Source organism: Chiloscyllium punctatum, chromosome 8, assembly GCF_047496795.1.
Source record: "Chiloscyllium punctatum isolate Juve2018m chromosome 8, sChiPun1.3, whole genome shotgun sequence".
NCBI classification, from domain to species: domain Eukaryota; kingdom Metazoa; phylum Chordata; class Chondrichthyes; order Orectolobiformes; family Hemiscylliidae; genus Chiloscyllium; species Chiloscyllium punctatum.
The window spans coordinates 79557995-79665968 of record NC_092746.1 but is presented as its reverse complement, the minus strand read 5'-3'; the positions used below and the strand labels follow the sequence as shown (position 1 = coordinate 79665968).

The 107974-nt window shown below is 41.2% G+C and overlaps 2 protein-coding genes across 3 annotated transcripts; both read right to left on the bottom strand.

Annotated features, from left to right (window-relative positions):
- Positions 1 to 15352: 15352 nt before the first annotated feature.
- LOC140480281 (ribonuclease HI-like) lies at positions 15353 to 15805 on the bottom strand. Its single transcript, XM_072574988.1, has one exon. The coding sequence runs from the start codon at positions 15803 to 15805 to the stop codon at positions 15353 to 15355; it is 453 nt and encodes a 150-aa protein (XP_072431089.1).
- Positions 15806 to 27710: 11905 nt separating this feature from the next.
- Positions 27711 to 98758, bottom strand: stam (signal transducing adaptor molecule (SH3 domain and ITAM motif) 1). 2 transcript variants are annotated; one of them, XM_072575905.1, is made up of 14 exons: positions 98598 to 98758; positions 73277 to 73361; positions 66383 to 66458; positions 66039 to 66134; positions 52091 to 52237; positions 51825 to 51915; positions 44463 to 44652; positions 44087 to 44181; positions 43757 to 43845; positions 39324 to 39411; positions 37023 to 37077; positions 35993 to 36146; positions 34623 to 34798; positions 27711 to 31474 (listed from the first exon to the last, which is right to left on the bottom strand). In XM_072575905.1, the coding sequence occupies exons 1-14, from the start codon at positions 98635 to 98637 to the stop codon at positions 31264 to 31266; spliced, it is 1593 nt and encodes a 530-aa protein (XP_072432006.1). In that variant the 5' UTR covers positions 98638 to 98758; the 3' UTR covers positions 27711 to 31263. The 2 variants fall into 2 exon arrangements, with proteins under 2 accessions (XP_072432006.1, XP_072432007.1); XM_072575906.1 differs by having other exon boundaries at positions 28074 to 28937.
- Between the last annotated feature and the right edge of the window lie 9216 nt (positions 98759 to 107974).

Genomic DNA, 107974 nt, shown 5'->3' with positions numbered 1-107974 from the left:
CTCTGAGCTTAAAAACTGCTTGAATTTATGTAAAACTCCGTTATCTCACTTTTTAGATTAGAATCAATCTAAACATCATGGCATAGACAGAGAACACAGGGGGCCAACACCTTCAACATATTGTCTAGCTATCACCATTGTCAACAGCTAACCTGAGAATGCAACATTTTTTAAAAAAGGTTTTGCGATTTACACATGAAAGAAGTGAAACTATCACTGTATTCTAACAGATGAAAGGCTTAACAGACAATCAAATTTTCAATGTATAATTTCAGTTACATCACACTGTAAATTTTTGCTATAAATTCTGTGTGTTAGGATTGAGCCCTCCACTACCACCTGATGAAGGAGCGTCGCTCCGAAACCTAGTGTGCTTCCAATTAAACCTGTTGGACTATAACCTAGCGTTGTGTGATTTTTAACTTTGTACACCCCAGTTCCAACACCGGCATCTCCAAATCACAAATATCAAGTGTTAGCCTTGATGTCAGATTTCCTCCTTCCTCTTTCCAGTGTAAGTGCAGAGGCCAGGCAGATCATACTATATACTGGATTAGTGGTGCTGGAAGAGCACAGCAGTTCAGGCAGCATCCAACGAGCAGCGAAATCGACGTTTCGGACAAAAGCCCTTCATCAGGAATAAAAAACCTTAGATCATACTATATGCCGCAGTCATTTTTGAGAGCAGTTTCGTTTATAACTTAGCAAAATTATTGAGATGTTGATTAAATAAGGAAGGTTCATAGTGCAAGAGAAAGCTCTAGTTGCTTCCAATGTGGACTCAAAGAAGATAAACACACCAGATAAGAAACTACAATAAGAATATCTTTACAATGAATACAGCAAGTCAAGGAAGCTACTCCAGTACAGCTACAACACTGGAATCTTGATTAGATTAGATTACTTACAGTGTGGAAATTGGCCCTTCAGCCCAACAAGTCCACACTGACCCGCCACCCGCCCAGACCCATTCCCTTACATTTACCTCTTCACCTAATGCTACGGGCAATTTAGCCTGGCCAATTTACCTAACCTGCACATTTTTTTTTGGATTGTGGGAGGAAACTGGAGCACCCGGAGGACACCCATGCAGACACGGGGAGAATGTGCAAACTCCACACAGGGAGTCACCTGAGGCGGGAACTGAACCCAGGTCTCTGGCACTATGAGGCAGCAGTGCTAACCACTGTGCCGCCGTGCCACCCACAATTACCTAGGTACATCCTGTACAGTAAAAGCAGGCCAAACCCAGCCAATTACCACCCTATCAGTGAAGATATGGAAGGAGTCATCAACAGCACTATCAAATTAATCACCAATACAAACTCAAGGGCACCCAGTTTAGGTCCCATCAGGGCCACTCAGCTCCTGACCTCATTACAGCCTTAGTTCAAACATAGACAAACGAGTTGAGTTCCAGAGATGAAGGGAGAGTGTCCATCCTTGACATCAAGGCTTCATTCAACCAATTGTGGCATTAAGGTCACCGAGCAAAACTGGAATCAGTGGGAATCAAGGGAAAGATTCTCCATTGGTTGGAGACACACCTGGTACAATGGAGAATTATTGTGGTTGCTGGCGTTCAGTCACCTCAACATGAGGACATCTCCACCTGAGTTCCTTGGTGCAGTGTCTGAGGCCCAACTATCTTCATCTGCCTCATCAATGACCTTCCCTCCATTGTAAACATCAAAAGTGACAATATTTGCCAATGAATGCACAATGTTCAGCACTATTCGAGACTCCTGAAACAGTACATGTTCCAATGCATCAAGACTGGGACAATATCCAGGCTTGTGCAAGTAACATTTATGTCACACAAATGCCAGGAAATGACCCTTTCTATTCCTAATGAAGAGCTTATGCTCAAAACGTCAACTCTCCTGCTCCTCGGATGCTGCCTGACTGGATGCGCTTTTCTGGCACCATACGTTTTGACTCTGATCTCCAGCATGTGTAGTCTCACTTTCTCCCATCTCTAATAAGACAGAGACAATGTAACCACTATCCTTTGATATTAAATGATGAACAATCACTCAATCTCCCACTATAAACATCCCGGGAGCTACCATTGATCAGAAATTGAGCTCGCCCAAATACTCTCCTCCTGACCCCCACAAAGCCTGTCCACTATCCACAGTCACAACTCAGGAGTACAGCACAATATTCTGCACTTGTTTGCATGAGTGCATCTCCAACAATGCTCAAGAAGCTCAATTCCATCCAGGACAATGCAGACCACTTGATTGACACCACATCTACAAACATTCAGCCCCTTTACCACTGATACTTACTAGCAGGAGAGTGCATCATCTACAAGATGCACTACAGAAATTCAACAAGGCTCCTTCACCAAACCTATGACTACTTCCATCTAGAAGAACAAGAGAAGATAAATAGGAATACCATCGCCTGCAAGTTCTCCTCCAATGACTCATCAAAAGTGACTCAGAGGGTGATTGAGAATAATCATTGAGAATAATCAAGGCTGAGATAGGTAGATTTTTAATCAGTAAGAAAGTCAAGGGTTATGGAAAAACAATGGGAGAGTTTAAGGGTGACTGAGGATTCTATCTGCAATAAATGTCATTGGTGGTGAATCTTATCAGATCAAACAGATTGTTGGAGTGACAGTTAGAGGCAATGAGGAATTTACAAGAGTTAGGAGGTGTGATGGTTGGCAGGTTGATGGAAGGGAGAAAAACCGCAGATACAGTCAGGTAGATGGGTTAACTCCAAGAAAGGTAGGAGAGGTAGGCGGGTTTACATGAATTTGGAAAGGCAAAGACTGATTAGGGATAGTCAACGTGGCTTTGTGCGTGGGAAATCATGTCTCACAAACTTCATTTAAGTTTTCTGAAAAAGTAACAAAAAAAGATTGATGAGGGCAGAGTGGTGGACATGATCTATATGGACTTCAGTAAGGCATTCGACAAGGTTCCCCCTGGGACAATGGTTAGCAAGGTTAGATCTCATGGAATACAGGGAGAACTAGCCATTTGGTAACAGAACTGGCTTGAAGTAGAAGAGAGAGGGTGGTGGTTGAGGGTTGTTTTTCAGACTGGAGGCCTGTGACCAGTGAAGTGCCACAAGGATTGGTGCCAGGTCCACTGTTTTTTGTCATTTATATAAATGATTTGGATATGAACACAGGAGGTATATTTAGTAACTTTGCAGACGACACCAAAATTGAAGGTGTAGTGGACAGCAAAGAAGTTTACCTCAGATTACAACAGGATCTTGATCAGATGGGCCAATAGGCTGAGAAGTGGCAGATGGAGTTTAATTCAGATAAATGCGAGGTGCTGCATTTTGGGAAAGCAAATCTTAGCAGGACTTATACACGTAATGATAAGGTCCTAGGGAGTGTTGGTGAACAAAGAGACCTTGGAGTGCAGGTTCATAGCTCCTTGAAAGTAGAGTCGCAGGATAGTGAAGAAGGCATCTGTTATGTTTTCCTTTATTGATCAGAGCCTTGAGTACAGCAGTTAGGAGGTCATGTTGCAGCTGTACAGGATGTTGATTAGGCCACTTTTGGAATATTGCGTGCAATTCTGGTCTCCTTCCTATTGGAAGGATGTTGTGAAACTTGAAAGAGTTCAGAAAATATTTACAAAGGTGCTGCCAGGGTTGGAGGATTTGAGCTACAGGGAGAGGCTGAATAGGCTGGGGCTGTTTTCCCTGGAGCATCAGAGGCTGAGGGGTGACATCATAGAGGTTTATAAAATCATGAGAGGCATGGATAGGATAAATAGACAAAGTCTTTTCCCTTGGGTGGGGGAATCCAGGACTAGAGGCCAGAGGTTTAGGGTGAGAGGGGAAAGATATAAAAGGGACCTAAGGGGCTACCTTTTCACACAGAGTGGAATGTGTCTGGAATTAGCTGCCAGAGAAAGTGGTGGAGGCTGGGACAATTGCAACATTTAAGAGGCATTTGGATGGGTATATGAATAGGAAGGGTTTGGAGGGATTTGGGCTGGGTGCTGGCAGGTGGGACTAGATTAGGTTGGGATATCTGGTCGGCATGGACGAGTTGGTCCGAAGGGTCTATTTCTGTGCTGTACATCTCTATGATTCTATGACATGAAAGTGAAGTTGGGGATATCAGACCAGCCATGATCTCATTGAATGGTGGAGCAGATTTGATGGAGAAAGTAGCCTACTTCTGCTCCTATGTCTTAGGATATTAATTCAAGAATTTCAGTATAATTCCTATTTTGGAGAAATGGTGCCATTGCAGTAATGTCATTGGATTAGTAATCCAGAGGCACAGGCCAATGGACATGTCTTCAAATTCCACATGGTAAGAGATCGAATTTAAATTGAATGAGTAACACTCGAGTTTAAAAACAGCTAGTCTCAGTGTTGACAGTTACAATTATTGTTAAAAACCCATTTAGTTATTTAATGTCTTTTAGAAGAGCAATCTTACAGTCCTTATCAGTCTTGCCTCAATGCAACTGCAGGCACAAAGTAATGTGATTGAATCTTAATGCCCTCTGAAAAAGCCATTAGGAATGATAGTAAATGTTGGCTATTCAGACAATTCTATGACACACCGATGGTAATATTATAGAATCCCTACCTTGACGCAGCCCTTACCCTATTGCTGTAAACTTGCATTTTGCATGACTAATCACCCAGCCTGCACAATCCCTGACACTATGGGCAATTTAGCACAGCTGATCTTCAGCAGCTCAAGAAAAGCCCACTTACAACTGTGAAACGAGAATACTGGTGGAATTTTAGATGAAAGACAAATAAATTATACAGTGGAAACATTTTATCAGCATTGTAATCTTCAACTTCATGAGATTCATGAAGTTCGTGTTTTTTTAAAAACTGAATAGGAACCTTAAACTGAACCTATAAACAGACTAAAAATTGTGTAATTCCATTTTTTGACAAATTGTGCAAGAGTAAAATTGATGAGAAATAAAATGGGAGACTACCACTTGTCATTAAAATCTTAAATTTGAGCTTGTGCCATCTGGGTCAGTTATTAAGTGAATTTTGTCAATGCTAATATAGTATGCAAGAGAGTTTCAAAAAAGTTAGTTTCAAAATATGAGGAAATCTCACTCAAGATATTCAATTTAGAGGAAGGAGTTGCAGATGAACTAATGTGTACTTACTAATACATTTGAAAATCTCAGTGCATCCGAGAACACACTACAGTCAATGACTATTTTGATGTTGCCAGAGGCAAGCAATTAATTTTCAGACAGCAAGACTCCATAAACGGAATTGAGATAAATGGCCAGATAATCTGTTTTAGTAATGTTGACTAGAACATGGTGCAAAATTTGCACTTCTCTATAAAATAGCACGGGATCTTTCCTGTCCATTTGTTCAGGCACAGAGGGTCTTGGCTTAACCTTTCATTCAAAAGATGTCATTCTCAATACTGCAGCACTCCTCCGTATTGGGCACTGGAGGTCTGCTCTAGGACATGCTGCATCCCTAGCCAAGTTGATCCACGATAGCTACAACATTGGCATCTACAACAGAAGCTTTTCAGCCCATCTAAACTGCTCTGTTACTCAATGGAATCTTGGCTGATTTGTTAATTCTCAATTTCAATGTTCTGCCTTTTCTCCATAACCCTTGATTCCTTTACTGATTATAAATCCATCTTAGCCTTGAATATACTTAATGACACAGAATGATAGCCCTCCAAGATGAAGATTCCACAGATTCACGAACCTCAAGAGAAGAAATTACTCCTCGGTCTTAAATGTGAAACCCTTAATTCTGAGATCATGTCCTCTGATCCCATATTCTCTCACAATCTTTCTGCAATTACCCCTTCGGGTCCCTCAACAATCTTGTATATTCCAAGAAGGTTGCCCCTCATTTTTCGAAATTCCAGCAAATACAGGACCAATTTGCCTAATCTACTAAACCTCTCCTTGTAAGGATGGTATTAGAACATAGAACAATACAGCACAGAACAGGCCCTTCGGCCCACGATGTTGTGCCGAACTTCTATCCTAGATTAAGCACCCATCCATGTACCTATCCAAATGCCGCTTAAAGGTCGCCAATGAATCTGACTCTACCACTCCCACGGGCAGCGCATTCCATGCCCCCACCACTCTCTGGGTGAAGAACCCACCCCTGACATCTCCCCTATACCTTCCACCCTTCACCTTAAATTTATGTCCCCTTGTAACACTCTGTTGTACCCGTGGAAAAAGTTTCTGACTGCATAGTGTCCATTCTCCAGACTGCCTCTAATTCCGGTACATCTCTCCTTAGATAAGGGGGCAAAACATTCTAGCTGTGGTCTGACAAATGTCTTCTATAGTTTTAGCAAAATCTTTCTACTTTTAAACGTGGTGTGCAAGTTGTTGGAGGGAACCCTGAGGGACAGGATGTACATGTATTTGGAAAGGCCAGGACTGATTCGGGATAGTCAACATGGCTTTGTGCGGTGTGTTTTTTGAAGAAGTAACAAAGAAGATTGATGAGGGCAGAGCAGTAGATGTGATCTATATGGACTTCAGTAAGGCGTTCAATAAGGTTCCCCTTGGGAGGCTGATTAGCAAGGTTAGATCTCATGGAATACAGAGAGAACTAGCCATTTGGATATAGAACTGGCTCCCAGTGACGTCTGGGTCATTGTTTATAAGGCATGATTCTATGAACATAACTGTCAGGCTTTACTTTCCTAATTTTGACATGAGCTCCTGGATAATCGTAAGGTTAGATCTCATGGAATACAGGGAGAACTAGCCATTTGGTAACAGAACTGGCTTGAAGTAGAAGATAGAGGGTGGTGTTGGAAGGATGTTGTGAAACTTGAAAGAATTCAGAAAATATTTACAAAGGTGCTGCCAGGGTTGGAGGATTTGAGCTACAGGGAGAGGCTGAATAGGCTGGGGCTGTTTTCCCTGGAGCATCAGAGGCTGAGGGGTGACCTTATAGAGGTTTATAAAATTATGAGGGGCATGGATAGGATAAATAGACAAAGTCTTTTCCTTGGGGTCAGGGAGTCCATAATTAGAGGGCATATATTAGGGTGAGAGGGGAAAATTATAAAAGAGACCTAAGGGGCAATTTTTTCACGCAGAGGGTGGTACATGTATGCAATGAGCTGTCAGAGGAAGTGGTGGAGGCTGATACAATTGCAACATTTAAAAGGAATTTGGATGGGTATATGAATAGAAGGGGTATGGAGGGATATGGGCCGGGTGCTGGCAGGTAGGACTAGATTGGGTTGGGATATCTGGTCAGCATGGACGGGTTGGACTGAAGGGTCTGTTTCCATGCTGTACATCTCTTTGACTCTATGACTCTAACAGCAGAAACTGTTCAAGAAACTCAACAGGCCTGGCAGCACCTGTGGAAAGAAATCAGAGTTAATGCTTCAAGTCCAGTGACCCTTCTTCAGAACTCTCTCCTTTTACTTAACATTCCCTTTAAAAGAAAAGGGCAATGCTTGATGTGCATTCACTGTTACCAATTGAACTTGGATGTTAGTTGTTTGTGATACATGGATGACTCACAAATCCCAGTGTAGACTGTATAGAACTGCAAAAGGGCACAGAGTTAGTGGAGTGGGTGGATAGGTGGCAGATGGTTTCCAGTATAGGCAAGTGTGAGTCGATGCATTGTGGTAGGAAGAACATTGAAAGACAATAAAAAGTACAATTCTAAAGTGGGTGCAGGAATTTAGGAATCTGGGATTGTATGCACACAGACTATTGAGATTTGCAGGACAGGTTGAGAGAGAAGTCAATAAAAGAATAGAATATCAACAGTTTTATTAATACAAGCATAGAATACTAGGGCAAGGAGGTGATGTTGAACTTGTAAAAGAAACATCTTAGACTTTAACTGGATTACTGTGTATAGTATTATTGGGTTCCACATTTTAGAAAGGATGTGAACACATTGAACAGATTGCAGAAACGATTTATAAGAACAGTTTCAGTTGATGGCAAACTGAAGAATTCGGGACTGCTTTCCTTGGAGAAAAGGAGGCTGAGAAAAGATTTGATAAGAGATTAGGAGAATCCATTCCCACCCATGAATGGAGCAAGAGCCGGACGGCACAGATCTGAAGTGTTTGGCAAAAGAAGCAAATACGAAGAGATAAAACCATTTTCTTTCAGCAAACACTTAGGGTATGAAATGCAATGCCAGGAATGTGGTGAAGACTGATTCTATTGAGACATTCAAGAGGGTGTTGGATGATTACTTGAATCACAGAATCGTTATGGCATAGTAGGCAACCATTCGGCCAATCATGCCTGCGCCAGTTCTATTACCTCATGTCCATTTTCTCTTTTCACCATAGCCCTGCACACTATTTCTATTCAAATAATATCCAATGCCTTTCTAAATACCTCAACGGAACCTGTCTCCACCACATTTCAGGCATTTCATATCCTAACTACTTAAGAGTCATAGACGTGTACAGCATGGCCACAGACTCTTAGGTCCAACTCGTCCATGCCGACCAGATATCCTAAAGTAATCTCATCTCACTTGCCAGCATTTGGCCCTATCCCTCTAACCATTTGCTAACCATATACCCATGCAAGTGGCTTTTAAATATTGGGAGAAAGTGAGGACTGCAGATGCTGGAGATCTGAGTCGAGTGTGGTGCTGGAAAATCACAACAGGTCAGGGAGCATCCAAGAAACAGGAAAGTCCTGCTCCTCGGAAGCTGTCTGACCTGCTGTGCTTTTCCAGCGCCACACTCTCACCTTTTAAATATTGTAATTATACCAGTTTCTACCACTTCCTCATACACACACCACCCTCTGCGCGAAGCAGTTGCCCCTTAGCTCCATTTTGAATCTTTCCCCTCTTACCTTATACCTAGGGCCTCTAGTTTTGGACTCCCCTACCATGGGGAAAAGATATTGACTGTTCACTCTATCCATGCCCCTCATGATGTTATAAATCTCAATAAGGTTGAGATTTCAGCCTCCAACATTCCAGGGAAAATAGTCCCAGCCTATTCAGCCTCTCCCTATAACTCAAACCCTCCAAACCTGGAGGTAAAATTCTTGTAAATCTTTTCTGCATTCTTTCAGGTTTCACAATATCCTTCCTGGAGCAAGGACACAAGAATTCGATGTAGTATTCCAAAAGTGGCCAAACCAATGTCATGTACAGTCACAATATGACCTCCCAACTCCTATAATCAATGCACTGACCAAATAAAGGCAAACATACCAAACGCCTTCTTCACTATCCCATCTACTTGGGCTTCCACTTTCAAGGAATTATGAACCTGCACTCCAAGGTCTGTTTATTCAGCAACATCCCCAGGACCTTACCATTAAGTTTATAAGTCCTGTCCTGATTTGCCTTTCCAAAATGCAACACCTCACATTTATCTAAATTAAACTCCACCAGCCACTCCTCAACCTATTGGCCCATCTGATCAAGATGCCGTTGTAACCTGAGTTAACCTTCATCGCTGTCCACTACACCTTCAATACTGGTGTCATCTGCAAACTTATTAGCCACGCCTCCTATATTCATATACAAATTATTTATATAAATGATGAAAAGTAGAGAACCCAGCGCCGATCCATATGGCATACCGCTGGTCACAGGCCTCCAGTCTGAAAAGCAATCCTCCACCACCCTGTCTTCTACCTTTGAGCCAGTTCTGTGTCCAAATGGTGAGTTCTCCCTGTATTCCATAAGATATAACCTTGTTAACCAGTCTACCATGTAGAACCTTGTCAAATGCCTTATTTAAGTCTGTATAGATAGTGTCCACCGCTCTGCTTTCAGCAATCCTCATTAATTCTTCAAAAAACTCAATCAAGTTAACGAGACACAACTTCACTTGCACAAAGTCATGTTGACTATCCCTAATCAGTCATTACCTTTCCAAATACAGTGGTGACCCCAGAATCTGAATGCCCTATTGTTCGAACAAATCAGAATCCGAACAATTGTCTTGAGAAAGTTTTGCCCTAAAATCCGAACACTTTTTCAGAATCCGAACACCACGTACCATTCAGATCGCACATTGTTTGTTCAGTTCGTACCCGGAAGTAGTCGTGAAAGCATCTCTCGTGTGTCCATCACTAGTTTATCTCGTGTTTTCACCTTGATTCATGCTGTTTTTTTTAATTATCACCCTTGTGCATTCACCATGATTCCTGAAGAAGGGCTCATGCCCGAAACATCGATTCTCCTGCTCCTTGGATGCTGCCTGACCTGCTGCGCTTTTCCAGCAACACATTTTCAGCATTCACTATGGCACCCAAGAAGAGCAGTGAAGCAAATAAGAATAAGAGGAAGACCGTGAGAATGACAATTGAGTTGAAGGAAGAACTTATCGCTCAGCATGAGAGTGGTACGCGTGTGTCTGATCTCGCTGCCATTTTGAGATGCTGAAATCGACCGTGTGTACGATTCTGAAAAATAAAATGATAAAAGCATCTGATGTGGCACAAGGTGTTACGACTCTGACCTCTAAGAAATCGAAGTTTATAAAGGAGGTGGAAAAACTCCTCAAAGCGTGGATAAATGAAAAACAGTTGGTTGGTGATCCCATCTCTGAGGGCATAATTTGTGAGAAAGCCAGGCTCCATTATGCTCACCTTAAAAAAGACATGCCTGGAAGTAGTGCTGATAGCGATGAGTTTGAGGCTAGTAGGGGGTGGTTTGAAAACTTTAAGAAAAGAACTGGGATCCACAGTGTTGTTATGCATGGAGAGGCTGTTAGTTCGAATGTGGATGCAGCGGCAAATTTTGTGAAGAGATTTTGTGAGTTTGTGAACCCTGAGGGGTATGTGGCACAACAGGTGTTCAATTGTGATGAGATAGGTCTCTTCTGGAAAAAGATGCCAAGGAGGACTTATATAACTAAGGAAGAGAAGTCTTTACCAGGCCATAAGCCAATGAAAGACAGGCTTACTCTCTTGTTGTGTGGTAATGCTAGTGGAGACTGCAGGATAAAGCCTTTGCTTGTGTACCTCTCAGAGAATCCACGTGTGTTCAAAAAGAACAATGTTATGAAGAGCAAGCTTAATGTTATGTGGAGGGCAAACATGAAAGCATGGGTTACCAGGCAGTTCTTCACTGAGGGGATTCATGAGGAGTTTGCCCCTTCTGTGAAGGCTGATCCTGAGGAAAAGAATCTACCCATGAAGGTTCTTCTTGTGATGAAGAAGATTTGGAAAATCTCAGCAGGTCTCGCAGCATCTGTAAGGAGAGAAAAGAGCTGACGTTTCGAGTCTAACTGACCCTTTGACAAAGGGTCAGTTAGACTCGAAACGTCAGCCCTTTTCTCTGCATACAGATACCACCAGGCCTGCTGAGATTTTCCAGCATTTTCTTGTTTGGTTTCAGATTCCAGCATCCACAGTAATTTGCTTTTATTTGGAAGAAGATTTGGTGGGCGAATATAGCTTCATCAAGGTGAAGTTCTTACCCCCCAATACCACTCCTCTCATCCAGCCCATGGACCAGCAAGTTATCTCAAATTTCAAAAAACTGTACACCAAGGCTATGTTCCAGAGATGCTTTGAGTTGACAAACGAGACCGAACTGACCCTCAGCGAGTTTTGGAAAGATCATTATAATATCCTCCATTGCTTAAGAATCATAGACAAAGCATGGAGGGAAGTGTCTCTGAGGACAATGAACTCTGCCTGGAAGAAACTCTGGCCTGAATGTGTTGCAGGGAGAGACTTTGAAGGCTTCGAGGAACCTCCTGTTGTGCCTGTTATTGTGTCTCTGGGCAAGTCCATGGGCTTGGAGGTGAGTGAAGAGGATGTGGAGGAGTTAGTGGAGGATCACAAGAATTAACTCACCACAGAAGAACTTCAGCACCTCCACAAGATGCAGCAAGAAGAAGTGGCAGAGGAAATGGCTTCAGAGGAGGAAGAGGGAGCTAGTGGGAACATTTCCAGTGCTGAAATTAAGGAACTATGCTTCCTGCGGTCTAAAACACAGGCCATTGTTGAAAAGTGGCATCCTAACAAGATAGTGGTCAACAGGAGCATAAACATGTTCAATGACAATGTGATTGACCACTTCAGAAAAACTCAGAAAAGTTGCCAACACCAGACAATTTTGGAAAGGTAGTTCTCTAAAGAAAGCCAGTCCAGTGAGCCCCAACCCTCTACAAGTAGTCTTAGTGTTACGATAATGAAGAGACAAAGAGAGCAAACAGCAGAAGCACAGTTACTTTATGTTATTATGGAAGGTGACTCACCTTCCAAGCAGTAAACCCTCTCCCTCCTTCCTCCTCTCCAGCTTCCACATGCATCTTTAGCACTCCTCACTAAGGTAAACGAAGTTATTTTCATGTTAATACATTTATTTCTTGTTTCTATTATTATTACTTGATGTTTAGGTAATTTAATCATCTTATTTTACCTTAACCATGTGTATTTGCAGTTAAAACTGTCTTGAATTTTTTTTTGGGTCCAGAAATGGATTAATTCACTTTCCATTATTTCTTATGGGGAAAATAGTTTTGGAATCCAAACCTTTCGCAATCCATACAGCCTCCTAGAATGAATTAAATTCCGCTTCCAAGGCACCACTGTACATGTAAATCCTGTCCTTCAGGATTCCCTCCAACAACTTTCCCACCATTGATATCAGGCTCACCGGTCTAGATTTCCCTGACTTTTCCTTATCACCTTTCTTAAATAGCGACACCACATTACCCAACTTCCAGTCTTCCAGCACCTCATTTGTGGCTATCGATGATACTGTTGTGGGGAAAATCACCAGCCTCAGAGTCAGAGTCAGGGTCAGGGTTCAACGATAGAGTTTATTGTACAAGGAAATACCAGAGCTCTGGAGAGAGAAAGACACCACAGCACAGTGGGCAGCTGCAATTCTCCTCTCAACCTGGAGCACGTCAAGACACTTTTATACATTTTATAATATAATAGGTCAGTGATGAGGCTATTGTCTCTGTAACATAGTTTGTTTATTGTAAACATTGCAGAATCGTTGGTAGTTTTGGTGCAGTCATTGTACGCTACAATGTCTGCATGGAAGTCCATTGCTGTAGTAATGGGCGCTAATCGCTCTTCCTGAGAAGAACGATTGCTGCAGCTCTGGTTATTACCACTTTGTATTGAGTCCATATCAAAAGTGTTGGCTCGACCCAGACACTTCTGCGGGCAGTGTACGCTACTCATGTGTATTCTCTCCCCACATTAAACTAATCGACCAGGTTGAGTGCATTGAGCTGGCATTCTGGTGGCCCCAGGCAATTGGTGTATTTGCTCTGTTGTCTCTCTCCATACAGTGGTCCGGTGGCCATCTTGTGTGTCAAGTGGCCAACTAATGGCTCAGCGGCCATCTGGTGTGTCAGTGTGTCTAGTGTCACCTTGCCTCGTGCCATCTCCCACTTCACTCCTCCCTTTGTGGTCAAGAAGACAACTTCAGTGATCTCCCGCAGACCCCTAATTTACATGTAGAGGTAGGTCATCTCTAGGAGCTCCTCCTCCTGAGGGGTATCATGGAATGCCAATTTCATTGGGGGGGGGGGGGCTCTTCCGTGATGACACTCGCTGCTGGTACAGTTCTTGTTAGTAGTGCCTTACAGCAGAGATTTAAACATCTACAGCCCACACCGTATACCAGCATGAGTGCAATGAGGAGAGCTATCCCATGTGTCAAATAGGGTCCCCAATTTAGCCAGCTGTCTGTAATTGTGGCTCCCTGATGAAAATTACCTAGCTGGTCTCGGATATTCTTGATAGCTTCTGTAATGTTATATGAGGCATCAATAATTCTCACCAATAATTGTACAAACTCCCCCTTGCTGTGCTAATTGATAATCCACCACATAACGTGTCTACTGTGTGTAGAGTCTGAGTTCAGCCAGCTCTGTATTAATTGCTTCCAGAGCTTTTGAGGTACTATTGCCTAAGATAGTCAGACGGCATTTCAAATCCTGTCATGCTCCCAACAGTCGCGACAGTTAAACACAGTGAAGTACATACAGATATATACATTTTGCAGTTAAAATAAAGTTATCAGTCAAAGTCATTGCTTTTGGCAGGAGGTGCTGTCGTGCGTCTGTGTGGTTTGTTCTGTTGTGTTTTTGGTACCCCCTCCCCGCGATGACTGTCTTGTCCGCCATTCCTGTCTGCACCTGGGGAATGGTCAATGACATTAGTTTGGTCACAGGATTCTTTAAATGGTTTTAGTTGGGTTCAGTGCTTCCACGTGCCTTTTCCTTTAATATCTATACAGGCACAGGTGTCCCCACTTATTATCACGTCGTATGGCTCATTCCATTTTGGGGCAAAGCCTGGTTTGTCAGGCAGTGCTCACACTAGGATATGGCTTTCTGCTGCTGGGACCTCAGGGAAGACTTTGAGTTCCCCTCTTTTATCCTTTTTGTCCTAATTATCAATTGCGATTTCTGAATCCCTTGGGCGCTCAATTCTACAACATACTTGCTGAATTTTGTCTTTCAGTGGACCCACATCGGTGCTACCTGTGATTATTGTCTCTGGAAATTGCATTGCTTGCCTGGTCATTAATTCATGTGGTGTTAGCTCAATTGCCTGATTCGTGGTGGCTCTTAATCTCATCAGTATGGCTGGCAGCACTTCAGCCCATGTTCTGCCTGAGGTTTGCATATCTTTGAGCATTCTATTCATTGTCTCTATCATGCCTGAGCTATGGGGTGATGGGGATGTGAATTTTTTGTCTAATGCCAAGTAATTGGCAGACAGTCTTCATTACCTTGCCTGTAAAATGTGTCTCTTGGTCAGAGTCGATCTAGAGGGGTACCCCCCCCTCCTCCCCACCCTCCCCTGCTCCACCTAGGGATTATCTCCTCCACTAATATTCTGGCTCCAGTGGTCGCAGTGCAGCTTTTGGTCGGGAATGCTTCTACCCACCGGGTGGTCTATGATGACCAGGCAGTACGTTTCCCAAGGGAGGGTGGTAGTGGCCCTGTAAAATCCACCTGAAGGTGTTCCCAGGGTCCCCTAGGTCTGGGCTGGTGTCCCATCCTAACTTTAATGGGTCTCCCTGGGTTATGTTGTGCACAGACATTGCATCTGCGGCAGTACTTGGCCACATCTCTTCTCATTCCCTTTCACCACCACACTCTCCCTAAGCTTGCTATCATGGCCTCTCGACCTGTATGGGAGAGCCCATGGTGCAGTTCAAGCAATGAGTTCTGTACTCACGCCAGTGCTACCCCTTGTCAGCTCACCTCCCCGACACCATCCTCCTCTTTAAATGCCCCCTGCAGTTTCCATTGCTCTCTCTCTTCCTGCTGGGTGTCTTCCAGTAGCTGCTGAATTTGGTTAGCGCCTTTCATGAATTCAATCGTGGCTATTGCAACCTCATCAATGGCCTCTTGTTCGAGGGCTTTCTGAGCTGCTCAGTCTGCTGCCTGGTTTCCTTTGAATTTTTGCCAATTTGGGCTCTCCTTTAATGGCTCCTTTTGATGGACTTTTATTTTTGTTACTGAAGCCTCCTTTGGCTGTTCACTGGCACACAATAGTGGTTGAATTCTGATAGGGGCTCCTCCCGCAGTGGTGAACCCACTTCTACCCCATGCCACCATGTAGTCATGGACTACACAGGAGACATATTGACTGTCTGCATATATATTCACAGTTTTTCCTTTTGTTGGTTCCACTGCTTTGGTGAATGCTACCAGTTCTGCTACTTGTGCGGTCAGGCTTCTATCAATCCTTTTGGACATAGCAGTTTCTAACTTATCATTTAACACATCCTGTTCGGGGGCGACCCTGCTACTCATTTTCATGACCTGTCCATGAAGAGGATCTCCTTGGATATGTCCAGGGGGGTATCTTTTACTCGCCCCCATCCTCATCCCCATCTATATCCCCACAGCTGTGCGGTTCCCTGTATCCAGAATTCCCTCAGCTGGGTTTTCTCCCACATCCCTATTACCATGGACCAATTTGGGGGCAAAAGAACTGCCTCCCACTTTGCCCTTCTCACATTGGAGACGGCCCTCAGTTTCCCGGTGTTTAGCCTCTCTACTTGGGTGTGTTTAGTGTGGAGGATGACATTCCCTGTCATTACTATTACTACTTGCTAACCCTAATGGCACAGTCAAAGGCTACTATGTACCTGGGCAGCCTGATGACTACTGACCCTTCTGTAGTTGAGTATATCCTATGGGCCTTCTCCTGCTACCGTGGTATTGGGTGGCCACCGCAGAGTAAAATCCTCCCTCACTATGACAGTGGATGTGAAAATGCATGCTGGGATCTGGCAGCCCTAGCCCGGGGGATGATATGAGTCGAGTTTTAAGCTGACTGTATGCCTCCTCCTGTTCTGGCCCAGGTTACAGGTTCCAAGGCAGGATTGCCTACTTTAATTAATGTTTGGAGCAGTTCAGCCAATTTTGCGAACTCGGATATAAAGCTCTGACTGTAGTTGAATAGCCCCAAGACCTTCCTGACCCCCCTGACAGTGGCAGGTCGTGGCAACTGTTGGATTGCCTTCTTGCAATCGTTAGGCATTTCTTTGAGTCCCTGGGATGTAAGGTGACCCGGGTATAAGACTTGTGTTTTGCCAATCTGTGCCTTTGTGGGGCTCATCTTTTAACCCTGCAGTTGCCAATTCCTACAATACAGGACATAAAGCTTCCAGCTGTCCTGACTCGGACCTTGAGGCAATTAGGATATCATCTACATATTGGAGGGCAGTGCTACCCTCTGGTAAATCTACTTTCTTTAGGATGTCGCTCATTACCCTGTGAAAAATAGTGGGTCTGTTGTGGAACCCCTGTGGCAGGCAAGTCCATGTATACAGCCTGTCCCTTACTGTAAAAGTAAATTTGTTCTGGGACTCCAAGTGTAACGGGATAGACCAGAAACCGTTGGCAATGTCTAAACCAGTAAAACTCTTGTGTTCGGGGGCCAAGCCGTTTAAAATGGCGGAGGGGTCTGCTACAATGGGGTGCAATTTGGGGCGCCCTTATTTAGTCCTGTATAATCAATAGTGAGCCTGTAGCTCCCCTCAGGCTTTATTACTGGCCATGTCAAGGAATTAGTTGTACTTGTGGTTGCTTTCAGGATTCCCTGTCTCACTAGTCCTTGCACTATCTCCACAACAGCTTTTGCTACTTTGGGTTTTATTGGGTATTGCTGGTAGGGCTTATGCTCCGGTCCGGGAACCCTTATGGCATCTATGTTAACTAGACCTGTATCTAACACTGTTTCTGCCCATGCTCTGGGGCAGAGGTGCAGATGGCTCCGAATCCCCCCTTTTCGAGGTTCCAGTCCCTACTGGTAACTGTAAACACTTTTAATAGTTTCAAGGTGATTTATAATTTTCCCAATCTCAGTCTTCTGATAGTCCTGTCTGGGTCAAATCAATTTATCTTTTGCACCATCAATTAGAACATTATATTCTCTCATGAGATCATTGCCCATTATGGTGATCTCATTATTTTGGCCTACGTAGAATTGCACGGGGATATATCTATTGTTTATTTCTACAAGGATAGTTTCGCTTAGGTAAGCTGATGTTTTGTCCCCTCCTACCCCAGTTACGTGCATCATTTTATTTGTGTGGGGTAAGGGTAAGTTTGTGATGGATGCAGCCACTTCTGTGTCTACTAGCATTTCACATTTCCTCACTCCTATTACTGCAGGCATGTAAATTCTCCTCCCTCCCTTACACTCACAAATGGAGGCAGCTGGTTGTCAGCTCTGCTGATCTCAGGACTCCTGTGGTTTCACGGTGCTCCGGGTGGTGTTTGGGGGTACCCCATGCTTTTCCCAGAACACTGCTTCGATGTGCCCTGTTCTTTTGCAGTGACTGCAGCATTTTACATTGTTCCCTGGTCTATCCCCTGCTCATGGGATCCCACATTCTCTGGCAAAGTGTCCCTGTCGGCCACAGTTGTGGCAGGATTGTTTTATTCTGCTCTCGCCTCCACTCCAGTAGGCTGCTTTGTCAGGTCTTGCCTTTGCTGCACCCCTTTGTGGCAGACCCCTCCACCACTTTAAAAGGGATGGCCCCCGAGCACAAGGTTTTTACTGCTTTATACAGAGCCAACGGTTTCTGGTCTATCCCGTTACACTCGGAGTCCTAGAACAAATCTGCTTTTACAGTAAGGGACAGGTTGTACATGTGGACTCACCCGTGACAGTGTTCCACAACAATCCCACTATTTTTCACAGGGTGATGAGTGACATTCTGAAGAGAGTAGATTTACAGAGGGTAGCACTGCCCTCCAATATGTAGATGATATCCTAATTGCTTCAAGGTCTGAGTCAGGACAGCAGGAATCCTGCACCCCGCTAGCCCATTCGACGAGGTCATCATAATCCTGGGACATTATTACTCCCATTGTCAGGATGGCTTGGTGGGAAGAGACAGCCCATCTTTAGAAGTTTGGATGAATGCCGATCTGGGTTTGCTTGCCCTAAGCATCCCTGGTAGACTCTAAATAATTATTCTCCATAGTCAGAGGCTCCTTCCCCTTTAAGTTGCTTAGTGGTTGTGATCTTGCTCCAGTTTATGGGCACATTTCCTTGCACCCTCTGGGTTTCTTCTTTAAAATGGGAGAAGGGGGCTTGTTGGGCAGCTACAAGGGTGACAGCATGTGTCCACCATCCTCCCCTAAAGTGTCAGGCTGCTATGGCATCAGGTCTGTCAGTTACCTGTCTCCACTTGGTTGCTGGGCAAGTTGCCCAGATTGGTGGTGTATGTCCCTCAGGTGTAGTTGGTGCCCTACCCATATACTATCCAGCTCTTCCCAGAACCGGGTGCTGGCACTCCAGGGCTGTAATTTGCCCAGGGATAAATAATCTGCTGCCTCCCCCTGGGGTGAATAGTTTATAATTTGCTTTGGGTTGTGATTCTGTCCCTTCTCTGGTAACGGGCACTGTTATACTCTTGCAAGGTTCTTCCAACAGAGGGAGCAGTTGATCCCTACTGGACACTTTCGTAGGAGGGAAGAGAGTCAATCTTTTTCCTCTTTTACTGTTTGTGTTCTAACTCCGTTATCCTGTCCTCCAGTTCCTCAATTTGTTCTTGGCCCTTTCTCCACCTACCTGTGGAGGCACTCACTTGTTCAATTAGGTACACTAACATTACCCCTATCTTTTCAGTTTTATTCCATTTCTGTTTATCTATCCCATCTCTCTGTTGTGCTAATGTCTGGGATGGATCACAACCACTTTTCTTCATTTGGTGTGTCAACCCTTGTCTGTCTGCCTTGTATTTCTCAATAAAGGAACCTGCAGTATCCCCATTAAAACTTTGATCTGCCATTTAGCAGATTGTGTACCTGCGGATACCACCAACAGTAAAGTGTTCCTAACCAATGGGAACTTTGCTACCCCCGGCCAATAATACTGTCCCAGCACCGTCCGTACGGCCGTAGCAGCTGCGAGCAAGGTGTGCTGGTGGAATTTCTCTACCCTCCCAGCCAACACTAGTCAGTACCTACCAGCTGGGAATGCTGGCTCAGTAAGGTGTGCTCTCTACCAGGACTCCTCTATCCTCCCAGCCACGTCTCCCGATAGGCCCAGAAACCTACCTCTAGCCCAGTTATGCTCTGCTGGTGAGACTCTTTACCCTCCCAACCACCACCACTATTCAAGCTGTCGTTCTACTATAGATAGGGTATCACAGTTACTCAGTGTTCATGCTCTCCACCTTGGTAACGTGCATTCCACTGAGGTTTGGCTCTTGGTCAGAGTGATCAGCTCCTTTTCCTCACCCTATTGGAAATTACATGTACAAACAGCACCCGACTTTTAACTGAAACTTTAACTGAACTCTGCGTTGTTGGCCCTTACAGAGTCCAATGTTACCTGACTTTGTCACTGGTACTTCACAACTCCAAGTAGCCTTGGCACCTCAATTCTCACTTGAAATCCCAACCTTTGCATTGGCGGGACTGCCCATCTTAACAACCATTTTAGGGCAGGGTTGAAACAGGCATTACCTTGTCCTCTGACTGTTTCAACACAAGCAGCAGGTTCATACAGTAGTTAATACAGTTAACACATTCTCCACTGATATGCACTTAAAATTTTTTAACTCCGTACTGCAGCAAGTTAGACATTACAATCGGTATACCTTTTAAACTGTGTCTTTGGCCGGGTCTGACTCTTTCCATTTGCAGGTACAAATGGGTTCTTACCCCAGCTCCCCAATCGTGGCGTTTGACCAGGGCACCAGTAATAAGAACCCTGCTCGCTACACCAATTGTTGTGGGGAAAATCACTAGCCTCGGAGTCAGAATCGGGGTTCAACAATAGAGTTTATTAGACAAGGAAATCCCGGAGCTCTGGGGAGAGAAAGTTACCAACAGCACAGTGGTCAACTGCAAGACTTCTCTCAACCTGGAGCACATGTCAATATACTTCTATACATTTTGTAATATAGTAGGTCAGTGATGAGGTTATTGTCTCTGTAACGTAGTTTGTTTATTGTAAACAGAGGGATTGGAGGGCTGCACGTTGTGAGGGTGAGAGGTTGGAGTGGGGGAGGGGTACGACAGGTTGAGGCGGTTAATGTCCCGGCGGCAGTTGGAAATGAAGAGGTCGAGGGCAGGTAATAGGCCAGCGCGGGGTGTCCAGGTGGATGCAGTGTGTTGGAGGTGGGCAAAGGGGTACTCGGAAGGTGGGCGGGAGTCCTGATTGTGAAAGTAAGCTCGGAGGCATCACGGCGTGTATTAATTGTTCGACATCACGGCGTGTATTAAATTCATTGATGTGTGAACCCTCTGCTCCAATCCGCAGCCCTCCAATCCCTCTGCTCCAATCCCAACCTCACCATCAAGCCAGCAGATAAAGGGGGCACAGTGGTAGTCTGGCGCACTGACCTCTACACCGCTGAAGCCAAATGCCAACTCGAGGACACCTCTTCCTACTGCTCCCTCGACCATGACCCCACCCCCCCCATCACCAAACCATCATCTCCCAGACCATACAGAACCTCATCACCTCAGGAGATCTCCCATCCACAGCTTCCAACCTCATAGTCCGGGAACCCCGCACTGCCCGGTTCTACCTCCTTCCCAAGATCCACAAGCCTGACCACCCTGGCCGACCCATTGTCTCAGCATGCTCCTGCCCCACCGAACTCATTTCTACCTACCTTGACAACCCTCCCCCCCCCCCCCCCAGTCCAGGAACTCCCCACATACGTTCGAGACACCACCCACGCCCTCCACCTCCTCCAAGATTTCCGTTTCCCCGGCCCCCAACGCCTTATCTTCACCATGGATATCCAATCCCTCTACACCTCCATTCGCCATGACCAGGGCCTCCAAGCCCTCCGTTTTTTCCTCTCCAGACGTCCCCAACAGTACCCTTCCACTGACTGATCTTCCGTAATTACACCGGCACCACTCCCCACCTCTTCCTCCGCTACATTGATGACTGCATTGGCGCCACCTCGTGCTCCCGCGAGGAGGTTGAGCAATTCATCAACTTCACCAACACATTCCACCCCGACCTTAAATTTACCTGGACCATCTCTGACACCTCGCTCCCCTTACTGGACCTCTCCATCTCCATTAGTGACGACTGACTTGACACTGACATTTTTTACAAACCCACTGACTCCCATAGCTACCTGGATTACACCTCTTCCCACCCTATCTCTTGCAAAAATGCCATCCCGTATTCCCAATTTCTCCGCCTCCGCCGTATCTGCTCCCAGGAGGACCAGTTCCACCATAAGACACACCAGATGGCCTCCTTCTTTACAGACCGCAATTTCCCTTCCCACGTGGTTAAAGATGCCCTCCAACGCATCTCGTCCACATCCCGCACCTCCGCCCTCAGACCCCACCCCTCCAACTGTAACAAGGACAGAACGCCCCTGGTGCTCGCCTTCCACCCTACAAACCTTCGCATCAACCAAATCATCCACCGACATTTCCGCCACCTCCAAAAAGACCCCACCACCAGGGATATATTTCCCTCCCCATCCCTTTCCGCCTTCCGCAAAGACCGTTCCCTCCGTGACTACCTGGTCAGGTCCATACACCCCTACGACCCACCCTCCCATTCTGGCACTTTCCCCTGCCACCGCAGGAACTGTAAAACCTGTGCCCACATCTCCTCCCTCACCTCTATCCAAGGCCCTAAAGGAGCCTTCCACATCCATCAAAGTTTCACCTGCACATCGACCAATATCATTTATTGTATCCTGGGCCTCCTTCACCGCCGCTCCCTCACCACCAGACGCCTGGAGGAAGAACGCCTCATCTTCCGCCTCGGAACACTTCAACCCCAGGGCATCAATGTGGACTTCAACAGCTTCCTCATTTCCCCTTCCCCCACCTCATCCTAGTTTCAAACTTCCAGCTCAGTTACTGTCTCCTTGACTTGTCCGACCTGCCTATCTTCTTTTCCACCTATCCACTCCACCCTCTCCTCCTTGACCTATCACCTTCATCTCCTCCCCCACTCACCCATTGTACTCTATGCTACTCTCTCCCCACCCCCACCCTCCTCTAGCTTATCTCTCCACGCTTCAGGCTCACTGCCTTTATTCCTGATGAAGGGCTTTTGCCCGAAACGTCGATTTCGCTGCTCGTTGGATGCTGCCTGAACTGCTGTGCTCTTCCAGCACCACTAATCCAGTATTTGGTTTTCAGCATCTGCAGTCATTGTTTTTACTTTATCTCAGCAAATGGCCCAGCAATCACTTCTCAAGCTTCCCAGAGCTCCAGGGTACACCAGACCCCAGGAATTTATCAACTTGCATGCAGTTTAGGATGTCCAGCACCTCCTCCTCTGTAATATTACTATTTTCAAGATATCGTTATTTACTTCCCCAAGTTCTCTAGCTTCAATACCTTTCTCCACAGTAAACACTGATACAAATTACTTGAGGATCACTCCAGCATCCCCGCCCCACCGAATGTATTTGTAGAATCCCTTTGGATTCTCCTTAACTGTATTTGCCAAAGTTATCTCACCCTCCTGATTTCCCTCTTAAGTGTACTCCTACTGCTTTCATACTCTTCTAGGGATTAACTCAATCCCTGTCTATAACTGACATAGGCCTTTTTCTTGACCAGAACCTCCATTTCCATGGGCATCCAGCATTCCCTGCATCTACCAGCCTTGCCCTTCACCCAAACAGGAAGATACTGTCTCTGGACTCTATTTCATTTTGAAGGCTTCCCACTTCCCAGCATTTTTTTAACCTGAAAATACCCACTCCCAATCAACTTTTGAAAGTTCTTGGCTAATACTGTCAAAATTTAGAACTTAAACTTTTAGATCGGTCTATCATGTTCCATCACTATTTTAAAACTAATAGAATTATGATTACTGGCATCAAAATGCTCCCCTACTGAAACCCCAGTCACCTGTCCTGCCTTATTTCCTGAGAAAAGTCAAGTTTTGCTCCTTCTCTCGTAGATACTGAACCTGAAACTTATTTTGTACACACAAATTCCTCTCCATTCAAGCCCTTAACACTATGGCAACCCCAGTATATGTTTGGAAAGTAAAAATTCCCTACCATTACCACCCTATTATTTTTAGAGATTTCTTTGCAAATTTGCTTCTCAATTTCCTGCTGACTATTGGAGGATTTATGGTACAATCCCAGTAAAGACTGCACGATATGCAAAGGATTGGTAGTAGGTATTGTTATGGACTAGGCCTTATCCCATCAAAATATTTCAAGGAAATAGCCCTGACCCTAACTTGGCTAGTTGTTTTAAGCAGGTGTAAAGTGGATATTCCAGAAGAGATGCAGCTGGGCCAACCATTTAGTTTTAAACAACAGAATTTATTTGCAAAACTACCAAATGAAACAAACAAAAAGAGAACAGAATGTAGAATAACAACCTATCCAAAACCCAATAGATTATCCAAACTTAATGATGCTGTTCCAACTACTTACTACAATCCCCATAAAAACCCATTTGCAAAAGAAAAGGTAAAAACAAAGTGTCTTATAAGAGAGAGGGAGGATCAGTGGGGATCTGCTTTGTTGGTTCCAGAAGCTTCACAACTGACTGCTTGCTAAAACCAAACCAGAGAAAGGTTGAGCTGGGAGCACTGGCCGCTCCCCTTTCGTTGTACATGTGTTTTAAATTAAACTTGAAAACCCATTGGCTAAGACTGTATCTGTTAGCTATAATCAAATTGGCCCTAAAACCCTTCAAACCTAGACCTCCCAGATTCTCTGTAATTACTACCCCTCCGAGAAAAAAAACACAAGCACAACCTTGTTAAAGGAACATCAACACCACAGCATTGATGCAAATTTCAAAAGCTGGTACAATCACAGTCGGTCAAATGTTGTTATGACACGGTGGAGAACCCTTCTGCTAATTAAACCAACCATCCAGAGGAGCTCACCTTGCCTTATAATCTGTTAAAATATGAGTAACAGAGAACTCCCAAATTGCACTATTTAAAGAAAATACTATCAAATTTATTCCTTAACTCTAAAAGTGAACATTAAACAAGTATTCACAACTCTAAGCCCCCCTTCTCTGAACTGCTTGTTATCTGCCTCCAACTCTATAACAATATGCTGTTCCAATAAAAACCCATGTGAAAATGATATCAACTTAATTTCAAAACCACATATAGTGGCTATTGCCTCTGGTGTCTGTCTTCTTTTGGCTGATGATCTCCCTGGGTCATCTTCTGTCTTTTACTGCAAAGATGTTTCATATGAAAAAGGTACTTTTGATACAGAGTTTTTCTGAATGGCAGCCTTTCTCAATGACAATTACTCTCTGTTTAACATCCAAAATGCCGTCTTTATTTGTACCCCAAACATCGGATCATCTCATTGGTGCGATGGTGGCAAAACAATAAATTCAAAATTTGACTGGGTTTTCGTATCCTGGGGCATAATTTAAACAGATTGGTTCAATTCGAATTATTGTCAAAACAGCAACCAGCTCATATTTCATAGCCAAATGTTACGTATTTTCAATTTTCCAGTACAATCTGAGGCTGCTAGCTAGTCATATGACAGGTGCTTATAAGCTATCAGTGCAAAACAGCATTCACTCTCTTAAAAGATACAGTACACACTTTCAACTTCATAGCAATGGCCTCCACCTGCACAATATCTCTGAGATTATGTCACTAAGTCAAAATACTGAAATTCCATTTCTAACAGGATAGGGGATACCCCTACACCCCCTGTTCAAGTAGTCAGTTTATCACCACTTTTTCCAAGGCAATTAGCATAACCAATAAATGATCACCAACCGACCACCATGAAGCAAATTTACAACTTCTGCCTCTGTGCAAATGCTAATAATTGAGTGTGGAATTTTGGCATATATTTTTAAACCTGTCTTCCACAGACCTTTTAACAAATTAGTTGAAGCAAGCTTAATATAAGCAGTCAAACACCAAATGACTTGCTAATTATTCATGAAAATAATTTATGATTATTTAACACCTTTAATAAAATGAAGTAATACAAAATTCTTCAGGGGGGGCAATATCATGGTACAGAATCATAAGGAGATTTCAGTCAAAACTTTGATCCAAAATTAGTCTTTAGAAAGGAGCAAGTGTCTTAAAGGAGAGATGTAGATGAGCAGAAAGGGAATTTCAAAACCTGAAGCTTCGGCAAACTGAGGTACAGCCACCTATACTGGAGTAATTAAAATTGGGGATGTACAATGATGATCATTCTAAAAGAGGAGAGACTTAACAATCCAGGTCTTTTTCAATATGTAATGTCAGTTGCATCACACTGTAAACTTTTGCTATGAATTCTGTGTCTTATGAACTTATACTCCACAACCACCTGATGAAGGAGCAGTGCTCCGAGAGCTAGTGCTTCCAAATAAACCTGTTGGATTATAGCCTGGTATTGCGAGATTTTTAACTTTATACACCCACTCCAACATCAGCACCTCCAAATAATGAAGGTTTCAGCAACAGATGAGCTCAGACTGGTGTAAATTTGGACAATGCTATGGAGGTGGAAATAAGTGGTCTTAGTAAGGCATAAATACAAGGTTGTAAGTTCACCTCAACTGCAAATGTGATATCAAGGCTGTGAACAGATGAATTAATCTCAGACTGTTGTCAAAGCCAGAGCTGGCATCAAACAGCAAGGGAACATAGATTAGAGCAGGCAACAAACACAAAGATAATATCTTCAGCCTTCTTAAAGTTTATTTCGAGGATATTTCTGCTCATTATATATTGCATGTTAAATAAGCAAAAGGTTGGTAACAGAAATATCCTAACCAAATCCAACAGAAGTTCATACAACAACGGCCCAAAAGACTGGATGTCAAGTATTAAGAAAGGTCAATAGAAGATGAAAGAATAAAAATCCACAACTCCTGCTTAGGCATAAAAAGATAGTCAAACCAGTGTCAAAAATTAAGAACCACAAATCCACTTACTCAGTATGACTTCTACTCAGAGTCAGATGTACAGCATGGAAACAGACCCTTCATAGAACAGAGAACAATCAGCACAGAAGAGGCCCTTTGGCCTTCAATGCTGCGCTACCTGTGAACCAATCTAAGCCCACCAGTCTACACTATCCCATCATCATCCATTTGCTTAACCATTTGCCAAGGACTGTTTAAATGCCCCTAATGTGGCTGAGTTAACGACATTGACAGGCAGGGCACTCCACACCCTTACCACTCTGCATAAAGAAACTGCCTCTGACATCTGTCTTAAATCTATCACCCCTCAATTTGCAGCAATGCCCCCTCATACAAGCAGATGTTCTTAAAAAAACTTTCACTGTCCACCCCATCTAATCCTCTTATCATCTTGTATGTCCTTCGTCGCTCCGATGAGAACAGATCCAGGTCCCTCAGCCTTTCCTCATAAGACCTTTGCTTCAGACCAGACAACATCCTGGTAAATCTCTTCTGCACCTTTGCCAATGCTTCCACATCTTTCCTGTAATGGGACGACCAGAACTGCACACAGTACTCCAGGTGAGGCCGCACTAGCGTTTTGTACAGTTGCAGTATGACATCACAACTCTGGAACTCAATCCCTCTACCAATAAAACCTAACACAATGTATGCCTTCTTAATAGCATTATCAACCTGGATGGCAACTTTCAGGAATCATGTACATGGACACCAAGATCCCTCTGCACATCCACACTACAAAGAATCTTTCCACTCACCCAGTATTCTGCCTTCCTGTTATCCTTTCCAAAATAAATCACCTTACATTTATCTGCATTACACTCCATTTGCCACCATTCAGCCCAATTCTGCAGTTTATCCAGGTCCCCCTGCAACATTCTTTCACACTGTCCACCACTCCACGGACTTTAGTGTCATCTGCAAACTTACAACCCATCCACTTTCACTTGTGTCCAAGTCGTTTATAAAAATGACAAACAGCAATGGTCTCAAAACAGATCATTGTGGCACACCACTAGTACTGGACTCCAGGCTGAATATGTTCCATCAACCACCACCTGTTGCCTTCTTATAGAAAGCCAGTCCAACTCGTCCATGCCCACCAGCTATCCTAATCTAGTCCCATTTGCCAGCACTTGCTCCATATCCCTCTAAAGCCTTCCTATTCATATACCTACCCAGATGCCTTTTAATTGTTGTAATTGTACCAGCCTCCACCACTTCCTCTGGCAGCTCGTACCATACATTTACCACAATGTGTGTGAAAAAGTTCTCCCTTTAGTCCCTTTTAAAAACAGCATCCCACCACCCCCCACCCCCCCCCCCCCCCCACCCCCCTCCACCCCAAAACCTCTGCCCTCTAGTTCTGGACTCCCCGAACCCAGGGAAATTTACCCTATCCATGCCCCTCATGATGTTATAAACCTCTATAAGGTCACCCCTTTGCCTCTGACATTCCAGGGAAAACAGCCCCAGCCTATTCAGCCTCTCCATACAGCTCAGACCTTACAACCCTGGCAACATCCTTGTAAATCTTTTCTGAACCCTTTCAAGTTTCACAATATCCCTCCTTACTTATTGAATTTCAATAAAAAGTTAAAAATATCAAAGAAACAAACTGCATTCATCTGTTCAAATGCACATAGGATTGAACTGACTACTTGATCATCTGATTCACAAAAGGTGGTATACTCAAGATAGTTTACTCAGTTATGATACAAAGTAAAACTTTCAAAAAAAGACCATAAAGCCAGAGTTTTTTCCAAGGAAGCGCAAAACTATTTTGTCGATATTTCTACTTAAGTCCACATTACAGAGTAGTGACCTATATACAAATTTAAATTAATTGACACCATTATGTAGGTTGAGTTTCAATATTTATTTAAACTATTGTTGGTTGATCACAGGTCAACTGTGAAATTATCTCCCAATGAAGATAATCGACATTTTTTTCCTCTTTTCTTTTAAACTCAGGACATGCAGTAGAATAAGAAATGGTATGACATGGTCTTAGAATTTTCGCATTCAGCCGTTCTGTTAACGAGTTATTTAAAAGCTAACAAGTCAAAGTTAATACTAACACAAGATCTAGTCATTTTACATCTTATTCTTAAATTCAAATTTGTAAAATTTTGTTGAAACGTACTTCAGCATTCTTTAGCACAAGTGTTTTCACATTTAATATGTGGATCTTTGCTTATTTTCTTATAACTCCCCTCCAAAATAATTTGTACACATGGGCAACAGAGCACAAATTAATTAGCATTGTAGTGTTCTCTGATTAGTGTTAAATAAACATTCAACTGAATTTGTAGAATTATGGACCATTAGTGTGCATTTAGAGAAAAAAATCGTAATGTTTACATCTGTTAATCTGCACATTAATCAATACACATTTCCAACTAAATTACATTGGACATTGTATGGCATTGGAGTGAGCAAACAATGTGATCATTTTGAACATTAGAAAACCTAACAAAATATTTATTTTAAGACATTTAAAAAGCTTAAATACAACAAACATCTGCAAATATCACACCTCCAGTTTAAAGTACTAAATCAAAGGAGTGCCATTTTCATGTAAGCTTGAACACCACCATCTTTCCAAAATCACCTGCAAACAGAATGAATAATAATGTTGGAGATGAAATTACTGAGTCACTTGACTGCAATATTCTTGCTAAACTGCACTGGTTTGGTTCCTTCCGAAACAACATCTCATCAAGTACTTTTTTCATGAAGCTAGTGCCTTAAAAAGGAGAGAAACTCTAGCGTCAAAGACTACGACAAACAACTACCTTTTGTTTAAAAAAAAGTTTCCAAACATGGTTTAAAAAGAAGATCGCAACACACAAGTCTGAATATCCTGCTCCAAATTACCCAGCAAGTCCACTAATGCACTGAATACTAAAACAATACTCCTAGTGAAGACTGTAAATGAAACCGATCTTCAATTTTTAAATGAATTTTTTAATGTGCTGCTGCCATCCCAGCGGGGGTGGGAGCAGACCTGGAAAGGTGTGGAGTTGTGTGCCACTGGCCTTCATACTGTTCCCTAGTTCCATAACCCGCCTGGAGACATTTTCTTCAAGGCAGGATTTGGGATGGGTGCTGCAAGGCTGCCTGCCTACAAACTGAAACTGGCCAAGTTCAGTCTGTAGCAAGACTAGTTGTCAAAGGTCTGCTGAGTGTGCAAGTAATAGCAGCAGAGGAGAACTTTCCAGCTGGTCTCCAAGTCACCACAGAGAATGGTGAACATGCCATTACCTGGATACAGTACTCAGCAGTTGATTGGCAGGGGAGATGAGGATTTCAGATATGTTCTCTTCATGTTTGCCTGCGCTCAGCAGCAATCACAGGCCACCCTATAGAAGTTATATTTGCATTTTGGTGAGTGGACTGGCTGCAAAGACCTTTATTTTACATTTAAATATAAATGGATTCTCCATTTTCTTCCCTTGCTGAAGCAATGCAGCATCCTGCTGCTCATTCGTAGTTCGGGGGGGGTTTGCTAATGGTCCGTCAACTTCGATATATGCCCGGTCTCTGAACACTAATTGGACGATGTGTTCAGAATTGTGTAGTTAAGTGAACATACACTTAGCCACCATTTGAGCATAAAATTGTTGACTTCTGAAGACCATGGAAAAATTTGCCACACGTCTTCATAGCCATAGTACTCAAACTCTTTTAATACAATTATCAGACAGTTAGTCAAGAAAAAGACAGAACATAAATAACACCATATAAATTTTAATAAGTTCTCGAATTGTACTCTAAACTTTTTCAACCATAATTGCAGAAGCTATCAGATCTCAATCTCGATTCAAATTTTTAATTCCACATAGTTTATTCCAATTATGACCAGGAATCAACAGCAGCTTTTGCATCAAAGCTGGGATTTTAAAGTTGGGCGGTAAAATATCAAGCGATATGTTAAAAGAAATTTCATGCACCACATCATACTACCAGAGAAATTATATGTCTGACAAGAGGTTTATGCCCCAGCAGCTGTATATTGCCATTCCAGTTTTCATTTTGGACTTCATCACATTCATTTTACCTTGGAGTAGAATAGTTTCTTCCTTCTAGAAACTAAATATTTCCTAATCACAATAGCAATTGGCTGCCTGAACCCTGAGGAAATAACAGCATGAGGAAATCAGAAGGATATTGCTGAACTTTAAGTTGCATATAGTTGCAAAGTGGCTCATAAATAGGTCTCCTAGCCTTCCACTGAGAAATTTAAAAATGTATACTGCATATAAAGATTTTTTAAAAAAAATACTGCTAGCAGTAAAGTTTCTATTTTAAACACTAAAGTGGACTTACTGGGATGAAAAGGCAGTAAAATTAATGCATAAAGCAATCCAACAGCTTATTTACTGGGGCAGTTGCTCTGGTCCAAAGGAGAAAGATCACCTCAGGCATTTGGGGGTCACTTTTGACAAAGTGCAAAATGAGACTACATAGGTTTCATTCTTCACATCATAGGGAAAAAGCAAAATTTTATAACATACATACATAACTTAAAATTACTACAAAAATTTGATAATCTAAATTTAAAACCACCATGAATTAATTTCTAAACCACCTGCAACAGTTTATGTTCACACATTTACTCAAAGCTATCAAATTTAGCACGAATGCAATTATCTAATGCATGTACACAAAACTAACAACCAGTCCCACATTTTCCTACAAAACAGGAAATCATGTTCATCATAAATAGCTGCAGTCATTGTGAGAACATAACATTTGATTGGGGTAGGTTACCATTCATATTCCTTCAGCACAAGGTGGTTCTGTTTTTAAAAAAAAAGTTCGGTGCAGTTTGCTCAAATTAATGACTTTTCAATTCCTGTAAATTGCACTACTACCTATTTGTTCCTAACCGATGTCAAGGATAAGATGGATAAGAGAGAGAGAGATCACATTTCCTATAGAAGTGCTTTCTGTGAGTAAGGAGATTGTTGCTGATTGGTGGACTGTTGGCCATGGCTCGCTGAGGCAACACTGTAGTTTGGCATCTGCTGTCCATTTAGGCCAGTATTCTGGTAACTAGACATATCAACATTTGAAAGGGCAGGTTGACTGCAGACAGGTGCTTGCGTTAGGTATGTATTTGCAGTCACAGTACTGTCCACTGCACTAAAAAAGAAACAAAGAAATTCATTTGATTGCCTGCTTTTGCAACACATTATAATTCTCGCGTTTTATTTTACATAGTAAATAGCCAAAACAGTTACTTTATGAAAAGGCATGACTCCACAACTGAAGTTTCAACTGTTACTCAGTGACAGGATATGTGCAAATATCAACTTATTCAGAGATATTATGACACACCTCTGGGAGAGATGTGACTTGAAACCCAGGTCTCCTGGCTCAGAGGTAGGGGTACTACCACTGTACCACAAAAGTCCTTAAATGATAGGATATGACACAGTGCCCACAATTTCCTCTACCTGCTCCCAATCTTAAAAGCCACTTTGATAGGTTCGGAGTTGATTTTTGACCAAATAAATAACTAAATACATAAAGGAATGTAACAGTAGGCATGTAGAATTTAATGCTATTCCTATGTTGTTGTTTCATTTACTATATAAGACTGCTCACCACTTTATTGAAAGAAGCAAAATAGTGCACAAAACATTACAGGAATTCACAAGAAAAATAAACGCTCCAGAAATGTATAATCATGCACTTGAAGATACAGAACTCAAGCAATTTGGCGAAGAAAATGCAATCGATCAATTACTGAAATAGTAAAACTGTTAAGAATTTAACTGTTAAGTAGAATTTTCTTCATTTCTTGAGGCAATATAACATCAGAGTCAAATAATGTGGTGCAGGTAAAGCACAGCAGGTCAAGTAGCATCTGAGGAGCAGGAGAATCAACGTTTCAGGCATAAGTCCTTCCACAGGAATGTGGGGGTGGGGGCAAAGGGGGCTGGAGGGGAGTTAGCTGGGAAAGCGATTGTTGAATACAAGTAAGGGTGATTGTGATAGGTTAGTGGGGAGGATAGGGCAGATAGGTGAAAAGGAAGATGGACAGGTGGGACAGTTCAAGAGGGCAGTGCTGAGTTGGAAGGTTGAATCTGGGATAGGAGAGGGGTGGAGATTTGGAAACTGGTGAAGTCGATGTCATGTTGTTTGGAGGGTCGTGTGTTGAGGCGTTCCTCTTCCAGTTGCCGGGTGGCTTTGGTTTGGCAGTGGAGGAGGCCCAAGACTTGCATGTCCTTGGTGGAGTGGGAGGGAAAGTTGAGGTTGTTTGGTGCCCGTGTCCCAGAGATGTACCCTGAAATTCTCCACGAGTTGGTGTCCTGTCTCCCTGACGTAGAGGAGACCACATCGAGAGCAATGGACACAGTAGATGAGGTGGGTGGACATGCAGGAAAATCTCTGTCGGATGTAAAAAGATTCTTTGGGGCCTTCAATGGAGGTTGGGGAGAGGGGGACAGGTTTTACACCCCGTGCTGCAGCAAGGGAAGGTACCGGGTGTGGTCAATGCCAACTCACGCAGAGTTTCAGGGAACATCTCTGGGATACACGCAGCTAACAACCCCACCGCCCTATGGCCGACCCTTCGACCTGCTCTGCCATTCAACAGGATCATGGCAGTGATGACATCCACTTTCCTGCCTTTTTCCTGTAAGCCTTGATTTACCTACTGCTCAAGAATCTATCTCAGCCTTCAATATACATGAGTACGCCGCCCTTATTGCGCCCTGTGGTGAAGTGTTCCAAAGACGTTCAATCCTCAGAAAAAATTCATTCTCACCTCATCTTGATTCTGAAATTATTTAGTTTTACATTTATTGTCACATGTATATAAAAATAGTAAAGAGCATTTCTTTGAATGTATGACGTAAAATGTCATCATGCTCCAGCACCATCTTGAAACACTGGATAAAAGATTCTATTGCAATAGAGTCTGCTTGACATAGGCCCATTACAGACAGCCCGGCCAATCTCCAGCATCGCCGCCACTCCCACAATTGCCAAGTCTGAGCAGGAGGCGTAGGCCTAGTCTCATACCAACTGCACCACTTCCGATGCTCTTCCAGATGCTGCCATCAATCTTATGCCCTCTGGTCCTAGACTCTCCCATGAGGGGATACATCTTCTCAGCATTTACCCCATCAAGCCCCTCAAGAATCCCATATGTTTAAGTGAGATCACCTCCAATGCTTCTAAATTTCACTAAGTGTAGTCCCAACCTGTTTAATCTTTACTCATAAGAAATCTTTCAATACCAGGGACCATTCTGGTGAAACTTCTCTGAATTCGTCCAAAGAAATAATATATTTTCTTAAGTAAAGGGACCAAACTGGTCAGTGTTCCAAATTTTGCCTCAACAGCGCCATGTACAGTTATTATTAAGACTTCCCTACTCCGATAATCCAAGGCCTTTGAAATAAGGGCTAACATGCCATTAACTTTCCTATCTGCTGCACCTGTGTGCTAACTTTCTGTGTTTCATGTACAAATACCCCTGCTTTTGTACTTAGCACTTTTCACAATGAAGAACAATTCATGCACAACACTATATATCCCTCTACATAGAGTTCTACAATCTCTGACCATTCAGACATGCCTCTTTTCATCCTTCTAACCAAAATGGACAATTGCATATTTTCTCACATCTGCCAGGCCTTTGCTCACTCACTTAACTGGTCTATACCCTTTTGTAACCTCGTGTCTGCTTCACCTACCTTTGTATCTTTCTACCTACCTTTGTATCTTTAGAAAATGTAGCAACCACACTTTTGATTCCTTCACTCAGGTTAGTTACATAAATTGTAAAATGCTGACAATCCAGCTTCAGTGCCTGAAGTGTTTTTCAATAATTTGTATACTTTAAGTTATAAGCACTCGTATTTTAATTGTGTTTATAATTTAATTGCTGGCATCCATTGCCATTTAAAATCAGCTGCATTCAAACAAATTCAACTTTACTTTTTGAAATTAATCCACAGATCTTTTATTGACTAATAATGCACTCTATCTGAAATATACAAACAACCTGAACAAATGGATCTGAGGTCCAGTTATTTCTAGTTAAAAATAATTACAAGACCACACAAATTTGAGACATTGGGTATAGTTAGACTTTTCCTTAAAACATACAAACTTTGAAAATAATTATATAATCATATTATTGCACAAGGCTTCAAATTAGCAGTTAACATATGCAGTCGTTGAAAATGGTCCACAGCCATTCAGTTCTGCAATGGATATCAAAGCTATCAGATGGAAATGGGTTAGTACAGATGGTGCATAATAAATTATTACTTACTTGGTGTAAGATGTTGGAGCTTGTTGGCTGGACAGGGCTGAACTGACAGTTGGTGGCAGACCAGCTTGACTAAGTGATGGAATTTGATCTGATGGAATACTGTATCCCTGGCCTGAAGCCATCTGGGGTGTTCCAGATATTACATATGCACCACTTGGAGGCTGTCCTGTATATACCTACCCAGAGTATTTAAGCAGAATTAAATTGCAACATAATTTGAAATGCATTTGTAGTATTCAAACGTACCAAGAGAAGCAGCCATTTTTTTTGTAACAGAAAACACTTCTGAACAGTAACCACTTCTAGTCTGTTCACTGAGTATTTGCAGCAGCAATGGACTCAGGCAACCAAGCACAGTTAGGTTACAAGATTCATTAGGGTTGTACAGGCACGAGATATGCCTCCCGGGTAAAATATCACTCATAGAAACTGAAGGAATGGATCAAAAACAAAAATGAGCAAACAAAGGTAGCTAAAATATGCTTCAATTTAGTGGAGTTGGAAGCACTCTCACCTTATTCAGGTGGTTATATTCATGACTACATGAGGATTAAGAAAATAATCTAGGCTCTCACTTCAATGCTGTACTGCAGGTATGCTGGATAAGCTGCAGTCTTTCACATAAAATATTCAGCTAAATGTTGTACCTGCCCATTGCGATGGTTGTCCTGGAACCATTCTAAAAGTAGGGCATTTTCCAGTGCTCTGGTAAACAATCAAACAGCACCCCTTACCACAAAATGATGAATATTTTAGTTTCTAGCTTTATAAACAGAGACGGGGGGGGGGAAGAAATGAGCAAATTAAGTTAAACCATGACTAATGGCTGGCTGGGCCTCGGTTGGGTATGGTAGCCAGTAATGGGCAGACATCATCAGGAAGGCCACCAAGAATTTAGAAGGAGTGCAATAGAGATTTTTCAGAATTATGCCAGGGATAAAGAGATCCACGATGTGAAGATACTAAAGCAGCTGGAATGTTTTCCTTGGAAGAAGTGAGAGGGGAAAGATTCAGGTATTGTGATCTTTACAGGTACCAACAATAAAGATAGAAAGAGGAAAGGAGGTTCTGCTGAGAGAATATTGATGGTTTAAATAATACTTTCAATAACATCAACTGCCTTACAAAAAGAATTACTGTTGTTGAAGCATTTATCCACAAATTGCTTTGGATATTAATGTCTGACAGTTGGTGTGGTAAAAGCACGATATCAGATTACATCATTTGCCATTTAAAAATTATATTTCATTTAAATCTAAAAAGAAAACTAAGTGCTCAGGAAGAATTGTGTCAAAAATCCTTATCACAGCAACAAGAAGAATGCATTGCCACATTAATTCTTTTGTTACATTAAATAACTTTGAACACACCTGAGAAACTGCTACAGAAGATGGCTGCATGTAATACTGTTGGCTCTGGAGTTTAGCATACATGGAATACATTGGGTCATCATTCATCAACTTAGCATACAAGGATAGAGCCTCCATTACTTTCACGTTTAAATCCGATAGTTCAGAGTGTTTCCTAAAATTTCAATAAACAGGCATTTAAGAAAAAAGGTAGTCCAGGAGATTGCAGCACAGACAATGAAAATTTGGTAAGCCTGAGAGCTTTCAAACTCCCTTCCACTGACAGAAGGTGGTGAAATGAGATTCTGACTGGTCTTTTCCAGTCATCACATAAAAGGAAACAAGCACCAGGCAACCTCCAGACAGCTACCCTTCAGAGAAGAGGTAGTAAAAGTCCAGACAAACAACTTCATTGCGATAACTTACAGGTCCATCTGAGAACAGAATGTTCTGTTGCTACTTTTCTAATTGACTGCCATTAGGGAGACTTATCTCTAGGTAGTTCTCTGCCACCAGGACCAAAATGTGATAATGGAAGGGGATCTGGAAAGCAAAACGCTAAGGTCACCTTGCTAGTATTGTCTCCTCTTCAGGAAAGAAAGTCCCAGCCTATTCAGCCTCTCCCTTTAGCCTGAATGATAAAGTCCTTTGTACACTTAATAACCTTCCTCAATGTCTATTACACCAATTTTGGTGTCATCTGTAAACTTGTTAACCATACCTCCTATGTTTACATTCAAATAATTTGCATACATGACAAAAAGTAGTGGACCTAGCACCGATCCTTGCAGCACACTGCTGGTCACAGGCCTCCAGTCTGAAAAGCAATCCTCTACCACAACTCTCCGTACATTAATGTTTGAAAGTTTTTAAGTCTGAAATTCTGAGGAACTGGCTTCATAGCAAATTCCTGTACCCTGTTCTGGTTATTCTGCTGTAGCACAGTCATGGCTTCACAACTTTGAGTATGTATATTAGATATGTGCAAAATAGAAACTAGCATCAGCTTGGCATGAAGAAATGAACAAACTCTGAAAACATATATTTTTACCTGTCAATTTCTTCTAACTTCTGATCTATGAGTGGTCCCATTTGGTGACAGATACCTGGGAAAGTTTAAGAAATGGAGAAATATATAGTTTTCTAAACTTGCTTCTGGTGATATAAGGTGGGGAAGAAAAGATCAGCATTGAATAAACAGAGAAATTAAAAAGTTTGAAACTAATTGGATTAGATGATAATAAATAGGAACATAGAGATTAGGAGCAGGAGTAGACAATTCAGCCCTTCAAGCCTGCTTCTCCATTTAATGTAATCATGGCTGAATTTATCCTGATCTCAACTCCAGTCTCCTGCCTGCTCCCCATGGTCCTTTATCCTGCTTTTCATCAGAAACATATCTATTTCTTTCTTGAATATGTTGATTGATTCTGCCTCCACTGCAGTCTGAGACAGTAAGGTCCAGAGTCTCAAAACCCTCCAAGAGAAATAAATTCTCATCTCAGTTTTGAAATGACCTCCTCACTCCAAACCCTCTTGTTTGAGACTGTCCCACAAGAGGTAGCATCTATTCAACATCCACCTCATCAGTCCCCTATAGAGTTTTGTATACCCCAAAATCAGATGCCCCACCCCATTCTTCTCAAGCCTAAACAATTCAATCACTCCTCATACAACAGCTCTTTCATCCCTGAAATCAATCTGGTGAACCTCCTCTGAACTGCCTCCAATATCACCATACCCTTCAAGTAAGAGACCCAAAACTGGAAACAATACTCCAGGTGTGGTTATATAATTAATAATACTCCTTTACTTTCATAATCCATTTCGCAATGAATGCCAGGATTCCATTTGCCTGCTGCTGTTCAGGCACAAAGATGCCCAGATCCCTCTGTACTGATGCACTCTATTTAAGCAGGAAGCAGATTCAATGATTTGCCCTTTTATTTTTCCAGCCAAAATGGACAACCTCACACTTATCCACATCCTTAAACTCCATCTGCCAGATTCATTCCCATTCTCCTCACCTATCAATATCCATCTGCAAACTTTATCTCCTCATCTGGGCCTGCTTTCCCACCTATTTTAGCACCATCTGTGAAGTTTGTTATGTTACACTCTGTCCCTGCTTGCAGATCATTAATAACAAAGTTACACAAATAGACAACATTAGCTCTCACTGCCAATTGCTGAAAACTAGCATAATCTGTGCTGGGAAGTCAGTCTTACTGTGGCTCTGTGGATATGTTTCAACTCTGTGCTGCCCCCTGGAGATATCATCTAAAATGACAATGTCAGATTCCACATGCAAGTTGATGACATGCACTTCTCCAGACTGCCTCTGATTTGTCACACTTCTTGTCTGGCATCAAGTATAGGATGAACAATTACTCCAATTAAATAGTGGTGTGGCCAATGTCATTAACTCCACTCCAAAAGCAGTGTTCCCTAACCATTAATTCTTATCATTCTCACTGACCATGGTCCGTTTCAATTTTAGACAATTTCACAAATTAATACCTCTACTTAACCCTGCAATGAAATTCTTACCCCATATCCACTTCATCACCATAACTACTGACATCCACCACAATAACATCACTTGTATCCTCCCACTGCACCACATCTTTTACTTAACTACTACAATTCTTTCTGCCAATCTCAAATCTTATACCCTCCATAAATCTCAGCTGATCCCAAGCTTGTTTGAGGTGAAAACAATGACTGCAGATGCTGGAAACCACCCGAAACGTCGATTTCGAAGCTCCTTGGATGCTACCTGAACTGCTGTGCTCTTCCAGCACCTCGAATCCAGAACCAAGCTTGTTTGTCCATATCATAACTCGCACCAAGTCCCAAGGCCCTTATACTTGCAGACGTATTTTTTGACCGAGAGTCATTAAACCCTAAATTTTAAAATTCTCATCCTGGTCACTGACTCACTCATGGCCTCTTCTTTCCCCATCTCTAAGTCCTTCCAGCACTTGTAACCATTCTCAACAATCAAGATCTCTGCACTCCAACAATTCAAGCCTCTTGCATATCCCAATTTTAATTGCTACACTACTGGCAAGCATGACTTCAACTGCCAAGACTCAAATTCCCTCTTTAAATCGTTCCACCTTCTTAACTCTTTCAGAAAAGTAGGAAGTCATATGATTAATGTTCCCCTTGTGTGGTCAGTATCAAATTTTGTTTGACTCAAGAGTCGAAATGCTTTATTAAAATCAATATTGCAGTTTTGGTATGTCATTTGTAAGCATACTATTTAAATATATTGTTATTATTTTATGATTTGCTAATGAACTATGGAAAAGGGTAAATAATAACAGAAAACATGTAGCCACCCCACCTTCTAGATGAAGCAGTTCTGGTGAATCTGGTTGACCATCTGTGGGGTTAGCACCCTGCAACATCTGTAATAGTTGATCCATCTTTTCCTGTTGAAATAAATAAAACAATATAGTAACAGAAAAAATAATGGAGCTTAAGACAGACAAATCACCATCCTTCACAGAGTACCAAATTAAATAAGTAAATTGCAGCCAAATCAATCATTGTGCAATCTCGAGATTAAGGAACTGCGCAGTTGGATTGAGAGTGTCACCCCATTATTGAAGAGAGGGATGGAGGAGGAGAGAGGGATGGAGGAGGAGAGAGGGAGAGGAACAAACAAGTAAACTATAGACCTGCCAATATATCAATTCTGGATAATTTGCTGAAGTTCATCAAGAGATAACATGATTAGCCTCTTAGTCAGGTCAATCGAATAACTGGTGCAAAAGAATAGACTTATGACTAGGATCTAGTGTGGATTTTCTGTTTGAATTACATCTTTTTTTAAAATAAGTCACTAACACAAGGGAAAAGGGTGATCAGGACAAGGTACATAGGCATTAGGTAAAGTTCAAAACAAGAGATTATTAGCAAAAGTAAGAGCACACAGAATGGGATGTGTCCTTTTATTAAATTAATTTATTGAGAGATAAGAGACAGAGCTTGTGGATTAAGTGTTCATTGACAAGCTACGATAAGAAGCTCTCCATAGTGACATGTTTTCACCAAAGATTTGAGAAGGGATCAGTCATACATTCAAGTGTACAGATGACATTTAGTCATGAGACACAGCAAGATTTGTTGAAAGGAGGCAGTTATAAAGACAAATGGACAAAGTGGAGAATAATTACTGGTGGAATTCAATGAGGAAAAGCGTGAAGTCACCCAACTTGATTCACAGACAAGTTTTCTTAATAGTGAGAGATTACAGTGATCAAAAATATTTAATTGTCCATCTACATAAATCATTAAAAGTGGATCCAAAGGCAAAAGAGAAACACATTCAAAATGACTAATGGAACATCAGGTAAAGGTGGTTAGAACTGAAAATTGAGGAAGTAATGTTTCAGAGCTGAAAAATGTGTTGCTGGAAAAGCGCAGCAGGTCAGGCAGCATCAAAGGAGCAGGAGAATCGACGTTTTGTGCATAAGTCCTGCTCCTTTGATGCTGCCTGACCTGCTGCGCTTTTCCAGCAACACATTTTTCAGCTCTGATCTCCAGCATCTGCAGTCCTCACTTTCCCCGAAGTAATGTTTCAGCCATTTACAGCATTCGTCAGACCAAAGCTGGGCAAAGCTTGAAGCCAAGTAAGTTTTATTTCAAATAATTCATTTAAAAATGTAAAAAAAAAATGACAGAAAGAACAACGTATACTACTCATTAAATTAGGGTATCTGCATTATCAAGATTCAAAGTTTAATAATCATTAGAGTTTGTTTGTTGCATGGAAGAGATGTGGCACTGCAGTATTCTTGATGATTATTGTTTTACATCGCAATTCAGTAAGTAGTTTTTAAATTCCACAGTGCTAGCTCCTATGAAACCAGTAGTAAACCCTGAAGGTCTGCAGCAATACTGTGAAAGAAGTGCACTGACTACATCTGCTTTTAAGCATTCAGAAAACCACAATCATGCAAGCCAAAGAAAAATCTGAGTTACTGTGGTGATACTAGGGCCAAGAATAACTTTGGAGGCCTTCAGTGAATGAGTTAAAGGACTTTAGATTGTTACATTGTGATGTCATTTGACCACACTGATATACTACATTCCAGTATAGGTGCATTGTGGGTCTACCTAGAGGAAATGGGCTGTAGCAGCTTAGGAGGTAGCTCTCCACCACTGTCTCAAGGGAACTAGGTCTGGGCAATAAATGCTGGCCCTACATCTCATCAGTGCATTTTTAAGAAGTTGAATAAATGAAATGAAAATGACCGCAAGATCACTGCTTGAGCGCTAATGATGTTTCGGCTTTCAAAGCAGATGCAGATGGCTTCAGCTCATTTTACAACAGAATATGCACATCCAATTTTAGATCTGCTTGTATAAATATACTCAACAGTTTGATAGCAATATGACATTTGATTAGGACTTCATTCAGTGACAAATTGAGGGGGGCCTGGTTGTTTCAAGCAAGGCAGCTGTCAACAATGATACACCTCCTGTGATCAAGATATATTCCATTCTCTACAGACCTGTCTTAAAATTGCTCATGAGCTCAAATTGCGAGACTCAATATAATGTTACATTTTTCAACAATGGTCAGCATATTTAAAGTGACAAAAGCTACCGTCAACCTCTCAGCAGTCATGTCTGTGCTATATTTAGTTTTTTGCTGTGTAATCAGTTAAGCAAATGTGGACATGCAGCATCACCATTTCACTCAAAACCTACTTTAATAGTACAAGATATGACCTGCATAATCAACCTTGAAAGTCAAAATGCATTACAAAACTACACTTGGACAATGTTTTGTTTTGAATATGTCATCTTTTATATTATTATTAAAAGATCTTACATTTAGCAGGATATTTGTAAAATGTTTATTGCCTGAAGGCATCTTGTAAACCTGCTAAAAGGACACTAGGATCTTGAGGGGTTTGAATTATTTGCTCAGATTGGCTTGAAGAGTAGAGAAAATAGAATTACAATTCTCTTGGTCTTGCTGTCAGATAGATCCTTTCAAAGAAGCAGGTAAATCAGAGAACCTTTAAAAGCCCAGTGCATAAAGTTTCATTTGGATCTGTTTGCCTTGTGCATAGAGTCACATTGGAGAGACTGTCTGATGACCAGATGTACACAAATGAGAACCTTTTCTCCCTAATTAGTCACGTGAAGAAGCCTTTGCAATTGTCGGCACCTGAGTTGATAGAGAAGGTTTGTGTTGAATTTTTATGCTTATGCCCCAGTGGAAATTAATTTTTAAATCTATTTTATCATTCCTTCTTATACAAACACAAACTTAGGAGCAGAGGTAGATCATTTGACCCCTTCAGCCTACTCCATCATTCAATGAAATCATGGCTGATCTGTTTGCATTTGTAAAATGTTTATTGCCTGAAGGCATCTTGTAAACCTGCTAAAAGGACACATATTCCACATTCCTATCTGCTCTGATAACCGTTGATTCCCCTCCCTAACAATCTAATTAGCGCTACCTTAAAGATATTCAAATGACCCAACTTCCACCACCTTCTGAGGCAGAGATTTCCAAATTCGGACAACCCTCAAAAAAATTCTAAATTTCTATCCTGAAATGGCAATCCCGAATTTTAAAACAGTGCTCTTAGTTCTGGGTTGACCTACAAGCTGAACCATTCTTTCTGCATCGACCTTGTCAAGGCCATTCCAGAGCCACTTCACTCATACTCTCAAATTCCAGTGGAAACAAGCCAAGGCTGTCGAACCTAGTCTTTATGAGAAACGCACACACCCCAGGTATCAAGTAAACCCCCTATGAACTGCCTTCCTAAATTACAGTTACCTCCTACATTAAACAACTTTGGCACTAAGCTTAATTACTGAATCTGAACAGCAGTTAACTGTTCTTTTATTTTTACCCCGTTTTGTTTTGTGGAATAGAACCAGCATATCCTCCTTCCTCATTGAACTAAATTATGCCAACTTACATTAGAGCTCAGACATTCTACATGTTGTACAACTGACAAGATTTATAAAAAAGAATGAAAGAGTTTATAGTGCTAAATGAGCATATCAACCATACAGGAGATTCTTCAACAATTTCCCAACTTATAACTATAGATGAAGAAACAGAGTAAGATATTGAATTCAATGAAATTTAGCACTTACAACATGTACTAAGACCAATATTGCAACAATCTCAGTCTAAATCAAAATATTCAATGATTTTTTTGCACAATTGTCTAAGGAAGATTGTATAATGATCCACAAGTTTTTTTTTGCTAGTACAAGGATTATGCAGATCTATAATCAAAACCATAATGGAGTACAAAATTTACAGTTCAAGTTCTGCTGAAGTCATGGTTAGTTCAATTTTGGTTCACATCACAGTAAAGAAACAAGCAAACCATGTTCTGACCTCCAATGAAAGCATGGCATTAATTTTTCTCAATAACAGGACACAACTTTCAGTACTTGTATTGATTTTGCCAACTAAACAACTTCCACATGGCCTCCAATCCAGCCAGATGACTGTGCATGTCTTATGCTTGCAGATCCCAGATTTTAATCACTGCAACTGACAGATGTTTCTTCAATTGCTGAAGTTCTAATGTTTGGAATTAACTTCAGCACTTCTCTCAACCTCTCCAATTCTTCATCCACCCTCAAGATGCTCCTTAAAACGTACCTCTCTCAAGACATTCTTTAAAAACTCTCTCTTTCATATGCTTAATAGCTCCTTGAGCAGCCACAAACGCAAGTGGCTGTAGCTTTGCATGAATATCATAGTAAAGCGTAGCACACACTTACTTCATCAACATAAACAGGTTCAAGTTCTGGTTCCAGTGTCTCAACTTGAACTTCATCACTAAATTGTACAGTTTTCTTCTCAATTTTCACTGTGAAGAATAAACCATCCTTTAGTAATAACCAAAATGAACAATTATGTAAAACATACTGTTAGCTTCACAGTTGTGTTTAACTAAATGAAAACACTTTGAAGTTTTGATCTTAACAATGGAAGAAAATTATTTACCAATAATATTTTGCAAAATTATTGGTAATGATAAATTTTAGAACTCATTTTTGTACTTAGTAAACAACTATAAATGGACTAATCAATACATGTTCATTACTCACATGTCTCTGGTTCTGCTGTTAGGTCTGCTGTCACAAAATTTGATGGAAACAATCCAATCCCTTGATATGTTTCACCTTTCCACCAATTTGGATCACTATTGACAGTGAGTGAAGGATTACATAGTTCAGTGCCATATTTCAGGACACAGCGGTTTTAAATCATTATTGTTTCATTTACTTACTAATGTTGCACTCTTGTTTCATTTACTTACTAATTTTTTTTGTACAAGCTCTAATTTGCATAAATTTTCTAACCAAACATCTATTTTTCCTTGCATTTAATTTCCACCAAACTACACGACAAGTTAAGGTATTTTTAAGACTGCTTTACTTAGAGTGCTCCTTCCCTATCTATTATCTATTTATTTCCATGTACCTGTCATCTAGTACAGTAATAATCTCTCCAGCTTTAAAGGTGAGCTCATTATCTTCTGCAGCTTCAAAGTCATAGATGGCTCGCACCTTACGACCTTCAGGTTTACTTGTCATAAGACTCGGTGTGCTTGGATACAAATTAGAGATAATGGTCTGTTGCTGTCGCTGTTCTTTCAATGACAATTCAATGGCTGTAAAATAACAGAAACCAAAACACAATGTTAAAGTTGGAAATATTCTATTCTCTATAAACAATTTCTCAACATGATCAGTAAATTATCATGTCTCTGCAAAACTAACTTATATGCAAAACTTTCAATTTAGCAACATACTTTGGTCTTGTCTTCAGCCTACAAGTAACAACAAAAAATTACCATTGCATTACTGTTTCACAGTACATATCTTGGATATACAAAATCTTGGAGTGTAAAATGAAGGATATCAAATCCATTTGATAATTGAGTTTGAAAACTGAAGGTAGTGAATTGTATTCTTCCTTCTTCACATCAGTTCAAACAGCTCTAGTGAGTGATCGTTTCTTTAAACAAAGGACACACTATGGTCTACTTTGCAAAAGGGCATTTTGGAAAATACTGAGAAACATTTACCTGAAAGCAGTGTTCATTGTGTACTGATAAGCATTAATTATTCCTTTGAAAACAGTTGTGACAACATACATAGGGACAAGGAGTTATTTAAGCCAGGTAGTTATAATTAGGGACAGTATTGTTAGGAGAATAATGTCTATTTTCTGAAGCCAGGATGAAGAGTCCTGAAAGTTGCGTTGCCTACCTGGCACAAGGGTTCAGTATATCACATTTGAGCAGCAGAAGAACTTAGAATTGTGACAGCAGAGATCCAGTTGTCATGGTGCAGGTACGTACCGACAACATAGGAAAGAAGTTCTGCTGAGGGAATACAAGTAACTTGGTAGTAAATTATAAAGCAGAACCACAAAAGGCAGAAGATTACTAGCTATGAGCTAAATGGCACGGGGTCAATAAGAGGTAAATTGATGTCACAAAAATTGGTGTGGATGAATGGAGTTCAAATTGGTGGGATATTGGCATCAGTACTGGGGAAAGAGGTGCACATGTGTGCAGTCTAGAATAATCATTGCTGCTGAATCGTACAGCTTCAGTAATGAGGATTTTAAAATGAATATTGGTGGTGGTAATGGTAGGGTGGTTCAAGTGTATGGAAAATATTTTTTTAAAACTGTATGGACAAAGGAGGAGTGCAGGTCAGGATGAAGCTAATTATTACCATAAAACAAAAGGAATACCAAAATATCATGTTGCACCAAGCAATCATACAAGGTAAGGGAAACCTGATATTAGGACAAAGTTAAAGGTTTCGTATCTGAATGTGCATTGCATTCAGAATAAATGGGTTAACTGCACAAAGAGACAGATGGGAATGATCAGTTGACGATTATGGAAACGTGACATGAAATTCATGAGCAGCAGTGTGCTTTAGCTGAGCATTGAGGCCATGTCTGTGCTTCCTCCAGAGGCACTGTGTCTATTATTGAAGGCAGTATCTCCTGACACCTATCATATGCACATAAGCAAGCCTCCAAAGCAGTGTATGCACAGTCTCCCATTACCACATGTGCAGTATGAAAACGCGGTGTGTCATGAAATTGTTCACCTCATGGTATTGTGCCTTTATAGGGAAAAGCTTGGGAAGTACTGCATTAGGGGTGTGAGAACGGATGTTAATAGTGGGGAACACAGAAATGGCAGAGATGTTAAATCAATATTCTGCCTCAGTTTTCATGGAGGAGGACACCGAAACCATCCTTAATTTAACAGGTCATGCACAGATTATAAAAAAGTAAGAACTTAAAACAATTGCTATCACTAGGGAAAACACACTGAGTAAATTATAAAATTAAAGGCAGACAGGTCCCAGAACCTGATATGTATCCTAGAGTCATAAAGAAAGTACTGCAGTCATGCATTGCTTATAAAATTCCAGAAAGGTTCCAGTGAATTGGAAAAAAGCTGAAGCAAAGCCCTTATTCAAAAGAAGAGTGAAACAGAAAGTAGGAAAATACAAACCAGTTTAACATTTGTCTTTGGGAAATTGTTGGAATCCATTATTAATGAATTTGTAATAAGACATTTGGAAAGTCAACAAAATACATCAGAATCATAATGTTTTATGTAGGATAAATTATGTTTGATAATTTCATAGAGTTCTTCAAGATGTGACAAACAAAGTGGACAATGAGGGTCTTCTAGATGAAGTACATCTGAACTTCCAGAAGGCACTTAATAAGATGTCACACAAAAAATTGAATACACAGCTGTGATCACAGAGATAGTGTGTTATAGGTATCTTCACTAAGTCACTCACCAGCTCGCTATATTTACTAAATACTGTGTTTCCATTCATACATACCTCTTACTAACCCACTCACAAGGGCTCTGTATTTATTGAGTACCCAGTCTCTTTTCAGTTATTGATAACTCTTTACTACGACACATTTTTTACTCATTTATTCATAAAACCACAGTTCTATAGTAAATTTTACTTTTACAAATTAAAAGATTTCTTCCAAACCCATTATTGCTTTCTCACACCTTCAACCCTATCACACCTGATCGGACCTATATCTACATCAAAAGTTCCCTCTGAATAAGTGTCAATATAGTAACATTCTGTATTCAGAAGAATAACTCCCCGCTATCAAGTCTCCATAAAAGAGTATAATATTAATCGACCCTCACCAACCGTCTCTCAGGACCTGAATAGATTACAGAACACCAAGCAGTTTCCTCAATTTCATGGCAGTGTTGAATACCTTTTAACAGGGCCACTGTCCCCTTAACTGTCAAAACAATGCTTGCGTGAAACCGCATGAATGAATGAAACTCACACCGGCAAACAATAAACAAACCTCACGACTCAGCTGCAGTAGTCAATTTAATATCCTTTATTTTTAAGAAAATGTATAATTTCTAACTTATTAAGAGCATATAGTCCTAGCACTTCTACTAACATTTACTAACTTAAACTTAACTTATGCAAGCAAACCGGACAGACACACTTAAATCCTATCAGGAGTAGCAGCCAGCACTTAGCAAATGTTTAAATCATCTCCTATTTCCCAGGACAGAAGTCACCCAAACCTTTGCGTACAATAGATCAAAAAAAATGTAACACCATAGTAATGGAATTTTAATATATATAAGAACTGTGCATAAAGAGGTTAGTGTAAGAACTGTGTTTTGGGATTCTATCGCTTCCTCAAACTTGGGTCAGTGCAGGCACTAAATAAAGAGGCTATTTTCGCCATTCACCAATTTCGGTCGTTATTTGAATATGATCCCACATCACACGAGGTTAGGGATAATAGGTAACGGTAATGGATAGAGGATTGGTTACATAACAGAAAGCAAAGAATTGGGATAAAATGGGTCTTTCTGGTTTGCAAGCAAAAGCTAATGTTGTCCTTGGACACCAACTGTTTACAATCTACATTAATGATGGGATTGCATGGATAGTATGTCTATAATCAAATTCACAGATGGCAGTAGAAGAGGTGAGAAAGTAAGTTACAATTTAAGAATAGGGAATTTACAAATGAATGTGGATGGATTAGGTGAATGGGCCAAAAGTTGTCAGATGAAGTTTAAGTTGGTCAATGTGAGGTTATCTATTTTTGGTCAGAAGAACCAAAAAAAGGCAAATTATTTAGAACAAACTTCAAGATGATTTGGTGCAGAGGAATCCAGGTGTCCTTATGCATAGGTCATGGAAAGCTAATATGCAGGTACAGAAGGTAATAAAGGGGGCAAATGGAAGATCGGTAATTATTGCTAAAGGAGTGGAGGAGAGAAGTGGGGAAGCATTGTTGCAATCGGACAAGGCATTGGTGAGAAAAAGAACAAATCAAAAGAGTACTCTGTACAGTTTTGGTCCTATTTACTTGATGAAGGACGTATTTGCATTGGAGACAGTTCAGACAAAGTTCACTAGATAAACTTCAGAGATGAAAGGCTTGTCTCCCCGGGAGAGATTGAGCTATTTAGGCAGCTATTCCCTAGTGTTTAAAAGGATGAGAACATATTTGATCGAAGTATTTAAGATGCTAAAGGGGACTGAAAAAGTAGACAGAACAGGTACTTCCTTTTGTGGGGCAATCTAGAACGAGAGATCATGGTTTTAAATCTGCTGCTCTTCAAGCTAAAGCTGAGATAACAAAGAATAAGTTCTCTCAAAGGGTTGTGAATTCGTGCAATTCAATATGCCTGGGTACAATGGGCACCAAGTCACAGAATAAATTTGAGGAGATAGAAGATTTTTAATTAGTAATTAGTTAAAGTGGAATGGGCAAGGAAAATGAAGTGGAGGCCATGATGAGATCAACCACAATCGTATTAAATGGCGGAACCGGCTGAACTGCTTACTCCTGCTCTTAGTTATGCTCTTACATCATATGGTGAATTAGAAAACACCATAGTTTTCAGATAGAGGTGGGGTCAGTGCAAATTTAATTCAAGCATCTTTAAAATAGTCAACTTCCATTAGGTTTGAGATCATACAATCTCTGAAAAGAAATTTATGAGCTATACCTTTGCAATTATTAAATTAGCCCACCAATTCATGAACCATAGGAGGCGAATCACCAACTCCATTACAGTGTCTAATCACATTGACAAGGAGCATCTTTTATGTTCCATTTTCCACATAATGTTTGCAATTACTGTAAGTGCATGTATTAGCACTCATTAGCAATACTGCAATAAGTGACTCACCTCCTGACTTTCAAAACCTGTCCATCATTTTCAAGGTACAAGTCAGGAGTGTGATGGAATACGCTCCAATTGCCTGGGTGAGTGCAGCTCTGACACTCAAGAAGCTTGACACGATCCAGGACAAAGCAGGCTGTTTGATTGGCACCACATTCCATTTACTCACTCAGGTAGACATAAATGATCCCAGGACATAATTTGAAGAGCAGGGAAAATATCTCTAACGTTCTGAGACAACATTTACCCCAAAAACAAATGGACATTGATTAGATTACTTAGTGTGAAAACGGGCCCTTCGGCCCAACAAGTCCACACCGACCCTCTGAAGAGCAATCCATTCAGACCCATTCCCCTACATTTACCCATTCACCTAACACTACGGGCAATTTAGCATGGCCAATTCACCTAACCTGCACATTTTTGGACTGTGGGAGGAAACCGGAGCACCCGAAGGAATCCCACTCAGACACGGGGAAAATGTGCATACTCAACACAGACAGTTGCCTGAGGTGGGGACTGAGCCTAGGTCTCTAGCACTGTGAGGCAGCAGTGCTAACCACTGTGCCACCATATTACATTGCTGAATGCCTACACTTTAGAAGTATCCCATTATTTGTAAAGTACTTTGTACTGTCCTGAGGCTGTGAAAATCTGTGAACATTTTTATGGGTGTCAGAAGATTCCATCACGAGCTGATTTCCCTTACTTCATGTACATGGCTCTTTTAGACAGTGGTAAAAATTGGTTTCCATATCTAGTTAACAACTCCTTAAATTTTGGATCATGCAACTACCATATGATACAAGAAATAATTCAAGATGAAAAAGATGGCTTTTTGTTCACCTACCAATTCCTATCTTCTTTAGGTAACCATCAGCATCTTTCCACATGTGCAGACCTGTTCACCCATCACCAAAGCATACTCTGACACTCACCGACTCTTCAGCTTTGGTAGTTTTATTTCAAAACCTTGTTTAACAAACTCTTCCATGGCTATACTCCTCTATTCCTCCAGCTCAGTGTGGAGTTATACCTTCTGCTCTTCTAAATCCAGATGTCTACACATTTGCTTCTACCTCCAGAAGCAAAGGCATAAACTTAGTTTGAATCAGTTTTACTTAATTAAGGGTTAAAATTTCCTAAAACGCTAACTGAAAAAGTCAGAACTAAGGGAACACAGATATACAGAAAACACGGGGTAGGGGAACCAACAGGGTACACAATTAGCACAGGTAACAAAGGACATCAATAAAATAGAGATATGCCTATAATAAATATATATAAAATAGATTAGATTAAATAAAATACCCTACAGTGTGGAAACAGGCCCTTTGGCCCAACTAGTCCACAACCTTCCGAAGAGTAACTGACCCAGACTCATTTTCCTCCGATTAATTTGCCTAACACTATAGGCATTTTAACATAGCCAATTCACCTGACCTGCACATCTTTGGACTGTGGGAGGAAACCCATGTATACACGGGGAGAATGTGCAAACTCCACACAGACAGTCGCCTGAGGCTAGAATCGAACTTGGGACCCTGGGACTGTGAGGCAGCAGTGCTAACCAGTGTGCCACCATGCATTGAGGGGCATAAAAGCCATTGTGCCACTGTGCATTATAATTATATATATTATGGGGAAAAAGTAGTCTATATCAGACACCTGGTCAAATGTGGTAGGAATTGTAAATATTAAATAGAAGGGAATGTCCATTTAAAATAATAGAGATGAGGAATCAAGGCAGATGTAAATAGATTCCCGATTACCACAGGGATGAAAGTTTATCAGGGGTATGCGGGAACGTAGAGTTGAGCTAAAATCAGAAGTCACGATCTTACTAAATGGCAGAGTAGGCTTGAAGGGCCTACTCTTGTTCTCTATTCATAAGTGCGTAAAGAACTCAAGACATTATATTCTGATTAAAGCCTGAATTATGTAATTTTGCAGAGTTGGTGTTATAATGTTATGCTGAATCTCCCTGTATATATGAATAAATGATAGGAGACTCAGATTCAGGATAATTCAGTCTTGATACAAGAACATTGTCAACCATCATCACTTTACATTTTAGGATGCCCTTTATATACTCCCCTACCTATCTTTTATATCTTCCAAATTTAAAATTATCCTCAACTCTTACAATTCTAGCTGTGCCTCAAACATTTTTATCCCAGTTATTACATGGTATCCTCTTTGAAACACCCAAAGTGCCTTATAATGTGTAAGTATGCTCCATAAGTTGCTGGCAGTATGGATCAACTAATAACAGCATAGGTGTAAAAGTGCTGCTATCTCCTTTCAAGTTTTAAAAAGTTGTATTGATCTCATAGTCATAGAATCAGAGATGTATAGCATGGAAACAGATCCTTCAGTCCAACCCAACTATGCCGACCAGATATCTTAACCTATCCAGTCCCATTTGCCAGCATTCAGCCCATATTCCTCTAAACCTATCCCAATCATATATCCAGCCAGATGCTCTAATTGTACCATTTCCTCGGGCAGCTCATTCCATACAAGCGACACCCTCTGTGTTAAAAAGTTGCCCCCTAGGATCTAAACTAATGCAGCACAAGGATTTTGAGTGAACTCACCTTTTGCTAAGTCTTCCTCTTCTTTTTTGGTTGCTGTTACATTTGGATCTTTTGCCACCAAAGCAGGGCTCGCCTTTGCCTGTTCTGCAGCCTATCTCAACAATATAGTTAGAGATAAACATCATTGTTAATAAAAGGTAACTTAAACCAAGGTCTCAAATGCATATCTTGACAGTTTTTCTTGCTCAACAGTGACGGACAAATATTGAGCTTAAGCTACAGAGTGAGCAATTCATTCAGCCAATACAAACACATAAAAAAACTACCTGAGAACCTGCTGCAGGAAATGTAACTCCTTGTTCTTTCAGGTTTTTTATCATTGCGGATATAAGACTAAGTTGAGGGTCATTCTTAAATTCCTCTGCCCACTCTACCATGAGGGCTTTCAGTTTTTCACAGACTTTTGGGTGACCCTGAAACGAAATTAAAGATGCAAGACGTAATTAAGAAGCTATTCCAAACTGTGATTAATGTAACTGAGTTGATATTAGTTAATTTATTTCATAACATGAAACCATCCAAAAGATCAGGTGCATAGTTCCTTGAAAATGGAGTTGCAGGTAGACAGGGTAGTGAAGGCAGCACTTGGCACACTTGTCTTCACTGGTACAAGCATAAAGTATAGGAGCTGGGATGCCATGTTGTGGCTGTACAGGACGTTGGCGAGGCCACTTCTAGAATACTGTGTACAACTCCGGTCACCCTTTTATAGGAAAGATGTTTTTAAACTAGAAAGGGTATAGAAAAGATTTAAGGATGTTGCTGGGACTGGAAGGTTTGAGTGATGGGGACAGGCCGAATAGGCTGAGGCTATTTTCACTGGAAGATCAGAGGCTGAGGGGTGACCTTATAGCAGTTTTTAAAATCATGAGGACATGGATTGGGTGACTAGCCAATATCTTTTTCCTTGGGTGGGGGAGTCCAAAACTAGAGGACATAGGTTTAAAGTGAGATGGGAAAAGATTCAAAAAAGGACCCGAGGGGTGCATGTATGGAACAAGCTGCCACAGGAAGTGATTAGATTATATTCCCTACAGTATGGAAACAGGCCCTTTGGCCCAATAAGTCTACACCGACCCTCTGAAGAGTAACCCACCCAGACCCATTCCCATATTCTATATTTACCCCTGACTAATGCACCTAACACTATGGGCAACTTAGCATGGCCAATTCACCTGACCTGTACATCTTCAGAAGTGTGGAAGGAAACCCATGCAGACTCTGGGAGAATGTGCAAGCCCCACACAGACAGTCGCCCAACGTAGGAATCAAACCCAGGTCCCTGGCGCTGAGGCAACAGTGCTAACTGCTGAGCCACTGTGCAGCCCCTATCCTGTGGACGAGGCTGGTATAATTAAAGCAGTTAAAAGGCATCTAGATAGATAAATGAATAGGAAGAGTTTAGAGGGATATAGGCTAAATGCTGGCAAATGGGACTAGGTGAGACTGAGATGTCTGGTCAGCATGGACAAGTTAGATCGAAGGGGCTGTTTCCATGCTGTATGGTTCTGACGCGATATCGCAGGGTATCAACAAATATCACAGATGGTCTTCTTCACCTTTTGAATGTAGCTCAACTTTGGCATGCGAAGAAAAGAAAGGCTAGGGAAGGTAAGGGGTTCCTTAGATCACTATCTCAACAGACTTTATAGGCAATCTTTGCAGGCACAAAGGGATCTAGGTGACCTTGTACAGTCAATGAAAGTAGACAGGCGTGTGCAGCAAGCAATTAGGAAGGGAAATGGCTCATTGGTCTTTATCACAATAGAATTCAAGTTAAGAGGTGGGGATGTCTCACTGCAGTTATACTAGGCCTTGATGAGACCATGCCTGTAGTTTTGAGTGCAGTTTTGGCTCCCTACCAAAGAAAGGATAGACTTGCCATACAGGCAGTGCAGCAGAGGTTCACTGGGTTGATAATAGGGATGGCAGGACAGTTCTACAAGGAGACATTGGTATTCACGAGAGTTTAGGAGGATGAGAGGAGATCGGATTGAAACATACAATGTTTTACCAGAACAGGACAAACTAGATGCAAAAAGGAGTATTTCCTTTGGTTGGGGAGTCTTGAATAGGGGACGCAATCTCAATTTATGGGGCGGGTCATTTAGAATCGAGACAAGGAAAAGTTTCTTCAAACAAGATAGCGAACTTGTAGAATTCACCACCACAGAAGACTGTGGAGGTCGTTACCAATTATATTCACGAGAAAGACAGAATAATCCTCAACTTTAAAGGCATCAAGGGTTATGGGGAGAAAGCAGTAATACACCAATGAGGGAGAGGATCTACCATTATACTACTGAATGACAGAACAAGCTATAAGGGCCAAATGGTTTACTCCTTGTCCTCGTTTCTGTGTTTATAAATCATAAAATTTTGTTCTGAACGACAAACTTTAGCAAAATTCAGCAGAGCAAAGAAAACAGGAAACACGCAAGGAATGTTCTCAAGCTCTTTATGACAGCTAGCTCAAAAAGACCAGAGGTAAAAACAATGACTGCAGATGCTGGAAACCAGATTCTGGATTAGTGGTGCTGGAAGAGCACAGCGGTTCATCCAAGGAGCAGCGAAATCGACGTTTCGGGCAAAAGCCCTTCATCTGGCTGACCGAGACAGCTTTATACACTAAAGTTAAAATAAAAAAGAATAAGATTGGTCATGAATACCCAGGTTTATTGTAAAGGAAAAAGGAAGTCTGTGCCCTAATACGATATCCTGGGGCAGTCTCATACTGTCAAGTCAGCTTGTGCCTGTGCTGGGTATAGTACAGCATTAGTATTTTGATTAGACAGAGTAGGTATTTTGTAATAGTTTCCCAGCAGAGGACTACCCAAGTGAAAATGAAATAAATGACTCTTCTGGAAAACCTATAAATGCTTAGGTCTGGTGTGCAAGTCCTGAAAATAGGATGAAAACCTACTTAGTAAGATTCAAATATTTACTAAAAAATAACCAAGAATAGTCTAAATGCCTCAGAGAGGTCAAACACACAGACCTTTAAGCTTCACTCCTTCTAACATTGATACACAGTGGCAGCAGTGTATAGCATCTATAAGACACATTGCAATAACTTATCAAGCCTCCAAACCCACAAATGCTAAAATCTACAAAGCAAAGGGCAGCAGATACATGATAACATCACCCTTTGGGTTCATCCCCATGCCATGGATCATTCTGTCTAGGAATTATATCACCATTCTTTCATTGTCACTGGATCAAAATTCTGGAACTCCCTTCTTAATAGCAATGGGGGCAAAGCTACACAACACAGACTGCAGTTCAAAAGGGCAGTGGACAACACCCGGTGTTGTCCATTTCCCAAGGGGAAAAAAAATGTAAAACTTCTTACATCAGGGCAGTGCTATTAGTTTTCCCTGGCAAAGGACCAACAGAACCTGATGAGTCAAAACCTATCATTCAAGTAATACTCCATTTAGGTTCATGTGGAGCTTTCTAATGCAGTCAAAATTTGTCTTTATAAAAGTATACTGCTTTGCCTCAGAACACAGCAGCTATTGAATACAGCATCTGAAAGTTTAATCTCTGTAAGAATATCTAACTTCAACACATGCGCCACTTAGAATCAGAGATTTACAGCATGGAAACAGACTCTCCAGTCCAACTCATCCATGTCAACTAGATATCCTAACCTAATCTGTCCCATACCCCTCCAAACCCTTCCTATTCATATACCCATCCAGATGCCTTTTAAATGTTGCAATTGTACCAGCCTCCACCACTTCCTCTGGGAACTCATCCCACATGTACCACCCTCTATGTGAATAAGTTGCCCTTACGTCGTTTTTATATCTTTCCCCTCTCACCCTAAACCTATGCCCTTTAGTTCTGGACTCCTGCACACCAGGGAAAAGACTTTGACCTATTCATGCCCCTCATGATTTTATAAACCTCTACAAAAGGTTTAGCCTTTCACCTTTCAGCCTCAGACGCTCCAGGAAAAACAGTCCCAGCCTGTTCAGCAACTATATTGGTTAGGAGGAATCTCTCATTTAAGTTACTGGAGGATGTTAAAGACACACACGGGAGGTTTGTAATTCTCAAAGCCCGGATAAACAGGGAAGAATGTGCTGTTTAAACGTTTATTACCCTCTGGCCCATCCCCTCAAATTTCTGTAGATTCGTTCTCCAAATTGATCAGTTTTGATTCCGGCATATCATTATAGGGGAAATTTTAATTGTCTTATGGATCCCATGGTAGACAGGTTGCCCAAAGGCCTCCTGATACCTTCTCTACAAACAAAACATTTCATGGATCGGTATCTGGAGTTAGGGTTGGTGGACGTCTAGAGGCGTCTCCACCCTACAGGCAGGGATTTTATGTTATTTTTCCAATCCGCACAAATGTCACATCAGGATTGTTTTTTTTCTGACCCCCCGTGGCAACCCTGGGCTTGGTGGTATCTTGTACGATTAGTAATATTATCATCTTCGATTACACTCCAGTGTATCTGTTGGCTAAGATTAAGGATGTTACAGTGGGCCCGAGGCACTGGCGAATGGATCCCTTTATGCTTAAGGTTAATAAGTGTGTGGCATATTTCTCTAGTGAATGTCAGACATTCCTAGACATTAACTCAGACTCAGTTAGTAGCCCATTTGTCCTTTGGGAAACTGCCAAAGCCTATGCCGGGGGTTAGTTAGAGCCTACTCTGCCAGTAGGAAGCAAAAGGGCAAACAGCAACGTCTCCTTGAAGCACAGCTGAAGGCAGCTGAGAAGGCTTACTTTGACAGGCCCTCGTTAGCCAAGCTACAGAGGATTATGGCGCTGCGGTCTGATCTGAATTCTGTGCCCACGCAGACAACAAAGGAGCTCACTTTCACAAAGCAAAGGATTTATGAGCTAGAATATGAGCAGGTAGCGAGAATATCTTGCAAGGAAAAGGAGCGTACCTCAAGCCATTATATCAATTAAGGAAGGGTCTGGGAACCTAACATGTCATTCCAAAGAGATTAATGGGGCATTCCAGAAATTTTACTCTAAACTATACCAATCTGAGGGCTGTGAGGCAGGGTGGGCCAAGATAGAGTTCCCGGGTGCGACCCCTGAACAAGAGTCTTTTCTCAACTCCCCCTTATCAGAGCAAAAGGTGCAGGAGGCTGTGAAGCAGTTTTAGAGTGAAAAGGGGCCCTGTCATGATGGATTTCCCAGCAAATTTTACAAGGAATTTATAAACATATTGTCAGTCTCAATGCTCAACATGTTCATTGACTCATATAGCCATGATCGTCTCCCGCCATCTCTGAGAGGCCAATATTTCATTTATTCTTAAAAAAAGGAAGGTCCCAGAGGACTATGCTTTGTACAGGCCCATTTCACTTTTAAACGTGGACTTCAAAATCCGCTCCAAAATTCTTGCATTAATGCTGGAGACTGTTATCTTCTATTGGTAAAGAGGATCAGGCAGGCTTCATAAAGGGCAGCAGATCCTCCAATAATGTTAGGAGGCTGCTTAATGCAATTCAAGTGTGTCAACAACAGTCACTTCAGGGATTGGTGATTTCTCTAGATGCAGTCAAGGCACTTGACAGAGTTGAGTGGATGTACCTATGATACACTCTGGAGCAGCTTGGCTTGGGCAGAGCTTTTAAAAGATCAGTAAGATTCGCTACAATGAGCATCTCATCACAGGCATCACAAGCAATTTTAACATCTTTAGGGGCAACTGGCAAGGCTGTGCCCTTTCGCCATTGCTTTTTACATTGGTGATTGAACCGCTGGTGGAGGCCATTCGTAGGGGGCAAAATTGTATAACATTTCATTGTATGCGGACGATGTCCTTTTTTTCTGTCAAACCCAGCAGTTTGGGTGCCTCGCCTGATACAATGCATCAGCTTGTTTGACACCTTTTTGGGGTACAAGATTAATTTTGCAAAATGAGAGACTATGCCTTTGGGTGATCTTAGGAGGGGTCTCGAGGGCGAATCTCAATTCCCATTTCAGTGGTCACAGGGAGGTATTGTATATTTGGGCATATTCATCACTTCAGTTCTTGATCGGTTGTTCAAAGCTAATTTTGCTTAATTATTCATATACCCATCCAAATGCCTCTTAAATGTTGCAATTGTGCCAGCCTCCAACACATCCTCTGGCAGCTCAGTCCATACACGTACCACCCTCTGCGTGAAAAAATTGCCCCTTAGGTCTCTTTTATATCTTTCCTCTCTGACCCTAAACCTATGCCCTCTAGTTCTGGACTCCCCAACCCCAGGGAAAAGACTTTGCCTATTTATCCTATCCATGCCGCTCATAATTTTATAAACCTCTATAAGGTCACCCCTCAGCCTCCAATGCTCCAGTGAAAACAGCCCCAGCCTGTTCAGCGTCTCCCTGTGGCTCAGATCCTCCAACCCTGACAACATCTTTGTAAATCTTTTCTGAACCCTTTCAAGTTTCACAACATCTTTCCAATAGGAAGGAGACCAGAATTGCATGTAATATTCCAACAGTGGCCTAACCAATGTCCTGTACAGCAGCAACATGACCTCACAACTCCTGCACTCAATACTCTGACCAATAAGCATACCAAACGCCTTCTTCACTATCCTATCTACCTGTGACTCCACTTTCAAGGAGCTATGAACCTACACTCCAAGGTCTCTTTGTTCAGCAACACTCCCTTGGGCCTTACCATTAAAGTTTGTAAGTCCTGCTAACATTTGCTTTCCCAAAATGCAGCACCTCGCATTTATCTGAATTAAACTCCATCAGCCACCTCTCAGCCCATTGGCCCATCTGGTCAAGATCCTGTTGGAATCTGAGGTAACCCTCTTCGCTGTCCACTACACCTCCAATTTTGGTATCATCTGCAAACTTACTAACTGTACCTCTTATGCTCGATCCAAATCATTTATGTGAATGACAAAACGTAGAGGGCCCAGCACTGATCCTTGTGGCACTCCACTGGTCACAGGCCTCCAGTCTGAAAAACAACCCTCTACCACCACCCTCTGTCCTCTACCTTTCAGCCAGTTCTGTGTCCAAATGGCTAGTTCTCCCTGTATTCCATGAGATCTAACTTTGCAAATCAGTCTCCCATGGGGAACCTTGTTGAACGCCTTGTGATCTGAAGTCCATATAGATCACATCTCCTGCTCTGCCCTCATCAATCTTCTTTGTTACTTCATCAAAAAACTCAATCAAGTTTGAGAGACATAATTTCCCACACACAAAGCCATGTTGAGTATCCCGAATCAGTCCTTGCCTTTCCAAATACATGTACATCCTGTCCCTCAGGATTCCCCTCCAACAACTTGCCTACCACCAAGGTCAGGCTCACTAGTCTATAGTTCCCTGGCTAGTCCCTACCACTCTTCTTAAACAGAGGCACCACATTTGCCAACCTCCAATCTTCTGGCACTTCACCTGTAACTATCGATGATACAAATATCTCAGCAAGAGGCCCAGCAATCACTTCTCTAGCTTCCCACAGAGTTCTCGGATACACCTGATCAGGTCCTGGGGATTTATCCACCTTTAACCGTTTCAAGACATCCAGCACTTCCTCCTCTGTAATCTGGACATTTTGCAAGATGTCACCATCTATTTCCCTACAGTCCATATCCTTTTCCACAGTAAATACTGATGCAAAATAGTCATTTAGTATCTCCCCCATTTTCTGTGGCTCCACACAAAGGCCGCCTTGCTGATCTTTGAGGGGCCCTATTCTCTCCCTAGTTATCCTTTTGTCCTTAATATATTTGTAAAACCCTTTGGATTCTCCTTAACTCTATTTGCCAAAGCTATCTCATGTCCCCTTTTTGCCCTCCTGATATCCCTCTTCAGTATACTCCTACTTTCTTTATACTCTTCTAAGGATTCACTCGATCTATCCTGTCTGTACCTGACATATGCGTCCTTCTATTTCTTAACCAAATCCTCAATTTCTTTCGTCATCCAGCATTCCCTATACCTACCAGCCTTCCCTTTCACCCTGACAGGAATATACTTTCTCTGGATTCTTGTTATCTCATTTCCATTTCCAGCCGTTCCTTTACCTGCGAACATGTGCCTCCAATCAGCTTTTGAAAGTTCTTGCCTAATACCATCAAAATTGGCCTTTCTCCAATTTAGAACTTCAACTTTTAGATCTGGTCTATCCTTTTCCATCACTATTTTAAAACGAATAGAATTATGGTCGTTGGCCCCAAAGTGCTCCCCCACTGACACCTCAGTCACCTGCCCTGCCTTATTTCCCAAGAGTAGGTCAAGTTTTGCACCTTCTCTAGTAGGGACATCCACATACTGAATCAGAAAATTGTCTTCTACACACTTAAGAAATTCTTCTCCATCTAAACCTTTAACACTATGGCAGTCCCAGTTGATGTTTGGAAAGTTAAGATCCCCTACCATATCCACCATATTATCCTTACAGATAACTGAGATCTCCTTACAAGTTTGTTTCTTAATTTCCCTCTGACTATTGGGGGGTCTATAATACAATCCCAATAAGGTGATCATCCCTTTCTTATTTCTCAGTTCCACTCAAATAACTTCCCTCGATATATTTCCAGGAATATCCTCCCTCAGCACAGTTGTAATGCTATCCCTTATCAAAAATGCCACTCCCCCTCCTCTCTTGCCTTCCTTTCTATCCTTCCTGTAGCATTTGTATCCTGGAACATTCAGCTGCCAGTCCTGCCCATCCCTGAGCCATGTTTCTGTAATTGCTGTGATATCCCAGTCCCATGTTCCTAACCATGTCCTGAGTTCATCTGCCTTCCCTGTTAAGTCCCTTGCATTGAAATAAATGCAGTTTAATTTATTAGTCCTATCTTGACTGTTTGACTCACGTCTGTTCTCAGCTGTACCCGTCTCAGATAGATCTCTTTCCTCACTATCTCCCTGGGTCCCACACCCCCACCTCACTAGTTTAAATCCTCCCAAGCAGTTCTAGCAAATTTCCCTGCCAGTATATTAGTCCCCTTCCAATTTAGGTGCAATCCGTCCTTCTTGTTCAGCTCACTTCTACCCCAAAAGAGATTCCAATGATCCAAAAATGTGAATCATTCTCCCATGCACCAGCTCCTCGGCCATGCATTCATCTGCTCTATCCTCCTATTCTTGCCCTCACTAGCTCGTAGCACCGGGAGTAATCCAGATATTACTACCCTAGAGGACCTCTTTTTTTCAATTTCTACCTCACTCTCTGTAATCTCCCCTTCAGAGTCTCAACCTTTTCCCTTCCAATGTCGTTGGTTCCAATGTGGACAATGACCTCCTGCTGGCCCCTCTCCCCCGTGAGAACATTCTGCACCCTCTCTGAGACATCCTTGATCCTGGCACCAGGGAAACAACACACCATTCTGCTTTTTCTCTGTTGGCCACAGAAACATCTGTCTGTCCCTCTGACTACAGAATCCCCTAACACAATTGATCTCTTGGAAGCCGACGTACCCCTCTTTGCATTCGAGCCAGTCTCAATACCAGGAACTTGGCTGTTCGTGCTACGTTCCCCTGAGAATCCATCACCCCCTACATTTTCCAAAACAGCATACCTTTTTGAAATGGGTATATCCTCAAAAGACTCCTGCTCTAGTTGCCTACCTCTCTTACCCTCCCTGGAGTTAACTCATCTATGTGACTGTATCTGAAACTTTCCCCCCTTTCTATAACTGCCATCCATCACACACTGTTGCTGTTGCAAATTCCTCATCGCTTCTATTTGTCTCTCCAACCGATCCACTCGATCTGATAAGATTCGCATCCAACAGCATTTATGGCAGATATAATCTGCAGTAACCCTTAAACTCTCTTTAAACTCCCACATCTGACAAGAAGTACATATCACTGTAAAGGCCATTTTTCCTCCTTCACAATCTACAGACCCAGAAAATAACACCGTCTTATTCCTCTACAAACACTGCCAAAAGGTTAAATTAATAGCTATGGCTTATATTTTAAAGTTTAATCAAGAGACTTATCTCCAAAAACATATAAATCAAGAAAGAATCCACTGTACCCACTACTGCAGCCTTTCTCTAGGACAGACTTAAAACAACAATTAACTTATCTGATTCTGTGCTGTGAACTTTGCCCAACAGTTCCTCCAAGATTAGTTGTGAATTTCACTGTTTGTTAATTTTCCCAGATGCACCCCACTGTCCAGTGATACACGAATTCAAATAGCAAAGGCAGTAACTGTGCAGGTTTTCTCTCTCTCCTGTACTGACTCGAACGTTGGGCAGCTAGAGGTGTGTCTTGCATGGGTAATTTATTTGAGGGAAATATAATGCGTCCTTTGATCAGTTAGCACAGGAATACGAGCCATCTAACAAGGACCTCTCATTTTTTTTCAAATTCGGGATTCTATTCAAAACAAAAGTCTACACTTTTGACTGATCACTACAAATCTGACATAGGGAGGAGGGTGCTCAGAACGAAGAGAGTACACTTTCTGTCAGCACTTTGTATTGTCAATTGGGGGGGGGGGGGGGCGTTCCCCTCAGATGAGTTCAATACACTCTGCAGGGTGTGGGAGAGAGCTAGGCGTTGAGGTCTCCTCAGAGGCATGGGAAGATATTTGGGAAAACGCAAGTAAGATATCAATTTGCAATAGGACCTACGCTTTACAGTTGAAGATTGTCCACAGGGTCCATTTGGCTCTGGATTGTTTCTCAAAATTTAAACCAGGGGTATCTTCAACATGCCCCAAGTGTAGAGTTAGTATGGGCACTCTTACCCATTGTCTTTGGTCCTGTGGTAGGCTTCAAACATACTGGATCACTGAGGCAGGTACAATGGAGAGGATTTTGGGTGTAAGGGTGGAGAAGGGCCCGATCTCTCTTCTTCTTGGCCTGCCCAGTGTATTCCCTGTAGATGCGCATAAGAAAAAAACTTTTCAACATCCTCGCTTTCTGCGCAAGAAAGAATATCTTGTTGGGTTGGGTATCCGAAAATCTCCCGGGCCTGTCGGGTTTGCGGAAGATTGTTATGTAGCATATCCCCTTGGATTGTCTCACAAGTATTGTACACCACAAAACGGAGAATTTTTATAAAGGCATGGCAGCCCTTTTAGGAATACCATACACATCTGTCCACCATACTAATTAGGACTTTTATATAGCTGTAACTATTGTGTTTTACAAGTCCAATATCCAAGGAGGGACATCTGCAAATGTATGAATATGTGAAAACTAATGCTCTTGATATTCGAGAGTGAGTGTTTTGTTTGGCTGAACCGAGTTACTATTTATTTAGTTAAGTAGTTAGTTGGAGTTTCCTATTTATATGTATTTTTCTATCAATATTTATACATTTGTACATGAGGGCGGTTTGGGTTTTTTAACATTTTTTTTGGTGTTCTTTCATTGTATTATTTTGAATTATATTGTTTTGTATTTGTTGCAATATTTTTTAAAATATATTTTTCAATATAAATATATTTAATATAAAATTTGTAGTTTAGAATGAAGACACTCTCTCATTATCAACCAGTCCATCATAGAAGAGGCTTGCATTGTATGTTACTACAATCTGCAAATTCAATGATGCAGGCTCCTCTGCTTTCTGGGAAAAAGAATTTCACAGATTAACGTCCTTCAGAAAAAAAAATTCATCTCGACACATAGAAAATAGGAGCAGAAATAGGCCATTCAGCCCTTTAAGTTTGCTCTGCCATTCAACAGGATCATAGCTGGTCATCCAATTCAGGACCTTGGTCCTACTTTTGCCTCATACCCTTGGACTCCTCGGAACAAGACCTAACTCCCCCTTCAAAACACTCAATGTCTTGGCCTCAACCACTTCCTGTGACAGAGAATTCCACAAGCTTATCACTTGCTGGGTGAAGATTTTTCTCCTCATCTCAGTACTAAATAGCCTTCTCCTTAAAAGGTGACCCCTAATTCCGACTGAGATATGCATATTTAAGTTGTGTCCATGGACACGAACAGATGTTAGCTATAATTGTCCAACTGAAATTTTAAAAAAAAAGTGTGAAACAATCCTTCCCAAAAGGTCACAATTCTTTCTAATTTATTTTTAAATTAACACAAGTCTGACACTCACTTTGAAACATATTTCATAACATCAAAAACTACAAGAGTAACAATTAACAGCCACTAATATTGTGTATTAGTTTTTTTGAGAGATATTTTCAAATTTACTGCACTTCATTTCAGACACAGTTACTTTGCATCTCTAGCATAACATTGAAGAATTATGATTGAAATATCTACTTAAGTCCAGCCATAATCTAACCTTCATGTATGGTCTATCTTTAAACCGTATCTGGAAGATGGATTTAGCTTTTTCCAATATCAATATACAATTTTGACTGAAGTCCATTATTAAGAATGATCAATAACAAACATGAAAAAAGGTCAGAAGATCTGGCCTGATTAAGGTAAACTGCTCAATGTCACCATATCCAAGTCCAGTAACTAAAAATGCCAATTGTCTTCTTTATTTGAAGAATAACATTATTGCATTTTAGCAGTGTGATCAATTAAATTCTTCAATCCATTTAAATCAGCAGAGGAATAGTAGCAAAACCACTTATCTATGAAAAACTGGACTTACAAATGAAGAAATTGGACAAAATTAGAAGTACACAATGTCAGGAATTTGGGAACTCTACATTTGAGAAAAAGAGACTAAATTAGCTCTAAATTGCTCATAACTTTGACAAAAATATTTCCTGTTAATGGTCACTACTCTCATTAACAAAACAAAATCACAAGTTTTCCCTGGATTAGGATTCGCTGCAATTATTTTTAAAAATCACACACATTGTAAGGTTTTGCCTCGTCAGTAAACTCCCATGGGAAACATACATTAACAGAAGCATTAGTCTCAAAAGTGAGAAGTTACAAAAAAAAGGCTGGACAACATAATTGACAGCATGGTTGTATTTTATCTTACTTCAAATATTACCACTGTGCCACCTTGAGGGACCTTTTATGTTTCTAAACTACTAGGAAGCTCCCAATGACACTGGAACCTTAAAGGTATCATTATGGATCCTATTGTACATTAGTCAGCGAGTGCAATAATTAAAAAATAAAGCCACAACATGCAGGCTTTCTCAAGGAGCTGAGACTAACTCAAAGGCTTCAATATCTGTGTGAGGATGGCAGTTCCCTCTCCCAGGGATATTGACAAATCAAGAGACATAATCGTTAGTACAGGAGTGTCTTAAACATATGCAAAACAAGAAAGAACTGACTAAACACTGAAATCCATAGATATTTTCTTTTCAGTCACAGCATGCTAAACTCCAAATAACAATAATCAGATGATTTGCAAACTTCCTGGGATTCTTTTGTAGGCTTGAGAGATAACGAATTCCTAGAAAGTAGCCTATTGATCATGCAGAACCTGAAGTGGTATAATTCTAACTTGTTTTTAGGGCTGAACAGAGGGAAGATACTTTGTTTTTAAAAATAAAATCTGTTATTTTAATTGCCAATACATTTGCAATACAACTTTATCTCCCCTACTCGAAAAATATTCGAAATTCTCCACATCATGTCAAGCAAAGTCACGTACCACTGTGAAACATGCAGAAGCTGGCTTAGCACAATACTGATTGGAATCAGGAAATGGACTGGATTCCTCTCAGAGATATGAAGAATGATGCATATGATAGTAAGGGCTACGTGAATGGTGACAGGAGAAGAAAAGAAACTTTTTTAAAAATATAAATAAAGTCCAACCACTCCAGTGCTAAAAATAAACTCCTGGGAGCTATTACATTCATAATTTGAGATTTCAGTTGTTAACTGGCATTGCCACGACTGAACATCAATAAATTATTTAATATTACACCTAGGCTACTTCTAAAATTTCTGGAAATTCCTTCTTAAAAATTATTTTCAATGTGGATAAGTTTAATCTTTATATTCAAAAGAGATTTAGATCAGTGTGTCACACATACATAGAATGTAAAACAAGGAAATGTGCAAACAATGAATATATTATAGCACCAGAAATATATTTATTAGCCTGCCCCTACTCTCAAATCTTCACTTCAGCCTCTTAACAACAACGACAGACAATAGCATTCTTGATTACAAGAAAGCAATCTTTAATATTCAAATAACGACCAAATCGACAAATGAAGAAATAGCTTAGCAAGAGATTAATAACCGCCTTATTTTTCTGATATAGCCTAACTACAACTGATAATTCTCCAAAATTTGCTGTAACTTAAGAAAAATAATTGCATCAAAAAGTACAAAAATATTTACCTTATTTAAGACACTGCTCACTTCACTTGCAAAGTCTCTTGAGCAAACTTCAAGGTGAAAGATTTTGCCACAGTTTGACACACATGCTCCAAGCAGCTTTAAAGAAATAATTCAATTATGAACACATTTCAAATTATGACAGAGATGATCAATGAAAATAGCACCACCTTGACAGCAGTGAGTACTATCTCAATACAGTGCAGAATACAAAAAGTATCAAAAGTTTAGTAGTACCAAGACACAAATAATACTGCATCATAACAGAGAAACTCTGAAGGTGGGCTAAAGCTGTTGCAGAGAAAAGCACGAATAACAGTCTCTTAGAAGTAACAGATAGTACTTACAGTTAGTGCCTGCATAGCAACATGAGGATCTTTGTGATTCACTCTTTTCATGATAGATCTCAAGCAGTCTTTTGGCCTAAATGATTAATAAAGGAGTAAGTAATCAATTTTTAAAAATACAAATGTTTCCAACTTAACTAACAAACTCAATCCAATCCAACTGGCTTGCCAAGATTTGATATAGACAGAGATTTAGATTTAAAAGAAAAATGACATCATAGAGCTCACAAATGACATGGATGATGGAACGGAGAGAGATCTAAAGGCTTTATTAAACTCAGGGCCTAACATATCCAATCATTGCAAAGAAGCAATCAGCAAATGGCACTTTAAAATTTAATGGACAGGATGTAATGAACTACGCAGCACTCGAGTCAAACAAGAACAGTCTTGCATACTACTGTGCATCAAAGTTCTTGTCGTTCAAACACTGGAGTTAGTTGAGAGAAAGACCACAAGATGCAAAGGGCCCAGTCACGAGGAAACAAATCAAAAAAAATCTGAGCTTTTTGACCCTGGGGGAGAAAAGAACAACGAAGTATAAAAGTAAGTATATTGATGTGTATTGCAGTAGATGACGAGGTGGAATTCAACATTCAGGAAATGAGGTGACAGAAGAGGAATACACTGAAGTTAAAAGAGTAAGAAAGACAGAAGTAAAGTTTTGAGGTCCATTTTTCTACTGTCTCGAGATAGGGGAAGGACCCATTCATTAATCATATACCAATTTACATACATAGTATTGGTTTGGACCATGGAGACTTGATATTGCCAACATCACAAATCACGTGCAGAATTTTGAAAGGATACCTTTTCACATTAAGTCGCCTACAGGGTTCAAACAAAGACAAAAGCAATACATGCACTGTATATCCCCCAAAACAAAAAGGAAGCAAAAACAAACCACATGCAGTCAGTGATCAAGCAACTTAAAAACCATGACAATCAACTATGCAGGTCAGAGGTGTCAAGAACATTCAAACCCCTTACTCAGACATGTTATTATTTCCTTCCTACTCAATGTCCTCCTCCGATTTTATGACGGCTGCATGTTTTGGCCAGATATGATAAAAATTTTGCAGAATGCAAGGAGGCAAAGGATCTGAAAGGATAAATGCCCTCATCATAGAGTTGTAGGATGACCAGCGCAAAACACAATGCCTCACCAATGTCATGTTACAAGGGGAAAAAAATTGTTCTGTTCAGAAATACCAAAGTAGTCTCTCTACTGCTTGGAAGAGACACTTGCTGAAATATGCAGGCTCAGCCAGTCCAACTCAGTGAATTACACCTAGGTAACTAACTAAGACACTAAATTATACTTGCCCTGAGTACAGGTAATTCTCCTATAACACCATGGTTGTGTTCTAGCGAAACCTTGTAAATTGTGAGGTAAGCGTTCTCCAAAATACCATTACCACATCCTATTCCTTTTCACAGGGGGTAGTAGATGGGGTCTAACTCAATGGGTCTGTTGATAGAGTTCCAGTTGGAATGCCATGCTTCTAGGAATTCTTGTGCGTGTCTTTGTTTGGCTTGTCCTAGGGTGGATCTTTCAAGTTCATTAGCTGCTCTTTTAGTGTGTTGGTGTGTTTGTGGGCTAACATGATGCCAAGGGTTCTGAGTAGTCTGGCAGTCATTTCCGAGATGTCTTAGATGTCGGGGAGAGGGAAAAAAAGGAGTAGGAAAACAACAAACTGCCATCGCTAGATGTCACAGTCGAGCAAACAGCCAATGGGAAACTTCAAACCAGCGTCTCCAGGAAAACAACACATATGGACTAAATACTGAACTACAGAAGCAATCATCCCAACACCTACAAACGAAGCTGCATCAGATCATTATTTCAACGAGCCAATACACACTGCAGCACAGAGAAATTATGCAGTGCAGAGAAAAATCACCTATACCATGTATTCAAAAAGAACGGGTACCCAATGAACACAATCAGCCGATTTCTCAGCAACAAATCCAAACAAGCAGACAAAACATGCCCAGAAACCCAAGCCACTCTCCTCTACATGAAAGGCATCTCAGAAATGACTGCCAGACTACTCAGATTCTTTGGCATCATGGTAACCCACAAACCCACCAACACACTAAAATAGCAGCTAATTGACTTGAAAGACCCTAGACAATGAGCAAAACTAATGTCATTTACAAAATACCGTGCAAGGAATGTAACAAATACTACATTGGACAAACAGGCAGAAAACTAGCCACTAGGATACATGAACACCAGAGAGCCACAAAAAGACATGACCCTCTCTCACTAGTATCCTCACACACAGATGAGGAAGGACACCACTTCGACTGGGACAACACATCCATCCTAGGACAAGCCAAACAAAGACATGCACGAGAATTCCTAAAAGAATGGCATTCCAACTGGAACTCTATCAACAAACACATCGAATTAGACCTCATCTACCACCCCTTGAGAAAAAGGGCAGGAAGTGACTTCACCACAGGAAATGACACCACCAACCCAAAGAAACTCAAATATATAAACAGAAAGTAGGAATTTTCAGCATTGCTTCGCCCGAGGCTCACTGAAGATGTTACCTAGTAGGGTAACAAAACATCTGGAAATGAACCTTGCAGTTCAGCAAGCAAACTTACACCTTCAACGATGTTATAGCCAAATCGTGCTGCTGAATCGTGCGTTATCCCAGAACTACCTGTACCTGAATTCCAGTGGTTAATGCGCATTGCAATGAAACCAACAGGCAGTACTATTAGCTGCAAGGTGGTGTTAGGACTTACATTTAATAATTGCAAAAAAGATTGCCAATCCATTTAATTACGTTGAGAGGGCTTAAGAAAATTCTGGCAGGGATCCCTGGATAGGATTTGAGGCACAGCTCAAACAAGGAGATTAGAGCAGAAATGGGCAAGGAGAGATAAAAGTGAAAATTAATGCAATGAGAGCAAGTCAGTAAAGGAAAATATCACTTTCAGAGCAAAGCAAAATGCAAGATAAAATAAATACAAATTCCAAATGAGTGTTCGAATTCACAGAATTACACAGCAAAGATGACAGACACTAGGCCCACCACACCTATGCAAACTCTGTGAAAAAGCTACCTAAATAACCCCAAAGCCCTGCTTCTCTGTTGTCTTTTTTCTTACTTAAATATCCAATTCCTTTCTAAAAATTACCACTGGTTAGCACTGCTGCCTCACAGCGCCAGAGACCTGGGTTCAATTCCTGCCTCAGGCGACTGACTGTGTGGAGTTTGCACATTCTCCCCGTGTCTGCGTGGGTTTCCTCCGGGTGCTCCGGTTTCCTCCCACAGTCCAAAGATGTGCAGGTCAGGTGAATTGGCCATGCTAAACTGTCCGTAATGTTAGGTAAGGGGTAAATGTAGGGGTATGGGTGGGTTGCGCTTCAGCGGGGCGGTGTGGACTTGTTGGGCCGAAGGGCCTGTTTCCATACTGTAAGTAATCTAATCTAAATCACGAGCAGCAAACAAACATCAAAACTTCTGACTCTTTTGCTTAGGAATAGGAATTGGTCTTTCAGCCTGTCAAACCTGTATCACCATCTACCACAATGCCACTTGCCTACATCTCTCCATTTTCCTTGGTATCAGTCTCCATGAAATCAGACGAACCACTGTATTCCCACGATGCGGAGTATACACCGCCTTGTGTAAGGACTAAAGCTGTACACAGTACTTAAGTAGCATCTAACAAAGATTCTATACAATTACAACAAGACATCATTATTAGTGTATGCTTGTAATTCCCTTGCAACAAAGGTTAACATATCATTTGTCTTCCTAACTGCTTGTTGCATCAGTATGCTAATATAAATTATTCCCAGGTTGGACACCTACACTTTCCAACCTCTCACCATTAAAGAAATATTCTACCTTTCTATTTTTCCTACCAAAGTAAGTAAGGACACATTTACATTATATTCCAAATGACTTGCTCTGGATCATTCACTTCACCCCCTCACAACTTACATTCCAACACAGTTTGGTGTCATTAACAAATGTGGAAGCATCATAACTGTTCCTCACATTCACATCATTTATAGAGATTGCAAACAGTTGTGAACCTATAACTGACCCTTGTAGAACCCCACTATCCAAAGATTGATCAATTTATTCCGACCCTGTTTTCTATATGGTACAGTGCTCACTTCTTACCAGCATATTTCCCCAATTCCACGTGTTCTAAATTTTACTTACTAACATTGTGTGGGACTTTATCAAAAGTCTTCTGAAAATCTAAAGATATGATACCCAGTGATGCTCCTCTATCAATTCTGCAAGCAAAATCCTAAACAAAAGCTCTAGCGTGTTTCTTAAACGTTATTTCCTAATCATAAATCCATACTGACTGACGAATTTTGTCATTCTTTTCTAAATGCTTAGTTATCATATCCTTTGTAATAGTTTCTAACATTTTCCCTACTGCTGACATCAAATTAACAAATCTGTAGTTTTCCATCCTCCATCCCCTTCCCTTCTTCAATTGTGGGGCCGCAGTTGCTACATTCCAATCTACAGGAACGTCTCCAAAATTTGGAAGCTCTCCGGACTTCACTTGCAATGGACACACATTTGTCCTGGCTAATTGTTTCCGCTTGACATAGTATAAAGCCTTTTTTTAAAAGTATGCCTTTACATTCCATTCCAGTCTGCCTTATTATTCTCTTTCCCCTTATCCAGTTTCATGATCTTTCACTTCAGGATTCTACATTGCTAGCAAAGCTCAGGCTTACCACTTTTTCTGGGATGACTTCCTTTGATCTAATGCAATCTTTAACTATTTTCTTTACCACAATTAACTACCCAAGCTGTACCTTTGTCTTTGGATGTGTGTGCTTTAAGGAAATGTGTATCTGTTCCTTACCACGTGCAGGTCATTCTACTGTAATGCATGTTTCATTTCAAGTGAATTCACTAGAACACAATTGATGAATTAGGGACACTGTTCCTAAAGTACAAATATTTAAAGCATATGTTGGTTATAAACGCAATTCCAGCCCCATCAGTTTAAATGGTACTGCTATTAAGCAATTTTCTTAAAACACAGCATTGAACGAGAACGGAACGTCTGTGTTATAGCTGAACCAAGTATAATCTTTAAATACCAGCCATTGCCTGTTTATTGTCAAATCTTTTAATGTATTTTCCTAATCCACCTTTGCCAACTTGCTCCTCACACCTACATAATTTTGTTGCTTAAGATCACAGACCCAAGTTTCAGAATGAACTACAATTCTTTCAAGAATAATGTGAAATCTTATCATGTTACTCACTGCTCACCATTATGGTCACTATTTCCCAAAGGCTCCTTTACAGCAAGGTTCTTGGTGAATGCCTCATTATAGAGTCATACAGCATGGAAACAGATCCTTCGGTCCAACTTATCCATGCCGACCAGACATCCCAATCTGATCTAGTCCCATTTGTCAGCATTTGGCCCATATCCCTCTATTCAAGTACTTGCCCAGATGCCTTTTAAATGTTGTAATTCCAGCTTCCACCACTTCCTCTGGCAGCTCATTCCATGCAAGCATCATGCTCTGCGTGAAAAAGCTGCCCTTCAGATCCCTTTCAAATCTTTCAGCTCTCACCTTAAACCTATGTCTTCTTGTTTGGACTCCCCTAACCTGTGAAAAAGACTTGGGCTATTCACCCCATCCATGCCCCTCGTGATTTTATAAACCTCCATAAACCGGAGTCTTAGACACTCCAGGGAAAAAAGCCCAAAACTATCACAGCTTTGGTCTCCTTCCTTCAAGCCAATTTTGTATCCAATTGGTCAGCGCCTCCTGGATCCCACGTGATCTAACCTTACAAAATAGTCCACCATGTGGCAACTTTTTTTTAAAGAAAGAATTCATTCATAGGACAGGAGCATCACCAGCTAGGTCAGCATTTATTGCACATCACTAATGGCCCAGAGGGCAGTCATAAGAGTCAATCACATTGTGTGACTCTAGACCCACAGCATCAGCCAGACCAGCCAGGCAGTTTCCTTCCCTAAAGGACATTTGTGAATCAGAGGAGTTTTTCCAACAATTCACAATGGATTCACGGTCATCATTAGATGCATAATTCCAGATTTTTATTGAATTCCAATTCCACCATCTGCTGTGGAATTCCAATTCCACCATAACGTAAACACATCCCTTGGTAATTCTGTACTGAAGCTTGCAACGTCCCTGGACTCACATCTTGCGGCTGCTACAGCTAAAAACAAACAAACTCGAGAAAAACAGGAACTGGGAGAACTGGCCACTCTGCTTCCATTGTTAAACTCGACTCTTCAAGACCTCTGTGTTTACTACCTCTTCAAAAAAAAACCAAAGACAAAATAATCTTGTTAAAGTAACAGCATTGTCAGACATTACGGTTAACATTTGGTGGCTAATAAACAACTATCAATATTTGCTGCACCTTGCTATTTCTTAGCTCCACCCAAACCGATTCTACATCATGATCCTGCAATCTGAAATCTTCTCTTACCAATCTCATCCCTCATTCAGAGTACAACTCACTTCTACCTGTCCTTAATTAGTTAATAAGCTCATCTTATAGCCAGGTCTCTACAGTGGCAACTAAATCATACCCATTTATTTCAATTTGTACATTGAAATCATCTTCTCAAACTCCTCTATCCTTTTCAAGCTGTACGTTCCAGATCAAAAACACTAGAGAAAAAAAAAGTTCAACTGAACCGCACTGCTGAACTATACTTGGTTATACTCAACTTTTACACAAACTCTCACTTTGACATGGCACTGCTTAATTTAGAAACAAATGATGAATGCTCCATTTACACAGCTACTCATGAATTTTCTCTCTCTGCAGGGTAGATGCAAATTCTGCAGAATTTAGTGGTACTCAAGAAAAACAAGAATATGCTCACCCAGTACGAGACTGTCCCACTTTGTCACAGATATCTAGGATGAGGCCCCAGTCTTCTGCAGTGTTCATCTCACTGGTTGCTTTCTCTGTTAAGTTTTAAAAAACAAACAAAATTATACTTTGATACAAGTAGCCACATACTCCGAATACACAATCTCCATAGAATCTCCACAGTGCAGAAACAGGCCATTCAGTCCAACGAGTCCACAATAATTCTCCAAGGAGCATCCCACCCAGACCCATCCCCCTTTCTCTGTAACCCTGCATTTTCCCATGGCTAACACACCTAACCTAAATATCCCTAGACAATGCAGGCAATTTAGCGTGGCCAATCTACCTAACCTGCACATATTTGGACTGTGGGAGGAAACCAGAGCAGAAACCCACACAGGCACAGGGAGAATGTTTATGTAGAGTTTGCACAGTCACCAGAGTGTGGACCTGAACGTGGGTCCCTGGCACTGTGAGGCAGCAGTGCTAAACACTGAACCACAGTGCCAGACAATCTGAATATATTTGAGCACATTATTGTTATTTCTAGAACCTCTTTTAATAACAATGGCAGCTTATACATATAAAACTCAACATAAAAACAATAATTTGAGCCATGTGAACCAATGAGGTACAACTTACACAGGATGTGGACATCATTGGTTGGACGAACATTTATTGCTCATTCCTAGCTGCATGCTGAAGTGGAGATGAGCTACATTCTTGAACTGCTGTAGTGCTGGTGAAGAAATTTAAGCATTTTGTGATGGAATGGTGATATATTTCCAATAGAGGAAGGTGAGCGGCTTGGAGGGGAATTTGGTGGTGGCAGGGAGGATGTTATAATTAGCAGGCATTTTCCCTGCCCCTGCTCAAATGACACTTGATATGGGTCAGAGCCTACATTCAGGACTCACAGGCCAAGTCACTCCCAACTGTGATATCACTAATATATAACTGCTGCTGGGTCTTTTCTGCAGGTTCTGGCTGGAACCTTGTGTATAAAGTATGACTCTGCAAGTACGACAATGCCAGCATGTAGCTTCACCAATCTGTGATACATTGGGTTGGGATGTGGCATACAGCTACAATAGAAAGTGATGCATGGACAGGTTTAGAAGGAAAAACAATGCAAAAAGTCTTGCATGAAAAGCAGATGAGTAGTGGAAACTGTTGATTAACACATGGGAATATGTCATGGTTGAAAGATTAACAAGACTGGCAGCTCAATATTCTATGGTATAAAATCTTCTTATAGATGGGAGGGGAAATATGTGTGTGTGTGTGTGTGTGTGTGTGTGTGTGTGTGTGTGTGTGTGTGTGAGTGTGAGTGTGAGAGAGAGAGAGAGAGAGAGAGAGAGTCAGAGAGTCAGACGGTATGGAGGGTGATATCTTCAAATCTCAGTAAAATGTGAAAATATAAGGTAGTAATAGTAGGGGATTCCAACGTTCCCAATATTAAGTGGGATAGACAAAGTGCAAAATGCTTACTGGGGATGGAATTCTTAAAAAGCTCTCTTAGGTACATTTTAAGTCCTACAAGTCAACAGGTGGCACTGAAAATAGTTTTCAGGAGCATATCAGTGACAGTGAGCATAATTCAGTAATATTTTAAGTTGTTATGGAAATGTATAAAAATGCACTGGCAGTAAAGTAATTTGATTATGATCTGAAATTTGACTGAAATCGAGGCTGATTGATCATATTTTGCTTTTCTTTTGGCTTTTACTGAAGTGGCCTCTCATGGAAATATAAACAAAATACTGAAAATGTGGCTTTAACAATAAAACAGACGTTTATACGGCAAAATATTTTTAAAAATTAGAATAAATCAAACAATTTACATATTACATGTTTAAAGATTTCAAAATATACAGTAAAATTACAATTGTATTAATCCCAAAAGCATTCAATTATAAGACCATAAGATAGAAGTGGAAGTAAGGCCATTCAGCCCATTAAGTCCACTCTGCCATTTAATCATGGCTGAAAGGCATTTCAACTCCATTAACCCGTACCCTCCCCAAAGCCCTAAATTCCTTGCAAGATCGAGATATCATCATTCTCTGCTGTGAAGACATTTAACGTCCTGGCCTCCACTGCACTCCGTGGCAATGAAATCCACAGGCCCACCACTTTCTGGCTGAAGAAATGTCTCCCAATTTCTGTTCTAAATTGAACCCCTCTAACTTTAAGGCTGTGCCCATTGGTCCTCGTCTCCCCGCCTAACAAAAACAACTTCCCAGCATCCACCCTTTCTGAACCATGCATTATCTGGTAAGTTTCTATTGGATCTCCCCACAACCTTCGAAATTCTAATGAATACAATCCCAGGATCCTCAGCTGTTCATTTTATGTTAGGCCTACCATTCCAGGGATCATCCATGTGGATTTCCACTGGACACACTCCAGTGCCAGTATGTCTGGTAAGCCTGACGTCGGTGGTGAGCAAGTTGTTGGAGGGAATCCTGAGGGACAGGATGTACATGTATTTGGAAAGGCAAGGACTGATTCGGGATAATCAACATGGCTTTGTGCGTGGGAAATTATGTCTCACAAACTTGATTGAGTTTTTTTGAAGAAGTAACAACACGGATTGATGAGGGCAGAGCAGTAGATGTGATCTATATGGACTTCAGTAAGGTGTTTGACAAGGTTCCCCATGGGAGACTGATTAGCAAGGTTAGATCTCATGGAATACAGGGAGAACTAGCCATTTGGATACAAAACTGGCTCAAAAGGTAGAAGGCAGAGGGTAGTGGTGGAGGGTTGTTTTTCAGACTGGAGGCCTGTGACAAGTGGAGTGCCACAAAGATCGGTGCTGGGCCCTCTACGTTTTGTCATTTACATAAATGATTTGGATGCGAGCATAAGAGGTTCAGTTAGTAAGTTTGCAAATGACACCAAAATTGGAGGTGCCATGGACAGCGAAGAGGATTAAATCAAATTACAACAGGATCTGGACCAAATGGGCCAATGGGCTGAGAGGTGGCAGATGGAGTTTAATTCAGATAAATGAGAGGTGCTGCATTTTGGGAAAGCAAATCTTAGCAGGACTTATACTTAATGGTAAGGTCCTAGAGAGTGTTGGTGAACAAAGAGACCTTGGAGTGCAGGTTCATAGCTCCTTGAAAGTGGAGTCACAGTTAGATACTATAGTGAAAAAGGCGTTTGGTATGCTTTCCTTTATTGGTCAGAGTACTGAGTACAGGAATTCGGAGGTCATGTTGCGGCTGTGCAGGACATTGGTTAGGCCACCTTTGGAACATTGCGTGCAATTCTGGTCTCCTTCCTATTGGAAAGATGTTGTGAAACTTGAAAGGGTTCAGAAAAGATTTACAAGGATGTTGCCAAGGTTGGAGGATTTGAGCTTCAGGGAGAGGCTGAATAGGCTGGGGCTGTTTTCCCTGGAGCCTCGGAGGCTGAGGAGTGACCTTATAGAGGTTTACAAAATTAAGAGGGGCATGGATAGGACAAATAGACAAATTCTCTTTCCTGGAGTGGGGGAGTCCAGAACTAGAGGGCATAGGTTTAGGGTGAGGGGGGGGGGGGGAAATACATAAAAGAGACCCAAAGGGCAGCTTTTTCACGCAGAGGCTGGTACGTGTATGGAATGAGCTGCCAGAGGATGTGGTGGAGGTTGGTACAATTGCAACATTTAAGAGGCATGTGGATGGGTATATGAATAGGAAGGGTTTGGAGGGATATGGGCCGGGTGCTGGCAGGTGGGACTAGATTGGGTTGGGATATCTGGTCGGCATGGACCGAAGGGTCGGTTTCCATGCTATACATCTCTATGACTCTATGCCCTTCCTGATGTGTGGGGCCCAAGATTGGACACAGTATTCCAAATGGGGCCTAACTAGAGTTTTAAAAAGTCTCAGAAGCACATTGTTGCTTTTATGTTCCAACCCTCTTGCAATAAATGACAACATTACACTTGCTTTCTTAATCATGGACTCAAGCTGCAAGTCAACCTTTAGAGAATCCTTTCTAGCACTCCCAGATCCCTTTGTACTTTGGCTTTATGAATTTTCTCACCGTTTAGGAAATAGTCCATGCCTGTATTCTTTTTTCCAAAGTGAAGGACCTCGCATCTGCTCATGTTAAATTTCATCAGCCTGGACCACTCAAACACCAGGGAATTCCCATATAGGGTTTGACTTAGCTGTAGTTTTAATTCCCAGTTTTGAGAATTTGACAGCCTCTTCCTTGATTCATCATATGACAGCTTAAGCTTTCTCAGCATCAAATACCCATTTCACCATTTGAACCAAACATCTCTGGTCTGGAACATGTCCAAAATCCCTTAGGCTGAGGTACCCATTTCTAACAATTCTATGCTATCTTCTCTCCTTGTTTACCTACCCCTTTGGTACGTCTCTCTTCCCGCTTACATGACTACCACCCACGACTAAGCCACCCAACTCCCCCGAAATGGTAAATCTTCTTTCTTTCCATAGATGCTACTAGACCTGATGAGTAGCTCCAGCAATTTCTATTTGCTTCAGATCTTGAGCATCCATAATTCTTTGTTTTCTTACAGTTGTTACAAATATAGATTAAGTGATGGTTCCATTTTTGAAAGTGGAGAGCTTTTAAGTTACAATGATTAGTACTGCTCCCAACATAAACTGCAGCAGCTAAATGGATTTCCATGCAAATTGTGGAATCGATTTTGTACACACTTCAACATGTACACATTAAAAGGATGAATCACAGCTACTTCTCGCACAGCAGAATTCTATTGTTATGAAAAATACGTAAATCTCCAAAAGGAAGTTTAAGTATCTTTGGACTAAGATTTAGACATTAATTTGCTTATTGCTCTGCAATAATTCTGTTTCTACTCAAATTTGTTAACAAACATTTTATGCCTCTTTAATCACAAAATATTTAATCACATATGCCAAAGTACTTTTAGCACTGACATTTTCAAATGTCTACTACAAACAAACAATAACAGCTCATAAAATGGTTCACTTTTAATAACTGGAGCATTTACTTAAAGCAAACTTTCCATTTACATAATAGCTCATAATAACTAGCCTTAATTTTTCCAATAACCTCTTAGATGAAAAGGGCAGCACAGTGGCTGTGGTTACCATGCTGTCTCACAGCGCCAGGGACCTGGGTTAGATTCCAGCTTTACATGACTGCCTATGTGGAGTTTGCACGTTCACCCAGTGCCTGTGTGGGTTTTCTCTGGGTACTCCAGTTTCCTTCCACAGTCTAAAGATGTGTAGGTTAGGTGGATTGGCCATGCTAAATTAGCCCAGTGTTTTGGGATAGGCAGACTAGGTGAATTAGCTAAGGTAAACAAAGGGATGGAGGGGAAACAATTTGGAGGGTCAGTGCAGGATTGATAGTTGAATGGCCTAATCATAAGACCATAAGATACAGGATTTGAATTAGGCAATTTGGCCCATCGAGTCTGCTCTGCCATTCAATTATGGCTGATATATTATACTCAATCCCATTCTCCTGCCTTCTCGCTGTAACCCATGATCCTGTTACCAATCAAGGTCCTATCCATCTTTGTCTTAAATACACTAAATGACTTGGCCTCCACAGCCTTCTGCAGCAATGTGTTCCTCAGATTCACCACCTTCTGGTTAAAGAAGTTCTTTCTCATCCCAGTTCTAAAGGCTCATCCCTTCACTCAGACTGTGCCCTCAAGTCCTTGTCTCTTCTTTGATTGGAAACATCTATCCAAGCATCTCAGTATTCTGCAAATGTCCCCCCTCCTTCCCCAGGACATTTGCCTAAACCTGCTCGAGACCTTCACCAACACCACCATATCTTCCTCAGGTACAGAGCCCAGAACTGCTCAGTGTTCCAAGTATAGTCTGACCAGAGCCTTATACAGCCTCAGCATGACATCTATGCTCTTATATTCTAGCCCTTCTTTGCCTTCCAAACTGCCACTGAACTTGAATGTTGACCTTAACAAAATCCAGAACTAGAACTCCCTAATTGCTGTTATGCTTCTGATTTCTAAATGCTCTCCGAGTTTAGAAAATAGGCTATGCCTCTGTACTTCCTACCAAAATAAATAACCTCACACTTTCCCACACTGTATTCCATCTGCTACTTCTTCCACTCATCTAGCATGTCTAAGTCCTTCTCCAGTCTCCCTGTTTCATAATACGATCTGTCCCTTCACCTATCTTTGTGACATCTGCAAACTTGCAGCAATGTCCTCTGTTCCTTTGCCCAGATTATTAATGTATAACTTGAATAGTTGTAATCCCAACACATGAACTCCACTAGTTACTGGTTGCCATTCTGAAAAAGACCACTTTATCCCTACGCTCCGCCCTCTGTCAATCAATCCTTTATCCATGCCAGTAGTTTGCCCTGACACCATAGGCTGTTATCTTATTCAGCAACCTCCTGTGTTGCATCTCACAAAAAGCCTTCTGGAAATCTAAATAGATCACATCTCCTGTCTCCTTTACCTAACATGGTACATCCTCAAAGAATTCAACAGATTTGTCAGGCATAACCTTCCCATAATGAGGCTGTGCTGACTTAACTCACCCTCTTACCACGCACTTCCATATATTCAATTATCTCATCGTTAACAATGGACTCTAAAATCTTAAGACCTAGATCAGGCTCACCAGCCTATAATTTCCCATCATCACCCTCCCTCCCTTCTTAAAACAGGGGTGTTACACTAGCCAGTTTGCACTCCACTGGGAACCTTCCCGACTCCAGTGATTCCTGAAAGATCACCTCCAATGTCTCCACAGCTATCTTCTTCAGAACTCTTGGGTGCAGCCCATCTAGACTGGGAGACTTATCCACCTTCAGGTCTTTCAACTTCCCAGTATCATCTTCTTTCCGATGGCCACTACTCTCTCCTCTGTACCCGACTCTCAAAGTTCTGGTATGCTTCTGATGTTTTCCTCTGTGAAAATTGATGTGAAGTACCTATTCAGTACATCCGCTGTTTCTTTGTTCCCCATTACTACCTCACCAGCTTCATTTTCCAGCAATTAAAATGTCTCCCTTAGCTTCTGGTTATTTGTAAAAAATTTGCAATGTTCTTTCAAATTATGAGCTAGCTTACCTCATATTTCATCTTCTGCCCCCGATTGCTTTTTTCAAAAGTTATCCTGTGCTGATTTTTTAAAAAGGCTTCCCGATATTCTAATTTCCCACTAATCTTCACCATATTATATACTTCGCCTTTCGCTTTTATGCTGTCCCTGACCTCCCTTGTCTGTCATGGCTGCCTCATCCTCCTCTTGGTATGTTTCTTCTTCCTTGGGATGAATTTCTGTTGTGTCTTCAGAAACTCCTCCCATTGCTGCTCCACCAACTCCCCTGCTAAATTCCCCTTCCAATCAACTCTGGACAGCTCATCCCTGCTGTTTTTGTCGTTACCTTTCCTCAATCATAATACTGTTACACCTGATTAAATCTTCCCCTTCTGAAACTGCAGTGTGAATTATGGTCACTGTCCCCTCAGGTTTGCTTCACTTTAAGCTCCCTAGTCAAACTGGCCTCATTACACATCATCAAATCCTAAAATGCCTGTTCCCAGTGGGCTGTATTACAAGCTGCTCCAAAAAACAAACCATCTCAGACTTTCCACAAATTCCTTTTTCATGATACTACTACCAACCTGATTTTCCTCGACTTATTTCCTTCCCCATGTCCTGACTCCTGCTAGAAGGCCTGTGCACGACTTTCATCATCGTCGTTTTTTCCTTTATAGCTCCTCAACTCTTCCCACACAAACCTTAAGCCTTCTGACTTCATATCAAATCTTGCTAGTGATTTAATAGCATTTAACAGCATTTTACTGCATTTCCTACAAAGGCAATCCCACCCTCTCTGCCCTGTCCTTTCAGTAGGATGTGTTTCCTTGGATGTTGAGTTCACAGTGTCTTCCCCTTGCAGCCATGTCTTTGTCTCAGCCAACATTGTACCTGCCAATTTCAATCTGCGCTATGAGCTTACTTATCCTGTTTTGTAAGTACATACGCTGCTTACTGGATGTAGGTTTGCTCGCTGAGCTGGAAGGTTCATTTCCAGACATTTCATCACCCCACTAGGTAACCTCTTCAGTGGGCCTCAGGCGTAGCAATGCTGAAAATTCCTGCTTTCTTTTTTTTTGCTTTGGTTTCTTTGGGTTGGTGATGTTATTTCCTGTGGTGAAGTCACTTCCTGTTCCTTTTCTCAGGGGGTCTAACTCAAATGTGTTTGTTGATAGTACATACCCTTCTTACTGAAGGCCTCTTTCTAACAGTTGTTCCTTTATGTCTGTGCCTGAAGTAAGATTCCTGACCCTTCCCATACTCTCTGTCCTTTTACTTGTTGTGGAAACTTCAATAACCTCTGCTGAGCACACTCCTCCTTTAACTTCTTCCACTACTTTCCATACAACTGAACCCACCTCACAACATTTAGTCTAATCAATAACCTTAAGCTGAAAATCCTTCTCACTAAATACAAATAATGCGGTAATCCTGTGCAACATTTTTCTTCACAACATAAATCTATTCAAACATCTATAAAGAACAAATGTTTCAGGTTGCAAAATGAAATGTTATTTTTCCGTGAAATATTACTTATTTCTTACACACTTTTCTGATGATAGTTCAAATGTGAAGTTCCTTAATCACTCCATAACACAAACTACCTATTCCTATTTGGATCAAGTGTCACACATTTTTCACAACATGTTCTGCCGAGTCAGACTGTGATTGCAATTCTTAGGTTTTGTAGTATCACTTTTTCCTCTTTTCTAGCAAAATTAATTAATAACACGACTCAACGAGCACTTGCTAATATCAATCCTGTAACTGTCAGCTATTATCTGTGTGCACGAAAAGATTCCACATGGGCATATAACTGCAAAATAACTTATGCAATCTGAGTATCACATACATGATTCATGACTGAAACAGAGTTTATGAGCTCACATCCCCGGAGTGTCTGCACTAATTTCTATTGGCTTGAAACAGAAAACAAGAGAAGAAGGCGGCCATTCAAGCCTGTTCTGCAATTTATTATGATCATGGTTGACCATCCAATTCAATAGTTAATTCCTGCTTCCACAGGCCTGTCTCTTTCTCTCTCTCTCCGCCCCCATCCCCAACCCTCCCCCCACCCCCGTTCAAAGAAATGTCATGTTTTTAGCCCAAAGTGCTATATCCTTTTGGCTTCAACTACTTTTGGTGATAGTGAGCTCAACAGACTCACCACTCCCCGAATCAAGAAATTTCTTATCTCAGTTCTAAATCATCTACCCCTGATTTTGGACTCCCCTGACAGCTGGAGCATTTGTTATGCATCTACCCAGTCTAGCTCTGGTGGAAGTTTATAGACTTCAATGAGAGGGAGCTTGTGGATGGGACCAGTAGATGGTAAGGATGATGAGTTCAAGAGTTGTTTTTTTCTCCTAATAGGCGATGACGGTGATGGAATTAAAAGTGAGTAGGACAGAACTGGAAGCGTGTGGGTGGCACAACGGCACAGTGGTTAGCACTGCTGCCTCACAGCACCAGAGACCTGGGTTCAATTCCCGCCTCATTCTCCCAGCGTCTGCGTGGGTTTCCCCTGGGTGCTCCGGTTTCCTCCCACAGTCCAAAAATGTGCAGGTTAGGTGAACTGGCCATGCTAAATTGTTAGGTGAAGGGGTTAAGTGTAGGGGAATGGGTCTGGGTGGGTTGCTCTTCAGAGGGTCGGCGTGGACTTGTTGGGCCAAAAGGCCTGTTTCCACACTGTAAGTCATCTAATCTCATCTAGAAGAACAGAGAGTTAACTGCTCACAATATAAGCTAACAGGGGAAGTTGTGGTCAAGTTTAGTGGGAGTAGGATTCTGAGGCCAGAAGCATCTTTCTCCAACAGCACAGTGTCTATAATACAACTGGGCCCAGAAGAGAGAGTATTAGATTGTTGCAGGGTCAACAATCGTAAACATTAGTTCCACACAGCTCTCAACTTCGCCTCTGTCATGACTGTAAAACAGAACCATTATTACTCTGTTGGTCATGTGACACTACAACATTTCCCAATTATGTAAGCTACTTTATTTACTTAATATGAATATTAATCAGTTACACTACATCTTTCCCCTAAGTCAATTACTCTATCCATCGCATTTCATCTCAAACTTCTTTTCCCTCTCCCCTTCTTTAATATAGAGGAACTTCAATCATCCGGCATCTATTATCCGAACGTTCGATTATCCTGCAAAATACTCTCTGCCCGTGTTGTTTGGATAATTGAGGTTCCTCTGTATCTGGCTTCATTCCTAATTTGGAGATAACCACTGTAGTGCCTGCAGAATAACCACTGTAGACTGTAGTCAAGTCTAAGATTGAGAATTCCAACTCTCCATGCATTTTCCCAAATTCTACTGGGCTGAATATGAATCATCAGATGATATCATCTCTCCACTAAGGCCATCTTCCAGGATTTGTAAATAGCTGGTCGATTATTTAGAAGTTCATCTCCTTGTGGAAATTAGTTACTCTTGCTTCTTCACAATATCCAATTTTGTGTTTCAAAAATATAAAATCATTGATGTAATGCTTTCTTAATAGAATATACTGGTAGGAGTTCTAACTACTGCTTGCTTGGTCAGCAGATGGCCTTTAACACAGTCAAATCATCAAGGCTGCAAGGGGAGGGGGACTGGAAGAGAGGCTACAGATAGGGAACACTAACTGCAGAAAATGTGAAACAATGGAGGAATGAATTCCTTGCAAATGAATGTGGAATCTCTAATTCAAGGCTGCATCTGTTCAAGAGCCACTACATGTGGAAAATGTATTGCAAGCTATTATAATTACAACTGTATCAAGTCATTTAAACCTAGGATTGAAATCAGATAAGCAGCCAACTGTCTGGTTAAAGTGTTTTAGTTTTGTACAAATGCAATGGAAACACATTATGCAAATTGATGAAGTCACAGCTAAAGTATGTTCAGGGTGATAGCTTTTTGTATACAAGTGTGTGTCAGTTTCTTTTCCAAAATAACGTGTGTTGCTAACCTATGCCTCTTGTCAAGTGCCAATTTAAGTAATGCGGTGCCTAGGAAATTAATACTTTCCTTGTGTCGTGACTTCAAATTTAATGGAATGTTGATGTTTCGTGAGCATAATGTATTAAGTGCGCTAATTCTGTATCTGAGAGCCCAAATACTCTAAATACAAAGAGAGGGTTTTATTGCTGTGTCATGCATAGCCTAATGTACTACTGAGTATGTAAGAAGTGCCCCTGAAAGGCAAAAGGTAGCCCCAATAAAATCTCAACAAGAGGCCAAGAAAAATGTTGTTCTCCATTCGCAACCCTCTTCAAAAACATTGAGCACATCCTGCTTGTCTCTCCCCATTTTTATGAAATACCTCAAAATATTAGAATCACACAGCACAGAGAAAGCACTTTTGGCCAACATAATTGTGCTGGTTTGAAAGGACTAGTCATTAATCCTACTCCCCTATCTTGTCTGCTGGAGACTGCATTTCAGATCATAACTCTGTAAAACTAAATAGGCTACATCTTTCCACATAACTGATATTCCTCAAATATCATATAAACTTTCTCTCCACCACCTCCAAGGTCTATCCTTAAAGCACAGTCCCCAAAATTGAACAAGATCCAGCTGAGGCCTAACCAGTATATAATACATATACTGGGTACAGTAACTGCCTTGCTTTTATACTTCAGGCTCTGTTTATACAACTCAAGATCTTGCATGTTTTGTTTTTTTTTTTCAAAACAGCTTTGTCACCTTGTTCTGTTACCAGAGTCAGCTCAAAGATCTGCTAATGTCACCACAACCGGTTGCAATGAGGTGTACAGGAACTAGCAGAGTTGAGTTGGCTTCCAGAATTTTCCAATCCTTGAAGCAGAGAGCTTTAGTTGGGCAAATTATCAGAAGAAGGAGACACAGAGTTCAGAAAAATATCAATGTCAATCAAGAGGATGATCTGTCAATTGCAACGTGGGTAGTGAAGAGAAAGAAAGATTTATCCAATAGTTTTGGCAAGTAATAGCTGAAATATTTCTAAAGGAATAAATTTTGCACCTAACAATCACCATTTGCCAACAAGTAATGAACAATCAGCCAGTGTCACACAAGGTTATAAACAAACTGTTACTACAACCTAACATTACATTAAGAGCTAATCTGTCATCACTGGAAATGGGTACACTATTAAGCAGAGATGAATGTAAGGGCACAACTAACTGTTTGGCTCAGCTTTAGTATTTGTTGACAGTACAGATCTGCTTTGATTACAATTAATTCTTTCTGCAGAACTGTATTGTGTTTTCAATAAGTCAATTTTTAAAGTCAGCACTATTTTTCCATAAGCAGCTGACTTGCAGAATAAACTGGCTCACAAGTTTCAATTCAAAGGATGTTTTCGGTTATCCTTTCCTTATACCGTGTAAGCTTTTCCTGTGTTAATGAAAACAATCCATTAAGCTGAAGATCTTTTAATAAACATATGACATCAACTTAAGAATAGGTGCTGATTACATTTGGTGACAAAACTAAACCCAGTTTCAGAAGGATCAGGTGTTCTTGTGCAAAAAAACAAAATGTTAGCATGCAAGTGCAGCAAGTAATTAAGATGGCAAATGGAATTTTAGTTTTTATAGCTAGGGGTTTAGAGTTTAAAATTGGGCATGTCTTGTTAAAATTGTACAGGGTTTTATTAAGGCCATATCTGGAATACTGTGTACAGTTTGGTCCCTGGATTTAAGAAATGATATACTGACATCGGAGGCTATTTAAAAGAAATTCACTAGGCTGATTCCAGGGATGATTTATCAAGAATGGCTAAGCAGGTTAGGCTTTTATTGATTAGAGTTTAGAAGAATGAGAGGTGATCTTGGTGGTACATAGAAAATTCTAAGAGGGCTTAACGAGGTAAATGTTGAGAAGGTGATTCCACATGTAGGGGAACTTCACATCAGGGGACAGAAAGAGGAAAATCAGAGAAAATGAAAATTCTTCTCCAAAAAGATAGAGTGCATCTGGAATTCTCCAACTCAGAGTTGTGGAGCCAGATGACAAAGTATATAAAGAGAAGGGAAATGGATTTTGAAATCTCAACAAGTTGAGGGCTATAATGAACTGTCATGAAAGCAAAGTTGAGGGCTGGGACAGATTAGCCATGATCTTATAGAATGATGGGGCAGGCTTGAGGAGCTGAATGGCCTATTCCAACTTCTGATGTTCTCACTTCACCATTAGCAAGATCTTGAATAAACTGCTATCTGAAAGCAAATAAATCAGAGACCTTCCATCCCTTTTTACATCTACTCAAAAGCCAAACATCTCTAAACTTGAAACAAAAACAGAAAATACTGGAACAACTCAGCAAGTCTGGCAGTATCTGTGGAGAAAAGTCAAAGTTAACTTCTCAGGTCCGGTGACCCTTTCTCAGAACCGAAAGGAGTCTAGTTCTAATGAAGGGTCACAGATTCAAAACATTAGTTCATAGGGACACAGGAGCCAGAATAAGCCATTTATCCCATTAAGCCTGATACGCCATTCAAATGATCATAGTTAATCAATAAGTTTGCCCTAGTTATCCCTTTAGGTCATTTGGATTTTTAAAATGTCTGTGAATCTTTACTTTAAACATACTCAATTACTGAGCTTCCATATTGCTCTTGGGTAGAGAATTCCAAAGAAACTCCATTCTCAAAGTAAAAGTAATCCTAAAGAGTTTCCCTTTATTTCAGAATTCTCTCTTCTGGATCTGGACTCTCAACTGGGAAGACAATCTTACTTGCATCTATGCGAACTATTATAATTATTTTATTGATTTTGACAAGATTACCTCTGATTCTTTGAAATTCTAGAGAACACAGATTGGGAAATCTGAGACTTTCTTCACAGGATGGTCCCACATCCTAATGAATATTCTTTGCACTCCCTGTACAATAATAATATCCTTCCTATGGTAAGAGGACGAAAACCACACACCATACAACTCCAGACACAGTCTAACCAAGACTGGATACAGTTGAGGCAAGACTTTGCTTCCTTTGGTTTCAAATACTCTTGTGATAAAAGCGAACACACTATTAGCCTTCCTAATAGCTTACTGCACCTGCGTGTTAGTCTTCTGTTGACAAGGACACCCTGATGCATTTACACATCTACACTTGCTCAATTCTGAAAGAAATACTTTGTATACCTGTTCCTTCAACAAATCAAATATTCTTATATTTTCCTGACATTAGAGACCATCTGTCATGTTCTTTCCCACTCTCAAAGTCTGGCCAAATACTCGTAAAACCAGTTTACATCTTTCTTTTAACACACACCTACAAACTTAGAAATATTACATTTGGTCCCCACTCCTATTTGTGGGCGGCACGGTGGCACAGTGGTTAGCACTGCTGCCTCACAGCGTCAGAGACCCGGGTTCAATTCCCACTCAGGCGACTGACTGTGTGGAGTTTGCACATTCTCCCCGTGTCTGCATGGGTTTCCTCCGGGTGCTCCGGTTTCCTCCCACAGTCCAAAGATGTGCAGGTCAGGTGAATTGGCCACGCTAAATTGCCTGTAGTGTTAGGTGCAGGGGTAAATGTAGGGGAATGGGTCTGGATGGGTGCGCTTCGGCGGGTCGGTGTGGACTTGTTGGGCCGAAGGGCCTGTTTCCACACGGTAAGTAATCTAATCTAATCCCAAAATCACTGATATATACTCTGAATTCCAGGGCCCAACGAAGTTCCATATGAATGTCAGGAGGACCATCAACACAGGTTCAAACAATTTAAACATTGTTAAAAACATATCATGACTCAAGGAAAGAGACAATCTTAAAAGGTCAATGCATCTCAAAAAGGGTTAGAAGCATTCATCATGGAAATTGACAATCCAATTATATTTGACTCGCAAAGTACAATTCCGATCACCCTGCTATAGGAAGGATGTTATTAAATTGGAAAGTGCAAAAAAGGATGTACAAGGATGTAACCAAGACTGTAAGGTTCGAGTTATAGGAAAGGCTGCATAGACTGGGATTGTTTTTACCCTGGACATAGGAGGCTGAAGGGTGACCCTGTAGATGTTTATAAAATCCATAAGGGGCAGAGATAAGGTGAATAACCAAGCTCCTTTCTCCAGGGTAGGGGAGTCCAAAACTAGACAGCATAGGTTTAAGATGAGAGGGGAAAAGATTTAAAAGGGACTTGAGTGGCAACATTTTCAAACAGAGCATGGTGCATATTTGGAATGAGCCACCAGCCAAAGTGGTAGATGCAGGTACAATTATAACATTTAAAAGATGTTTGGACAGGTACGTGGAGAGGAAACGTTCAGAAGAATATGGGTCAAGAGTGTGGCGCTAGAAAAGCGTAGCAGGTCAGGCAGCATCCGAGGAGCAGGAAAATTGACATTGCGGGTAAAAGCCCTTCATCAGGTGGCTGTCCACTTGAAGAAGCAGCGCTTCAAAAGCTAGTGCCTCCAAATAAACCTTTTGGACTATAACCTGGTGTTATGTGATTCTTAAATTTATTATGAAAACTGAGCACAACTTATTGTTAATGACTGGGCACGACCTAATGATCAACTAGGTAAGAACAAGGACTGCAGATGCTGAAAACCAGAGTCTAGATTAGAGTGATGCTGGAAAAGCACAGCAGGTCAGGCAGCATCCGAGGAGCAGGAAAATCGATTGATCTATTCCTCATGAAGGACTTTTGCCCGAAATGTCGATTTTCTTCCTCTTCGGATGCTGCCTGACCTGCTGTGCTTTTCTAGCACCACTCTAATCTATGACCTAATGATGATTGCCCTAGCGAGACTCTAGAATACAACAGCTTTCAGTAAGGATATACGGGGTATGATTTCGATGCCTGTTACAAGTCAGAGTATGGCTACTCTGTTTCTCTCTGCAAAGGTGCTATCAGAACTACTTAGTATTTCCAAGCTTTTCTACATTTGTCCTAAAAAGAATCAAATTATTAAACTATTTATCTAACTGTTTTAAATGATCCTGCTGCATGCAGTCTGACTACAGTTCCCTACAAAAGTGGTTATATTTCAAAACTTGATTAGCAGCAGAGTATGGAGATCAAGACACGTCTTTTAACAATTCTGGTTTTCAGTTTCTCATTTGCAAACAGTACTTAAACATTACTACAGAAACTAAAAAAAAATTAGGGAACAGAAAATCACAGAGGTTGCAGGGCTTCACTGTCTCTGAAGTTTGCATTAATGTCCAAGGTAACAATTTGGTCAAGGTGGATGCTAGCCCCCAAAGTCCATAACTCAAAAGCAACAGGGCAAACTTTCCAGATGAGAGGCCAGTCTCCACTCAAACCTTTATTAACAATCCGACAGTATTATAAGCAGGGACCTTTCCCACGATTCTACAGCTTCTTTAAAAGGTCCACCGAAACCAAACATGCCACACCTCAAAGTGTAAATCTTTGTGTAAAATATTTGACATTTATTGGAACAGGACCAGGCTGTTTAGCTCCTTGAGCATATTCCATCATTTAACATGATGGTGATTGATTTATGACCTAACTCCATATCATCCAAACATTCACCTTTGCGCCACATCCTGCGATACAAAAGAACAAATAAAAAAAATTTCAATTTTTTAATTTAGCAACAGATAATGGCATCAATTGTCATTTCTGGAAGAGAGCTCCAAACTTCTATCAAACTTTGCCTGTGGAAGTGTTTCCCAATTGCACTCCTGAAAGGCCTGGTTATAACTTCTAAACTTTGCCCTCAATTATAAACACCCCAAAAAAAAACAAAAGACTTTCTCTCTATCTATTCCAATTGTTCCCCTGAATATCTTGAAAACCTAAATCAAAATGTCCCTGCTGGACCTGCTAAATTGCAGGAAATATGACCTTAGTTTCCCATGTTTAATCTTTACTCAGAAATGTAGAATATAGGAGCAGGAATAGGCCACTCAAACCTTCGAGCCAGCTCTGCCATTCAATATGATCATCACTGATCACAACTTCGTAGCCTTTCCCTGCTTTCTCCCCATATCATTTTATCCCTTGAGGCCTTAGAATTACATATAACTCTTTCTCCAAAGAGCACACCCGTGAACTAAACACATTGATCAGGACTTTGGATTCAGTCCTTCGGAGTTCCCTACGCAGCCTCATCTCACGTACTTCTCGTGTAGGCAACTTCTACTGCCTTCTGAAGATACATAAAGCCAACACACCAGGACGTCCCATTGTATCAGACAGTGGGACCCTGTGTGAGAACCTCTGGCTATGTCAAAGGCATCTTGAAACCAATTGTTAGGAGATCCCCAACTTCTGTTGTAACAACAAATTTCTTACAGACACCCAGCACCCACAGACCAGTTGAACCAGGAACATTCCTCGTCACAATGAACATTTTAGCACTCTACACCAGCATCCCCCACAATTACGGCATTGCGGCAACAGCCTCAGTACTCAACACCAATAACTGTCAATCTCCGAGCGCCGTCCTACAACTCATCCGCTTTATCCTCAACCACAATGTCTTCCCCTTTGACAACCAGTTCTTCATCCAGACATAAGGAAAAGCCATGGGGACCATACTTGTACCCCAATATGCTAACATGTTCATGCACAGGTTTGAACAAGACCTCTTCTCTACACAGGACCTACAACACCATACACCAGATATATTGACGTCATTTTCTTCTTCTGGACACATGGCGAGGAGTCACTGAAAAAGCTACACAATGATATCAACGAGTTTCATCCCACCATCAAACTCACCATGGGACTACTCTCTAGTATCTGTCTCATTCTTGGGCACTTGCATCTCCATCAAGGATGGGCACCTCAGCACCTCACTCAACCGCAAACTCACGGATAACCTCACAATGCTACACTTCTCCAGCTTCCATCCGCAACATATTAAAATAGCCATCCCCTATGGACAAGCCCTACACATACACAGGATCTGTTCAGATCAGGAGGAACATAACGGGCACCCGGAAATACTCCAGGATGCCCTCATAAGCATGGGGTACAATGCTCAACTCAATCGACCGCCAATTCTGATGTGCCACAGTGAAAACCGCAATGACCTCCTCAGGAGACAGACAAGCTCCAACCGACAGGGTACCTTTCATTGTCAGTACTTCCCAGGAGCCGAAAAACTACGCCATGTTCTTCGCGGTCTGCAACACATTATCAATGAGGATGAGCACCTGGCCAAGACCTTCCCTACGTCTCCACTTCTCGCCTTTAAAACAACCATCAAATCTCAAACTGATCATGATTCGTAGCAAACTGCCAGACTTCCAGGACAACACCATAAAACCTTGTCACAGTAGACACTGCAAGACGTGTCAGAGTGTCGACACGGATACATCATTACGTGGGGACACCTCCCACTGCGTACGTGGCAGGTACTCATGAGAAAGACAACGTTGGCTGAGTTGCATATGCTGCAGACAAGGATGCCCTGAGACATGGCACATTGGCGAGACTGAGCAGAGGCTACAACAGATGAACGAACACCACATAATAATCAACAGAAAGGAATGTTCCCTCCCAATCGGAGAACACTTCAGCGGTCCAGAACATTCGACCTCGGACCTTCTCGTGACCGTCCTCCAAGGCAGACTTCAGAACAGGCAACAACGCAAAGTGGCCAAGTCGAGGCTGATAGCCAAGTTCAACACCCATGGGGATGGCCTCAACTGGGACCTTGGGTTCATGTCACACTGCAGGTGACCCCACTGCACTACAGAGACAGACACACACATACACAAGCTCTCTCTCATATGCTCACACATATACTCCCACACTCACACGCACCCTCTCAAAGACTTATACCCATTTACACACTCTCTCACAGACACTCATAACCCCCACCCACACACATACCCACGTGCGCGCGCGCACACAAGTTTGTGGGGTGAATGTGTACTTGCAGAGTCACATTTTATTTTGTTCAAAAACTACATGAATCCATTTTTTAAGATTAGAATCGGTCTGATCTGTCTGGCTACAGACAGTCTCACACAGGCCACCTCACACCTTCAATGCATTATCTGGGTCGACACGACATCAATTCTTAAAGTTCACTTGAGAATGTAACTTTAAAAAGTTCTGCGATTTACATATGAAAGAAATGAAACCAACACGTTCATTCTAAAAGATAAGAGACTTAAACAATCCAGATCTTTTTCAGTATATAATTGCAGTTACATCATATTTTGCTATAAATTGGGTCTTATGATCTTATGCTCCACTACCACCTCTTGAAGCAAAGTTAGTGCTTCTCTCCGAAAGCTAGTGCTGCCAAATAAACCTATTGGACTATAACCTGATGTTGTGTGATTTTTAACTAAGTCATTGATAAAGGTAGTGAATAATTCAGTTAAAAATCACAACACCAGGTTATAGTCCATCAGGTTTAATTGGAAGCACACGAGCTTTCGGAGCGACATCCCTTCATCAGGTGATAGTGGAAGGCCCGATCGTAACACAAAATTTATAGCAAAAATTTAACAGTGTGATGTAACTGAAATTATACATTGTCTGACAATCAACTTTTCAATGTATAATTTCAGTTACATCACACTGTAAATTTTTGCTATAAATTTTGTGTTACGATCGAGCCCTCCACTATCACCTGATGAAGGAGTGTCGCTCCAAAAGCTAGTGCTTCCAATTAAACCTGTTGGACTATAACCTGGTGTTGTGTGATTTTTAACTTTGTACACCCCAGTCCAACACCGGCATCTCTAAATCGTGAATAATTCAGGCCAACATAGAAGCATGCTCGGCAACACTGTCGGAATTTGAATACCTGCTTACTATCCCTACTCTTCTTTCCCCCACTACTCTGTCAATTCTCCAACCAGGCCCATGACTTATCTTCAATTCAATGAATTTTAAAATGCACTAGCAACTTATGAAGGACTTTTTCAAATGATTTCTGTAAGTTCATATGGAACATGCAAAGACATTGCTTCCGCTGTCCACTACCTCTATCGCATCTTCAAAAAATTCAAACAGATTTGTCAGGTATGAACTATCTTTTACAAATCCCATGTTGAATCCTTCTGATCAGCTGAAACTTTAAGCTATTCAGTCATTCTCTCCTTCATAATAGACTCGAGAAATTTCTATTTGACAGATGGTAGGCTAATAGTACAGAAATAAACATTACACGTTTCACAGTTATTATGGGGGATTTTAACATGCAGGTAGACTGGGAGAATCAGGCTGGTATTGGACCTCAAGAAAGAGACTTTGTGGAGTGCCTCAGAGATGGATTCTTAGAGCAGCTGGTGCTGGAGCCGACCAGGGAGAAGGCAATTCTGGATCGGGTATTGTGTAACGAACCAGAATTGGTCAGAGACCTCGAAGTGAAGGAGCCATTGGGAAGTAGTGACCATAATACATTAAGCTTCAATCTGCAATTTGAGAGGGAGAGGGTACAGTTGGAAGTGACAATATTTCAATTGAATAAAGGAAACTGGAGCTATGAGGGAGGAGCTGGCCAAAGTTCAATGGTGCAATACTTTAGCAGGGATGACCGTGGAGGAACAACGGCGGATATTTCTGTGTATAATGCAGAAGTTGCAGGATCAGTTCATTCCTAAAAGGAAGAAAGATCCCAGGAGGAAGCATGGGCGACCGTGGTTGATGAGGGAAGTTAAGAAACATATAAAGTTAAAAGAGAAAAAGTATAACACAGCAAAGATAAGTGGGAAAACTGAGGACTGGGAAGCTTTTAAAGAGCAGAGGATTACTAAGAAGGAAATACGCAAAGGAAAAATGAGGTACAAAGGTAAACTGGCCAAAAATATAAAGGAGGATAGTAAAAGCTTTTTTAGGTATGTACAAGGCAAAAAAATGGTTAGGACTAAAATTGGGCCCTTGAAGACAGAAACAGGGGAATATATTACGGGGAACAAAGAAATAACAGAAGAATTAAATGGGTACTTCGGATCAGTGTTCATTGGGGAAGACATAAGCAATCTCCCTGAGGTAACAGTGGCTGAAGGACCTGAACTTATGGGAGTTTATATTTGCCAGGATTTGGTGTTGGAGAGACTGTTAGGTCTGAAGGTTGATAAGTCCCCAGGGCCTGATGGTCTACATCCCAGGGTACTGAAGGAGGTGGCTCGGGAAATCGTGGATGCGTTCGTGATTATTTTCCAGAATTCGATAGATTCAGGGTCTGTTCCTGAGGATTGGAGGGTGGCTAATGTTATACCACTTTTTCAGAAAGGTGGGAGAGAGAAAGCAGGAAATTATAGGCCAGTTAGTCTGACCTCAGTGGTGGGAAAGATGCTGGAGTCTATTATAAAGGATGAAATTACGGCACATCTGGATAGTAGTAACAGGATAGGGCAGAGTCAGCATGGATTTATGAAGGGGAAATCATGCTTGACTAATCTTCTGGAATTTTTTGAGGATGTAACTCTGAAGATGGTCGAGGGAGATCCAGTAGATGTAGTGTACCTGGACTTTCAGAAAGCTTTTGATAAAGTCCCACACAGGTTAGTGAGTAAACTTAGGGCGCATTGTATTGGGGGCAAAGTACTAGATTGGATTGAAAATTGGTTGGCTGATAGGAAACAAAGGGTAGTGATAAACGGCTCCATTTCGGAATGGCAGGCAGTGACCCGTGGGGTACCGCAGGGATCCGTGCTGGGACCGCAGCTTTTTACAATATATGTTAATGATATAGAAGATGGTATCAGCAATAACTTTAGCAAATTTGCTGATGATACAAAGCTGGGTAGCAGGGTGAAATGTGAGGAGGATATTAGGAGATTACAGGGTGACCTGGACAAGTTAGGTGAGTCGTCAGATGCAGTTTAATTTTGTTAAATGTATGGTTATCCACTTTGATGGCAAGAACAGGAAGGCAGATTACTACCTAAATGGAATCAATTTAGGTAAAGGGACAGTACAGAGAGATCTGGGTGTTCTTGTACACCAGTCAATGAAGGTAAGCATGCAGGTACAGCAGTAGTGAAGAAAGCTAATAGCCTGCTGGCCTTCATAACAAGAGGGATTGAGTATAGAAGCAAAGAGGTGCTTCTGCAGCTGTACAGGGCCCTGGTGAGACCACACCTGGAGTACTATGTGCAGTTCTGGTCTCCAAATTTGAGGAAAGAACATTCTGGCTATTGAGGGATTGCAGAGTAGGTTCACGAGGTCAATTCCTGGAATGGCGGGATTACCTTACACTGAAAGACTGAAGCAACTGGGCTTGTATACCCTTGAGTTTAGAAGACTGAGAGGGGATCTGATTGAGACATATAAGATTATGAAAGAATTGGACACTCTGGCAGCAGGAAACATGTTTCCGCTGATGGGTGAGTGCCAAACCAGAGGACAAAGCTTAAAAATACGGGGTAGACCATTTAGGACAGAGATGAGGAGAAACTTCTTCACCCAGAGAGTGGTGGCTGTGTGGAATGCTCTGCCCCAGAGGGCAGTGGAGGCCCAGTCTCTGGATTCATTTAAGAAAGAGTTGGATAGAGCTCTCAAAGATAGTGGAATCAAGGGTTATGGAGATAAGGCAGGAAGAGGATACGGATTAGGAATGATCAGCCATGATCATATTGAATAGCGGTGCAGGCTCGAAGGGCTGAATGGCCTACTCCTGCACCTATTGTCTATTGTCTACTGTCAATTGTTTTGAACCTTGGCGCATCAGAACCTGACATATTGCGTGCAATTTTAGCTACATTACATCAGTTAAAATTCACCAGACTCATTCCTGGGAAAGCAGATTGTCCTATGAGGAGGGATTGAGGTGCCTAGGCCTATTTTCGATAGAGTTTAGAAGCATAAGAGGTCATCTCAAAGAGGCTTTCAAGATTCTTCAAGGATATAACAGCGTAGATGCCGGAAGATTGGGCAAGCCATTTAGGCCTAAGATAAAGAATTTCAGAACTCCGAGCGTAATGGAATTAACCTAATGCTCAGACATTGAACATGTCAAGATTGAGAACATAGCAAACACAATCCCTCAAAGCTACAATAAATTTGTTAAGCATGTGTTAACCTTCTGTAACTCCATGTTGACTCTACCCAATCTTCCTACCATTATTTCCTAAACATCCTGTCATCACATTTTTATTGTAAATTCTAGGATGTTCTCAACAACTGATGTCAGGCTGACAGGTCTGAAGTTCTGTTTTCTCCCCCCATCTTTTCTTAAATAGTAAGGTTACATTTACTGTTTTCAAATCCACAGGAAACCTTTCAGAGTTTATAGAATTTTGAAGGATTACCACCAACACATTCATCATCCCCATCACTACCTTATTCAACACACTGGTACACAGATCATCAGGTTCAAGTCTACTTTAAGTCCCATTAAATTTTCTGGTACTATTTTTATTTGTATTTACTAGTCGCTAGATTCTCCATTATTTCTGGGACAGTTTTAGTAATTTCTTCAGTGAAGACAGACAAAAAGCATTTGTTTTGTTTCTCTGATAGAAAAAAAGAGGAGCACACAATCTAAAATGGTAAAACAGATGCAAGGGGAGGAGTGGCGTACTCCAGCTAGGTTTTAATAGGTCTAAAATTCATGGTTTCATTCTCATACCATTCTTAAAATTGAGCCAAATAACACACAGCAAGACTCCACAAACAGCAGTGCAACAATAAAATAAGTCATATGGATGACACCAAAATTGGTGGTATAGTGAACAGCGAAGATGGTTATCTAAGAGTACAATAAGCTCTTAATCAGTTGGGCCAAGGAGTGGCAGATGGAGTTTAATATAGATAAATGCAAGATACAGGGTATTGCATTTTGAGAAGACAAACCAGGGTGAGACTTACATAGTTAATGGAAGGGCTCTGGGGAAAGTTGCCAAACAGCAAGACCTAGGGGTGCAGGAATATAATTCCTTGAACGTAGTGACAGAGGTAAACAGGCTGGTAAAGGCAGCGTTTAGCACACTTGCCTTAGTTGTTCAGAGCACTGAGTAAAGAAGTTGGGACATCATGTTGCCACTCTACATGACATTGACAAGGCATTGGAATACTGCACACAATTCTGCTATTGGAAGGATGTTATTAAACCAGAAAGGGTGGAGAAAAGATTTAAAAGGATGTTAACCAGAGAGTTTGGGTTAAGAGGAGATAAGTTAGGACTTTTTCCACTGAAGCACTGGAGGCTGAGGGGTGATCTTACAAGAGGTTTTTAAAATCATGAGGGGCATAGATTAAAGCGCTTTCTCCACCAGGGTAGGGGAATCCAAAATGACAGTGTAGGGGAGTCCAAAGTGACAGTGCATAGATCTAAGGTGAGAGGGGAAGATTTAGAAGGGACCTAACGGACAGCTTTTTCCACACAGAGGGGAATTATTCAACCCTTTATTCTATCCCTTTCTGTACTGTGTTCTTTTATAGTTTTTCTAGTTCCAAGAAAGACTGCATATATACACTTATATATTCTCTACAGATGTCAACCTATCTCCAATATGCTTCTGTTTAGATAAACTGGATATGTTTCATTTTTTTTAAACGATAACGGTTTCATAATTTTTCCAACCAGTTTCTCCTGAAATTTAACAAAAAAATGAAAATTGTTGCTTCTCGTCAGTACAAATGTCGGAAAAATGCACATGCTGTTATTTAGACAAGATTAACCAATCATATAATTCAATCCACTGTATGATTTGGCTCAGTGGGGTTCATCTCTTGTTTCCATTACCTCCCAGGAGGGGGAGGGGAGTAATTGCAAAATTTGTCACGACAAGTATTAGTAAAATTAAGGCAGCAGGCACTACACGATCTGTAGTTTTTCAAACTCCTTACAAATTTGTTCACAGCATAATTTAACTTACCCCAACCAATATTAAGATATCATTTGCAAATACTCCATGCACTTTTTAAAATCAATGTATTATTTTCGGTTCAACCCTGTCTGCTCTGCATTGTTTACACACTCTTCCAACAAGGGACCTGAAGCATGCTGTGATTTTAAGACCGACATTTCAATTGGACATTTGCGATTTACGCTTCAAATTTAACCGACGCTTTCAAATGATGCATTTAAAGCAAAATTAAAAATGAACCGCTGGACGTAAATGAAGCATTTTAATCCGGGGTTCGGCGTTCTTTGCCCCTCAAAGTATGATTTGCAACGCTGAATGAAAACAAAACTTGACCAATACATCGCACAAGTGCCCAAATTCTCACCCCGTCCTCCTGCAAACAAAAGGCCCACATCTGCGAACCCTGCCCGGGTCCTTCTCCGGGAGAAAGCCCGGAAAACACCGTAGCCTCATATCGTCAACTTCCAAACAAACACTGAGCCCACAGGCCAGCAATTCGCAAATTACAATTTCAACCCCGCGAGAGGACTCACCGACATCCTGATCGAATGGATTGGCGGTAAACAGCGGCATCTCCACAGCCTGTGCCTTACTGCTGCCTGCCTGGTGTCCGTTGGAACGGCTTCGCACTCCTTCCCCCCCACCCCCCCTCCCTGAGTCACCTCGGTGCCCGGGCTCGCGCCCACACCCGAGCCCGGAGACACTTTCAACGGCACCTTCGGCCCTAACGACGCGCGCAGGCGCGCTCCCCCTTCCGGGCCGCGTTCTATGCCCGGCACGAGCCCCGGGCTGCGTCCCTCGCTCCTTTGCAGCTTCACTCCTGGACGTGTCAGCCTGCCTGAGAGCCGCTCTGTCTTACAGGCAAACGCAGCATGCAGGGAAATCACGGGCGCCTGCAGCGGAATACCAAAGAGATGAGTAGTAAAATCACGGAGCTAGCAGCGGGGAAGCACACAAAAAAAATTAGGTTGGTATTTTTAAAAGTAGAAAAAAAACTGAATGTGACCAATTCCACTTGCATTTTATTATCAACACTCATGCCTCACCACCTCCTTTTACTGCATTTCCATCTCAAAACCTCCAGCGGTAAACGCAGATACTGCTGTCTTTCTCCACCTGTCGGTGCAATAATAGACAGCGGGTCCATTCCAGCTGAATGGCAAAAATTGGTGCCAAAGATTGCTCACTTTACAAACGCATTAAAATAACATAAAGCAATGCTTTTTTAAATAAATACCACAGCCTGTAGAAGAACAAAGCACGATGATTACGGTGAAAGTAAATGGCACTGTCCCGCAGGATAGTTCTGATAAGTAAAACAAACTGGTAACAGTGCCTTCAGCATTCGGTAGACGTTATTGGCGATGATCAATAAAACAAAAGAATCGTCTCTTGCCCGGTTTTTATCTCTTCCAATTTACATTACAAATGTTGAATTTTAGCATTAAATTTGATGCATGGCGCTTTATTTTACAGGAGAAAGTCGAGAGTGTGGTGCTGGAAAAGCACATCAGGTCAGGCAGCATCCCAGGAGCAGGAGAATCGACGTTTCGGACATAAGCCCTTCTCAGGAATGAGGCTTGTGGGTCGGGGCTGAGAGGAATAATGAATTAGTGGTGCTGGAAGAGCACAGCAATTCAGGCAGCATCCATCGAGTATGATTTCACTGCTCGTTGGATGCTGCCTGAACTGCTGTGCTCTTCCAGCACCACTAATCCAGTATTTGCTTTCCAGCATCTGCAGTCATTGTTTTTACCTCAGCTGAGAGGAATAATGTTTTATTTTACATGCAACGATAATTAATTGATAAATGTGATAGCTTTAACAAAGGAAAGTAAGAAGTAATTTCAACAACAGGGCGAAAAAGTGGACGTGAGGAGTATCGAATCATTCATGACCTAATTGAATGACGGAGCAGGCTCGGGGGCCGAAATCACTTTCAAATTTTCCTATTTTAAATTTAAATCAGGAAGTTACCACCTACTACCAGAGTTCCATATGAAGAGCAAAGGCGTTTTAGAACAATACAGCACAGAACAGGCCCTTCGGCCCACGATGTTGTGCCGAACTTCTATCCTAGATTAAGCACCCATCCATGTACCTATCTAAATGCCGCTTAAAGGTCGCCAATGAATCTGACTCTACCACTCCCACGGGCAGCGCATTCCATGCCCCCACCACTCTCTGGGTGAAGAACCCACCCCTGACATCTCCCCTATACCTTCCACCCTTCACCTTAAATTTATGTCCCCTTGTAACACTCTGTTGTACCCGGGGAAAAAGTTTCTGACTGTCTACTCTATCTATTCCTCTGATCATCTTATAAACCTCTATCAAGTCACCCCTCATCCTTCGCCGTTCCAACGAGAAAAGGCCGAGAACTCTCAACCTATCCTCGTACGACCTACTCTCCATTCCAGGCAGCATCCTGGTAAATCTTCTCTGCACCCTCTCCAAAGCTTCCACATCTTTCCTAAAGTGAGGCGACCAGAACTGCACACAGTACTCCAAATGTGGCCTAACCAAAGTCCTGTACAGCTGCAACATCACCTCACGACTCTTGAATTCAATCCCTCTGCTAATGAACGATAATACTCCATAGGCCTTCTTACAATCTCTATCCACCTGAGTGGCAACCTTCAAAGATCTATGTACATAGACCCCAAGATCCCTCTGTTCCTCCACCTGACCAAGAACCCTACCATTAACCCTGTATTCCGCATTCTTATTTGTTCTTCCAAAATGGACAACTTCACACTTGGCAGGGTTGAACTCCATCTGCCACTCCTCAGCCCAGCTCTGCATCATATCTAAGTCCCTCTGCAGCCGACAACAGCCCTCCTCACTGTCCACAACTCCAGCTATCTTTGTATCATCTGCAAATTTACTGACCCACCCTTCGACTCCCTCATCTAAGTCATTAATAAAAATTACAAACAGCAGATATTACAAATTCCATATAATTTTGCTAATTTAATTAGTCCTATTTTAATACTTCGGGTAATTTTTTCTTCAATGAGAAGTATTAGCTGCATTGCCAGGGTCTTTAGTACTGCTGCATGGATGTAATCAGGACTTTGCTGTCTCCACTGCTCTCAGCTACCTTTTAATGTGGAGTGAATCAAATTCCCCAAGTACTGATATTTATGATGAAATGAACTGTGGAGGCTAGAAATACTTGCAAACACAATTCATGTAAGAGGTTAGGACTGTTCTCCTTGGAGAGAAGGCAAAAAAGAGATCTGACATAAGTTTTCTAAATTATGAAGGTCCGAATAGGCTGGATAGGGAGAAGCCGTTGCCACACGTAAAAGGATCGAGAATGAGAGGGCACAGATTAAAATGATTTGCAAATAAAGCAAAAATGATGTGAAAAAAAACACTTTCACATAGCAAGGTGTTTGAGTCTGGAATGTGCTGGCTGCAGTTTTGGTCAAGGCAGAGTCAATTGAGGCATTCAAAAGAACATCAGTTCTATTCAAATTCAATGTGTATGGGTGTGAGGAAGATGCAGGTAAATAGCTTAAAGTCATAATATTCGGAGAGCCAGTGCAGACATATTGGATGCAATGCCTCATAGAATCATACAGGAAAGAAGAGGCCCCTCAGCCGCCAAGTCTGTACCACCATGGTGACACTAAATCTACACCAGTTCCAACTTCCGACACGAGGCCCATAGTGTTTGAATGTTATGCCATTTCGGGGCTCGTCCAAGTACCTCTTTAATGTTGTGAGGTTTCCTGCCTCAACTACTCTTCCAAGCAGTGTATTTCAGATGCCCACCACCCTCTGAGTAAGATCTTTTTCCTCAAAACCCCTCTAAACCTCCTTCCTGTCACATTAAAATTATGCCCTTGTCATTGACCCTTCAACTAGTGGGAACAACTGCCTTCTATCCAGCACATCAGAACATACATCTCTATCAGATCACCCTTCAATGTTTTTTTTTGGAACAGAGAACAACCCAACTTATTCAACCTCTCTTCATAGCTAAAGTACTCCATCCCTGGCAACATCCTGATGAATCATCTGTGCAACCCTTCCAGTACAAACACATCCGATAGTGCAGTGACCAGAACTACATACAGTACTCCTGTGGCCTAAACAAAGTCTTGTACAGCTCCAACATATCCTCCCTGCTCTTATAATATATGTCTTGACCGATAAAGGCAAGTATTCCATATGTGTATTCTCCTGCCCTGCTGCCTTCAGGTATGTGTGGACAAACACCCAAGATCCCTTTGTTCCTCAGAACTTTCGATGTCCTGCTATTCACTGGGTATTTCCATGTTTTGTTACTTCTTCCAAAGTGCACCACCTCACACTAATTAGGGTTAGATTTCATCTGCAACTGAATTATCCGTTTTACCAATCTGAGGACCTGAGCGCACAGCCTTAAGGTAAAGGAAAGACCTTTTCGAATGGAAATAGGAAAAATTTCTTTAGCCAGAAAGTGGTTATTCTGTGGAATTAATTACCACAGAAGGTTGTGGAGGCCAGGTTATTGTCTGTATTTAAAACAGAGGTAGGTAAGATCTTAAAAGCCAACAGGATCAAAGGTTACAGAGAGAAATTGAGAAAATGGGGTTGAAAAACCTATCAGACATAATTGAATGGTGGAGCAGACTCGATGAGCCAAATGGTCTAATTTCTTCTCCTGTGTCTCATAGTGTTACAGTCTTATTGCTTCCATACCCTTAGTTTTCCTGTCTAAACTGGGAGAATGGTTGACAGAAACTTTAGAACCATTGATAAAACAGGAAGGAGTGTTGCACCATGCAAAAAGGTACAGTGAATCCCAGAAACTATAGCATCTATAGTATTGGATATCACACTCAAGGACGTAAGAACATAAGAACTAGGAGCAGGAGTAAGCAATTCAGCACCTCAAGCCTGCTCCACCATTTAATATGATCATGGCTGATCTCATCTCGCCTCATTTTTCGACCCACTGGTCCATAACCCTTCAATTCATTAAGATGCAGTGTCATACCTGTGAAAATCAAAGCTTATAATTTTGTGTCAGGGCAGTGTCAATACTATGGAAAATATCACCAGAATATATGTTGTTATGTGACTCGGGTACATGTAGTAAAGGGATCAGGTAGCTACATCTTAGGTGGGCAGCAATGTGCAGCTCTGTATTTAGGTAGACCTGGGGAGGGTTTAGAAGCCACACATTGAGGACCTTGGCACACAGAAGGAGGAGCCAAAGAAGAGAATGTAACAGACAGAAGGCATCGATAGAAATTGAAGATGAAATCACCTGTATCCAGGCAGATTCAAGGACCAAGAATGAAAACCAGCTTGATTATTATCGCCAATGGCGATATATTTGTTCAATCATTTACTTAATAAACTTAATAACTTGTTGCACCAAAGTCATTGTCACCTTTTTCCCTTTCCCAACAGCTTTGTTTGCATCAGGGAGCCTTCTAGTCGAATCAGATGTGCTGTATAGTCTTAACCCAAATTCAGAATCATCTGTGAACTGTGAATTTTGATCGCTTGTTTCGCCCCTCTTTTCATTTTAAAATTTGAAATTTAAAAAGGATCAGCAGCACATCTTTATGCTTTAAACAAAATTGAGTTTAATGCATTACACAACTTTTGCTACAAGATACTCAGTAAAATGTGGTATTGTTTTGAGCTAAGTAACATTTGTGCACATTATGTTGCATCTGCATTGTGTTTCCCCACACACTTACTTGTTTAGATTGACCTGAAGCCTCCTTGCATCCTCCTCACAATTCACAATCCCACCTAAAATTATGTTGTCAGCAAATATTGGAAATATTGCATTTGATTCCCTCATTTAAGTCATTCATGTCAGTGTGCTTCATTTGTATGTGCCTAAAACTGCTTACATTAATACACAAGACACTATTTTACTTAGATAAAAGGAATTTGTATGAGCATTGCACATTTTCTACAAAAGAAATGGGTTATGCAGACTGCATATCTCTGCAGTATTCCTGTGATAATACCTTGACCAATTATTCTACCTGAGAACTAACATTTGCAGTTAATTGTTTTTGCCTCATCTTCATGCCAATGATGGCCCAAGCAATCAGCATACTTTTCTTATTCTGCGTTTGATGTTCCTTTTCTCAAGTCTGTTTCTTGTGTTCTAATTTCCAGGTTTTACTGTACCTTAATGTAATTCATGACAGTCTGACCTGTTTTACTAATGGTTCTACAGTCTCTCTCATCTATTCTCCCAATTTAGACATGGAAGCTACGGGGATCGAGGCAATCTTTTTGTGCTACTTAAAAAAAAGTTTGATTCTACTTCAGTTCGAATTTAAGTATCATTGATGCTATGAAGACTGATTCTAGAGATGTTTTTTTCATAGTGCTCTTCCTATTTTGTCAGATTCCTAGTCTTGTTAGAAACATAAGAACATAAGGAGGTGAATTAGCCTGTCCTGGCTGTTCTGCTGTCTTTCAACTAAATCACAGGTGATTATCCACTTAAATGTCATCTTCCAACACTATGGGGCTTGTTTCACTGGAGCAATGGAAGTTAAGGAATGACTTTTTAGATGTTCATAAAATGATGAGAGGCATAGACAAGGTGAATAGCAAAGGTCTTTTCCCTAAGGTAGGGGACTTCAAAACTAGGGAGCATATTTTTAAGGTGAGAGGGGAAAGATTTAAAGAGAACATGAGGGACAACATTTTTACACAGAGAGTGGTTAGTGTAATGAACTACCAGAGGAAGTAGTGGATGCTGGTACAGTTAGAATATTTAAAAGATATTCGAATAAGTACATGAATAGGAAAGGTTTGGAGGAATATGGGCCAAATGCAAGCAGGTGAGATGAGTTTGGGAACATGGTCAGCATGAACTAGTTGGACTGAATGTTCTGTTTCCCTGCTGTCTGATTCTATGACTCTATAACCCTTGATGTCCTTAGTCGCAAGAGATCTATCAATTTCTGCCTTCAAAATGCTCAGTGACTGAACTTCCACAGTCCTCTACTGTGGAGAATTCACAAGATTCACCACCCTTTAAAAGAAGTAATTTCTGCTCATGTCAGTCTTAAATAATGCTTTATCTTGAGATAATGCCCCTGGGTTTAAACTCCCGTCAAGAGAAACTTTTACACCCTGCAAGAATTTTGTCATTCTGCAAAACTCTAGGGTATACAATGCAATCTCCTCAATCTCCCCTCATATAACAATCCCACTATCCCAAGGATTAATCTGGTGAACTGGTACACTTCGTGTATGGGATATATAACTTGCTTGCTATGGGAGTAAAAATCTAGATGCAATGCCAACAAGACTCTGCAGTTACAGTTTAGGAAACCTGGATGGCATGCACAAATTGGGCTGATGGATCTGTTTCTGAGCTGTGTGACTCCATGACTCTATGACACCCAGGTCCTTCTGGACACCTGAACTTTCCTACCTCTTACCATTCAAGAAATATTCTGTGTTTCTTTTTTTGACTACCAAAGTGAATAACTTCACACTAATACACATTATATTCCAAGTGTCATGTTCTAGCTCATTCACATAGCCTAGCCAAGTCCTCTTGAAGCTTTCTTACATCCTCCTCATAATTTATGTTCTTGTTCAGTTTAGTGTCATCATTCAAAATTTGGAGATATTATAATCATTCTCCACATTCAAATCATTTATATTGTTTGTGAAGAGCTGTGAATTGGTTCAATTCTTGTGGTATCACACTAATAATAGTCTGCTATCCTGAGAATGATCTGCCAATTCCTACTCTTTGAGTTAACCAATTCTCAATTCATACTAGAATATTTTCCCGAATCCCATGTACTCTAACTTTATTTACTAACTTTATGTATGCTACATTGTCAATATCCTTCTGAATACCCAAATGTATCACATCCACTAGTTCCACTTTATCAATTCTACAAGTAATGTACTCAAAACACTCTAACAAGTTTATCAAAAATGATTTCCCTTTCATAAATCTATGTTGATTCTACCTAATGTCACCATTCCTTATATTATTCCAATTATCACATCCTTATATTTTAACATTTCCTCAAGTAGTGACATCAAACTAAAAGATTTGTAGTCCTCTGTTTTCCCTGTTCCTCTCTCCTTAAATAGTGAGACTTACATTTGCTATTTTCCACTCTGCAGGAACCTTTCCAGAATCTGTACTATTTTGGACGATAACTAGCAAAGCATCCACCATCTCTCTCATCATCGCTTTCAACACTCTGGAATAAAACATATCTGCTGCAAGGGATTTTTCAACTTTCAATCCAATTAACTTTTCAAACATTACCTCTTTACTCATTCTAAATTCTTTCAGTTTCTCAATTTTACAAGCCCCTTATTTGCCAAATATTTTTGAAAGTTTTTCATTTCTTCTGTGAAAATTGACAAAAAGTAACTATTTGTTTTCTTTGTTATATCCCTGTCCTCCAATATAAATTCTTCTGTCCCTACCTGTAATAGCCCACTTTTGTTCATACTAATCATTTCCTTTTCTCATACATGAGAATGTTAATACAATAAAACTTTGCATTCTTCACTCATTTATTAGCAGTGACCAGCATCTTGTCCCCACAGGAGAAGCAGAGAAACCTAGTTGGGCATCATTAAGGTGGAATGTCGGGGGACAGTGAGCAAGGAGGACAGTCAGAGGCAAAATCCTCTGTGGAGGGATAGAGGGAGTAGTGGGTGGAAATGGGCTGAGGGGGTAGTGTGAGGTAATATAGGACATAAAGGCTCTGGGAGGGTATCTACTTACAAACCAGAGCCCAGTGCTGATGGTGAGCCCTGCTAGTATTTGCCATTCTCTAGGTGGGAAGTGCAACTGAAATATGGCTGGGACAATGCCCAGCATGGGCAGAGTGTCACTTTGATGGGCTAAAACTTTAGGATGCAACTACAACATGAGAAGGTTGAAGAGTCAATTATGTAAAGTATGCACTTGCAAACTACAGCTACATTAAATCTGCAATCATTTCATCACCCATTTGTAAACACAGAAAAGTATTCATGTAACCCCTTCAAGATTTGGACAAATAGAACAAAAGCTGCACTTTTAGGCATTTTTAACTGCAAAAATGTTTCCATCTCAGTACTTCATTTTCTAACTGAATCAAACTAATTTACAACAACATTCTTTAAGTCTTCCCCAGTGCATCAGGGAATTTGTCCAGTGTGCATTAAAATTTACAGAAGAGGGCAGTATAACCAATATTAAATACAAAAACAGAAAATGCTGGAAAAACTCAGTAGGTCTGGCAGCATCTGCGGAGAGAAATCAAAGTTAACATTTCCGGATCCAGTAACCCTTCCTCAGAACTCAGTTCTGTATTTTTTGTAGAAAAGTTTGAATTGTCATAGTGATTGATTGTACCGTTTGCAGCTATGAAGAAGTTCAAGTTTAAAACATTTTTAAAAATGCAAATTTTCCACAGAAATCTGCTGGCTGCCTATTGGCTTGTCTATGGCTGCTGTGCCGCCAATATGGACCCTACTGTCACAAGATCAACAAATGACATGCAAAATTCACCAATGAGCATATATTAGATACCAAACCACACATAGTCAGTGAACTAGGTTATGGGGGTAGGGGGCAATGTGCAAAAGTGCAAGGAGGCAGTTTAAAACTAGGGACCTCAAGGGCCATAGCAAACAGAATGAGGAGCCAGAGATGAGAATGCAAAATAACAAAAAATTAAGTTTATAATGGAAACAGCTATTGAATGTTAATTGATAAATTGATGGCTGGATATATCAACCCCATTGTGATTTAGCCCTTTGCCTCTCTCTCTACATCTCCCTCACCTTTGTTGGTTTGAATCACCCTTAACAGGCTTTGCACATTCCTGATGAAGAGCTTATGCCCAAAACATTGACTCTCCTGCTCCTCGGATGCTGTCTGACCGGCTGTGCTTTTCCAGCA

What these genes read in the sequence shown, in the direction of transcription:
- LOC140480281 (XM_072574988.1), bottom strand. Translation starts at nt 15,805, where the DNA reads ATGGGGGCGAGTAAAAGATACCCCCCTGGACATATCCAAGGAGATCCT.
- stam (XM_072575905.1), bottom strand. Translation starts at nt 98,637, where the DNA reads ATGCCGCTGTTTACCGCCAATCCATTCGATCAGGATGTCG. An exon ending in TTCCTGCAGCAGGTTCTCAG is followed by an intron (nt 51,916 to 52,090) that starts GTAGTTTTTTTA and finishes TTGTTGAGATAG; the next exon opens with GCTGCAGAACAGGCAAAGGC. An exon ending in CTTCTGTAGCAGTTTCTCAG is followed by an intron (nt 34,799 to 35,992) that starts GTGTGTTCAAAG and finishes TACTCTGGGTAG; the next exon opens with GTATATACAGGACAGCCTCC.